We start from the raw sequence: 125000 nt of genomic DNA on the forward strand, positions 1-125000 counted from the left end.
TAATGACAACTTTAGAGACGAGCAGCGCGGCTTCCCTTTTACAATAAAGTTGTTTCTGAAATTATAAAAAAATAAAAACACGGAGGAATCTTCAGGAAATTACTATCTTTTAATACTTTCGGCGGAAATAAATTATATTTATATGTTTATATAAAAGGAGCACGTGGAGACGGCAGATGCGCGTGCGTGGTGTTCACTGACAGTTGGAGGAAAAGAGAAGTTTCTCTCGGTGTCCGTGTGTTAATGGACGCTGACTGGCGGCCTCACGTGATAAAATGGATTCATGTGATGTCAAATTAATTTAGTTTAGATGATTCAACTGTTTAGCATATTTGTCAAATTACGTGGTTCTTATTTATAACAGATAATGTAGAAAATGTGTGTAATTGTTTCATAACGATGTATTCATGTTGAAGGTTTTCTGTTTATTAATAAATTGATTTTGTCATGAAAAGTGTTGAGAAACTTCTTCTGGTGGTATTTTTTTTATCAGCATCAACTTGTTGTTTCCTTTTCAAAATAAAAGATGAAAATACTCTCTCTGTGTGTGTGTGTGTGTGTGTGTGTGTGTGTGTGTGTGTGTGTGTGTGTGTGTGTGTGTGTGTGTGTGTGTGTGTGTGTGATTAAATAATGCATGCCTATCTAGATGAAAACAAAACGATCCATTTAGAGTCAAAACCCTACAGCATCATAATCACCACTCTGCTATCACAACGTGACAATTATATTATTATTATTAATAAATAAACGTAAAAAACACTCCCCAATAATAATAATAATAATAATAATAATAATAATAATAATAATAATCATAATAATAACAATAAAAAGATTATTCAGATTCAGATTATTTTCTTCTCTGAATAATCAAAGCCGTCATTTAGATTATTTTTAGGAGACAATATGAAATTAAATGATCACCATCCGTGATCATTTCCCAATAAGTGTTCACGTGTGCTCGGTGATCAAACGGCAGGTTCGGGTGCGCGTGCACGCTACAGGATGCATGATGTCGTTTCTCCTCGCAGCACGTGCACGGCTTTTCTTCCAATAAAACGTGAATGTGTGCATGTTGGGAGCATGCATGGTCATTTTACGGTCAGGGCGATGTCACCTGACCCCTGACCCTCCTCGCTACCGACTGCTTGTAATATTGGCGACGCGGGATTTGACGTGCAGGTCCCTGAGGAGGAGGAGGAGGAGGAGGAAGAGGAGGGCGGCTAAATGGCTCCGATGTGAACGCGCTCGATATCGGCTTCAGATTAAAAGCTTCTTCGACAGGTATCGAAAGTCACTTTGTGTGTGTGTGTGTGTGTGTGTGTGTGTGTGTGTGTGTGAGAGAGAGAGAGAGAGAGAGAGAGATAACGGGATTTCTCCTCGCGATATTCAGGGCCCTCTGACGGCAGCAGCTGATTGGCTGTGCCGTTTGTAATGTTGCTGATGTGCACCAACATCTCTCCGTTACACCGGAATGTAGGACTCTGTTCTCCGGGATTACATTAGAAGCGGCTCCTGGCTGTTGACGAACCCGGACCCTGAACGCCCCTCCGGGTCTCAGCTCCCCTGCGGGCCCACAACAGAGTTGGGGGGGCTCGCGGGCTCCGGTGTCAGCCTTCACCCTCTCGGGGGTTTTTCCAGCCACAGGAGTGAACTTTCACCCCGACCTCCACAAAAAAAAGGGAGGGGGGGGGGGGGGGGGGGTTTAATTTGCGCTCTGACCATGTTACCTCCAGCTACTCGCCATACATGCACGCGCGCATCCCTCCGTGCGGGCAGCGCGCGCGGATCGATAGGGCAGCATCTGCTCCGGGAAGCCGGCGGTCCCACACCGCGCAGCGCGCCGCCGCCTCCAAACGCCAGAGCTGCTCATCTCTGAAAATTAAACTGACAGACCGATATGATTAGTATGCGCGCTGCCTCCCCGCTGCCGTCTGCGCGCCCCTCTCAGAGGCACACGTGCACGCGCAGGCCTCACCAACAGCGCACGTTTGTCTGTATTTTATTTCATGTGTTTTTTTTTTGTACGCGCAAGAACAATACATCTCATGTGAACGCGCACACGCCATAAAAGTGCACACGCGAGTACAGGCGCGCACGTGCACGCTTGAGGGCCTGTACACAAAGTGATCACACGCGTGCACGCACACAAATTCGAGCATATGGCGCGCTACGTTTTTACATGCAATTACAGACGGTGGGCGCTCCTCTCGCAGGTGCACGCGCTACCAGCAGGCCTTGCATGCGGTGCGTGCGTGCGCGCGGTGCTGCAGCAGCAGCAGCAGCAGCAGCAGCAGGTCGAGGGGGTCGCATTGATCCGGTTCAGGGACTTTCCAGACTCGAGTGTTGCCGCTGTGAGTGAATGGAGGCGCGTGCTGAGTGCTGATTAAGAGCTGAAGCGCGCGCGTCACTTGACAGCGTTTATTCCTGAAAAGGTGGAACAAGAGGAGTCAGAAAACCAGAGCAGGGACCCGGAGAGACCGGAACCACGGGACCCGGAGAGGAGTCAGTGAGGAGGTTTACATTCACTCTGATTCACGATTTAATCATCTCATATCAGATCAGGGAAGTTCTAGTCATGATGCTGGAGGGAACAGAAGTGTGTGTGTGTGTGTGTGTGTGTGTGTGTGTGTGTGTGTGTGTGTGTGTGTGTGTGTGTGTGTGTGGTGTAACATGGTGTGTAATGTTCGACGCCGTTGTCACCGTGAAGAAGAAGAAGAAGAAAATGAGATCAGCTGCAAGCGCGGGCACGCGCATTGATCAGAGACGATAAACAGCCGAGCGCAGCACAACCATGCAACGCGCACATAATTCATAAGTGGTGCGCGCAATCAGCTGAAGAAGGCTTAACCTGTGGGGTTATGAGAAAGGGAGCATCCTCCACCCCGCCCCCCCCTCCCGTCACCCCCCCACCCCACCCCCCCGGAGAGAAAGGGTTAATTGGAGTAGGAATTTCATCGCACATCTGTCAGATTTTTAAGGCCGTGACGCACTGAAAGCAGAGTCAATGTGAGCGAGGGAGGGAGGGAGGGAGGGGGGAGGGGGGAAGAGTTGGTGGTGAGATCGATGAAGTGGCAGGCAGAGGGAGGAGGAGGAGGAGGAGGACGAGGAGGAGGAGGAAAATCTCACGAGATAATGAAAGAAGAAGAAGAGGAGAGCTGCGAGTGAAGAGCAACAAAAAAAAACCCCAGCGAGGCTCGAACGGCAGGATTTTAGGAGCCGAAAACAAAGAGTGAGAAAGAAGATAGAGAGAGATAGAGAGGGAGAGAGAGAGAGAGAGAGAGGCTGGTGTGTAACCGCAGATGGTTCGTGCACTCTGCTGTGGTGAGTGTAGCACCCCGGGGCGCAGCGGACCGATTGTGTGAATCTGCTCGGCGACGCGGTCGGAGACATGCACAGGACGCACGGCGACGGGGACGCGCTCTGAAGTGGATCCGGAGAGAGAGAAAGGTAGGACTCCGGTGATTCCGGAGCTCCGGAACACTGTTCACGTGTCGACGCGCGTTTTTTTTTAATATCTCGGAATCATCGTCGCGTTTAAAATCCACTAAATGTGACGTCAACGAGCTAAAAACGAGTCCGGATCCATAAGTTTGCATGAAAAAAAAAAAAAAAAATAACCCCATGATTCGTAATTGTTTTCTTCTCCTCGCGTGTGAAACGTCTCCGTGTGTTATTGTGATGAAACGCGTGTGAATCCGCGTCGTTGTGCTGTTTACGTCGTGTGGTCGAGACCCGGAGGACTAACCGCGTCTGTCTCCGTCTCTCCCCCCCCCCAGCCGAGGACCCGAGGAGGACCCGAAGAGGACGCGAGCTGATGCACGAGAGGAGAGAAATCCCAGCCGAGGCCCCCGATGCGGATCCACGCGGTGTTTTCTGGGAGTTTGAGGGGACTTTGAAGACAGTACTTAACGTTATCAGATAATTAATTAGACACCCCATAAGCCCGGAAATCAATTAATTCACCAATCAATAAATCCATAGTCTGGTGTAAGGGGAGACTGCTGGCCGGCTGCTCAGCAACAACAACAACAACAACAACAGGAAGCGGGTTTATTCGTGGAGCTGAAGATGGATGGGGGTCTCGGGGAGATGTCCCTCCACAGCCACGCCGACCTGGCTCACAGTCAGGACGGCCGGGCCATGCTGCACTCGCGGGACCTTTCGGCCGCCTTCCCCCGGCCCTCCCTGGGAGGCCCCTCCATGTCCCTGGAGCCGGAGCCCCGTCCGCCGGGCTTCGACCACTCCATGTCGGCGCTGGGCTACAGCGGCGACTCCCCGTCCAGCTCGGGCAGCACCTACACCACCCTGACCCCCCTGCAGCCCTTCGACGACAAGTTCCACCACCACCACCACCACCACCACCCCTGCCTGCCCGTCAGCAACGTCATCGGCAGCTTCACCCTCATGCGCGGCGAGGACCGTGGCCTCGCCACCAACTTCTACAACCCCTACGGCAAAGACCTGGCCACCATGTCCCAGGGCCTGACGCCCCCGTCCTCGGGCTCGGGTCTGGGTTCGGGTCTGGGTTCCGGTCTGGGTTCGGGTCTGGCCTCGTCCATGCACGGCTACGGCAGCCTGGGCAACAGCCCCAACGGCAACGGGGGCCAGATGCTGCACGCCGGCTACGACGTCCACGGGGGGAGCCTCTTCTGCCGGACGTCGGACTTCGGGCGGGAGATGTCGCCGCCGGGTCTCGGGGGCGGCGACGTGTCGGCGGTGGGGCATCAGCTGAACAAGATGGAGGCTCACCAGCACGCCGCGGGCCACCACCCCCACGCTCACCCCCACCTCTACAGCCAGCACTACCAGCCCCACCACCACCCGGGCCAGCAGGCCTCCAAGATGGACCTGCACTCCTCCTCCTCCTCCTCCCTGTCCTCGCCCGGAGACGGCATGCTGCCGGGCTCGCAGGGCGGCGGCGGCGGCGAGGAGATCAACACTAGGGACGTGGCCCAGAGGATCATCACGGAGCTGAAGAGGTACAGCATCCCCCAGGCCATCTTCGCCGAGAGGGTCCTGTGCCGGTCGCAGGGCACGCTGTCGGACCTCCTCAGGAACCCCAAGCCCTGGGGCAAGCTGAAGTCCGGCCGCGAGACCTTCAAGAGGATGTCCCGCTGGCTGCAGGAGCCCGAGTTCCAGAGGATGGCCTCGCTCCGGCTGGAGGGTAAGACCCGGCTTTACTCTGTCTGTCTGTCTGTCTCACACACACACACAGAAAAACCACAACAACAAACACTGTTGTTTTCCCCGAACGCCTTCCTTCTCCACGTCTTCCAAATATAAAACCTCCTCGTCGGCGTCATCAGTATGCAGCTCAGGTCGGAGACGCCGGTTGAAGCAGGGTTCTGAGGTTTCCTCTCTTTTGTCTCTGAGAAACAGGAAGTCAGCGGCACGGCGAGGACGGTTTGAGCTGCGAGGCCATATGTGCCCTTTGTTTACTTTGCTCCCAAACAGCTTCTATTGATTTGTACAGTAGCCTCCGTGATAAAAGAAAGAAAAAACAAAAAAAACAAAAAAAGCCACAGACATTTGCCCTCCTCTCCACCGGAGCGTGAAGATCAGCGCGAGGCGGCGGCGGTGGCGGCGGCTCCACCGAATATAATTTGTGCAAATATGGCGTCGTGCAGCGATTGATTGACCGGAGCAGTGATTTATAATATCGGCTGAAGTTCAGCTGGCAGAGGAAGGCGATGCAAATGAGACTTGAGCTTCAGCCAGACGTCTTTTATCAACGTCGTCACCGCGGCGATGACGGTGGCGAGGCCAAACGTGGAACGTGGTGGACGTGGTGAGAGTCGCCGTGGAGACGGGAGGTCGATGCTCAGCTGGAGGAGAATCTTTGAATCTTTGCTGCTGCATCGATTCCTCTGTTTATTAATGATTAGAAGTCACTTCATGCTTCCTGCTTTCAGATTCTCAACGTGAGAATATTATCTGTTTTATATCAAAGTTCAATACGTTTAGAGATTATGTTGCACAAACAAATAATAATAATAATAATTTCAAGACTCCCAAACAAATGTTAGAAAACATGAATAAACACATAAATAAAAGCAACAAATGTATCAATATTTAACTTTAAAACATTTAAGTGAATATAATCCAGGCTCTGCTCAACAAACTATTTAAAATGTCACAATTTTAGAAACAATTTTCACAAATATTTGGCAAAATAATCGATGTGGAAACAAATGTTTTATTGAAACCTTGTGGTGTTTTTCCAGATTTCACGAGGAAAGATTTTTATATATTTTGTTGAACGGCATATTGTAATCTGCTGCTTGATATTTAATATTCTTTGGGGCCGAGGAGACGACGGTGTTACAGCCGGTGTGTTAGTGTGTGTGTGTGTGTGTGTATCCCCCCCCCCCCCTTCCCCGTTGATCAGCGTGTTTCGCTCCCCGTCAGCAGCTCCACTGATTAAGCCTCGGCAACACAATGGAGTTCATAGGTAATGATTGTGCACTCTTGCGATCCGTTCACAATTATTGATCCCTGATTGTTCCGCTCTGAGAGCACACGTGGACGTCGGCCCCGACCTCTCATCTCCACAAAAGATAACTTATCTGCACATTTGTTCTGCAATTTGACAGAATCGTCCCCGTTTGATGAATCTAATCCTGCGACTGTGAGTGAATGCCTTGTATGCAAAACACACACACACACACACACACACACACACACACACACTGAGTAATCGCGGCGGTGATGAAGCAGCTCTTTGTTCTTCTGATCACCGATCATTGGCTCTTTATTCGCAGCATCTTTTTACAAACACAAACATTATTTTAACGAGTCGGAGCAGCCGATCAATCAGCTCATCAAATATTAAAGTCTCCACACAGAGAAGTGTGCTAATGTTTGACAATGCTCTCTCTCTCCCTCCCTCTCCCTCTCTCTCTCTCTCTCTCTCTGAAGCTGCATATTTAGTTCTTGGCAAAGCCACGATTTGGACAGCTCGGCACTTTTCTACATAACCTACTTTCCAAAGAGGGTTGTTGTTTTTCCCCCCTGGCCAACCCCCCTTTGTTTAATTACAAGCCTCTATTGATTTCCATGGGAAAGAGCAGCACGCCTTGCCCACACACACACACACACACACACACACACACACACACACCTCGGCAAATCGAGACTGGAATTAGAATGCGTGGCGCTCCGGTCTGAAGATAGCTCTCTCCCTCTCTCTCACGCCTCAAGTTTGAAGATGATCCTCCTTTAATGCAGCACTCGTCTAAACACATAGGAGACCCTTCGGCCGCCGTGTTTCCTAACGGCGGGCTGTGATTGGTGGAGACGCCCGGATCATTACGGGAACACACTCCAACGCCATTTTGTCTCCTCAAAATAATTGTCTTTCTGGAGAGACGTTTTGATCTCGAGGTGGTCCCTCACATTTAGCCGCAGTATCTCATGTGTGTGTGTGTGTGTGTGTGTGTGTGTGTGTGTGTGTGCGTGTGTGTGGATTACTGCACTGTATATGAGATGCATCTCTAGCACAACCTCAGGCTGTGGAGGAGGCAATCAGGATTTAGTGGGAGAAGAAGAAGGCGGGATAAAGACCACACAGCTCCGACACTTAAAGTCAAGGAGTGGAGGAGTGTGGGGGGGAGGAGGGGGGGGGGGATCAGAGACTATAACTTTAAAGATGATGGCCGAAGCCCTTGACTAAAGGTCTAAATGAATAAGAAAGGTCAATGCGGTTTACGTGTGGGCTCCGGTCCTGCTCCGCCCCCCCCCCCCTCACAGTAATGAAAGCCACAAAGCCTCGTCCGGCTCCGCGCTGCTGCGTACAGTTTCTACAGCTCAAAGGTCACCGCCCGGCTCATTTGCATATCGGGGGGGGAGATCGTAACCAGGCCGACGCGGTCTCGGCTGCACCAAAAACAGTCAACGAAGCGGGGGGTTGTGTTTTCTGTGTGTGTGTGTGTTAGTTTGTATTTTTTTATCTGGCTGTTGCAGCTCCCCCCACTCCGGCGCTGAAGGGGTTAACCAGCCTCTGTGGGTCGAGGAGTCTGAGCTGCACAGATTTAATCAATAATTTCTATCAGCCCCTGGCCCAAGAAATCAGCAGGGGGTGGGCTGGGGGGGCTGCAGGGTGGGGGTGTTGGGTGTGTGTGTGTGTGTGTGTGTGTAGGGGGGGGGGGGGGGGGTGTAGGTTGAGACGCCGGGGGGTAGGGAAAGGGCTTTCGATCACGTTTCAGCAACACGAGACAGGGGGCATACATCATGATTAGGGGCTGTTCCCACGATCATAAGAAGCCTATAGGGGAATATTTATGTCTCCGGGAGTCGCCCCGGCAACCACGATTTATAGCATGGTAATTGTACGCCTTTTACACATGATTACAGCATAAGGAAGCATTTACTTAATGGTCGGGCGTTATGATCGCCGGGAAGGGAGCGAGGTGAGGAAGAGGAGGAGGAGGAGGAGAGTGGCAGGACGCCCCGACTCCAACAAGCCATAAATCCGCACGACGAGCCGTCACCATCATGTCCTGCTTTCATTCCGGCATCCGGTACGGCTGAAGCCTCGTAACCCCGGACGCCCATGAAACATGGAGACTTTGGGGAGAGAGAGAGAGGGCAAAAAAATAATAATTATATTGACATGCCGCTGACATCTTGGCCCGCTCCCATTTTAATGAGACGTGGTTCGATAACGCTCAGAAATGCAAACGAGCTGTGGAAGCTAACGGGCAGCTGACACGCGAGCATCCGAGAGGCGAACACCTCCTGCAGGTAACCACGCCATTTATTCATGAACACGACGAGTTTCAGAATCCCAGCTGGATGTCAGCACACACACACACACACACACACACACACACACACACACACACACATACGGCACTCATGTGGAAAAGATGGTAGTGAGGTCACACTTATCTCTCCGGCGCTCTGCTAACGAGGCGTGCAGCGTTCATACAGTAAACATCAGGCGGGAAGACGAGCCGATCAATCAGAGGCAAAAGGCCGCAGCTTTGGTTTTATATAATGTATGTTTGCATGGGTTTGATTGTGTGTGTGTGTGTGTGTGTGTGTGTGTGTGTGTGTGTGTGTGTGTGTTGTTTTCAAGGTTATTGCTTGGAGCTGATATCTCCATCTAATCAAGTCCTGCTGGTCAATAAAAGACAACCACAGAAATCTGCCACCAGGATTATTCTTCTTCTTCTCTAAAATAAATTGTCATCGCGCTGCGTTCGGCCTTTTCCTGTCAACACGCAGACATTGATTTCTGGAAAATTCTTGAAAAAAATAATAATAAAAAGGTTATTTGAGTAGGAAACAGGTTGAAATAAACTAAACGAGAAGACGGACATTAAAGAAAAAAATGCCTTTAAATTAAGATTTAAAAAAAAATGTCCACAGATTCAGTTCTGAAGGCTTTAAAGCTTCTGAAACAGCATTTCATATCAAAAACATTAAAGTCTGAATTTACACTATTAGTGCTGCAACAAATTATTATTTTCATCATCAATTAATGTGCAGATTTTTCTCTTGATTTTTTTATCTAAAAACAAATATCAGAAAATAGTGAAACATTTCCCATTTTAGTAATAAATGTGAAATATATTTCTATATTTTTTTAGCCATAAAAACACATATAATCTCCATTTTTTGTGAAATTGAAAACAGCATTTTCTGACACTTTTAATGCAAAATTACATAATAAATCAAATATCAAAAATAATCGGCGATAACCTGTCGAACAAACGAATTGTTGCAATTATTGAGAAACATTAATCTTATTTAGCAAACAAAAGGAAAGAAAATACTCTTTCCTTTTTATATAATAATTATTTTGCAGATTGCAGACATTCGGGCCCAGAATTCAATAAATCCTGCGTTGGCAATCCACTGGTCCTCCCTTCGTCTCTGTACGTGTGTGTGTGTTTGCATTAGTGTGTTTGTGCACACACACACACACACACACACGGCAGTGCTTACACTCAGAAACACATTTGAAACCATCAGCGAAACAGTCGCTCAGCCGCTCGCCGCTGATTGGCCCTTCTTCAAAGTGTACATTTAGGTGATTGCACGACTCCTCAAATATGTTTTAGTCCACTTAAGGCTTCTAAACACCGCCGACTCGGCTCGTTTCACTCAGCCCTGACGTAAGCCGCCTTTAATAGAAAATAAATTAGTTCCCCTAAAGTGATTATTACTCACTCGCTGCTGCCACATGTAAATGACTTTTATGAGAAACTAATGATGTTGAAGTGTCCACTAAGAGAATGGGAAGGGGGGGGGGGGGGGGGGGGTTGGCTCGGTACACAAAGGCAGAGGTTGGTGTTGTGTTTCCTGTAAATACAGAATTACAGCGTGTTGGAGGTGAAGGTTCAGCGATATGCAGAGAGGAACTCTCGTCTGGATTCTCAAAATGGATCTGAGCTCCGCCCACACACACACACACACACACACACACACTTCTCCTTCCTTGCTGCACAAAACACACGTTATTTTCTCCTCTCCGTTTTTTTTTAACATTCAGACTTTCCGTGTAGAGATATTGATTATATAATTGGACGCGCTGCCGCAGCTACAGTGGTGTTTAACCCGGACCCCGACTTTTTATTTTGTAGTTGCTGGAAGTCAGACTGGCGTTAAAAAGAGAAATCACCACCAGACTTCATCACCTCTACCGCCGCTTAAAAAGTTTAAACACGGCCAACTTTGACACGCAGCTAATTCCTCCTGCAGAATAAAACACATTCACAAGCAGAACGTCTGGCGACTTCATCCATCGGTTTATTTTCATGGTTTGGGGTAGTTGTGCAAATTGCTTTGGAGTGTAATCGGAGTTATAAATGTGAGACAGACCTGACGAGTAGAAGCCAGAATCCACCTGATCTCTAATTAGAGATCTTCAACAGGAACCCCTAGAGGGTCCACAGAGTTACTGCAGGGGTCCCGAAATTATTTGATCCCAAACTTTTTTTCTTCCAAATATGTCCAAAAATCCACCTTAACATGAATACAACCTATAACAAGCAAATATAAATCCTCCTGTTTGTTTAATATTATGTTGAGAAATTGTGATGTAAAATAGAATTAAAATATGAATCTGTCAACAATTATTATTTTAATGTCTTAGCATTGTATCCATCCATCATTACAAAGTACTGTTATACATAGAACTATAGGCTGCACTACACATTATTATTGGTTTTATAAGGAACACAGTTTTATATGATGTGTATTAGAGGGTCCCTCCATCGGGTCTCTGTAGGCCTTGGGGGGTCTTGAATTGGTCTCTATTTAGATTAATGACGCTGAAAAACGTGATATCATCGGGTCCATCGGTCCGTTTGTGTGTTTGCATGGGATTCTCTTTGGAGACATGAACTTCAGATCCAAACAAGTTGCTGATTCATCTGTTTTAACTAATCAAAGTTGCTTAGCTAATCTGTTTCCTTTCAACAGATCCAGTTTCCCTCAGCGTAATCCATTTGTCCTAGTTAGCCGCCGCTCTGTTAGCTAACCTGTTTCCTCTTCCCCCGTCTGCCTGCAGCCTGCAAGAGGAAGGAGCAGGAGCAGAGCAAGCTGGAGCGCAACCAGGGCCCCAAGCGGACCCGGCTGGTGTTCACGGACCTGCAGCGCCGCACGCTGCTGGCCATCTTCAGGGAGAACCACCGGCCCACCAAGGAGCTGCAGATCACCATCTCCCAGCAGCTGGGCCTGGAGCTCTCCACCGTCAGCAACTTCTTCATGAACGCCCGCCGACGCAACGTCAACAAGTGGGCGGAAGAGGGCCGCCCGTCCTCCACGGGCTCCTCGGGCTCCAGCGTCTCCTCCTCCGCGGTGTCCTGCAGCACGGCGTGATGCCGGCGGCGGCGAGAAGGCCGGCGGCGGGGAGGGCGCCGAGGGAGCAAGGGGGCACATAGACTGGTCTAGGCAGAGATCGGCCGTAATAAATGTCCTCCTCGTTATCAGAAGGAGCGACGGAGCCAGCTGTTATAGATTTATGAAGACGAAGCATTTTCCCAAACCAAAGCCGATCGCCCCCCCCTGAAGTAGAGGGGGGGGGGCGATCCCCAGAGTGATACGACCGCAGGGCGCGAGGTCCTGCCTGTACAGCCACGGGTGCACAGATGATTCGACTCAAAGAGAGTCACGCCCGTCACATAGACGCCATCTCATCGCATTATTTTGATTATGTAGACTAGAGATAACGAGGGTATTACAAATCAGGAGGAAGCATATTTCTGGTGTACCTTCTAATCTATGTTCATCTCTCCAAACGTGACGAATCAAAGAGGTGGCGTTTGCTCACACGTGGAGAGCGTCATCGTGTAACTTCTTAATCAAAAGTGTTCGCCATCATCCAAAGACGTTGATCCTCCCCGATGTTCTTACGTTTTTTTCCTCGAGAATCAAAGCGAAAGAGGAAGAAAAGGCATTTTTTTTAAACCCTAATTTTTTTTTTTTCCCAACGAAGACTAAATATTCTCCTCAGTTAGCATGTGTTTCCATGGCGATGGTTCCCAGGACTGTATGGAACTATCCGGAGGTTTCCGTAGTGTCTGGGACTCCCGGCTGTCAATCATTCACCACCGACAGGAGCACTTCCTGTATTTGTTTTTGAAGGCGGGTCCCGCCTTGAATGAATCAGAGTTTTCAAGGAGGAACATCTCGCCGTTCGCCAGGACAGAATCAATAAACACACGTAGGATGCAGAAACAGGCGCTTTAAGACTCTGACTGAGCTTCCAAATGAAAAAGCTCCACAGCCATTTTTTTGACTCAAAAATCAAGCCAAAAACAAAAAAAAACAGAAAAAAATGAAAAACAACCTTTGAAGAAACGGCTCGGCGGGGGAAGGGCCACACCCGACACAATGTATAGTGACATTGTCGTATTTTTCTCCACTCATTTCCAAATAACTGTACACGCCTCCTCTGCTCCATTATGAAATCTTTTTTTTACAGATGTCTAGAAAAATGGAGGAATGTGATTCTTTCAGCTCTTTTTGTACAGATTTCAAGCACATCGCTCTATTTATAGAACCACGGTGGAAGAGCGGGGCAGTTTGTTCCAGCCCTGCTGACGTACAAGGTCATTTTTTTGGTCCACAAAGGAACGGCTTTAACACGCCTCCTTATAGCCGATAGCTAAATCAAACCGAGAACGTTTCAAATGCAATTACTGATCTGATCAATGTATTTATTACTGCATTTGTGTATTTATTGTTTTCCCTTTTTCTTTTCCTCTATTTATTTGGTTATTTATTTATGCTATCTATATACTGTAAGTATTTATTTAACGATGCTCTGTATGTCTGTGTGAAACTGAAGACTTTTTTCTGATGGGCACTTTTAGCTGTAGAATCCCATCGTAATACCAAAGATAAACATTGCCTCCCTGAATGTACGGCCTGAATCCCTGAACCCAGTACCCGACCCCGACCCGATCCCGACCCGATTCAGCCTCCCACCCAGTGATGTTGCGTATCTCTCTCTATTTTTAAAGGCCTGGCCTTTTCTTTTTTTGTTTTTGTTTGTTGTTTTTGTAGAATATCGGGGATTTCTTTACTCTTGCAAATGTCTCTGCGGTCAGCTCTTAACGCCAAGGCCAAAGCTTGTTTGAATGTTGTGATAATATTTATGATTAATAATGTGAATAATAACAATAATAATGATGATGATGATGATGATGATGTGGCATCCCATAGGTTCACAGATTGCTTGTAAAGTTGTGTTCAGACCAGTGCCATCTGGCGGAGTGTAAAGTGTCTGGGGATCCACTTAGAGCGCCGTCTGAAGGCCCCCCCCCCATCACCCTGACCTGTGCCCCCTCCCCCAGCACAGTGCAACACTCCTGTCTACGTCCGACTCAGTGTGATCTCACTGTCCTCCACATGCCAAGCCCTTCTGCCAGTTGTCTCAGTTCCTAGTGGGCTCTTAGGGTTCGTTCCTGGACCTTTGGGGTCTAAAAGTGTGTTCTTCATCTTCTGGAGATCTTGGGTGTTTGGTTCCTGGGTTCTAATGATCATGGGGTTCAGACCCAGACTGTTTGGGTTCTTACAGTATTTTCGGAATCTAGAATCTTGGGTTTCTGATTCCTCGGTTCTAAAGGTTCTTATGGTTTCTTCCTGGACCTTTGGGGTCTTAAAGTGTGTTCCTCATCTTTTGGAGATCTTGGGTTTTGGTTCCTGGGTTCTAGTGATGATGGGGTTCAAACCTGGGCCGTTTGGGTTCTTACAGTATTTTCGGAATCTAGAATCTTGGGTTTTTGATTCCTGGGTTCTGAAGCTCTTATGGTTTGTTCCTTGTTCCTGGATCTTTGGGGTCTTAAAGAGTGTTCCTCATCTTTTGGAGATCTTGGTTTTTTTGTTCCTGGGCTCTAAAGGTCTTAGGGTTTGTTCCTGGTCTTCCTCGGTTCTGGGAAATCTGATTTGGTTGTGAGGCCTCTCAGGCTTCTGAATTGTTTTAAGAGTCCATGTTGTATGGATCTTTGATTTTGTTGCAAGGGAAACCTTATAAGAGCGTTCCAGGTTTGTTCCAGGACCTCGAGGGTTGTTTGGAATCCTCCAGAAACTTGCACAGGCACAAGTGATTTGATTTTCCAACATTTTGTTTTGTGGATGCCTGAATCAGGAGAAAATCACCCAAGATCGGATTCTGTGATCCTCGTGTAAATGCTGCCAAAGATTGGTGAGGTTCGCTCGGCCGTTTTCCACCTTCCCTCTCTCTCTTTCACGGTTGAAGGGGGGGGCGGTTTTGCGAGGGCCCCCTTCACAGCGTGCACTTGAAAGACGGGCGGTCATGAAAGAGGCCATCGACTTTTCGTGGACTTCAAAGGGGAGGCTTTTTTCATCCCGTCTCCTCTCTGGGTATCTGGTCTGGGGTCTGCTCTTGGCCAGACCTGTGGGCTTTAGGGGGCATTCAAAGGGGGCGGGGGGAGATCAGAGAGGAGGCTGAATCATCCGGAATGAGGATGGTTGTAGTGGTGTGTGTGTCGGGGAGGTGGGAGGGGGGGTTGTTTGAGGAGTAGGAGGCGTTGGAGTAGTGGGGCATGGAGCCGAATTAAACTTTAATGAGCAACAATTGTAAGCATGCTGAGAGTGGGGGGGTGGGGGGGTCTGTACAGGAGGGGAGAAAATAAATAAAAGAGCTGGGAGGCTCGACCCCTGCTCGCTACTGTCATCGTATCAAAGCTGAGGTGACACCTTTCAGGTTTCCCTTTGTCTCTCTGACTGGGAGCCTAAAATGGAGACAGAGCTTTTTGTATTGAGCCACCTTCTGCTCCGTGTCAAGAAGGGAGCTCTTCCCTTTCTGTGCAGATGGGAGGCGAGGGGGAGGGAGGGAGGGAGGCTGCTGCAGGTGATCGACATCGCAACTCTAGCCTACGGCACCCCCTAGTGGCTTTTCTAGGAACTTGACCCTGAAACAGGTCTGGCAGCCGAGGCCGTTGCAGAGCGATTCTGAGGGGAAATAATGAAAAAGAAGCTAAATGAATACTTTCAGAAGAAAAAAAGACAAAAAAAAAAAAAAAAAGTAATTCTTTTTAAGACAAAACAACAACCAAAGATTGATGGGTAACTGCTGAATCGTTATGTATCATGGGTCGTTTCAGCCGTTCCCTATCAGAGCTACCGTAGCACTCAGAGGATTCAGAAAAGCACCAGTGCTGATTATCATTTATGTTGCATAAAACAGTATTATGTTGAGCTGGAACTGAGAAACTGACACGAGGCCATGTCTTCAGATGGAAGTCTTTTGACTCTGTAAACCCCGGTGTCCCCCGTCTGTCCCGGTCCTCCCCCCTCCCCATGTGTACATGAAGACTTTACCCATCTACCTCAACTGTGTGAGATGTTGTGTGGCAAAGATATTCCTTAACCAAAGAATCCATCCTGTCTGTCTGTCTGTCTGTCTCACTTGTCTGTCCATCCGTCTCTTCTTCATGCCTTTAACTCCAAACCAAATGTGCTGGAATCAATCCGTAACAGGGGCCGAACAAGGCCCCCGTCCAGCCAAAGCTTAGGAATCCAGTATGCTAGAGTGTCCCATCGATCCATGTTCTGTATATAAATACAAATCATTCTCAAGACCAAAAAAAGAAGGAGGTGACAATCCAAGCAAGGAGGATCTTGCTGTAATCAACGTTGCCTATTCCTTGTTTTCCGAAAAACTAGAATCATGTGACTTACTGTAACAGAAAAGCCCAAGAATCAAGCGCTCATCCAAAAATAGAAAAAGTTCCGTGGAGACAGAAGCTATTTTTCCACATTTGTAAGCCACCCCCCTCCCCTGTTTTTTTTTTCCAAAAAATGTTTAGTGTAGTTGAATACTGTTTGATCCCACTGTTGTAAGTAGGAATTAATGAAATCCATACAAAAAGCTTTAAACGGGGAAGAGTTGAGGGAAATATTATATTTGACTGAGTCTGAGTTTCCTCAGCTTGGACTCGACCCACCATGCTTATCGTGCCATTCTTGTCCATGTGTTAGACTTACTAATGAATGTGGCTAACCAACCAAAGGCTTTAAAAAAAAAAAAGATACACAACACTTTAAACGTCAATCATGGTGGGACATTTTGTATCAACAACTAAAGAAAATCCCTTTGAATACCTCATGTGAAAATTGTTTGTTGTGATGTTGCACTAAAAAAATAAAAATGACTCATTTGTAACCCAACACCGTCCTCCGTTCACGTCATTCGGACCTCGTTTCTGTTTAAACTGTAATGTTGAATTAGATTATATTCATCCATCAAAATAGCAGGACATCACCCTCGTTAACTGCATTTAAAGTTGGAGACATGTAGCTTTATTGCATTGCAAGTGTACATTATATATTTAGATCACTTTGCTTTATGAAAATAATAGTACCTTAGACAAGTTTTCTAGTAAGAATTATTCCCAGAATCAGCCTCACGTTTGGTATTTTCGGAAGGTTTGGGACGTTTTGTGGGTTTAAACTACAACATGGCCGTCTCTGAGGTGAGCCTTTCAAATGTACACTCTTTCAATCAATACATTATTTGGTTAGCTTCTACAGAAATACTTTGATATTTGGGGAGATATTCACTTTCTAATATGCCCTTCATTAGTTACAGCCAGCACGCAGTTAGCTTAGCATAAAGACTGGAAACGGCTAACATGTCTGTAAAACGCTAACTGGTCAATTTTTTAAGTTCAGTTTAAACAAATGAGCCATGACATGTTAATGCAGAGCTTTAGGTGGTAACGTATGTTATGTAAGCTAGTTTAGATAACCTAATCTAAGCTAGTTTATCTAACTAGCTGCTGGCTGTAGCTTCACATTTATCCCACACACGTGCTATTCATCGTCTTACTCTGAGAAGAAGCCAATAAACTCAAAATGTTAAAAATGCTCGACTGAAGGATTCTCTTAATGAGTCTGTAGAAAATGAGAAACATACCAACAGGCTTTTCTTGCTACTCTAAGATGGTGTTTCCTGCTGGCAGACAGACAGGATGATCTGTAATCAGAGACTAGTTACCAGAGACAGGTTTCCTTCTCTCATATCATGGAATAGTTGAGTTGACCAACAAGACAATTTTCCCAATTTCCAATCTCTCACATCACTTCTGGTTGCAAAAACTTTTATACCATTTGTTTCTTTATTACAGATTCTCTCCCTCCCTCCCTCACTCACACACACAGACACACACACACACACACACACACACACACACACACACACACACACACACACACACACACACAAAGTTACAAAAAAAAAACTAGTATTTAAAGATTTGACACTTTTGATTTTTGTCCTAAAAAAAGTGCATTAAAAAATTAATTTTGAAACAAAATGTTGTAAATCGACGTGAAATCAAACTGGATGTCGTATCCACAAAAGGAGATGGTGACATCGTGTTTTTTCACAGCTACATGATGGGGTAACAGGGGTACAGAGCGATGCCACACTGGTTCCTCTTGTTGCGAGCCATCCGGATGAAGCCCTGGTCTCCGAACCGAAGCCCCCAGCTGGACAGAAGGACAAACGTTCATAGAAGATTCAGAAGAAGGGAAGAACGTTGTTCCACATTCATCACTGTTGTTAGTGATGCACAATGGATGCGCATCATTGTTAGTGATGCGCATCCATTGTGCATCACTAACAACAGTTTAGTGTGTAGCACTATTTTTAGTTGTGCAACAATGTTTACGGAGAAGAGAGAAGTAGGCTCATTTTCTCATAGACTTCTATACAATCAGAGAGGAGTCACCCCTGGTGGTCAGCACAGAGAATGCAGCTTTAAGGCCCTTTAGCTTTAGAGAAGAGATGTTCATCCTGGGGTCCGGGACCCCTAGTGGGTCCGCAGAGTTACTGCAGGGGGTCCCCAAAAGTATTTGATCCCAAACTTTTCTTCTTCCAAAATTTAAAATATGTCCAAAAATCCACCTTAACATAATACAACCTATAATAAGCAAACATCAATCTTCCCGTTTGTTTAATATTATGTTGTGATATAACCCTCCACCAGGTCTCTATAGGCCTTGAGGGTCCTTGGCCTGGAAACGTTGAAGACCTCGGGATTAGAGGTTTCCTCCTGTTTATAATAAGCATTAGCCTCAAAGTGAGAACATTATGAGATGAGTCTGATCTGATCCCAGAGCAACTTATTCTAAATGTCAGTAAAGTCTTATTGGAGCGTTTCCCAACTCCACAGATAACGCTCTTCCATCAGCGTTCTAATGGAGGTGAATGTTCCGAGAACTTCATATTATTTTGTCTTCAGAGGAGAAAGAAGCGTCTCTCGATGCTTCTGACACAGTGGGACTGAACCAGCGACAGGCTGCTTTTATGTGACGACCTGCCGGCTCACAGCTGCAGGTCGTCAGTCGTCAGGTGGAACGAACCAACAGGTGAACCTCGGATTCAGCTTCAGGTTCAGATTCAAGCTCATTTACAATTTCTTTAAAAAGGTAAAACTACTGACTAGAGATACGATAGAAACATACAATATAAACTAAGATAATAATCTACTCTTTAGAAAATAAATATTTATTATCCTGGTGAAAAATAACCATAATAAACAGTGTTTGGATATATTTGCTTTGTTTTTTTAACAATATCTCAGATCTATTAAATATACAATACATTTATTTTATGTTACATGTTAAAACTCTTATTACACTTGATACAGTATTTTGACATTAAAAAAGGCAAATTATTTATGGGTGGTAAATCATTTGATTATATAAAAAAGTGTTTCTGTGTAAATTATATAAAGAAACACAGCTTTATTATTTGTATTCCACCATATTAATAGGTGTTTTAATTGATTTTACAGCTGTAGGTGTCCTTTTTAATGTACGATAATTATGGGAAAATAACCTTATTTTGTGGGTTCTCTTTATTCCGTTATTTTTGGGAACCCCAGCTGCACGAATGTGATTTTACTTCATTTGATTGCGGATGTTTCAGGTGTTAACCTCTAAATCTCTGTGTTCATTCCAACACTGATGATTCAGACTAAAACAGACATTTTGAGGTTGGCAGGTTGGTTCTTCATGCACATACATTGGCGACTCCTGAGTTAGACCTTTAGACCTGCAGTCAGCGGTTTGTGGGATCAAACCCGGCTCACCTGTTTTTCACTAGCCAGTAGTCTTGTCCGTCCAGCGTCCCGTAGCCGACCGCCAACACGCCGTGGTTCACTTTCTGGGTGCAGCTCGTGTCATCGTAAACTCCTAAAACAACAACAAAGCCATCTCTTTATATTCACTTTCAATTTTACCAGGAAGTTATTCTATATCTTAAATGTTATATTAAAACATGTTTGCTTTTATTCTGATTTCAATTCACACTTTTTGAAAAAAAGAAAAAAAATTATAGGTTAATTCAGTAAATCACTAGTTTAATTTCAACATTCACGATTATATTAGTTAATTATTCCCAGCTGTTCACAGGTTATAATAACATCAAACTAGTTCCTAGAAACAAACAGTGTTTTTAGTTTTCCGTTTCTGCAAACCGACACCAAAAATACATTCCATCAATACGTTTCATATCAGCTTCCGTTGCAGAAACTAATAACGTAACAATAAAACAAAACAATGTAACTAACGGAAATAAATAACTTTCTCACAGAAAGTTATGCATAAAAAACGCTGTGTGACGATGAAGTCAAAGTTCATATTTGGTTTCACACGGGACATGAACACCATCTTCCTGGGTGAAAGTCCTGTGTTTGTTTGACTCATCTTTACACCTCATAACTTTGAAGAATGGCTTCTTGTGGTTCAGTCACTTGTTCTTATGTTGTTGTTAAAATAATAACGTAACAATACAACTAGCATGAATAAAGACCTACCGCCCTTTGCAGACTTTCTTGTGTATCTGTACGTAACAAACGTAAAAGTTTGGTTTACGTTTGGTTTCACACAGGACATGAACAGCATCTTCCTGGGTTAAAGTCATGTGTTTGTTTGACTCAACTTTACATCTCATAACTTTGAACAATGGCTGCTTGTGGTTCATTCACTTGTTCTAATATTGTCATTAAAATCAAAACGTAAACTTTTGTTTTCACGTTTGGTTTCACAAAAGACACGAACAGTGGTCTCCAGGGTGAGAGTCCTGTGTTTGTGTGACCTACCGCTCCTGTAGAAGGCGAATCTGGGCCGCGTTGCGTCGATCGCCACCGAGATGGGTCCGATGGTGGCGAGCCCCTGCTTCAGGGCGCCCTCGTCGCCTTCGGGCAGGAAGCTGTACGACGAGCAGTTGGCAGCGCGGTTTGCCGCGTTATAGCGGCACTGCTGCATCTGCAACGAGAGCACAAACCGGGTTACAACAAAGTAGCTGAGAGATGATGGATCAGGTCTGAGGTCTGAGGTCTGGACCGAGCCACCAGGGTCACGTCCGTGTTCTGAAACGTACTTCTACAGATTCATTAAAGCAGAAATACTTCCTACGTTCTCCAGCAGGTGAGAACAGAACACCAGTCACTGTATTAAGTGAATATTTCTGATATCAATTGCATTTATTTCCCGGTGAATTGGAGGCGCGACACCTCGGCGAGGCTGAGGCCGCTAGCGGATGGAGTCCCTCCTCCTCCTCCTCCTCACAAACACAGACGAAGCCGGAGAGACGGCGGACCGAGTGAGACAAGCTTTTCCAGCCCGAAGGCTGCGACCGGACGTCTTCACCGCCCACGTCCTCGTCTCACGCTGGAAACCCGACTTCGATCTGGATTCCCCAAAATCCTTTAATTCCTCGTAGACACAAACAACACACTGACCTCCACTTCCTGTTTGTTTTTTGGACCGAAGCCTTCGAAAGAGAACAATTATTCTACTTTCAGAGCAAGAAATCACGTTCAATACGATATACCTGTAAGACAATCTGTCTTTTAAACACAAGAGGAAATAGAGGTTTCTTTTAACAGAAACAAACACAGATTTTCATATTATTCATATAATATTTATTCTTATTATATTCTTAGAAAAGGTTTGACATCATACGTCAAAACTAAAACTATTAATACTTGAGTGTGACACAAACAAGTTGCCAACGTTGAATTTTAGAAGCCTGAACGATAAAAAAAAATATCTATTATATAATATATTAAACATTTAAAGCCCTGCTGATGTAGACGGCTGATTACTTATTTAACAACCAACACTGATGTGTCTCTAATTACATTAACAACGTGCAGATGCAGTTTTATACTAAGATGTACTCCTCAAATAAAAAGCTTTTTTTAATAATACATTCAGGGTATTTTTTATATTATTATTATTATTATTATTATTATTATTATTATTATTATTATTATTATTATTATTATTATTATATTTAGCACTAATGCTGGACTGTGAACGGACTCACACCTGGAGACGATTCGGATATTTGACCTTTTGATTCTGTCACTAATTCCTGTCCATGTTGTTTTTTCCAGGTTTCATGTATTCTCCAAACCCCCCGGGTCAGGACTAGACCAGTAGGACAAGACCGGCGGACTAGACCAGCGGGACTAGCCCAGCAGGACTAGGCCAGCGGGACTAGACCAGGACCCACCTTTCCCTTGTACGGGTACGATGCGTCCGAGTCGATGCCCTGGTTGTCGATGACGTACTGGAAGGCTTGGTGCATGAAGCCGCCGTTGCAGCCGCGGTTGCCGTACTTGCTGGAACAGTCCACCAGGTTTTGGGGGCTCAGGTCCACCAGCTTCCCTGTCTTCTTGGCCAACTGGCCCTCCAAGGCCCCGGCAGCGCTGAAGGCCCAGCAGGATCCACAAGAGCCCTGGATTCAGACGGACGGCGTTACTGTGACGTCATAAACATTTCTTCTTCTTTCTGAGCATCAAAGTTAGAAGAAACACTTCAATTTCCATGTTTGGCAGCAAAACATGAGTTTGTAAAGACGGAGCCGAGTTTAGAGGTTAAAGAAGTCCACCGACTCGTGTTCCTCTGTTAGATTATTATATCCAACACGTTAACACAACAGAAGGAATTCAAAATCAATACTTGAGTCTCTGGTCCAATGAGACTCAGCAGCTCTTCTTCTGTAAATCACTTTTTAAAAGGCAACACTTTTGTTATTATCGCTTTTTCACAAGCAGATCTAGAGGGAAAGGTCACAAATTATGTTTATTTAGTGATTCTTGTCTTTTTCTTTTGTTGTTTCTCTAACTTTGTCTTTAACATCCGTCTGTTAAACTTCAAGAAACAGTTCTTAATGGAATAAATGGACCTCGTCATATTAATGTTATTTACTTTAATTATATAACATTGGTCCTTAAATATTTGACTGTAAGAAGTAAAATATCGAGCTGAGAGAACTCACTAAATATCAGACAAAATATTAAAGTATGAGAGTAGGATCAATGAGACGAGACCACTACAAAGTCTGAGTGTCTCGCTGTAGGAGTTTAAGGTCTTAAACTCGTCTTTGAGGACAAAGTTGTCTCAGAATTATTATTATTAATTATCATCACTGGATGTTTGGGATCTAAGAAGTGATAGTCGGGGGATGATGAAGGCGATGATGAATGCTTTACCTGCATCTTGACGCTGGTCACGCAGCCCTTCTGCCTCCAGTCGACGGTGTCCGGAGCGTCAGCACCCGTCGCCCCGGCGAAGGCCGAGGGCGCCCTCTGGAGGTCGGTGGGGGGAAGGAGGGTGGCGTAGGACTGCAGGATCTCCTCCGGTGTCTGACGGAGCACAAAACAACATCAGCAGCCTCGTGAATATAGATTTTAAAATGTAAACAATTAGATTGGACAGAAATCATCTGATGTAACGAAGAGGAGAAGCACAGCTGAATCTAGCAGATATATAATATATATATATCTATATATAATGACAATATATGATATAATATAGGAGGCAAGCATACATTTCTGTCAATTTTCAAAATGCAAACAAAGACTTCAGCTGTCAAACTGACAGAAATGCTTGCTTCCTTGTTTCATATCCTCGTCGACAGACTGCTGCAGCAGGATTAAAATTAATTAGTCTCACTTCCTCCACGCTCATGTTTTGTTCTTTGTCTTCATCTCTTTCTTTTTAAAAGATGTATGAGAACGTTCCTCATTAAAAGCTTCACGGAGGATAAAATGACAGAAGAAGTTTCCTGATTCTCCACAGAAACAAAGTGGAACTTCCTGTTGGAGCCGTGTTACTAGTAAAGATCAATAAACTCCAATCCAGTTGAATATTTCCTCTCGGAGGTTAGAGGACGCAGACCAAACACCACTTAGTTAATATTCCAGCGAGTCACTCATTAATTTACACCCACAATGCACTTCTCTACATTAGTGTTGGAGGATCAGCGGTCGAGCTCCGAGCAGAAATCATCTCATTACTGCAGCGGAGTCTCAAAGGGGAGAAGCTCAGCTAGTCAGACGAAGTAAAGTTGGACCGGCCGACGGGGCCGACGGGGCCGGAGATCGAGCCCGGTGCCCGCCGGCTCAATCTGCTCATTTACATTCTGCATGAGGTCAAAGCCAAACTTCCTGTCATCTACTTCCTGATTATCCGGAGAGTTCTGTGACCAGACACGGCGACGATCCTCGCCTGGTCGGTGAACGCAGTCGTGTGCGGGCGTTGCCTTTCATTCCCACAATGATGACCTCGCTCCTCCGTATAATTAATCTCTCTAACTAGAGAAACTTCACCAGCAGAATGAGTGTTTAGATCAATCACCCCCCAAGTTAACTTGTAGGAAACTTCCTCTCTCTCTCCCTCTCTCTCAGGCCTTCAGGGCGAACGAAGAATCAAAACCAGAGAAAAGTCTCCCGTCCGACTTTTTACAGTAAAACTATATGAAAACGCTTACGAACGCTCCGTAGACTCTCGCATGGTCTCTGGAACATGACCGGACCAAACTCGGCGAGTCAGCAGGTTTCAACGAGTCGTTTCTTTGTGAAGATGTTTGTTTTTACCTCCGATGTTCCTGAGTCACGTTGTTTTTATTACCTTTATTCATTTCACCCTCATGGGGGTCCGATCTTATCCAAGGTTGTGTTTTAGCCCAGCTCTCAGACTCCTGATTCAACGAATCAACTAACCGTGGACTTCAATCAAGACCTTGATGAGTTGGATCAGTGCTGGGCTAAAACAAAAACCTGGACCCACACCGGAGATAAGCTTGGACCCCCCTGCCTTCTGCCCTGTTAAGTAAGTATGTGTAGTTGGGGGTGAATTCATTAAGATAACTTTGGCTGTGATTGTTCCCGAGCCATAAAAATGAGGTCAGGAAGTGTGTTTTTCAATGAATTTAGATATTTTGGAGGTTCATCCATTGACTGTATTGTGACTGTGTGAGATGTTTTTGTTACGTCGGGAGTTACAACCACAAAGCCACGGACAGAAAGCCGACATGGACTCTTCTATACTCTGCATCCTTCCACCAGCAGGAAAACTAAACATCACCAATCAAACAAACAGGAAGTGATCGGGGACCCACCAGATCTCCCATGTGGTTCATGCTGAGCTCGTAGGTGTGCATCCCCATCGAGGCCTCCAGGTTGTGCATCGTAATCAGCATCAGGTTCTTCTCCCACAATTCCCGGCGTTGCACCTCCTCCGCCTAACGACAAACAGGAAGAACTGGTTATTGGTGATAATTACTCGCGCATCGTCGGCATAGAAACATATCCACATGTCGTGTTTGTTTGTAGTCACTCACCTGATCGCGGTACGTCTTCTCCTGCGTCTTCTTCCACAGATCCCAGTGCATGTCCAGCCGGCCGTCCAACATGGCCGTCGCCCCGACGCACAGACACACGAGCAGCAGGCTCGCCATCATCAGACCTGTTCCAGACGTGGACCACATTACCAGTCAGGACCACATGACCAGTCAGGGCGCCGTGACCAGTCAGGACGGCGTCTGACCTTTTGTCCAGTTGATGCCTGACTTGTTGATTCCCGTCTAGTTGATTCCCATCCAATGGATTCCCAGCAAGTGGATTCCCGTCTAGTTGATTCCTGTCTAGTGGATTTGTGTCTAGTTGATTCCTGTCTAGTTGATTCCTAGTTGATTCTTGTCTAGTGGATTCTTGTCTAGTGGATTCTCGTCTAGTTGATTCCTGACTAGTGGATCTGGTCTCGGGTCTGTGGTTTCTGGGAAACTCTGGTGTGTCTTAAGAGTGTGTTGCGTTTGCCAGCAGCAGGTTCGGTATCACTTCCACATTTTTAACCATCGTGTTGCGCATAAATCTGTCACCAGACCCAAAGTGATGAACAAACAGGAAACTGTTTCATCGTTTTTACACGATCAGCTTCAAATAATCAGCTTTCATAAAAGAGCAGGTAGGTTAAATATAATATAATACATAAACACTGTATAATCACTCACAGTACGTTGAGTATAAAGACTACAAACATGGACACGTTTCTGTTTATCTTCTAAAATATGACAAAAAGACACATCTGACCCACACCTGTTGTACATGTATACTTATACATACTTATACTAATACATATCATTATAGTGTAACACGATTACATTATTATTGATCATTATTTCCCGTCACTGTAAGAACCACACCTGCAGTCTGGGGATTAAAACGCACCTTAAACACAGAACCGAAAGTAAAAGCAACTTCGCCTTAAAGCGTTTTACTTAAGAAACAAGCTGAATATTTACACACATTCATATTATTTTACATATTTATAAAAGTATTTGAACTTGCCTTGGACAGTCGGAGTCATCGCTGCTTCTGTGTTGATCTCTCTCTCTCTCTCTCTCTCTCTCTCTCTCTCTCTCTCTCTCTCTCTCTGGGTTTCCTGCCTGGTTTTATGTTGAAAGGGTCACGTGGTGCGTTGCACTTCTTCCTGGTGAAGCTGATGAGGAGGAACTAGTGTGGGGAAACACGTCTCGGTTCTGGACTCATCTGGTTTTACCGCCTCAGAACCGGACCAGAGGATCACACGGGACTAACGGAGACCAGAGGAGAGGCCACGTGGTCTCATTTAGCCTCTAATTACACTAAAACAACTACTAAATATTTATGTATTTGCAAAGGTCTAAAGTCCCACTAGCGGCCCCTTGAGGCCGTGATGTGAATTACGGCTCCGAATCCAAACAAATAAGGCATTTTTATTACAAATTAATTATGTAATTATTATAATATTATAATAATACTACAGATGATTTTGAAGGTCACCACACAGTGTGGCGACACGTGTCAGATTATATTCAACTAAAGCGGGTTTCATTAAAGCTAATAAGACCTGAAGTATTCTCATCATGTGTTTGTTATCAGCTCTTTGAGACGGGAAGACATTCTGCATTATTCTACCTTTACAGACGTTGTTTAACACATTCAAATCATTTCTGAATATAATATAATATATAAAATAATATTAATCATATAAAATAATATTTTGGATTTATCTTTGGTTTCTATGATATATAATACCATTCTTTTATTAACACGACTTGGGTTCGGAGACTTTCTTCATGTCTTTTCATGCAGCTGCGTTTGTTCGCACCTTAAAGGTGAGACTTCAGACTTTTCTTTTTCAGAGGGGCCACAATCGTCCCAAAAGGGCTTAGTTTACTGCAGTAAAGTCTTCTAGACTTCTTAGAAAGTGGTTCCACATCTGGAATTTAGCAACACGCTTCTTTCCCCGTTTCTTTGGATCACAATGAGGAAATCCATTTAACTTCAAAATGAAAACTTTATTCATAGAAAACATCAGTTTACATTTGTTTGATCATCAGGAAAGTGTTGAATAGAACAAAAGCAACAAAAATGGACATTTTAAAGGGAAGCGACTCCGAGGAGCCCTCATTGGCCAGCAATGTTTCCTTACACGGTGGATTTAAATGTAAGTGTGTGTGTTCTGGTTGGGCGGTACCAACACCAGGTCCTGGAGGTACTGAGTCTGTTTATGGACCACAGTGGAGGTCTCGGGGTTACAAAGTGCTTCAAAAAACGCAAGAAATCCAAAACATTTTTAAGACATTCAGCCCTTTCCGTCGCCGGAGGAGCTTCTTCTTTTCCTGTTTATTGCTCGTTGAATATTATATCTGCTGTGTAAACAAAGTAAAAACGTCTGTTATTTTTTGTAGTGATCGCTGATGACGGAGTCGTGGATGTTTTATAGAACTGGACCTCAAGATGCCGCCATTTCAGTACGATGGGAAATGATCAGAAAGGTTTCCAACTTCCTGAATCTAAGCCGAGATTTAATCCCACCATGCATCTGGGTCCATACATCAACCAATGAGAAGGGAGGGAACTGGTTTTTAATTTTCTGGGCTTAAAGATCAACCATGAAAGCAACTCAAAATCATGTTCCCATCCAACTGAACTAAACTCACAATTACGTTTCCATGGAAACTTATTTTATTCCATCACAGTTTAAAAATATGTAGTTAACAAACAAAACAAAACAAAACAAAACAGAACACACATTATGGTTCAGGCAGCCAAACTACTACGACAATTAAACAAAGAAAACAAAAATGCAAAAACCGACCTGGTCCTAGCGGGACGCTAACACCCGTCTCCCGGTGAACTTCATGTTTTTCGGGGGAAATTTAAATGAATTTAAAAGTTAGCGGGGCTCCAGCTCTATAACACATCCGTAGTTGCAATGAACTCTGGGTACATTTTCAAGTGTATTTCTGTGCGTAGTAGTCAAAGCGTTGTCGTCGTTGCCCTCACATGACCGGGTAGCTGGCCAGGTTGGCGATGCCACACAGGTTGTCACGGTTACGAGCCATCATGATGTAGCCCTGCTTGCCCCAGGTCTCGCCCCAGCTGGAGAGAGAGAGAGAGAGAGAGAGTCAGACAACATCCATCGGTTTGTGGCCAGCAGGGGGCGCTAGTAAAGAGGCCGGAAGGCCTTTCAGACCAGCGACGAGTCCCACCTGTTCTTGACGATCCAGAACTTCTTCCCCTTGGTGTTGACCCCGAAGCCGACCGCCAGCACGGCGTGGTTGATGTCGTCTTTGTTACAGTTGCGGTCGTAGTAAATGCCTGGAACCACGATGGCGGAGAGGAAGAGTGAGTTAGTTCGGATGTTGTGTTTTATTTGTTCCCATTAAACTATAAAGTGTGGAACATATGGAGGAGGGACCAGACCTTTGCTGTAGAACTGGAAGGAGCTCAGCGTGGCGTCGATGCCAACCGAGACGGGTCCGTGCTTGAACAAGGCCACGGCGAGCGCTCGCTCGTTACCCACCGGCACCTCGTTGTGGTCGGAGCACTGCGCGGCCACGGCCGATGAGTTGTAGCGGCATGGCTGGTCCTGAACGCAACACAGAGGAGGACGCTCGGTTCACATACATTCACTTTAGGGAGAAAATGTTCATTATAGCTGAACGATGCAACATCTCTATGTTTGCTAACCTCAAGTAGCAGCTTGTAATGCTACATCAGTAACCGAATGTTAAAGAGACCTGTTGGAGGGACCCCCAAGGCCTACAGAGACCCGGTGGAGTACTTTGTAATGATGTATGAATGCAATGCTAAGACATTAAAATAATAATTGTTGACAGATTCATATTTTAATTCTGTTTTGGCATTTCTACATCACAATTTCTCAACATAATATTAAACTAACAGGAAGATTTATATTTGCTTATTATAGGTCGTATTCAGGTGGATTTTTGGACGATCTTTGGAAGAAAAAAGTTTGGGATCAAATCCTTTTAGGGACCCCCTGCAGTAACTCTGCGGACCCTCTAGGGGTCCCGGACCCCAGGTTGAAGATCTCTGATTTTTGATGCTTCCAGGTTCACAAATGTGATGATTGTCCTTGTTACAATGTCGTTAATGTAATATTTTCGACGTTGGGAAGTTTTCTTTTCTCTTTTTTTCTTCATGTTTTACTGAACAAAAAGATGAACTAATAATGAAAGTGATGATTGTTTGCAGTTGATCTACTGTCACATTCATGTGATCACAGTTGGTTACTGGTATTTAAACAGCGTCTTCAGCGTTTATTACCATTAACAAACAGCTGATCAGAGGAATAAAACAGGAAGTGTATTTGCTCTGTAAGATGAGGGAAAGTTTCGGTCGCTGCTTGAAGGTCGGAGTGGAACAAAGAAGCGTGACTGACAGGCGAGCAGGAAGCGCTCTGGTTTCAGTCTTACTTGGTAAACAACCGGTTTCTGGAAGTTACGTCATTCACCTCATTTTTTGGTGTCATTCAAACCTGCATGTTATTGGAAGACTTAGTGATGAATGCTGATCGTTAAATGAGAAGATCAATTCCTCTCTCATGTTTATATGTTCAATATGAAGGTTAGCATAGCTTAGCATAACGACTGGAAACAGGGGGAAACAGCTACCATAGCTTGTTGTCACTTTTATGTGTTGAAACAAACACGTGTTACTATGTGAGCTTTAGAGGTCTGGACTCCTTCTGCTGCCCAGGGACCCCCCTCAGACCTCAAGTCCTGAACCGTCACAGCCTTAAATGATGTCAGCTGGTAAATGTTTGAGCTCAAAAACACGTATCTGTAATCGTGGGTTTTTATTTATTATGTATTTTACCATCTGATCTGAACGTTTTCCAGACTTCAGTCGTTCCAGAGGAGAATAATTACGGATGGTTGATGATGCCTCGTGGCCAATGAGACGGGTTCTAGTTGTGGTTCATGGCCACAGAACAGGAAGTCACGCCAACACGCCTGGCACATGACAGGAAAGAGAAAGGTGGTGGCCCTCAGTCTAGGAGTCACATGTCTGGGTCTCACCTCTCCGACGTACGGGTACGCCTCCTCCGAGTCGATGCCGCCGTTGTCCTGCACGTACTTGAAGGCGTTGGTCATGTATCCGCCGCCACAGCCGTCGTTCTCCGTCACACAGTCCACCAGGTTCTGGGGACTGAGGTCCAGCAGCTTCCCCGTCTTCTTGGCCATCAGGCCCTCAAGGGCCCCGGCCGAGCTGAAGGCCCAGCAGGAGCCGCAGGAGCCCTGTCAGGAGGTTCGGATTGTTAGACGTTTTAAGGCCCCGCTGGTGACAGATGAATAATCCAGCAGCTCAAAACTTTCCTCAAACTTCAGTTCAATTGTTTGTGAAAAAAAGATCTCAAGATGGCGTTTATGAAACTGTGATAAAATCTTTTTCGGTTAATTGTTTAAATATTTTATAGACCAAATAATTGGCAGATTAATCATAATAATGACACAGCACTTTAACGCCACATTAATATCTAATCAGCTGATGACATGAAAAACAAAAGGCTTGTTTCTTCTTGAGTCTGCCCACTAGGAGGCAGACTTTGACCACTCTGATTAAGACGTGTGTGAGGACGTGTGAGTGTGTGTGTGTGTGTGTGTGTGTGTGTGAGTGTGTGTGTGTGTGATAACGTCCTCCATAAACTGTCATTGCGTTTAGATAAAAAATGTCCCTGACTTCAAAAAACATATTACAACATAATAACTAATTAATATTTTTAATATATTTATTTTCATTAATTTTATATGAATATTTTTAAATCATCGTCCTATAAATATGTTTTTCTAAAAAGTATCTTCCTGTTTCTGTAAAGTATAAAAAAAGAAAATCTTTTCTGGATTGTTTAGAGTTTCGAGTAAAATAAGCAAAATTATTTGTTTATTTAACACTAAAACTAAACATCAAGGTCAATAAACAAAGTTGGAACAATTAAACTGACATTATTTATTAATTATTAAAAGATGAAACAATTCAAAATGAAATATTAACGCTGCCGAGTCGTCGGCGCTTCGTTAGATATTCTGCCTGCTGGCAGGAAGCACAGATGTACAACATATTTATAATATCTATCTACTTCCTGTTTGACTCTTAATGACTAATTACGTTTAATCACCGGCTGCTTCCTCCAGCAGCTCGAACAATATCTACTTCTTTTAGAGGAAGGTTGTAACTGGAGGAGAACTGGAGAATATTTCCAGGTAAATTTTTCTTTTTGGAAAAGAGAAAATAACATTCAGCACATTCTCATAATCTCATTCAGCATGTTTGAGTTCTGCAGCTCGAACATGTTGGAGGACGATTTTGGACATGAATGAAAAAATACTTTTGGCTGTTTGAGAATTTCATGAGAACAATATAATAAAAAAACACAACTGGAGGCTGAAAGATATGGAGCTCAAAGCTGTCTGTTATAATATCAACGTATTAATGGTGTTTCCATAATGATTTGCACAATTGACTTCAATCATGTTCAGGTAATAAAAACGTACTGAAAAATAGATAAAAAATGATTTCTTATATAATATTTAATTGGAGTTTACGTTTTTTTCAGCTCAGTCAGAGATGTATTAGATCGTTGTTTGAAGTTATGTGATATAATAACCAGAATAATGTCCAAGATCCTCCACTGGGGGGCGTGATGAGTCAATCTAACGCAGGACTTTCACCCAGGAGATCACTGTTTGATTTAATGCTCGGTTCGTAATGTTTCATAAGAAAGTCGCCTGGTTATTGTTTATTTATGCTATATCGTTATTTTCTACCAAAGCTACAATGTTTTTTCTCACGTTAACCATGTTGACTCCCGGACGTATTTATGAAAATACAAAACCAGTTTTTTTTTCTGGGTTGCTTTCTGTGTTTGTTTACGTCACAGATTAATATCTCGTCTGTCGGTTAATGAGAAAGGTTAAAAAAAATAACATAACTTCCTCAGTTGTGAGAAACTGACTTCCTGTTTTGATTGTTATGAACTGCAACATTCATTTCTCTTCTGTAATTAATGTCTGTCTCTTTGGTTGCTGTGCTACAGGGTAGATTTATTCATCAGCTCTACGTAATCGTAACTTACTCTGTTCAAACTTATATCTCTAAAATTGCACATACACCTATTTAATTTAGAATAAATGTCAGGAACCTTCATTTACACACAAAATGTATACACCAGGCCTGTTGGGGGTGCACTAGAGGATCTCTGACCTGGTTCTTCACCGGGGTCACCATGCCCTTCTTGCGGTAGTCCAGAGATTTAGGGAGTTTGGACAGCTTGTCGTCCAGAGCCATGTTGAAGCGTCGCTCTCCGTTCACGGGGATCTGCAGACCCATCATCTTCTCAGACACTTCCTCCGACGTCTGCGAGGACGGAGAAGCAGTTTAACGTTTCAGCATTAACATTGAGTTTCATCGTTAACGTTGATTTTCATCGTTAACACCGAGTTTCATCATTAACATTGAGTTTCATCTTTAACACCGAGTTTCATCTTTAACACCGAGTTTCATCGTTAACATCGAGTTTCATCGCTAACATCGAGTTTCATCGTTAACATCGAGTTTCATCATTAACATCGAGTTTCATCGTTAACATCGAGTTTCATCAATAATATTGAGTTTCATCGTTAACATCGAGTTTCATCATTAACACAGAGTTTCATCGTTAACATCGAGTTTCATCATTAACATCGAGTTTCATCTTTAACATCGAGTTTCATCATTAACACCGAGTTTCATCAATAACATTGAGTTTCATCGTTAACACTGAGTTTCATCACTAACGTCGAGTTTCATCATTAACATCGAGTTTCATTGTTAACATTGAGTTTCATCGCTAACATCGAGTTTCATCGTTAACATCAAGTTTCATGTTAACACCCAGTTTCATCGTTTACATCGAGTTTCATCATTAACACCAAGTTTCATCAATAATATCGAGTTTCGTCGTTAACATTGAATTTCATCGTTAACATCGAGTTTCATCGTTAACATCGAGTTTCATCGCTAACATCGAGTTTCATCGTTAACATCGAGTTTCATCGCTAACATCGAGTTTCATCATTAACATCGAGTTTCATTGTTAACGTTGAGTTTCATCGTTAACATCAAGTTTCATCGTACAGTTTCATTGTTAAAACCGAGTTTCATCGTTTACACTGAAGTTTCTCCATCAAACGTGAAAGTAACGAGCGAGACGTTGCTCCACTGACAATAGACGGTTAATGTCGCTCAGCGACAGGAATGATGTAAATGTGTTGGGAACGAGACGAGGATTTATTTTTAGACTTAAGACGACGAAGAAGAAGATGCGGAGGATTTCCTTCAGCAGGCTGAAGGAGGACGAAGAGTAGTTCATTAAAAGGTGGTTTAACAGTCAACTTCAGAGAGAAAAGTCAGATTTCTGCAACAAAGACATGAAAATAAAAACATACAACATTTACAAGACGGTGACGTAAAGAAAAGAAGCAGACGAGGATTTAAGAGCAAAACAGGAACGGACAGAAATTACGATATTGAGTCGTCATTTCTGTCGTCTTTTTCATTATTTTAATTGAAACACATCCTTCGTTCCTGTTTCTACACACACACACACTTCGGTGGGCTGCAGCAGCAGGAGTGAATCAGAAAACAGACGACAGCAGCTGAAAGCAGCTGAGGAGAAAATGAATTTGAACGCAGCAGGCGGATCAATCATCACTCGCTAGCTGCTAACGGCGGTTGAATCTGCAGCTGAAAATGGGTCAACGCCGACTGATCTTCCACAGCTGCGACAAATTAGTCGCACAATTAATTAGAAACTATTTTTAATCACCAAATTATCATTTTCAGTAATAATATTTGGAGCATTAATAGAGCAGCAAAACGTCTAGCTGAACAAACACAGGACTTTTACTCTGAAGACCCGAGTCCGTGTCCCAAAGGGTTCATTTATGTTGAAATAAACTCCACAGGAAGTGAGGTTTAGGCAACACAACCACTTTAGTTGAGTTTAGGAAAGGAGTAACAACGACTTGTGTGATTAGCGAGTCACATGACTAACGCTATCCCTCTATTTACATTGCATCTGTTGCTCTACCCAGAATGCAGCGGGTGGCAGGAAGGCTGATAACGTGAGTGTGTGTGTGTGTATGTGTGTGTGTGTGGGACTCACCATGTCGCCCAGCTGGTTCATCCCCAGCTCGTAGGAGTGCATGCCCAGCGCCGCCTCCTGGTTGTGGGCCTCGATCAGGCGCATGTTCTTCTCCCAGACGGCCCGGCGGAGCCCCTCCTCACCCTGAGACCAGCAAGAGCAACGAGTCAGTCCGGGTCAACACAGAAACCGGACACGAAAGAAACTCACGTGGGATTCTGGGGACCGGATGTATGAAAGTCTGCATTTATGTTGAAGAAGGCTTAAAACCATTTCATGGTTTATTTCAGAGGTCTTCAACGTTTTCAGGCCAAAGACCCCCAAGACCCAGTGGAGGGACCCCAGAGGCATACAGAGACCCGTTGGAGGGACCCCCTAGGCCTATCGAGACCCGGTAGAGGGACCCCCTATTACATATCATATAAAACTGTGTTCCTTATTAAACAATAAGGAGTACTTTTGGACATATTTACATTTTTGGAAGAAAACAAATTTGGGATCAAATCATTTCGGGGACCCTCTGCAGTGACTCTGCGGACCCTCTAGGGGTCCCAGACCATAGGTTGAAGATCTCTGGTGTATTATATGATTATTTCTTTGGACAAGGTCACAGTAATGGAGTCATCTCTTTTCCCCAGAGGTCACATGGAGGTCACGACATATGCAGATTCTTTAATCACCTATAATGACATTTCCTGTGTTCACACACCTGAGTGATCTGGATAAGTAGAGCACATTTACCTTTTAATTAGCAGGAAAAGGAGCTCTCCGTGTTTCATTAACGAGGCCAATTAAGGCGCCGACAGAACCGTCACACAGGACTGTAATTTGAGTTAACATATTGCTTTCTCCTCTATTTCTGGACTATTTGCTCCTCATCACCGCTTTAAGTGTCCGTTATGAGGACGGGAGCGACGCCGTGTTCGTCGTCACGACAACCATCAGCATCACTATAATGATTATTTCTATCTCCATATCCATTCCAGTAATGGAAAATGCAAATGAAGCCAAGAGACTTTGATTGTATTACAGTGATGTCACTTCAAGGAGGTTTGAATGATGGAGAGCGGCGGACGAATACTGATGTACGGAGTATTTTCTGCTGAGTCATGATAACGCACGACGTTAACGAGCACGCTAATACACAAACATTCAAATGGATACATGGATTCGCGCCCACGCACACACACACACTCACACACACACAGCTGTGCAGTGGTGACCTCTAGCCGGAGGTGAGGAGGTGGACCAGATGCTCAGCGAGCGTCCAGGAAGTAAATCTGTAGTCCTCTCTGATTTAATGCCAACTAAACTACGTTTCCCTCCTCCTTCACGGCCAGCAGCGAAAACAAAGTGGTTTAAATAAGACGACTGAGCATTTTAGCACCCGGAATCAGATTTCCCACCCGAGTTTCCTCTCGGCTCACAGCTGTCTGCAGAACGCTTCCAAACCAAACCTCGGTAGAAAAGTGAATAAAGGGGTTTCTGTTCAACATTAAACCTCCAGAATCAAATGAGCAAAGTCACTTTGGTCAAAGTGTCTCTGCAGCCTGCTGGAAACCCACTTGTCTGATATACTGGTGACTGTAAACTCATTGTCCTGCTTTACTTTCAGTTCTGATTCCATCTTAGACGCTTCTTCAGCCAGAACAAGGAAGTAGAGCAACCGGTGCCGGCTCGCCTATCTGGTTTTACTTGGCTCAACACTGAGTTCCTGCAGCACAGAGCCTCTGTTGTGTGGTTGGTAGAAGGAAAGCATGGTGGCATAATTCAACATGTGTGTTAAAGTAAAACAATCATTCACACGTTTACCATGTTCAGTCATGTTTTGGTTTCCAGGCTGGAGGAATTCTGCAGCTCTGAGTTTCTGCATACGGAGTCAGATTTGTAGAGTTTTATAGGTTTTGTAGGTTTCGTAAACCTTCTGGGTAAATGTGAGTTCAGATGTGAGCCGTGGTCTTTTTATAAAACCGGAGGCTTCCCCACAAGCCAGAACACAGAGATATGAAAGAATGAAGCTTATAGATTAATCTGGTCTTTATCTCACTGTGCAGCAACGTTTCCTCCGGTTCAGAAGAGACTTTCCTCACAGAACCAAGACTGACAGTCTTTAGGGATCTTTCTGGTTCCAGACCTCCTCCCCCCATAGTGGACTCCACAGACCCCCGTAGTGGACTCCACAGAGACTCACCAGACCGTTGTATTCCTTCCGGTGTGTCGTCCTCCACTCGTCCCACTCGGCGTCCAGAGACGCTTCGTCCAGGTGACTCCGGGCCGACGCCGCCAGCAGCAGCAACACGCAGACACACGGCAACATCCTGCAGCAACGACAACACAAACCTCATCAAACACAGAGTTTAGTTTCCCGCCTCACAGCCGTTTGGGAAAAAGTCTCCATATCTACTTCTTCTCCGTGTTCATGGACACCAATCATCAATGTTTACGTGTCGCTCACCACAACTTTAAACTAACGTGTTCCAGTTGGAGGGATCGTTCATGCACCACGTTATGACATCAGGCTATGACATCACGCTATGACATCACGCTACAAAACCAACGTTCGTGTTAGACGACTAAACCTCTTAGCTAGTTGATGAAATCAAATTATCAGCTGCTCCTGTCTCACTTTAAGCTGCTGGTTTCCTTTAACGGTGATGCTGTGATGAACCGAGCTGCTTCCCACACACACACACACACACACACACACACACACACACACACACACACACACACACACACACACACACACACACACACACACACACACACACTGTTATCTCTCGTCTGGTTTCACTCTTCACTGATTTCATGCAAATGTCAGCATTTAAATAGCAGCGAGTCGTCGACTAAGCAAATCATCTACAGTTCCTCTGAGAAAATAAATATGTGAGTCGCTGTACGAGTCTTTGTCGAGGAATTCTCCTTGTAGTTTCTTTGTGCCTTGGAAATGAACTTTTCATCTATATATCTTCCATTTGTCTCCTTTAAGGCTGCAGCTCTGATTTCATAAACTGGGTCAAAATCATCCTCTAATCCTAATCCTAATCCTGTCAACACTGATGGCTTTCTCACACAAATACTCCTGAAGATCTGAGTCGTAATTCAAAAGGACAGAAATCAAATCAGTGTTTCCAGTCACACAAGTTGGTTTGAGTTTAGTTCAGGAATCAGTGTTGCTCCGGTTTCTCTCTGAAAGCAAGAATTCACCAAAGCGAAAGTAAAACAAACTTTACCTCAGTCCAAAAGTTTGATGAAGTTTGATGAAGTTCTGAGTGTGAAGATCTTCCTGCTTTGACAAAGTAGGTCAGACTGAGAGTTTATATGGTTGGGTTTTGAGGAAGTGGACTGGGAGCTCCTGGTCGAGGCGGAGCCTCTGTGTTTTCCTGGCAGGGGAATTACATCTGGTTTCATTCAACCAGCCCTGAAACGGATGATGTCAGGTGTCGTGTTACACAGACACGTCTGGAAGTGAACCCCGCTGCATTCTGGGACCCTGGCTAAAAAATGAATGAAGGCTGCTGGATTTTTCATAACTTTGGCTTCCTGGACGACAACACAACCTGCAAACATCACATCTGTGTTATTCAACGGACTCACTGTGAAATATAAGAGCTGAAGAATCAATATCATGTGAAAAGAAAACTTTCTTTCATTCTCCCAAAATCCCAAACATCTCATATTCAACCAGATGTGATGAAAGTGGAGAGATTGTGTTTATTTGTCATATTTAAAAAATCTGTTTAGATCGACTTCATATTTATGTTTTTGTGAGATTTTCTTTTGTGTTTCTGTTAATAAATAACTGGTTTTGGCCGTTCAGCTGCTGGAAACTTTCTCTGCATCACTTCAGTTTATTATTATATTGACAGTTTATTACATTGATACGATAAATACTAAAACTAACATCGTTCACCTTTAATTGAAGACAATTAATTAGAAACGTGATGCTATAGAAGGATAAAAGGAGCGTCTGAAACCTAATTCATTCAGTCATTTTAGAAAAAATTAACGAAGGTTTGTGTTGGAGCTTTCTTATCCAAATCATAATAATAACAACACACACGGAGGGATTATTGTTGCATCTGTCGATCCATTCTTGGTTTATTATTTATGAAAGTCTTCATACTACTTTGAGTCTTCTTGGCTGACACATTTCTACCATTTATGTATTATGTCCTGAACATTATAAAGTAAACTTGTCGGATGCCACTCTAACATGTTGCATATTTCAGAAGGAGAGCAGAGACGAGTTTTTAATATTAATAGTGCATGAAAACTTCATATCAGACTTAATCACAAGCGACGGCCAAAATAGATCTTTACAATATTCATTTTCTGTGTCATCGTCTGGTTTTTGGAGGATACGTACTTCCTCATGTCTCTGTGTGTATATATATATATATATACCGTAAATATGTGTGTGTGTGTGTGTGTGTGTGTGTGTGAACATGTGGTGTGACTCCTATAGTCATACATGTAGTCACTAATCTAAATATACGAAGGTCCCGAGTAGCTCATATGATACATGTCTGAGTTACAGCAGCTTCCTCACACACGATGAGGTCTGGTCAACAGGAACATGTAGTACTACTACTAGTACTACTACTACTGCTACTACTACGACTAGGTTCAGGTCTCTGCAGGCCCCTCATTACTATCAGTCTGATTGATTGATGCTGTTTTTCTTTGTCCTGCTGTATCTCACCAGACCCCCGTCAGACCCCCTCAGACCCCCTCCAGGTTTCTCTATGGCCACTTTAGATAATGAGACGCGTGGACGATAGTGTCCCCATTGATCCATCATCCAGGATCCAAAGGGGGGCGGGGGACTACGGGCCGTGATAGATGTATAATCCAATATTCCTGACTAAGGAGGTTAAACGGTCGATGGCTCTATTTTTATCTGCAGTGTTGGAAAATCTTTGAATATCTTTATTGTCTGATGTTTAAAATGTTTTTCTCTTTATTATGTTAATGTTGTCATTGATTGGCTGTTCACATGCACACTAATATTACATTATAGTACCCTAATATTACACTAATATTACATTATAGTACACTAATATTACACTAATATTACATTATAGTGCACTAATATTCACAATTATTGCTCATGTAAACGACATTCTGTTTGAATATTCCAAGTAAGGATTTATTCCGAATCTATCATTTTCTGATTCTATGAGATAATCTGATAATCTGGAAACATTGAAGTGTCACACATTAGTTTCAAACTAGTCCAAGTCCAAGTCCATGTCCAAGTCCAAGTCCAAGTCCAAGATGTTTGAGTCCGGTCAGAACCAGGCCGTTTTGTCGTGTTTTTGTTTAAATTTTGCAGCAATTTTAATCCAAACCATTTTTACTAAAACTAACCAAGTAGTTTTGTTGCCTTAATCTGACTATGTAGTTTTGTAGAGTATTTTGTTTTGTTTATTTTGTCACAGGTGGACCCAAGACCGGGTCGGGACCCAAAGGTGGGCCTAAGACCGGGTCGGGACCCACAGGTGAACCCAAGACCGGGTCGGGACCTGACTGTGGGTTGCAGGAGATTTCATTAGGGTCGCCATAAATTTGCAGAATTTCTTCCATTGTCTTTTATTTAACATTTATTTTTGCAGTTCACCTTCGAGCCACATGGGGAAGCCTGAATGTCCGTATTGTTCTGATAACTATTACCTGCTTGTAACAATGATCCTCATATAAAAGTGAACATCCTGTTTTACTCTTAACCTGAAAGCATTGATTGTGATCTCATTTGTAAAGTAATTAACATGTTTAAAAGTTTTCAATAACACGCAAAAAACTAAGTTATGATTTATCAAATTTACGTCTGCTCAAAAAGCTTGAGGCTATAAAATAAGTTACGCGGGAATGGCAGTAAAAATACTCTCAAATTCTGGCAATTTGTGTGTGAAAAGTTCTCGAGAAAGAAAGTTTGTGAAACGGGTGTCTGACGTTGAACTGCATGTAAACGGGATTATTCATGTTTTATTCCTCTTCACTGACCGGGTTTACGGTTCAGTTGGATTATTGTGTATCATTTGTCTCCGTGACGATCTGTGGGAGGAAGTTGGAGGCCCAGTTTGAAGGTGAATTCTGGAACTGGAAGCCGCTCGGCTCCCAGCATGCTCTGCTGCCGTCACGTGATCAACACGCTGACTCAGCGCATCACCAGATGCATTACAGAAGTGAGTCGGCTCTCTAATAACGAGAAGTGAAGTTACGTCACTGCAGAGAAACATCCCGTTTTCTATATGCGTCCCGATCCATACGAGTCCACTCCACAGGAGAGGGGCCGGGTTACGTAACGGTCCTGCTGGTCCCCCCTGGAAGTGGATTGTGTTAGATTCTTGCCTCCTGCCAATCTACTGAGAGGCTTTAAATCCTGATCTGTGTGCACTTTTCAGCGACCGGTCCGAGATTACAACCGCAGACGCCGAGCAGCTTTGACAGGCTCGTTTGATTCCAGCAGATTAGAACGTTGTCTTTTTGTTTCATCTCAGCTCAGATCGTTTGTTGAGGCAACAACAGGAAGAAGTTGTTGTTGTTTGAGGCGTAGACTTTTTATTTATTCTCTTTGTGAAGGCGTGTGAACGTTTTAGAGCTCATTCAAAGGAGAACAAAGTTCACTGAAGTTGAACCATTTCTGCATATTTGATGTGAACACCGGAACGTTACAGTTACTTCATTCTTCTTCCACATTTTCCAACGTAGAAGCTCATTAATCTGCTGAAGACGTGTGTGCTCACATTTCTATTCATAACTTTAATACTAAATATTCAACATTTTTCATTAAATCTTCCCCATTCAAATATATATGGATCATATGAATTATATATATATATTTATTATAATTATCATATATTTCTTTAACTCTACCTCCTTCAAACACATTTAAAGACTTTAATTAGAATTAGAATTATTCCACAGCTTCCAGACGTTCATACTAATTAATCCTGTTAACCTCACATTCTTTGACATCTGTGTCCTTCGGGTCAATTTCACCTCAACTATTCAAACCTCTAGGAAGTGATTACATTGTTACTCAGGTTTATGCTTCGGGTACGTCATGATAAACACATGTTTTCAACCAAAATAACCCACAACATAAAACACAACCCATAACCCCATAACATAAAACATAACTCATAACATAAAACATAACCCATAACATAAAACATAACCCATAACATAAAACATAACTCATAACATAAAAAACATAACCCATAACATAAAACATAACTCATAACATAAAATCATAACCCATAACATAAAACATAACCCATAACATAAAACATAACCCGTAACATAAAACATAACTCATAACATAAAACATAACCCGTAACATAAAACATAACCCATAACATAAAACATAACCAATAACATAAAACATAACTCATAACATAAAACATAACCCATAACATAAAACATAACTCATAACATAAAATCATAACCCATAACATAAAACATAACCCATAACATAAAACATAACCCATAACATAAAACATAACTCATAACATAAAACATAACCCATAACATAAAACATAACTCATAACATAAAATCATAACCCATAACATAAAACATAACCCATAACATAAAACATAACCCATAACATAAAACATAACTCATAACATAAAACATAACTCATAATCCCATAACATAAAACATAATCCATAACATAAAACATAACTCATAACATAAAACATGACTCATAACATAAAACATAACCCATAACATAAAACATAACCTATAACCCCATAACATAAAACATAATCCATAACATAAAACATAACTCATAACATAAAACATAACCCATAACATAAAACATAACCCATAACATAAAACATAACTCATAACATAAAACATAACTCATAACATAAAACATAACTCATAACATAAAACATAACCCATAACATAAAACATAACTCATAACATAAAACATAACCCATAACATAAAACATAACTCATAACATAAAACATAACTCATAATCCCATAACATAAAACATAACCCATAACATAAAACATGACCCATAACATAAAACATAACCCATAACATAAAACATAATCCATAACATAAAACATAACTCATAACATAAAACATAACTCATAACATAAAACATAACCCATAACATAAAACATAACTCATAACATAAAACATAACTCATAACATAAAACATAACTCATAACATAAAACATAACCCATAACATAAAACATAACCCATAACATAAAACATAACTCATAACATAAAACATAACTCATAATCCCATAACATAAAACATAACCCATAACATAAAACATGACCCATAACATAAAACATAACCCATAACATAAAACATAACCCATAACTTTAAACATAACCCATAACCCCATAACATAAAACATAACCCATAACCCCATAACATAAAACATAACTCATAACATAAAACAGAACCCCACTATCGCTACCGTGAACAGTCTACCTGGTCCTTCAACTGGGGAGCTGGAACATGAACATTTTTGGAAGTTAACACATTTTTGGAAATTGCGTTTAAAGTGTGTACAGGACATTGAAAACATATTATCATGTTAATTTTATAATGAGCTATTTGCCTCCATTCAATTAGGAAAAGTCACCGAATATCAAGCTAACATAATTCTGTTAACCCTCTTTTTTTAGAGACTTTGATCAAATGAACATTATCAAGGAGAACAGGAGGGTTAACCTTTAAACCAGTAATTCAGCATCCAGCACTCTCCAGACATTAGATACGAGTCTGCAGGTGAGACGATGAACACATCCATGGATGTCTCTGTGATCCTCCAGTGATGTCTGGATGGTGACGAGGCAGCGGACCCCAGAGACGGCCAGTCGCAGCAGAGTGGGCTAAAAAACGACAACAAAAAAGACATCTTTCTGACCTCAAAGCCCTTTAATGCCTTCAATACATAAATCTGATTATTTCTAAACAGAACTGTTTGTTCTGTGCTCAGATCAGTTCATACGAGAGCACCAGACGTCGCAAAGCCTTTTAGGTTTCATCCAGACGGATTAGATCAACTCTGAACCTGAGACACCGAAAAGGTCATTTTCGTATCTGCCCGGCTGGAAACCAGCGAAGCTGCAACACTTTGTTCCCGTCGGTGAACTCGGAGCATTCAAAGGCTTCCAGAAGGGTTTGTTTGGGAAAAACTGGGACGTGGAGTTCAGTAATGTTATTCAGACAGACGGAGGTCGGCACCGCCACCCGGTGATTCACGGCGCCGCCGGCAGAAAGAAGAGACACCATGTTAATATATGGATTTATATAATCTGGGTTAAGAGGACGCCACCGGAATGTTAAATGAGGTCGGACTCACCAGACGGTGTTCATAGGTTCGTTAGAGCGGTCTGAACCAGACCCGAGGAGATCCAGCAGGTACACACAAAAACACACACACACACACACACACACTGAATCATAGCTACATCCAGGGAGGCTTCGACCCTCATCTGGTCAAAGGTCAGCTGGAGTTAGAGACTTTGGTTGCTAGTCCCGAGCCCGATCCAGGTACAGATCCCTGTCAAGGACAGGAAGGGAAACGAAGATGAGTGATCAGCATCAGTGTTGAGACCGCTTACATCAAATCATTTTAACCCCCCCAGAAAATCCATATTTCATATTCTCTGATGCATAATGTTACTTTGACAGAGATATCAGTTCTTTCTGAATAACGCTTTAAAATCAGATCCAGTTTGCGTTTGAGGCCACATGGACACGAAAAACAAAAACAACCAAAGAATTAGTAGATTTGGACGAGCTGCTTTTTTTTTTGTCACGTGTTCTAAATAAGCAAGAGTCCATCTGTTGATCAGTAAATATGTGAATAAATATGAGATATTAGCATTCACATTATTCACGAAACCAAAACAATCAAAACAATCTACACAATCTAAACAATAGTCATCTGTCGGCTCGGTGTGATCAACACATCGTGCGTGTGTGTGTGTGTGTGTGTGTGTGTGTGTGTGTGTGTGTGTGTGTGTCCCTTTTCTGTATCTTTGTCACGTGTTGTTGACAAAATCATCAACGAATCAAAATCTGGCAGCGACACAAAGTCATTCATGATTCCTTCCTTCTAATCTGCCGTCGTTGCTGCACACACGTGCTGCCATGTTGGAGAGATTAGAGAAACACACACACACACACACACACACACACACTCGTAGTTTCCCCAGCGATGGCTGGCTCTTCAGGGATTAGAGATTTGAGAGAACTTCACGCTTCTGTCCATTAATTCAGATTTTTAGACGACACAGAAACCAGGCTGCTATTTGTGCTCGTAGCTCCGGTCTTAGCAGGACCTCTGAAACCAGCTGAGGGTCCGGTCTGAGGGTCCGGTCTGAGGGTCTGATGCTGCTCCCATTCACGCTCATGGAGGTTTTTAATCAGGAGTTGGAAAATGTTTAATAGAAAAACAAAGACAGACGGATTAAAGGAGACAACATGAAACGGTCCTCATGATGCTGGTTGCAGGTTATGAAGCAGATTATCTGAGTTTAGAAGGTTTTGTTGGGGAACAAGTAGTTTTACTGACTTTTCTCCCATCATATTCTACATTTCTTCCACCATCTTGGTTGGAGTCGGTCGGTTCGTCTTAATTCTCTCCTTCTCATCACAAAGACACAATACAGATATAATCTCTTTCCAACACTCGGGTAAGAGGAGGCCTGTGGTTGGCACGACGACCAGATGTCGCTGGCAGCATCACAGAAGGATGAGTACTTGAAAAGCCCCCACTCCCCTCCCCCTCACGCTGAGGTGCATCCTGGGTAGAAGCCCGTATTATTTTGCTGATTCGGAGATTAAATGATCATATCAGCGAGTTTTCCTTCACTTTAATAGACTTGTTCTAAATTTGTTTTATATATAAATGTTGTCACAACAATGGCTGAAGAGAGGAGACTTGTAGATAAATGGTCCTCATTTAAATAAAAATAAATGTATTTTACAAAACTTAACATTAGTTTAATGATAAATTAAACGTGACACAACCAAACCAGACCAGCTCACTGCCTCCAGCTTATATAGTCCTGCAGCCACAGGTGAGCTCAATCACCTGACGTGACTCCTCCCACCTGGCTCCAGGTGGGCGGGGCCAGCTCAGAGGCGGTTGTGGTTGTTTGAACTCCAGGTATGAAGCAGAATAAAGACGTGTTTATCTGCCGACTAGAGATAGCTGTGGGTTTGAATCTCTCTTCCAGATATTATTATTATCATTCTCTATCAAGCGGAGAGGGAATTTAAAGTTTACAAACACAAACACACACACACACACACACACACACACACACACACACACACACACACACACACACACACAGAAGCAGCCAACCCACAAATTATTCTGCTCACATACATATGGACACGAAGGCCGTCAGCTGTTGATTTTTCCTTCATGCTGTTTTGAGAATCTGCTCACGTTTTTGCATAATCACGCAGAAACTCGACAAATTCCCTCGATTTCAAGGGCTGGAAGGGAACGAGGTTCACAGGTTCTTTGTGCCGCCGGAGCAGCTGAACACGTAAAGTACACAAGGACTCGTCTTCGCCAGTGCTGCTGTTGGTTTCAGGGTTTGGACAGGAGCTGGTCCTGGAGGCCAGAGGTCAGACTTCATCATACCTGCCTGCTAATTGGCTGCGTTGCCCCGGGGACTGAATCTCATTGGCCCCTGAGTGTACTCGGTTCCTTCCAAAACACTGATTCATATGTAGATGACCGGTTTACCTTCAGGCAACGCTGTCTCCACGGCCACGGCCTGTCTCCACCATGCTTTCCTACTGCATCTATAGGACCTTTAATTCAACAAGAATATCTCGATATACATCTCATTCATTAAATCTTGGAATGCTGCATGTATTACTGTCTGGACCACCTTGAATATATTCCAACAAGACTGTACAGAGTTGGTACGGGTGCTGGAAATCCTTGAAAACACTTGAGTTTTAGTGTGATGTTTTCAAGGTTTGAAAAGTGATGGATTTAGAATAAAGTGCTTGAAATGTGTGTTCTATGTGATGACATCTATGATATAACAGAGAAAAGAAGATCTCCATATTTGAGGGACTGAAAACAGCATTTTCTGACATTTCTGCATGAAAAATGACTTTTGATGATGAACAGATGATGAAAATAGTTGGTGATTATATTTCTGTGGATCTGTTAGTGGAATTAGTTTTCCTTTCATTTGTGTTCCTTCTGTAAAAAGCTGTCTCCAAACATCATGTTGGTTGTTTAGAGGACAATAACATCTCATTTAATGTGATGAACAAGTGACATAATAAGTAGACTGAATACTGAGGATCGTATTGATACAAATATGTAGTTTAACACAGCTGGAAGGTGCTGGAAAAGCATGGAAATGCACCTGGAAATGCTTGAAAAGTGCTTGAATTTGACTGGAAAAGGTGTAGGAACCCTGAAACATTGCTGATTGCTGACTTAACTAAATAACCTTTTGCAACTTCCTGTGCATCAACTTGGTTCGCTGATCCGTCGACAGCAGCTTCCTGGTCGGCCGACGCTCCGCTTCAGGGAGAAGAGGAAGTGCAAGGCTGCCCGCTCTAATCACAGAACCACAGGCGGATGAGGATTAATTAAAATGGAAAGTGAGGTTGAGCACCAATCCCGCGTCGCCGACTGGGAGCCGAACTGCAGAACTCAAAGCATCCTGAAAATCTGCTTACGGTCCGAGAAAAACAATCTCAGCGCTGCGAAGAGAATCCCCGGTTGCATTTTTTACCTTCAAAGCCGCAGGAGAAGAAACTTCATCAAAGTTGCTGTCAATGTAAGAATCTGTCAAAAGGGAAATAAACATCCAGCGTTCCCCATCCCCCGCATTCTGGCAGGCGTTCACGTGTTGAAAACATCAATACAGCTAAATCGATATGAATGAATTAAAAATGTCCATATTCCAGTTGGTTTCAGGAAATACCTCTGAAAGGCCTTTTTTCTATGTTTCAACTTTCCTGCCAGATTTGGATATTTTATGGGAAAAACGTTTTCTTCTGAACTCGTGTTCAAAACGTTTTGAATCAGGTTCGTATGATATTTACGTGTCTCAGCTTCTAAAAGAAAACAGCTGCGAGAAAAAAAAAGCCACCAATAGTTCTCAAAGACAGGTGGCTCACCTTCTATATTTCTATTTCGATATATTTATTTGGAGTTATTCATTTTTATAAATAACGGCCTTCAGCACATTTATATGGAGAATCTCCCATGATGCCTCTGTTGTTTGGAACAAACTGTCCTGATAAAAACAACTTTCAGGAGCACGAGTTTCTAACTGTTCAGTTTAAATTCCATCCATCTCCACAGACACCTTGGTTTTGGACGTCGGCTCCCACCTCGGCCTGCATGCCCTCGGTCGGGTGTCCTCGTCTGTTCCGGCTGCTCATGAATGCGGCTCTGACAGGCGGACTCCCTGAAACCCGGAGGGAAGCTCTTCTGATGGGTGACTTTGCATTTAAGGCTGCGGAATCGTTCACCGTGAACGTTTTTCTGCAGACGAATGCAAAAGCTGGATGCTCCAGTAGCTCGGCGAGGTTCAACAGCGAGGTGTGTTTGCTCCCGTCGGTGGGTTGGCTGGGCCTGAAGACCAACGTGGCCACGACAAAAATCCACCGGAGCAGCGATGTTTGAAAACACCTCGATGTACCGAAAGGCCTTCACGGCACACGGAGCATTTTAAAAGTTTCTATAAAAAAGCATCGTGTTCCCTGAGATCTATTTAATAATATTACAGGTCGGTTTGTCCAATCGAGTACAATCCAGTAGAGTACCAAAACCATTTTAGTGCCTCAGACAACCACAGTCAACCACAGACCTGCACAACCCACCTGACTGATTCAGTTTTTACTCCCTGATGATCATTTATTGACCTGATTTACTTTCGAATCCAGGAAAAAAAAAACATTTGATCCATAAAAGTGATGTAAATATTCAGATTTTTAAGGATATTTGAGTTCTTCTAACCAAAGTAACGACTTGACTGATGTTTGTTAAATGGAGCCTCGTTACACCACTAACATGCGGATTGAAGGCTTTACGGCCACATGGCGCGGTCCAGCCTTAAATCTGAGGGGGTTGTCGCTCCAGCTGAGCGGGGGGATGGAGATGCGGAGGGCGCAGCAGCATCATCCGGTCCGCGGTCAGAGCGCAGCGGCGTCTCCTCAGCACCACCACCACCACCAACGACACCACCACCATCACCAGCAGCAGCAGCAGCAGCCGGGCCGCCCGCCGACCTATTTCATTATTTCAGGAGCGCAATTATGCGGAAACTCCCCGAGGTGTTCGGCGGCCGGAACGGGACGCTAATGAAGGAGGAGGTCGGAGTGATGCGGCAGCTGTTGGACAAGTCTGGTTGAATGTAACGTGTCAGACCGAGGAGGAGGAGGAGGAGGAAGAGTAGTTCTGATCGTGTTTTCTGTCGGAGACGGACGAGCAGCGTTTAACAGTCGGAATGTTTCCTTCACTGAAAGCTTCATCCGGTGAGTTCGAGCTGGAATTCATCATTTAAAAACTACCTTTCAGGGGTTTTTTTTATCAGTTACTTGTTGAAGCAGATCAGCTCCAATATTTTCACATCATTTCAATAATTATTATTTAGATGATTATGTTTGATGAACGTCTCTGTTCCTCGTTTATTATCATGGAATCACTTTCATCCTCCTGCAGCTTTAAAGTTCCTTCTGTCCTCTAGAGATCATCACACATCTGATGTAAAGGGACGTCAGACAGGACAAACTTTAAAATAAGCAGAAAGGTCACGTTTGAGGTTTATGTTAAAGTTTCCTGTGTGTGTAGTCGGATGGTTACCTGATCCAGTGATGCTGCTGTTGTTTCACCTTGTGAGTCCGTGAGTCATCTCATTATCATCATGGTTCAGGTTTAGGAAGGAGAGGGGTCGGGTTTCTTTAGGGTTGTGTGTTTGTTTATTTATCATAATTAAATATTCCATATGGTTTTCCTTTTTTGGAATATCACAGAAGAGCTTTTCAGTGTCTTCCAGGTGTTAACATTTCTGCCTGAGGTCAGATTTTGTCACCTCCGATTCTGAAAAGTGAAGCCGAAGCTGAAGGTCCTTAAAGCTGCATTCTCCCGGCTAGCCACCAGGGGGTGACTCCTCTCTGGTTGTATAGAAGTCTGTGAGAAAATGGTCCTACTTCTCTCTTGATGTATTATCTCAGTAAACATTGTAAACATGAGTTTATGGTCTCAATCTCTAGTTTCAAGTCTTCTTCAATCCAGCATGATGTTCATTTAGTACATTTTGGTCCATTTAGAGTCCACCAGACCAGAAAGCAGGGGATGCTTTAGGGGGCGGGGCTTACCTGCTGATTGACAGGTCTCTACCACGCTACCAATGCTAGTTAGCTACTAAGAGGACTTTAACACTTAGCTGTAAAGTTGACCTTGAATTATGAAGCTAATTTTGTTAGCAGCTTCACACCAGAATCCACATGGATCCAGATCCAGTAAGGGTGCTGCTTTGGGTGCCGCTCTTCCACCTGTCGCGATGACCAAAATGCTGAACTCGAGGCTTCAAAACCGTAGTCCACAAACCGATGGGTGGTGTTGCCATGACTACATCCACTTGTTGTCTATGATGCATCCACACAACTTTACAGTTTTGTAAAAAACTCTAAATGAAGGTGGAGTTTAGAGGTGAGGTGTCAGAAGTTGGGGGTTCGGACCACTTTATGTCCCTGGTCTGATCTGGTGTCCCAGCTGGTGTGATCCATCACAAGGCCTCTAGTTTTCTCAATTTAGATTATTGTGATGGTTTTGTCCTCATCTGGAGACAACGGGATGTTTATAATACTATGCATAACCAAAATAATGATGCTGAGAACACTGCTGTAATATTAGCAACTTGTATTGTGTCTGGTACAGTGGTGCGTTTAAATGATATTAATATTCATGCTGGAACTCTTGAAACCGTCCTTTGTAGAAAAGTTGCTCTACATTCCAGCCTCGTTGCTTTGTTGTTTGTGTAAATCCATCTGGTTGTTGTTACGTTGCTCTCTGACCGTCCATGTGAACAGTAATCCTCAGGTTTGTTCCATAAACCTAAAAAGGCCGACAGCAGCCTGTTTTAACTGTGTTTCTGCAGGATTACAGCCATCATTAGCTGCAGCCTGGTTTCCCCTCGGGGACGAGGCGGCGTTCGCTTAAACCGACATGCTTGTCTCTCTCACGCTGCCGCCCATCAAACCGCCGTTTAGCACCCAGAAACGGTATCCTTTCCAAACTTGGCTCCTCCGGTTTGATTTGATTTTGGTCTCACCGGCGCTCTGATGTAAGCCCGGATCAGCATTTCAGCGAGAGAGCAGAGGTGAACTCGGCAACCAAACACTGTGTCCTGTCCTGCTGGCGTAATGAGGACACATCACGTCCGTTGCTATGTGGCTCTGGAGGAGCAGATCACCATCAAGGGAGGACCAACAATTTGACGCTTGGGATTCTGCCAAATGGGCAATTTAATCAGAGGGCATTTTATGCACAGGAAGTATGACAGTCTCCTTGTTAGAGGATGATTTATCTGGACTGTTATACCGGGCAGCTGCTCCAGTCTTAAATTGATTTCAGCTTCAGGCAAAGAAGTTTAAGGAGTCTTAAACTAGTTCCTTTGCCTTCACGGCCTCCGTGGTAGAAATACGCAGCCGGGCAATTCAGTGTCGACGCTGTGGATTTTTCAATTATATCCTACAAAAAGTCAAATGTGAAACATTAAAAAGATGCTATATTACCATGACAACTGGACTTTTAGAAGCTCCCTGTAAAGACGCACCATTTTAAGCATTATTTTCTACATTTTTCCGATTCCTGAATTTCACCAACAGGTATAAATCTTAAAGCCAAAAATAGCCTTTCCAGTAACAAACATGTATTCGTATACAAAAACAGTAAGAATGTCAAGTGTATCAACTGAAATGCTCTAAATGCAGATATGCCAGGGTAGTCTTGAAAACATGAATTCCTCAAGTTTTTTTATAATTCAATAGGTGTCAGAAAGCGAAGGTTATCATTTTCAGGATAAAAAGATGTGTTGCAATAAACATGTTTTCTTAACAAAATGCAAAGAGTTTCCAGTGTAGTTTTTTTGTTTGAGTTTGAAGCATAATTTGTTGATTATTGAGATAATACGGTGAATCAAAGTGATTCTGGCAGGATACTCGTGACACTACATTTTTGTCCCATGCCTAAACGGCAATGAGATTAACACCACAGTTATGTTCCGTACTTAAATATCTTTATTTTCATAGAAACTGATGCCTGAGTCTATTCCTCCACGTTACAACCAGAGCTGCTTGAAAACGTCCATCCAGACGGAAGAATCTGTGGTGCGCAGCACTTTTGAACCCATCATGAACAGAAGCACTATTCAGGCCACACCGTCATTTGAAGTCTTTTAGAAGATGAATAGAAGATGTTCACTGCCCCTGGAGAAACGTGGTCAGAGCTGAATGGCACTGGCCCTGGGCCGGTGTCAGCAACAGCTTGGTGTTGTTGGGCCATGAAAGCACCTTTATGGTCCTTGTTTTTCTTTCATGCTGTATTTCCTTCTCCAAGGTGCATGTTTTCCTTGCCGTTCGACAAAGGTCTTCAGCTTTCATTGCACAGGCTTCTTTCATTGCACGGTCAGCTGAGAAAAAAAAAAGTAGGCCTTTTTTTCAATCATGGAATCGGTTTTTATCTGCTAACTATCCACCATTCAAATCACATCTGCTCATCGTCATGGTTGAAGACTCAGAGGCAGAAAGGCAGAGCAGGTTGAATTGATCAGAATCAAAGGTTAATAACAGGATTCAAAAAGCTGTTGATCTTTTGAAAAGACAAGTTTACAGAACAAAGACAGGTGGGAACGTTAGACAAGCTACAGCGAGGATGCTATGTAGGGGACTTGACTAATTAGAGTAATAACTAGGCTGGAATATTCACTGGTGCTCAATGAGGCAACCAGGGACAGGTGTGGTAGGGGGGAACTATAGTCTGATTGTGAACCAGGGACAGGTGTTCTAGGGAGGAACAGGGTAGTCTGATTGTGAACCAGGGACAGGTGTTCTAGGGAGGAACAGGGTAGTCTGATTGTGAACCAGGGACAGGTGTTCTAGGGAGGAACAGGGTAGTCTGATTGTGAACCAGGGACAGGTGTTCTAGGGAGGAACAGGGTAGTCTGATTGTGAACCAGGGACAGGTGTTCTAGGGAGGAACGGGGTAGTCTGATTGTGAACCAGGGACAGGTGTTCTAGGGAGGAACAGGGTAGTCTGATTGTGAACCAGGGACAGGTGTTCTAGGGAGGAACAGGGTAGTCTGATTGTGAACCAGGGACAGGTGTTCTAGGGAGGAACGGGGTAGTCTGATTGTGAACCAGGGACAGGTGTTCTAGGGAGGAACAGGGTAGTCTGATTGTGAACCAGGGACAGGTGTTCTAGGGAGGAACAGGGTAGTCTGATTGTGAACCAGGGACAGGTGTTCTAGGGAGGAACAGGGTAGTCTGATTGTGAACCAGGGACAGGTGTTCTAGGGAGGAACAGGGTAGTCTGATTGTGAACCAGGGACAGGTGTTCTAGGGAGGAACAGGGTAGTCTGATTGTGAACCAGGGACAGGTGTTCTAGGGAGGAACGGGGTAGTCTGATTGTGAACCAGGGACAGGTGTTCTAGGGAGGAACAGGGTAGTCTGATTGTGAACCAGGGACAGGTGTTCTAGGGAGGAACAGGGTAGTCTGATTGTGAACCAGGGACAGGTGTTCTAGGGAGGAACGGGGTAGTCCGATTGACCAGCAGGAGGAACCTCTGGGGGTGTTTGAAATAACAAGGTCTGCAAATATGCGGGAGAGTGTGCATGTGATGCCTGTTCCTTAATCTGTAGATTTAATGCTGTTGTTGTGAATTCCCTGCTGGGAGGAGTACACGTCACAGCGAACTGCTTCATCCAGAGACTGACGGAATGTTTGCACATGCGCAGTGTGTTCGATTAAACTTTATGTGCAGTTAAATTGTCTAGTTCATCTTCCACCGATCATCAGCGCTCTTCTTTATTCTTTTGTACAACAGTGTGCGTCGGTGATGATGTAAGTTGATTGATGAATGGATATTGTTTATATTTGTATGTAACAAGAGCTATTAATATTACCACGTTAATGAGCTCGCTTTGCTTTGTTAGCTTACTTTAGCATTTCCTACTTAACCCCATGAAACATGGACGGCCCGACATGTAACTTAATTACCGTACATTTGATTTCCTTCTGTGACTGTTTATTAAGCAATGTAGCTGTCGTTCATTGAGGCTATCATATTGTCGCTAGCGTGTCAAATTAGCCGGACCGATAGCCGACGTGGCTGTCTCAGTTTAGCTTGGTCACGTGACCTGCCTGTTGCGCTAAGCCGTAGTGTTGTTTAACGATCCTACACTGACCCCTGTCGGTGATTTGCAGTATGACACGTTATTTATGTCTATTGTAATTCAGGTTGTTCTATTATTAATGCTACTGTATAATAGGTTAATTATTACTAATATTGTTTTATTATTGTTGTCCTCTGCAGACATCACAAACCACACACACACACACAAGTACAAACTACAGTGTACTACAGTGTCCTGTTCATGTGGAGGTCAATAAAGTCATCTCACGTGGAGAAGTTGCTGCGTCTTCTCTGACCGGAGGATTAGGCCAGTATATATGCAGCCAGCGTATCATCACCGAAGCTGTTCCGTAACAGCTGTTGCAAAGTAATTTCCTTTAGGCGGCAATATTTTGCCTCTAAATACATTGGAAACAATACATAGACCCTTTTGAGGTGATTGGACGATGCAAAGTATCATCAGTATATTGAGAAGAGATAAAAATAAGGTTTTCCAAAACTGCAGTTCCCTAAATGGCCACTTTAGGCTGACTCCAAAAGTGTGCCAATCTCCAAAGAGAGACCCACCCCTTCCTGTATCCGCCATGGGATATTATTTCAGAAAAATATATAAGTAGAAAGCGGAGAAAGACAAATGTGTTTTGATCCTGTTTGAATCTGTTGTTTGTCAGTTTAAAATATAATGTTTCAAGACCAGAAAGTTCCGCTTCACAAAGGCTCTTCAGAAACATTTAATTTAATTCCGTCTTTGATCGGAACAACCCTCCCTCTTCCCCCTCTGTTCATTACAGACAACAATCTCTAGGTGCTATTAGGAACATCACTTCCTGTCCAGCAGAGAACATTTCATGTAAAAGCCCCCATTAACCGACAGTGTGTTGAATAATGATTTCAAGGTCGAGAGGGTTGGAGCCTCTAATGGACCAGAGGCAGGATCCTTGTGGAGGTGGCCAGTCCGTCACAGGGGTCCAATCATCATTTATCAACAGTGTGGCTGAAGGTATTACACATGATGATGTCACAGTTATGCAATCAGGTGAGGAGAATTGGAAGCAGCCAAATGATTAGGTGAAAGGATTTATCTCCCAACGCCGACAGATCCGGCTGTTCGCTGACGTTTCCCTCCGCATGCATCACACCGTCGGTGTGAAAGAACAAAACTCATCATCATCATCATCATCATCATCATCATCATCATCATCATCATCACCAAACTGGAGGTGTGAAGCTTCAATCCATTAATACCAGCAGTCAAATGAATACAAACTCAGGTTTTAATCAAACGTTTTCACAGGAATCAGATCAGAAGTGATTAGAATCCACACCAGAATCTGATCCAAGTCAGTCTGACATCAAGTGTGTAGGAGGCTTCAAACTGAAATCTATGAATGTATAAACATTGAATTCAGTGGGACGTGATCTGTGTCGTTTACACAACGAAATACTGAAACCACCGTTGCAAGTAGTACACTCCAGTGACGCCGGTCTCCTCCCACACATGTGCTGATGTGCCTGGCCCACTTTATGTTTTTTGTACTTTCTCCACGCCGGCGGTTAGAAACCAGGTGGGATTGTGGATCGGCCCGTCAGATTAGCACGGAGGCCTGTAAGTGTGCCAAAGAGAAAAAAGCTCCACCTGCAACCTAGAGAGGGAGATTATGGAGTTGATCGCTTTTCTGTGAAATAGCAAAAAAAGAAAAAAAATGTAATTGGGATTTCTCTCCACTTTTGTTATGAAGCTTCCTTCATTGCCTCGGAACCTGAAAACCTGTCGAGCAATGAAAAGTAAGGATTCGGGTAGTTTTTTGGCACTGTTTGTGTGTAACTTAGGATATTTACTTACAGGTTGTACTTTTATATAAGTAAAATGGAAATAGAGACTCAAGTTTTTACTTAGATTTCTTCTGAAAGCTTTTTTCCCCTCGTTTCTCCTCATTCCCTTCTTTCACCCCTTTCCCACTTTCTTGCCCTTTTCTCTTGATTGCTTTTTTATGTCATTTTCCACCTTTTGCCCTCCACATTCGATTTATTGCCTCCCATAGTTATTTTCCCTCCGTGCTCTCCTTTGCTTCTGTAAAGGAATTAACTCGACCCACTGACTTCGAGTATCTTTACTTTGGATGTTAACACCTGCTTCGTGAGAGTGTTTCAGCATTTCATCCTGAGATCTGAGTCCTTGTTGTACCTCAGAGGACTGGATCCAGGTGGCCCTGATGTGGTCTGATCAGTGTTTGACCTGTTCTGGGTTCAGGTCCCATCAGTCAGCTCCATTTTAGTGTGTGACCTCCCCTCATCCCTCTGATGTACGCCGAAGGATCAGACGCATCAGCGCTGTTAGCTGAGACGACCTAATTTGTCACATCACATAGGCGCTGCGCTGAGACTAATTCCCTTCCCTCATTTATTTGTGCTATTATTAATATTGCAGACGACGCACTTAGCATGACGTCGCTTAACTCTCTCCTCATCAGAATGAGGCATTAACAGCAGAGTGCTTTACCCAGGAGCGTGCCTATGTTCCCACATTTCTATGTTCCCACAACCCTATGTTCCCACATTTCTATGTTCCTTCATTTCTATGTTCCCACAACCCTATGTTCCCACAGTCTCACATTTCTATGTTCCTACATTTCTATGTTCCCACAACCCCATGTTCCCACATTTCCATGTTCCCACAGCCCTATGTTCCCACAACCCTATGTTCCCACAGCCCTATGTTCCCACATTTCTATGTTCCCACATTTATATGTTCCCACAACCCTATGTTCCCACAGCCCTATGTTCCCACAACCCCATGTTCCCACATTTCTATGTTCCCACAGTCCTATGTTCCCACATTTCTGTTCCGACAGTCCTATGTTCCCACAGCCCTATCTTCCCACAACCCTATGTTCCCACAGCCTTATGTTCCCACAACCCTATGTTCCCACAACCCTATGTTCCCACAGCCCTATGTTCTCACAGCCCTATGTTCCCACAGCCCTATGTTCTCACAGACCTATGTTCCCACAGCCCTATGTTCCCACAGCCCTATGTTCCCACATTTCTGTGTTCCCACAGCCTTATGTTCCCACAACCCTATGTTCTCACAGCCCTATGTTCCCACAGCCCTATGTTCCCACATTTCTGTGTTCCCACAGCCTTATGCTCCCACAACCCTATGTTCTCACAGCCCTATGTTCCCACAGCCCTATGTTCCCACATTTCTGTGTTCCCACAGCCTTATGTTCCCACAACCCTATGTTCCCACAGCCCTATGTTCTCACAGCCCTATGTTCCCACAGCCTTATGTTCCCACATTTCTGTGTTCCCACAGCCTTATGTTCCCACAACCCTATGTTCTCACAACCCTATGTTCCCACATAAGGCTGTGTTCCCACAGCCTTATGTTCCCACAACCCTATGTTCTCACAACCCTATGTTCCCACAGCCCTATGTTCCCACATTTTTCCTTTTTCATAAATGTGCTGTGATGATTTCTACTGCTGCTGATCGTAATACAATTACTCATTCGTTCATTAATTTACTATAAAGTGCTTCCAAAAAATCTTGTGGGAGGATAGGGCTGAAATTGAAGGGAAATGTAGGAACACAAGACCTAGTTTTGAAAATGGCTTAGAAATGTGGGAACACAGGGTTTCATTTTGGGAAAAATCTTAGAAATATAGGAGCTGTGGGAACATGGGGCCTAATTTTCAGTGAAGAAAAATCTAAGTAATGTTGAACATAGGGCTGACCCCCTTTACCCGACACGTGGTCTGGATCAGGACCAGCGAGAGTGGATCCGCCACCGTGACCCACTTCCACCACACGGTACCCGGGCGTAAATACCGAACACACCCGCACTCATAATGCGTCTGTCCCTCCTGCCATCTGTCTGTCTGTCTGTCTGTCTGTCTGTCTGCTTGCAAACATATTTACTTTTTCACATGCAACCAGTCACTGACAACCTCTTTTCTTTAATGTTACCATATCGTCCATCGGCATGGAAATCCACCTGGATGGCCTGATCACATGACAAGGGAGAGGAAGACAGCTCTTTTCCTAAACCTCTAACTTCCTGTGAAGTTTATTTTGAAAAGACACTTTGAGAGACTCAAAGGATTTGACTCGTTGGAGTGAAAACTTGTTGGATTCATGAGGTCAAATCAGTGCAAGTTGCATTAAAATACATGCAGCAACAGTTTAGAGCAACAAAATAAAACACGTTCCGGGTCGTTTCATGTTAGTTTGTTCTCGACTTCACACTTCAAAATAAGCTTCATGTGTTTCATGTATAAGAAAACAGTAAATATAATCCTGTTTGTCACAGACACAAGCTCGCAGCCACACACACACACACTTTGATTTATGCTAATTTCAACTACGCAACCAGGCAAACATCCCCTCCTCGGCAACATTAGTATTCATGGGTCGGCATTTTCCTCACAGCCGTGTAGAATTAGAAACATCTCAATTAACCTCCAATAAAAAAATTTAAAAAAATCTGTAAATATAATGTAATGTAGACATGAATTATGTAAAGATTACACGATGACACCAGATGCTCGGGTTTCACCTGTCCACCGTGTCATTCGTCACATTGAGCTAATCGTTCATAGAAAATGTGTGACGGTTGAAAATGTGACTGAATGATGATCTCATTATGCAATAAGATCCTTTTCTACAGGATCAGATCACTTCCAGGGATGAGTCCACATTCAAACAATAATAATACAAATATGAAATGACTTAACAGCACATTATTGGCGGAAATAGTTTAACATTAGGTTGAGGCAATAAAAGCACTTTGTTAAGTTTAGGAAAAACATCACAAACGTAACTTCACAATAACGCAGCGACGCTTTGAGACATGAACACCGGTCTGCTGGTTGAAAGTCCTGTGTTTGTTTGACCCGTCCATCTCCTCACGGTTGGTCTGTTGCTTCGAGGATTTGACCTTTCAAATCAAACTGACTGCAGATGTGATCTTAAAGGGTTAAAAAGGCCTTTTGCTTTAAAGCTTTCAGCTTCGGAAGGACTTCACACGTACACAACTAACGTTTACATGTATGAACAAGTAAAACTGGTCGAAATCTGAAGACCCTTCGAAGGTGAAGGTTGATTGACAAGTTGAGTTAGTCCCACATACTTTGACATTTCAACATTTCAGGCTGAATATTAGAATGTATTTCCATTGGTCGTTGTTTTCTGTTGACTCATCTCCTGCACTTCTGTGTTCTGGAAAACGGGGTCTTAAAATAATCGGGGGTCTCGTTAGTGTTAGCTAATGTTAAACTTCTACGTCTTTTTATCTTTTATCTGTTTGTTGAACATGGCTGCGGCCGCCGCCGTGCTCTTGTTTACGAGTCCCAGTCCCCGACGGACCCGAAGGGGGGAGACCGGGAGACTTTTGTCATCCTGCTATGCTCCGACAGCTGCTCTGCCTTTTCATATTTGCTGCCTGCATGCTGGAGGTCTCGGGGGGCCGTCACACTGCAGCAGGTGCCAGAAAGCCATAAACACACACACACACTATTCAATAACACACACACTCACGCAGAGAAAACACAAAAGTGCAAAGACAGGAGCTCACACAGTCTGTGATCCCGGCGCTGTTGTTCTGTTCCAGTCCCTTTAATTGGGGATTTGAGCCTCTTGTCTTTCTCACCGTGACGAGTTAAAAATAGCTCGTTGACGAGTGTCAGAAAAGGCGGCCGGCTCAGACTCAGACGGGGATTCTCTGTCAGATTCCTGCTCGGAGCCTCCAAACAGGGAAACAACGATACGTGACTTCTACTATTCCTGCTTCACACACCTGTCGGAGTTTTCCACCTGAAATCACACGTTCTGTCTGTTCACGTTCGGCTGCAGGACCTATGAGAGAGAGAGGGAGGGTCAGAGAGGGAGAGAGAGGGAGCTGCTACTTACAGCTAATGAAGCTGTGATGCAGGCGAGAAGAAGACTTCTTTGCTTCTGGCTTCATTACAAAGAACATGATGTATGGCTCCTACATCCTCCGGAGCACTTTGTCGATTACGATCCCGAAGCAGAAACGCTTCAGTGGCTCGTTGAATTCCATGTTCCAGCAGAGCTCAGCCTCGCGGCGGCTCGGGGAAATTTAAATGTATTGGTTTTGTTGTACAGAGACACGGATTGTCTCCGTCGCTCAGCAAGAAAAAGTTAAAAGTTAATCAGGATCCTTCTTCATGGTGGAGACATGAACTCAACCCATCATGTGACTCTGTAACGTCCAGATCTGGTGACGGAGTATTAAAGACCGATGGTGGGGGGGTCCACCAACACAGGACTTAGACCACCAGACCGGTCTTCCTGATGTGTTGACTAAACATAACCATATGTAGTTATTTAAAACACAACCTTGATGTTTTTCCTGTAACAATGTTGGTTTTGTAGCATAATGGGGAAAAAAACTGAAAAAAATGAATTATATGAGTTTGAAAGTCATGCTATACAAAAAAAAAAAAAACAATAAAACATACACGTATCAGTAGCTTAATATTTTGGGACTATTTCCCTATATTTCAGTTGTATTAACACCAAAAAACATCAATGATGGGATTCCCAATGAAATCCTTAGTTTTTAAATGACGTTAATGAATGGGATCCTCTTATAATCCCGACCGTCGAGGAACTCAAAGCCACCGTGGAGTCTCAGGCTGCAGCTGTGTGAAGAAAGTCCTCATTTAAACACGGGGAGGCGGCGGACGGATTAATAGAAGGAGATCAGGGCCGACCGGAGCGACTTGATGAGTTCTGTCTGACGGCGGAGCCGAGGAGGCGAACGGGGCTCAGACGGGGAAGTCGACTCATTTTAAAGAATTAAGCAAAAGTGGGCATTCGTCCAGAAGACAGCGGGACTCTGCCAAAGGATCGTCTGTAGGGAGGCGAATCTCCGACTGGTTGGGTATCTTTGCCTTCTGGCTTCGAGGCGGTTGGTTAGGTAAGAGCTGGCTCCTGTTCGGACGGTTTTCAGTTATGCAAACAATTGTTGGACGATGTAAGCAAATCCAAGAAACACCCAGATGGACAGACTTCCCTCAGTAATCAACAGACTATTATTAAACTGGACAGAGATGATCGATGGACTTCTGGGAAATTGAGTTGAGATGTTCCAGTGATTTCATAACATTTGACTGAATTGATATAAGTCGAATCAACGTGACGGACAATATTCGGATTATTCAACTGATTTAAGTAGAAATAACAAGCTTCTAAGAAACGATGAGACCAGGATTATTACTATTAGCTCAAATGTCGTCGTGTTATTTCATAAAAACTTCCTGAAATTTGCTTCCCACGCTTTGAATTATATCATTCTGATATTTACCTTTCAGTGACTTTCTAAAGGAAATTATAATATCCAAGTCTCCGATTTGAGGAAATCATTTTCCAATCATCAGCCATGAGCAGTTATTAAACTCATACTTTACTTACAAAAAGTTCTGCACTTATATAACCACGCAACTGTGAACCAGGACCTGCAGAACCGCATGCCAGACTCGAACAGCAGCGTCCTCAGTTCGTTTCACCGAGACATAACGGCACTTTTCTCACGTATCGTTTGGTTTCACTCGGGACACGAACAGCGGTCTCCTGGGTGAAAGTCCTGTGTTTGTTCCGCGTAACAAAAGTACTTATTTGAACTTAAACCAGGATCTTTTTCCTCGACCAGACCAGATGGTCTGGTGGTCTGAACACCAGGTCCTGGTTAGCTGATCCTGGTTCTGGACTTTAGTAGAAGAGGATTCACTGAATACAAGGACCTACTTTTTTCACCCAATTCTGCGGAGAATGCTTGAGGCGTTGTGGTTTTATTTCTGTCAAATGTTGGACTTATTTCCAGTCTTTAGAGCATTATTGAAAATAACGAGCGGAACTCTAAAATGGATCCTTCAGAACAAAGACTGAATAAACCTGCTGCTTATAAACGTGGATTCCTCTGATGTGACACGAAGCCGTCCTGGTTTATTCCTGCAGGAATCGCAGGTTCTCATGTTTCAGCAGCAGCTCTCGAAGCGACCATCATTAACAGAAACACTTGGTGGATGTGCGTGATAGGAAATAGATTACCACGGTAACGGGAGACTCATGTGACTGAACGCCACGCACGGCGACAAATACATGTGGAGATTAAAACGCATCCGTCCCCTCGCTTTCTAATTTGACGGACGGGGTCGGTGCTGGCCGTGACTCCGGGGTCACGACCTTTGGCCGGACTGCAGCTTTACGATGTGCTGCAGAGACGCGGAGGAGGAGCGACCCTGAGCCCTGATTGGCTGGAAGGACTGAGCACCCGACACACCTGCCGGTCTCCGTCTCTCACACGTTGACTCGGCGGGGATCAACACAGATTCTGGAAGGCTCGAAGCCAACGTTTCATTTATATTTAAATCTCTGCATCAAAGAAAGAGAGATTTTTTTCCTGATAATAAAAAAAAAATCATGTAATTCACGAATGAAAAACATCTAAAGTGTCTGTCCATTCGCAGAAACACATTTGAAATATTTTCTCAAATTATTTTTAATTTAATCAATTTAACTGATTAAATTAAACCAACTCAGTACATTTTAAGATTAATTAAAAAAGCTTAGTAGGATTTAATTACATATTAAAATCTATTAAATAAACTAGATCACAACATGTAACATTTAAACAGGTCAGAATCATTGTTTTTAATGGTGAATCAGGCCTTTATATTAAGATTTACTTAAAAAATAAATAGTAATAGAAGTAAAAATGTTAAAAAAGCGTTTTCCGATTGTTTTATAACAGCTGTAGCCAAGAAAGCCTCCCTGCTGGATCTCCACTGGCTCTCAGTTGGATGTGAGACCAATATCGGTGTCTGGTATCGGTCTGATGGAGACCTGCGAGTCTCAGAGCAGCGAGTTGTGAGTCAGAGCAGCCGCCTCTATAAGAACAGTCTGCATGAAGAGCAGCGAGGAGATAGAGACGCTGCTGCAGCTCTGGCTCTGTGGAGCTCTGCTGCTCAGAGGAGGCTGCAGCCGGGACCAGTCCACCGGGACCGGGTCCACTAACGGGTCCACGGGGACCGGGTCCACTAACGAGTCCACCGGAACGAGTCCACAGGAACGAGTCCACTCGAAGCCTCTGATGCTGCAGGTTAGACTCGGTCTATTTGGGAAGAATGATGATTAATATCTCCGGCAGGATGATGTCGTCTTCTTTTCCTTCATTCTATGCTGGATGCTTTTATTCTTTGTTCAGTCTTATCATCAATAACATTATTGTTTATTTTCAGAATCTTTGTTTTGATTCATCTCTGGACTTTTAGGATTTTTTCTCTACTTCATTGACTCATTTTGGCAACTCTACGTCTTCTACACTGAATTGTGTTCTTTTCTTTTGCTTTTTAATCTTGATTATTCAAACCCATTGTGTTATTTCAATTCAAAGCTGGCAACTGCAGATGAGTGATTTCATAACTCGTATCTGTAATTCTCATGCTTTCCATTCATGTCAGTAAATGGAGCAGATGAGGCTTTATTTTTCCACATTAGTGTCTCACGTTGAAAGAAAGTTTGTGAGTAGAAATAATTATTTAATGCTAGATGGATAAAAAAGCTTGGGAGGCTCAAGGATCAGGATCATTCCTATATGAATGCTATTTATGGTTTTGTGTTCGTGTTGGTTCTTTTCATATACATGAAACAAGTGGAATCTCTCTTTATGGGACAGTAATTATTTTTATTTTCTTTGCTTCATGGAAACCCGTTTCCCTCAAGGCTGCACTCATGATGCGCAAAATGTTTATCAGAATTTATTACAACGAGATGCAGCGGCAACGTTTGTTGTTCGTCTATGTGTCGACAACTCAAACCAGAGAAACAGTCAATAAACTTCAGTAAATAATGAAGCCGCCGTTACATTAATTTATGATCATTAATACCTGAACGGATGTCAGTTTGACGGAAATCTGCATGAATAATAGTGAAATAGTGATCACATCTGTTCTGGGGTTTCCTATATTAATGAATTAATCTTTAGAAACTCATGAAACCTTTATAGATCTGGAGTGCTTTCTTTCTGCAGAGTCGTTACAGTACAAACACAAGAAATTAGGAAATATTTAAAGAATAAAATAAGATTTATGTGAGGTCAAGTAATCATCCCTAAATGTTTCCTTTAAAAAGATTTAAAAGGTCTTGTATATAAAACCTATATTCTTTATATTTTGTATAGAATTTTATTCTGAAAATCTACTTCCTCCACCCTGTTATTGGCTCTTGCTCCAGTTGTTGTGCCTAAATCCAGATGCCGGGCCCAGGAGGCAAAGCTCTCATCCCACTGAGACCTCATCTGCTCATCAGAGACGTCCACTGTGATTTATTATGGCAGATCATATGCGGACACATTAAAACTGTTAATGGTAGTTTCCAGTCTTTGGGAGGATCAAAAGTATTCTTTGATAATCAGTTAAGTAGGGATTTTGTTTGTCTGCGGTGCAGAGATGTAGGCCGGTCTTCTAAGCTGCAGCAGCTGCTTCACACTGGATGCACTCCGGTACCCTGGTGCACTTTTAGTTGTGTTCACTGACACGTCAAATAAACAAGTAAAAAAGCAACTCCTGAGGGAAATGAATTATGGGACGCTGTCAGCAGTAGAAACCTGGTCTTCATCGTGATCAGACTTTAGTGGTGGAATCTCAACAGGAGTCAACAAAAAGCAAATAGCTTAAAAGGAAAAGTCACTCTTCTCCGTGACTCCAAGTTAAATGATTGAAACCACAGCAGGACTGGACCGGCTCAGGAAGTTTTATTTGGAATCTGGTTTGTTCTGGTTTCTACGGAGGCTGAAAAACAGCCACAACAAAAACAACCTGTCCTCATGGCCGAGGCGTCAAATAATCAGCCGGTCAGGTTTCCTCGGCGTCTGACTCCGATGTTCAGCATGTGAGCCACCCGTTGCATTCTGGGTAGACATAGTATAAAGAGAGAGATGGAGGGGAGGTGGACGGGTCAAACAAACACAGGACTTTAACCCAGGAGACCGCTGTCAGAGTCCATGTCAAACTTCAAGGAAACTTTGAGTTCCATGATTTCCCTTATTTTCTGTTTTTTTTATTTTTATTTCTATTCTACCAGAAGCTGCCGTTTATGGACATAACACTGAACCAACTACAGTGTGGGAAGATGAATTTAAACTGATGGGGAACATTGTTTAATATCCAGATGAAGAGGAAGTTTTTTTGGATGCTGCTTTACGTTTTATAAACTTCTCTCTTTTTGTTAAGATGTGTTTTCCTCTCTCTTTCTGCTGTCCAGGTCTCTCTACAGGACGCGTTATTGACAGATCTCTGCAGAGGACTTGACCCACGACGGATTCAAACTTGACTGCCACTGGTTATGAGAATCTGCACTCCGAGACTGAAACGGTATGTGATGCGTTCCAAACACATCTTTCCTGGGTTTTAACACTGTATTTCCTTTAAAGAGATAATATTAAGCATTGGCATGCTTGCATTTGTTGCCAGAAACATCAGGGCTGATGTGTTTCTATGTGTGTCTCTTCTCAGGCTGGGGGTAAGATGTTTGTGGAGTCAGTGGTCAGATGGGGGGCCTTGAGCTTCCTGCTCCAGTTCGGACTGGGAGTATCGGCGGGAGGCTGCCCTCCACGCTGTGTGTGTCGAGCCGAGGCGAGAGAAGTCATCTGTTCGGGCAAACATTTGACCTCAGTGCCAGACGGCTTTTCCGGCGATGCCAAGCGTTTGGATTTATCCCACAATAAGATTAAGACTGTTGGGCGCCGCCAGTTTTCTGGCCTCCTGCAGCTTCAAGAGTTGGATTTTAGTGATAACATAATCTCCATGATTGAGGTGGAGGCCTTCCAGGGCCTTCAGAATCTTAGGACGCTCCGGATTAAGAATAACCGACTAAAGATCATCCCAGTTGGGGTGTTTGCTGGCCTGACCAGTCTGCGCTTACTGGATGTGAGCCAGAATGAGATTCTGGTCTTTCTGGACTATACCTTCAAAGAATTGATGAACCTGCAAACACTGGAAGCCCAAGAGAACGATTTGGTCTTCATCTCCCAGCGGGCTTTCTTTGGTTTGCAGAAATTGGAGGAGCTCAACTTGGACCGCAGCAACCTGACCTCCGTTCCCACCGAGGCATTGTCCCAGCTCCAGAGCCTGACGCGTCTTTGCATGCTACGCCTCACCATTTCTACACTGCCGAACAACGCTTTCCGGCGACTCCACCGGCTGCGTAGCCTCCTGATTGCAAACTGGCCAGCGTTGGACACTGTGGCCAGCAACAGCCTGATTGGTCTTAATTTGACCTCGCTCGTCATCAGCAGCTGCAACCTAAGTGCTGTTCCTTACTCAGCCCTTCGTCACCTGGTGTACCTGCGCTACCTGGACCTGTCCTACAACCCCATCACCGCCATCCAAGGTAATCTTCTAGGGGACCTCCTGAGACTCCAAGAGCTACACCTAGCAGGGGGGAACCTGCTAAGAATAGAGCCGGGGGCCTTTAGGGGCCTGGCCTATTTCCGCATGCTCAACGTGACATCCAATCAGCTCGCTACTTTGGAAGAGAGCGTTTTCCACTCTGTGGGGAACCTTCAGGTGTTGCGGTTGGATGGGAATCCCCTTGCATGCGACTGCCGGCTCCTCTGGGTGGTCCGTCGTCGCGTTCGCTTGAACTTTGACGGACATCAGCCCGCTTGTTCAGCTCCCGATGCAGTGAGACAACGTGAATTCAGAGACTTCTCGGAGAAGGAGCTCCCGAGGCTGTTTACCTGCCGCCCCGCCCGCATCATGGACCGCAGGCCGCAGGAGGCCAGAGTAGAGGAGGGCACTACAGTTCTCTTCTCCTGTAAGGCCGATGGGGATCCAATCCCATCCATCACCTGGATCTCATCCCACAAGAATGTGGTTACTCCAACAGGACGCATCCGAGTTTTGCTCAATGGTACTCTGGAAGTGCGTTTTGCCCAAGTTCAGGACAGTGGCACGTACCAGTGCCTGGCGGGCAACGCAGCCGGCAACGACAGCCTGACTGTCGGACTGTACGTGAAGGGACTCCCACGTAACCGGACCATCCCCTTCTCTGAGGAAGGCTGGGTAGAGTCTTCAAACTCCCAAGCTGCCAACTCCTCAGCTCAAATGGCTAAACCGTACCCGTTTGATGCAAAGACCCTGATCATTGCCACCACCATGGGCTTCCTGTCCTTCCTCAGCTCAGTGGCCATCTGTTTTGTCTTCATGTTCTTCTGGAGTCAAAGCAAAGGTCAGATCAAACACACGGCAACCATCGACTTTGTTCCTCGGTCTTCAATGGGTGGTGGAGGGGAAGGAGGTGACGGCGGCAGGTTCACCATGAAACTTATTTAAAGCCAAGGAACGGGTGAAAGGGGCCTCCACATTAAAAACTGTACGCATGGACCCCCTTTGGGACACTCAAGGACAAAGACCTCTATTCAAATGCCACTTTTAAAGGCAAATAAGATCCAGTTTGTTGGGCTTGCGGTAGCCCTCTTGTAATTTTAGAACCAGAAGGTTGACGGTTCGATCTCCGGGTTCCTACCGTCTGCATGTCAAAGTGTCCTTGAGCGAGACACCGAACCCCAAGTTTTCTTCCCGGGTGCTTTGCAGCCGCCCACTGCTCCTAAAGGCTTAGGATGTGTTTAAATGCAGAGTTAGAACATCATGTATGTGTATGACCATTTAAATAAAGTTTTTTAAAGTTTTTTTTAAGAATGGAAAGTTGTAATTCAGCACCAATTTCACTACTTGGAATACATATCTCATGATCTTGGAATAGAAAGATGTTAGCAGGTTGACAGTTGTTGTACATTTGTTTTCAACTATTTTTACTTTGAATAAGCAGACGACCCACACGGGTCTAGTTGTTTATGTAGCATGTAATTATAAAATAGTTTATACTTTCACAGGTTTTAACAGAAGAAGACAGTTTGGACACTGGTTTGTGCATTGTTGGAACATATCAGGTGCTTGTTTAACCATGCATATTGTAGAAGTGTTCTTGTGTGTCTTCACTTGCCAACACAAGCCGAGTAAACAGTTGCTCTTTGACCCCCAGGTTGCTATTTCTGTTCCCCCACAGAGGCTCCTCTTAAAGACTTCAGCTTTGGCTGGAAGTGGACGTGACAAAGCGTTTGGTACTTGCAATAAAGAATATGGAATAGATTAGCCAAATCATTTCTGATCCTCAACTTTATGGTAAATGTTGGACATTATGAATCCTGCAGTAGCGTCAGGTATGCTGCATCGGGGATGTGCTTTCTGTTTCTTTAAATCACCACCTAGCAGTGCAAAGAGACTGCCAGCAGACCATAATATACATAGGAATGTATCATTTCCCATTTCATCCAAAAAATAACTGTGTCAGGTCCCAATAGGATCACTGTCTTTCTTTTGTGACATATTATTGTACCATGTAATTGATGACTCTTCATCAGAAGATGCTATGATTTCTCCTTTTTATATTCAAGAAACCACCTTTTTTTATTTTCTACCCAGAGATCATGGAAGAATATGTGCCTCAGTAACGTTCTCCCCATCGACAGAGAGAATGCTCGCCTGCTCGTTGTGTTCTTGTATATATATTTAGGTCAAGGGCGTTCGTGTGCACTGGGTTTATTTTATCATTTTATCTTGTTCTGGGGATTAGTGTCACTCAAATACGACACTCTTGTTGTGTACAAACTAACTGTAGATGCACTACGCACAAAGCAACGCTGTATCGAGTCGTGGACGGATGTGATGAAATCAAACAGCAACCACGGATTTGTTTATTTACTATCTTGTTCATAATTCTTTTTTTCATTTTACTTTATTAAAAGCCTGTATTTAAAGCTTTCTCGTGTGTGTGTGGATTACCTTGAATTGTTTCATGTAAAATATTATTGGAATGTTATCAAATACAACAGTGATCCAATCATCTGGAAACCAATCTGTCCGTGGACCTCCTTCCTCAAATGACTCAATTGTTATGAATTTGGCAAGAGAAGGGGACGTTTCCTTGCATAAGCACATAATCTGTCTGCTCGGAGTGCATTTTGAGGACTTTGTGCTTTAATTTGAGAGAGAAAGTGGCCCCCGTCGCCACTTTGTAGACGACACAGCTACAGCTGGCAGTCTGTTACTCCGTGTGACGACGGAGGGTAACACGTGCAGGACCACGCCGTGGTCGTGGTACCTCTCAGCTGAAACACAAATACATCTCTTCAGACATTTCCTGACAGTCGTTTTCTCCTGCTGCGTATCCGCCGACTCCGTTAAAAACAGGATATTGTTCTTGAAACCACCGATGAATTACCTCTCGCTGCTCCTCAGTGCAGTTTAAAGACTCGCCGTGTTTCTGGGCAGAAAATCACTTTGTCTTTCTGATGCAGTTTCCCAGAATAATGAAAAACAAAACAGAAGAATGAACTGATAATCACGTGTATGAGTGGAGATTTAAACCCATTTGGATTGCCTCTGCATGTCTCAATCTGTTACATAGGTCTGTCTGGCCCGGCTTGGCCTGTCATATTATCTATTTTAATACAACTATTTGCTCCCATTGGACAGAAAGCCAAAGGGGCAGATTAAAGTGGTGTTTATAAGCCCCCCCCGACTGGGCACGCACACCACCAGAACATGATGGTCCCTTCACATCTGCTGCATTCAGGCTCCTCGGGAGCATTTCTTCACAACACAAGATGCATTCATTCATGTTTCAGCTGCAGAGCGACGGGGGAGTAACTATAATTATTAGACAACCACTAATAACAATGCTGTTGGCCTGAAAAGATGAAAATACAATACGTTGTTTTTAACTTTTGGTTTATTGTTTAGAAATAAACCTATTTGTAATATTATTGACACAATATCTAAATTTTTTCCTACAATATAAATGTCCATGCACTGACTTATTTGACTGGGGGATTAGTGCAGTACTGGATCCAGATCTGTAATCATGGTCTCTACCGTCACTAGCTGGATTTGACCTGAAGTGGACTAAGGTGGTCTCCACATATGCAGGTGGTCTTGACAGCCCTTCAGCGAGGACCTGAGCGGCGACGAGAGGTCCTCGATAAAGATGAGAGGTTGAAAAACCTTTCTAGCTGAATTGCAATTAAACAAGAGGGCATGACTTAAAAAACTCATCTCTGTAAGGGTCTCGAGGGGGCTTCAGACCGACACACTTTCCTGCTCGCGCAGGAAATATCTTTTTAAACGTTGGGGCAGTAATGTTTATTAGAAAACAAAAATGTTGAATGGATGACTAATGAAAACTCAACGTTGCTGTGTAAAGGTAGGTTACATCTCAGACCTGCTATCAGGCAAACACAGAATACTGGACCCAGTAAGGTGCTCAGGCTTAGACCTCAATGAAGACTTCAGGATCGGTACACAGACCATCAGGACAAAAGTCCAGCAGGTAAGAACTTCGGTCTCATCTCGGACGACACGAGGAGCAGAGAGGAAACACTGGATGAGGACACGCAGGTTAAATATAACGAGGGGGAGGAGACACAGGTGAGACACAGGTGAGACACATCAGGGCTGAGAAGGCAATCACACAGGTGGGAAACTTGACAGGATGTGGGATGTAGAACAAGACAGGACCAGGGGTTAACAAAATAAAACAGGAAGTACGAAACACAAGTACAGAAAACACAAATGTAACGTAACACGGGTCTCCTGGTTGAAAGTCCCGTGTTTGTTTCTCATTAAACAGCCAATTTGCATCAGTTAGTGTTTCGTTCACATGGAAGTCGTGCTGCAACCTGATTGGTCGGATAAAAGAGTTCATGATGAGGAAGCATTAATCCACTCACTCTCACTTACAAACTATGTTTAAATAAGGTTGATTCCTCTCTTTATTTAAAAAAAAACAGTTCCAATCTTGTGTTTTTAATTTCAGTCGTGATTTTATTTATTCGGATCACACTTTTGCCCTCGATCAATATTTAAATACACAGAATGAGCCGAGTCCCTGCCCTCTCTTAGACCTGAAACCTCCAGATGATCTCACATCAAACACAGAATCAGTGATGAAGCAAAGATTCAAAATCATACTTTTGCTGCCACCTAGTGTTTAAATGGTGGCCACTGACTGCATCATACATGATGACATCACTGAGTCAGGTCAGCAGAGCTGGAAGTTTAAACATCAGCGTTTAGGATCTGATGGATGTCAACGATAATAACTAAGAACTGACCACGGAGGGAGATTTACTGTCACATCATATTCATTCCAGCATTCATTCCAGACATAAAACTGATTATAATGAAGGTTAAGTGTTGGCTGAAAGAAAAACAAAGCTGTACCCTTTAACTCCTTGTGTTCTAATATTTAAATTGCAAGGTGTCATATTTAATGTTTTGTGATATGTATATTAGTGTACTGTGAAATGTAGTTTTTATATCCTATTATGCTGATTATTCATGTGTATTTCAGTACTGTGAATGTAGTTTCAGCATGTTGTTCATTCATATAATTGTAGAAGCTCAACTACAAACTAGAGCACATCAGCTGCAGTCTTTGTTAAACTAGTTAAACTGTATCGTCCCTATTTAGATACAATGATATTCTTCTATTTCAAGTTACAGATTCAAACACCAACAGAGACTCTTTCAGTCATCTTCAGTTGTGCTCTGACTATTTTTCATAATAATCTGTTCTTTTATTTTCTAAGAAATGTAATTCATGTTCTTACAGCGTTTTCTCCACGGTGTCCCTCAGGGCTCTGTGTTTGGTGGGATGAAGGTTAACAGGATCTCCTTGTGAATCGTGATGATTGATGTTTAATGTGGAGTAATGGGACACTGAGAGACCACTGAAGCAGACAAAAGGACATCGCCTCCGCTGATAGGTGGGTTTACAGGTTTGTCTCCACCTGTGGTTGACCTCTGTGACTTGTAGTTCTTTCTGAACTGAGGAACTACAGGAACATCTTTCTTGAAGCGTCCGTCGGGTCGCCTCCACTTCAACACTAATATTTCATATTTGGGTCCATTTTCTTCACAAATACAAACGCAGTCAAACTGCTGATTCATCCCCACAATATTGATATTGATTAGACATTACAGGAGCTGCTGCTCATGTGCAACAACATTGCTAAGAGACTGGCCAATGTAGTCATTCTGCATATGAAGAATTATTCTTTATTCTGTTGTCTTTGCCTGCAGAATTGGTAATATGGTATTTATAAAATAAAATGTAAAAAGCTGAGGAAGATAATTGATGTTCTCCTGGTTGTATGAGGGGAAGTAAAATGGAACTAAAATGAATATAAACTGTATATGATGGAGATCTCGAGCAGCAACAGGTCTGAAGCTTCTCGTCTGTGTGATTTTTTTTTTTTTAACACAATCCCACTTGACATTCCTGCGTCCTGCTGCTGAGGCTCCACTCCTCCACCCTCCACTCCTCCACCCGCCTCTCCGCCTGCTGTCTCCGAGGTGGAGCCTGATACCCCGACGTCTCCTCAGCTGAAGCGCCGGTCGAAGCAGCGCTGTGAAGGACTGGGACCAGCACAGACCTGGGACCAGCAGCGGATCGGGGAGGGACCAGAACGGCGGCTGCTTTGTAGGAAGGAAGTAGGGTTTTTTTTTTGTGTGTGGAGCTTTTGGTTTGATTCTTTCTCTGAACGCGGCGGAGCTCCGGGAAGATGAATCCGCTCATCCTGATGTCGCTGCTGGCGACGATGGTCGCCGCCAAGTCGCCTCGGCTCAAATTCGTTCTGCACGGTAGGAAGCTGCGGGTTCTGGGTGCTGTGTGGTTTAAACAGTATTTATTAATATTCATGTCGCCGGACGTGTTTCATCCATGTATAAGGAAGGTGATGGACCGATGAAGGGATGAAAGGAGGGATGGTGATGGATGGATGAGTGGATGAGAGTTTGGTCCCGAGGTGATGGACGCACTTATCCTCCAGTTTCTCTTCGTCCTTTGCGGATGAAGCTCAGACATTTTCACGGGGTTACCTCCGGATTCATCTCGTAATGACGCCGCCCTCCCCCCACTCACCGAGTAGTAAATTACGGGTTCCAGCATCCAGGCCGCGCGCGCGCGCACGTTAAAAACAGGATGAAAACATCTGGAAGGAAACTGATTCGCGTTAATGTGAACAAACGATCACCCAGATGTGTTTTCTTAGTCAGCTCGGTGTGTTTTAAAAAGAAATCCATTTCCAGGTTACATTGGAATTATGTGCACACACACACACACACACACACACACACACACACACGCACGCACGCACGCACACACACACACACACACACACACACACACACACACACACACACACACACACAAACACACAAAGGCACATTTAAATGATTTGATTTGTGCAACTTGTGGCTTTTCTCTTGGTCCTTGTTTTCCACTCGCGTGTTCGTGCATTGCGCGTTCACGCTCGTTGCTCTCGGGCTTTAATTGGCCGCCGTCCCTCCATCTCGTCACCTCCAGAGCGGAATCAAACCCAATGGACGCGGACACACAACCGTCTGGACTGATAAGGCGCTTCGGGGCTGCAGGTTCGGCTTTAACCGCAGAGCGGACCGGGAGAGCGCGTCGTCCCCCCCACCCCCGGTGAAATGTGACTCCGGCGGCGGACACGCTGGAGGTCCCGCGTCCTTGCGGAGCTGCAATGCGGGACACGGCAGCTGCTTCACACTGCAGCAGAGGAGTCCGGCTCCGGGAACCAGAGGGGTTCTGCAGAGGGGCTCTCTGCCATAACACATTCTGTACATTTACACATGTAGACATGGAGGGGGGGAGGGGGGGGGGGAGTGGAAAATTCCGAGCCGACTCCTAGTTATCTATTCCACTCACGCCTTTTTACACCTCACACACTCCTCTAATGTATTCAGCAATCAGTCGAGATGGAGGCTGTGTCAAGTTATCTGTACCCCCCCTCCCCCTCAATCCCCTCCCCCTCAACCCCTCCCCCTCAACCCCTCCTCCCCGCGGATGAGCACCGTACAAAACGCACAGATGACGCCACGGACGTGCAAGTCATATCAATCAAACTCGTTGTTATGCAATTGTGAAGGGGGAGCTGTAAATGCTTGTCGCACACACACACACACACACACACACACACACACACACACACACACACACACACGCACACACAGGTAAACTGTCAGAGTGGATCCATCAAAGGCCCAGTCTGAGGAGAAGCTGTGTGGCGTTTGGGTGACATAAGGACGTTTGTAGCTTCAAGGGACTTTTTCAGGGCTCCAAACTGTTTTTTTTTTCTTTCTTCCAGATTTAGGTTCGACTTGTGTTTGATTCAGGGATAAAAGGTTAAAGGTGAGACGTGATTTGTCGGGGACACACGATCCATTATAACAATAAGTGCACTGAACCTCGACGGGAACAAGACGTCATTCATCCCAAACAACCAACCAGCGCGCTGTTCCATAAATCCTGCCTTCGTGAGGGTTGTAATGTCCAGGTTATGTTCAAACGCGAAGTCAGCGTCACCAACAACAGCCTCCAGAATCACGGCTGCGCTGAATTAAAACCTATTTCTGTATACATGAGGTGTTTACTTCTTCCGTCCGGTTGCTGTTGCCTATCTGACAATCAGACATCATCAGACTACCAGAAACTGCCGACAGGGAATCAGGGCAGTGAAGTTGACGGTCAGGAAACCAAAACAATGAGCTGATAGATGCTAAAAAGCTGCAAAATGTTGATTACTGCAGCTTTAATAGGAAATAATAATATATTTTATACATACATGTGGGTATAAAGTATGTTTTTTTGAGGTGTGAAAGTATATTCTCCTCGCCTGCAGGCGGCATGTTGAATGTGGTCAGAGAATGGAAGTACACGCACGTTCTTTCTGCCAGAGAGTGACGAAGATACGAGAAGACAGAGCGAAGGGAAGCAGGACAAACACAAAGAGACAATCTAAATCAGAGACATGAAGAGAACGAGACACGGAGACAAACACAAAGACAGAGAGAGACTGGAAGAGAGACATCAGCTGACGGCTTCCACATCGGCGGCAGGATCCTGAACATCAGAACACTTCGCCAAAGTTCATCATTTGTGTTGACCTTCTCTCTCAGCCGGAGGCCCCGACGCCTCGATAGCCTATTGAAGCACAAGTCTGATAGATTTTCCTGTCAAGTTCATGATGGAGGACTTTGAGATTGGCAGGCAAAGCGTCCATGTAAATAAAATCAGTCATTATATGATGCAAGAGCAGGAAAGACTTCTATCAAACCCCCCCTGACTTTGCCTCAGCTGTTTTTTATTTTCCAGGAACTTTTATTCAAATACAAATTAATATTCTTGACTTTTAGTTAATTACCGCATTTCTAAGTACTTTTGTTTCTTTAAAAGTGACTCATGCATTCGAAGATGTTTCACCTTCCTTCGAGGATCACATGCTCCTCTACAAGTGGAGTTTAATGAAGCCCTTAAAAAAACACTAAAAAAAGAGGATGTTTCCTCGTTTCCTGAAAAGCTGACCTTTTTAAAATTCATGATTTTCACCCAGCAGCAACAGTCTTTTTTTTTGTCATTAAACTTTTTATTTAAAGAAAAACAAGTTATACATGTTGCTCTTATGTATGTACACATGTCATTAATCAAGAAAGAAAAATTCACAAATTACAAAAGCACCCACACTCTCCCCATCACAGTACTTCAACAATTTAATGTCTTAAGGAGAAAAGAAAGTGTGACAGAAACGTTAGGAGTTCAAATAAACTTCCAACGAGATCTTACGTATATTTGAGGTTTATTTATTGATAACAAAAGTACTCGTTAAGGTTGAGGTGACAGAAGTACGTGATGACTTGATACGGATCAAACGTCAGGATTCAAGTTTCGCAGAACTTCATAAAACCAAACTGCTCTCTCGATTACATTTCCAGGGTAATGTATATTCTCTCCAGATTACAGTCGCAGTTTTAAACAATGTGAATACAAAACAAATGGAAAAATGCAACAAAATCATATAGTTAGGTTGAGGCAACAATACAAGGTAAGCATATCTTTCAAAAACATCTTGATTCGAATTTAAATGACTTTGAAATTCAAACATAAATTAAATAAAAGCACTTTGTTAAACGGGAAACTAACAGCTTAAACAGAAACTATATTGTTAAATGTCAAAAGCAAATGTAAAAACAAGAGAAACTCTTTTTTTTAAGACTGCATGCAGACTCATTAAAATAATATGTGTGTTATTACTGAAGCCTTCAGCCACATCGGCCTTCCTTCCTTCTTTACTTCCTTGTGAAGTACAGGCGACATCAATTAGATTCCCACCAATCAGAGAGGACACTGTTGCCATAGCAATAGTTGGTTGGCTAGCAACCCCTACCAGCGATCACAAGCACTTCATCCTTCATGTCAGACAGGATGTCTGTTATTATTATATATTCCAGGCCTGGGAACAAAATCAATACAAACACCACATAACCAGTACCCACGACTGTATAATCACCTCTCATCATTCATTGTGAATATATTAATATTGAGATACAGAGAGCAAAATACATCATTAGTTCAGAATTAATTTATGATCTCATGGTGCGTTTTTGTTGAAGATGAAAGCACTGATTTTTATAACATTTATTTTTCTATTATATAGTCAGCCGCTCGAACAGGAAGCCGGTCGGTTCGCCTCAAAGCTTTAAGCTGAAACGTCTCTTTACAAAATAAATGCAGAACTGTATTTCCGAAGCAGAGACCGAATGAAAGGAAGAGGCTGGTTGGCCTATTTGAGGTTTGAACCTTTGATGTTTAATAAATCCACCTTTCGAATTCCATTTGCTATCAGACAAGGCAGATGTTTTGTAGAACTCTTTCAAATCTTTACAAGCTGATCTCCGGTGCATGTTCACCAGGAAACCACGTTGTTTAAAACCATGTCATGTGTTGTCGGGGAGTGTGATTCTGATTGGATGACGGGTGGATGTGAGACTTTTGGGTCCGGAGAGAAATCCAACCAGGCATCTGTTGCTCACATGACTAGTTCAGTGATATTTATGCTCCCACCAAATGCCCTTTTCCTCCGACACCCAGCCGTGTGATTCATCTAAAAGCAGACGTGACGTCAACCGAGTTTTGTAAACTGAACCAGTCCACATCACCACGAGTCCTCCAGCAGGACCCTACATCCACAGCAGATTAGATTAAAATCCGGAGGTCTGGCTCTGAGCCATCAGGGTTTCCAAATTTTGACCCGACCTGCCGAGGAGCTTAATCTGGATAAATCTGGATCATCTTTTTAAATAACTTCCTGAAACGCAATTTTGCTTTCATGCATTGACCTTTGGTGATTGTGATTGACCCCTAAATGCTTTTATTATTTAGTTCCTTGCTTGAGCTGTTGATTGGACGGATATCCTGTCGATGAGAAATTGCTTTTGTACATATTCTTCTTTCGTCTCCTCTTTCTCATTATGAATGAATGACTTAAGTAATAATTAGTAACAACAGACGTAGTGATGTGTTACTGAAATCTAAAGTGGTTGGATTTTTCCTTTTAGTTTATTTTAATCTTTTTACTACAGGGCATATTTTCATCACACAAGCAAACACATACAATGAGACAACGTGTGTGTGTGTTGTTCTGGTCCACAGAGCCCTCCAGATTCCATTTCGGCAAACCGGAAAACTACATCAGCATGTACCACCAGGAGGGCAGCGACACGCTGTACCTGGGCGGCCAGGCCATGGTCTACGTGCTGACGTTCACCAACAGAGGCGTCCGCGACCTGCAGGTACGCTCTTCTTCCAGCTTCCTGGGGTTTCATCTCTCGACTGCAGAGCTAACAGAGTTGGGGGAGTGTTGGTAGGTGTGTTTCTAGAGCTAACAGACGTGTGAGTCGGTGAGTTAGGCATGTTTCTAGAGCTAACAGACGTGAGTCGGTGAAGTGTTGGGAGGCGTGTTTCTAGAGCTAATAGATGTGTGAGTCGGTGAGTTAGGCGTTTCTAGAGCTAACAGACGTGTGAGTCGGTGAGTTAGGTGTTTCTAGAGCTAACAGATGTGTGAGTCGGTGAGTTAGGCGTTTCTAGAGCTAACAGACGTGTGAGTCGGTGAGTTAGGCGTTTCTAGAGCTAACAGACGTGTGAGTTGGTGAGTTAGGCGTTTCTAGAGCTAACAGACGTGTGAGTCGATGAAGTGTTGGTAGGCATTTTTCTAGAGCTAATATACGTGTGAGTCGGTGAGTTAGGCGTTTCTAGAGCTAACAGACATGTCAGTCGGTGAGTTAGGCGTGTTTCTAGAGCTAACAGATGTGTGAGTCGGTGAGTTAGGCGTTTCTAGAGCTAACAGACGTGTGAGTCGGTGAGTTAGGCAGGCTCACGTCTGTTAGCTCGAGAAATACGGCTAACTCACAGACTCAACCAAACTACACTCGGAATCGCGTTTCCAGGGATTCTCTTAAAGAACAAACAATCGCAGATTTACACTGTTGAGGTAATAAAACTACATAGCTCTAATTAAAATGACTGAAACCAAACCAAAACAACACAACTTGGTTTTAACGGGACAGTGAGTCTACAGTCCAGCACCCAGACCTCCTCCGTGCTGGTCGACAACCAAACCAAAACAACACAACTTGGTTTTAACGGGACAGTGAGTCTACAGTCCAGCACCTAGACCTCCTCCATGCTGGTCTACACCGGGCTCAAACAGTTCTCCAGTACCGACGTTGGTCCGGACTAACGCGTCCTTCCTTCCTCAGATCCCGGCGGCGTCCGACCAGACGGCCATCGACACCTGCAAGGCGAAGGCTGCACCGCTCGAGGTAGAAACTCCTCCCCGTCGCTCCTCCCACATCAGTGTGTCATCATCATCGACGTCATCATGTTTCCCATCATCATCACCTTCACCTTAACCTGCCTGCCGCGGCGCCTCAGTCAGGTTAGTGCTGTGAGGTTTCACGTTCTCATTCAGGCTGAATCATCGGAATAAACACAGTGAAGTCATTCAATAAAGACCAATAAGTGATGGAAATTATGCAGATGAGATAACGTTACACAGGAGACGCTTCACCTCGAGACAAACACAGAAGACGAGCTGTTGATAATTGCATAAAGTGCAGAATTCCATAGAGAGACAGAGCGAATACCAAGAGATTAGTTCCACATTGGACCTGAAATAATCCTTTAGTTTAATGTGAAACGCTTGGATTAATCTGAGAAGTCGAAGCGCTGCTCGTCAGAGAATACAGAAACACGACAGAAAAGGTTCCCGGCAGAGAAGCAGATGTCTTTGTATGAAAAGGTTGAACTTTAAAGACCTTTTTTTTGTCACCATTTCACATTTCATAAAAAAAAAAATTACAATGAATAATGTCCACATTCATTTTGCCACGGTAATATAATTACAACACATTAACGGGATCATTGAAAGTCGTTTTCTCTTCATTCTCAGGGTTGAATTCTCTATTTAGCAAAAACGATAAATCACTACTATCTACTCCGAGCTACAAGCATTAGGTATAATATTCATATTTCAAATATGAGGGTTCTCTTTATCATAATGTTGATACTTAATGCGGACATTCACCTCACTCATTCAGGATCTACTAGATCTAATAGATGTACTAGCGCCACACCACTTCCTGTCTAAACGGTTCCACCGACAGGAAGGACCATCATCAATAACTCACTGGGACTCGTCTTCATCGGCTGACGACAGAAAGGATCCGAGGCGTTGTTCTATTTTTAACGTTGATCCTTTGAAAGCAGCCAATTATTTCCATATCTGTTTTTCTGGAGCTGCGTCAAAACTGGAAGCCCTTCAGTCTCCGATCGGCCGACTCAACACAGGAATACGGTCAGATCAGCTGAGGGTTCGGTGCTCAGGAGGTCCAACAGGGTCAGACAAAACCAGGTCAGAAGAAACGGGCAGATAATACCACAGAAAAGGCAAACACCAGAGACCATGCTGCAGACTGCACTGGCTTTATAGGACTAATGAGACACAGGTGGAACTAATTAGCCAGGTAGGAAACAGACTCTGGCGGGAAAACCCACGAGGTCGAGAAGTCTGAAAGGAGAGGACATAAGTAATGAGATAAAACAGGAAACACAGAATTAAATGAACCTGTGAGTTGATATTCCTGTTTAAACACATAAAGTATAAATGTGTAAACGCTGCAGGTCAGTGAAGCCGACCGAAACAAACATCAGCATTCTGTCATCAGGACAAGAACACCTTTTCTGCCATTTCATTGTCTAATGTAAGATACAAAACCCGCAGAGTATCTCAGAAAGTTACTTGAGTTGCAGCACAAAACAACGACGGCGTCGATTCAAAATCAGCTGAAGGTCCAGAGAGTCAGATGGTGGTTTGTGGGAAACCTCGATGGAGTTCGGAGGTTAGATAGACCGTCTGTTCCCAACTATCCTCAAATCCACCAGAGCTTCAGATCGTAGAGAGAAAACACTCAACAGTTCAACGATCTGATACACGACGGTAACCTTCATGAAATATAATCCTACTTCATACCTCCGAGACCTCCAGGAGGCGTTCAGGTTCAGCTTAGCTACATGTTCTCTGATTTTACACTTACAGATCAACCTCCAAGAACACTGTAGATACTCAAGGATTCTGCTGCTTCCTGCTGGTAGCGAATGTCGGCGTCGGACATAAATCAGGAGGTGCAGAATCATTAAATATGAATGCGACTCTCTGGGGCACGGGGCTCACGTTTCAGTGAGCATTGTTTGTGAGCGCAGAAAGCCAAGCAGTAAAACAAGACGACGTGAGGCTCCGGGAGCTTCAGTTCGATCAGAGAGGACGTTGGTTGGAGGTCGATACTGCTACAGCTGCTATCGCCCCCTGGGGGACGTCGTCCACGGCAACGCAGCCTCACCGGTTATTCTGCATATATACGGCCTCTGGTTTTAACCTCAGGCCCGGATCTCAGTGTGGGCCACTTAGCGACCTCAAAGTATCAACGAGCCGGGGGCAAAAGCGCCATTTTTAATTGGGCTTGTTATTCTATTTTATTTATGATACCATATCAAAATTTAAACCGATCTGTAATTTTATTGCATCCTGAAACATCGAAAAAATGTTTTTTTTTCTCCCACAAGCAGGACGTTGTAATAACGACACGGTAGAAAAATTCATGGATTGTAATCTGTAGGTTTCATGCAGAGTTACGAATGTAACCAACGTTAACTAGAGACGACAAAACCGACGTTAGCTTTAGACGTCAAAACCAACGTTAACTAGAGACGACAAAACCAACGTTAGCTTTAGACGACAAAAGCAAAGTTAGCTTTAGATAACAAAACCAACGTTAGCTTTAGACGACAAAACCAACGTTAACTTTGACAAAACCAACGTTAGCTTTAGACGACAAAACCAATGTTAGCTTAAGACGACAAAAGCAAAGTTAGCTTTAGATGACAAAACCAACGTTAGCTTTAGACGACAAAACCAACGTTAGCTTTAGACGACAAAACCAACGTTAACTTTGACAAAACCAACGTTAGCTTTAGATGACAAAACCAATGTTAGCTTAAGACGACAAAAGTAAAGTTAGCTTTAGATGACAAAACCAACGTTAGCTTTAGACGACAAAACCAATGTTAGCTTTAGACGAAAAAACCAACGTTAGCTTAAGACGACAAAACCAACGTTAGCTTTAGACGACAAAACCAAAGTTAGCTTTAGATGAGAAAACCAACGTTAGCTTTAGATGACAAAACCAGAATTAGCTTTAGACGACAAAACCAAAGTTAGCTTTTGCCATCGTCCACGGCAATGCATGCCTCACCGGTTATTCTGCATATATATGGTCTCTGGTTTTAACCTCAGGCCCGGATCTCAGTGGCCACTTAGCAAACTCAAAGTAACAACGATCTCTCACAAAAACACCAAAGTGAAAAAGTCCCCCCCCCCCTCCCCCCGCCCACGCAGCCACCTACACACACTTACACAAGCGCTGGCCGGCTTCGTCTTTGGCTCATGTTCATGTTCATGTGCCTCCATCTTCTGTTCATAAGGAATACGTGATGCATCTGGAGGGTGATGCTGCTCTACTGCAGGCTGATCTCTCCTATGTTCTCCTGCTTTGTTCCTCTCTCTCTCTGTTAGTTTCCAGTCTCTCTCACTCTCTTGTTTCCTTCCTCCCTTTCTGCCTCTTTTCTCTCTTAACCACGTTTTCTCCCCTCCGTCTCTGCATCTTTAATCTCCCGATATGTGTGTTTTTCTCTCCTTCCCTCCTGATTCTGCTTCGTTTTCTTGCCTTTTGTCCCGTCTCACAGCTGGAGTGTGATAATTTCATCACCGTCATTCAGAAAGTGAACGACACAATGATAATCTGTGGGACGAACGCCGGCAGCCCGAGGTGCTGGATGCTGGTAAGAGTTTCTGCACACAAATTCTCTGAAATGTTAAATCGAAGCGCTGCAGACTCTTTCTGTTGCTGCTCATCCAAACACCGTCGAGATCGATTTGTATTTAGCATTTCTTACTTATTTGTTTTCCTGGCTTGATGAAGGCCGGGAGTTATTCATTGCCTCGGAGGATGTTTTCATTAATAAATCTTGTGTCTTGTGACAAACAGATAATTGTGGGGTCTTGGGACAGAGAACTGTGAGATAATAACACGTAATGATGCACCTTTGGACTAAAGCGCTCCTCCGTCTCCCGGCAGGTGAACGACACCGTGCTGGTGGACGTCCAGGGAAACGGGCAGATAGCGTCGGCCTCGGACATCTCGCCGGCATATCCATCCCAGAAGTCCATCAGCGTGCCGGCAGGTAACAACCACGGCAGATTAATACCAGAAACATAGAGTTGTGTTGTTGAACCTCAGAATCGCCAGCTGGAGGAAGACGACCGGTGACTTTAGTCTCCTGAGTGGGAAAGTTCACGGTCAAACCTTCTCCTGCGGAGGTCATCGTTCTCCTGAATGTGGGCGGAGCCAACTGGGGTCAACCACACACACTTGGGTTGTTATTGGTTCACCAAAGATCAAATTCACATGATGCAAAGATGAGGATTTGCTTAATGCTTTATTTGCCGTTTCGCTCACTTAGAATAAAGTAAACAGGAGCTGAATATTCTTGTTAATTATGCGCACTGTGACTGGTAGTTTAAATTTGATTGGAGAATATGAACAATAAGGACCTTCCCTCTTATAGAGCTGATAAGATTCTGGTCACATCAGCGAGTGAATGTGTGATAGCTTCTTCTATTTTTGGACGGTCTCGATTTGCATATCAAACTTCAACAAAGCAAAAAACGCTCCAAAAGGAAAATCTCTGATTGTGCCAAAATTAATTGACTTTGGTGATCTTGTGATCGCGAATGTTCTTGTGACCAGAAGGAATCAAACAAAACGATGAGTTCAGGCTTTTTTCTTGATTGTGTCACCATTTCTCACCTTTTATTCCCACGTTCTTATTTTTGGTACAGAGCTCTGCGTATGAACGCCGATGAGTCCCGAGCTCCCAGCAGGGATCCGTCTCTGATTATCTCTCTGTTCATAGCGAGGCAATGCTTTTATCTAAAGTGCCTCAAAGAGCGGATCCTCTGGAAAATCGGCGTGTTAACAAATCATTACCTACCTGCCTGAACGCAGCTCATCTAATGTGTTGCCTATTAGACACCGATTAAAATGCTCTGCGCTAATTGGTCTGTATTAAGACTAAATGTCTTTGTGTTTCCGAAGAATTTAACTCAGGAAAATCATTTCTGAGCTGCAGACGCTGCATCTATGTGGAGAGCTTTATACTCAATATTACAACATCAGGAGCTTCATTAAGTGACTAAACATGTTGGATGGAGGTCTTTAACTCTCCGCGTTGCTCTCCAGCAGCCGGGGGCAAAAGCACCATTTTTAATTGGGCTTGTTAATCTATTTTAATTATGATACCATATTAAATTAAACTGATCTGTAATTTTATTGCATTCAGAAACATCAAGCGGGATGTTGTAATTCAAAAAAAAAATGAATGAAATGTAATCTGTAGGTTTCATGCAGAGTTACGAATTTAATTGTTTTGTGTCACTCAGTACGACTTTTTTTTCTGTCAGTCAGGACATTATGTTACAGAGCCAACGTTAGCTTTAGACGACAAAACCAATAGCTTTAGACAACAAAACCAACGTTAGCTTTAGATGACAAAAGCAACGTTAGCTTAAGATGACAAAAGCAACGTTAGCTTTAGACGACAAAAGCAACGTTAACTTTAGACGACAAAACCAACCGTAGCTTTAGACGTCATATCCAACGTTAGCTTTAGACGTCAAAACCAATAGCTTTAGACAACAAAACCAACGTTAGCTTTAGATGACAAAACCAACGTTAGCTTTAGACGACAAAACCAACCTTAGCTTTACACGTCAAAACCAACGTTAGCTTTAGATGACAAAACCAACCTAAGCTTTAGACGTCAAAACCAACGTTAGCTTTAGACGACAGAAGCTACGTTAGCTTTGGACGTCAAAACCAACGTTAGCTTTAGACGACAAAAGCTACGTTAGCTTTAGACGACAAAACCAACATTAGCTCAGACTCAGACCAGACCGAACCAGACCAGACCAGACCAGACTCGGCCATCTGCCGTTGTGCTTTCACAATAAAACCTGTATGTGACGGAGCTGTTGTGAGTGAACAGACATCAGACGTGTAGCAGACAGGAGGATGTTCTAAACATTAATCTGAACACTAAACTGAATATAAAACGACTAGAACATGAGTGGTTTTTATCCGGCTGGCAAACCCTTTAAAAAAATGATTTTAATAACACTGCGGTCGAGTGTGAGTTCTGCCTTCAGGCTGAAGTGTGAAATGTAAACAGTGTTCTCAACAACATAACTGTTTAAATTAGCATAATTAGCCAGACAAAGGTGCATGCTGGGACGTCGCTTCATTTTTTCTACTTTGATTCCTGTTCTCATCTTGTCACAAAAGGTCAAATCAAATATCAAATATGATGGTTTGGCTATCAAGCTCATGATGAACGCAATAATAATTGAATGGTGTAATGGTGGAACGTAGCTCCCTGATTGGCTGATGTGGAAGTGGTGCAAGGGTCACATTATCTCAGCAGAGATGTTTTCAAATTGTTAGTGGAGGAATCAGCGAGCTGTTAGTCGGCGCCGCGGGACGCCGTCTTCTTCCACACGGAGATCCGTCACCAGGGCAACGAGCCGACCCTTCGCTCGAGTCGAGCGGCGTTCTAATAACCATCAGTCCTAATTAAGATGCTGCTGCTACGGTTTCTGCATCGCTATGGAGACGGCACTCTGAGAAGATGGTGATTGGTGGCAGCTCATCAGTGCAGGCTGATATGCTGCCTGGATGTCTTCTTCGTTGCTCTTCATCCTCCTCTTCCTCTCTGTGCTTCATGTTTCCTCTCTGTATCTCTGAACCCCTTTTTCTCTGTTTCACCCTTCTCCATCTTCTCCGTCTTCTCTCCTCGCTGCCTCAGAGGGGAGTCTGTACTCCGCCATGTCGTCAGTGACGGGTCACGCCGGCTCCATCCGCCGAACGTTCAGCTCCCAGAAGCTCCTGAAGACGGAGAACATTTGGCTGCTGAGTGAGTAGGAGGAGAAGGAGGAGGAGGAGGAGGAGGAGGAGGACCGGTCTGATGAAGGATGGTGGGCGGTTCTCTCGTTACATCACCCACCATCACTCTGATGGCGAGGAACAACGTGTAGCTGTGTTCACGACTTTTACAGCAGGAAGATGTTGATTCTCACAGTTCTATTATCTGCTGATAATCATCAACATAATACGCTCAAAGTAATACTCAAACATTCTGCAATCACTTCATATTTCATAAAGAAACAAAAAGATTGTTTTTATTGCGTCACAAATTAGTTTTTGTGGAAAAAAAAAACAAATCACAAATTCATATTTGCTTATTAGAAGATGATATGAGACGTCTTCCGAGGTTGAACTGGAAACAAATTGTTTGAATCTGGTCTCAGATCCCCAGTTCGCCGGAGCTGCCATCATCCCGTCTTCTCTGAAGTACAAGGAGGAGATCTACTTCTTCTTCACGGAGCTCAACAAGACCGCCCGAGTGGATGAGGAGCCCTACAGGGCCCGGATCGGCAGGATCTGCACGGTGAGAACCCTTTGGGGAAATGTGGACCAATCAGAGTCCAGTAATAATAATAATAATAATAATTAGAGGCCTGGAGGTTTTGTATGAATACTGCAGCGTTACCAAAGAAAACCGCTGGTTATAAGTGAATTATTCAACAGAGTAGATGTCGTTTCCTGTATTCTGATGCATTTTAACGTGGTTTGATACTTTTATCTGGCTACAACAAACATAAAGTCATGTCATCGTTGAGGAGTTTGGTCTCAGACCAGTGAGAAGTTTAGAATCTATCTTCAGACAGACTCAAGTTCTACAGGAACCAGACAGGATCAGGATGGTGTTCCAGTTTAAATGGTGACTTTCAGCTGGTCGTAACTTGAGAGTCACCAGGTAACACGGTCACCAGGTAAAACGGTCACCAGGTAAAACGGTCACCTGGTAACACGGTCACTGGTTCAACCCAAACTCTGGTGACTGCCTCATCATGACTCCGTTGTCCTTCTCCGTTGCCTCCAGGTGGATGAGGGGGGCATCAAAGCCCTGCTGCTGGACTCGTGGACCACCTTCATGAAGGCTCGCGTGATGTGCGGCGCCGGAAACACTCAGCAGCAGTACAACAACATGAAGCAGGCGGTGGTGCTGACGGCGCAGGACAAGAGGGCCGGAGTCCTGTACGGCTTGTTCTCCAACGCCTGGTGAGTCCAGTATGGAGTCCTGTAGGGAGTCCTGTACGGAGTCCTGTATGGAGTCCTGTATGGCTTGAAATGCTGGGTTCAGTCCCCTGCAGGGTTTGATGATCCGTCTGTGTGTCCAGGGGCCGGACGGTGATCTGTGCGTACTCCATCGAGGACATCGACCAGGCGTTCTCCACCTCCAAGCTGAAGGGTTACAGCAGCTCCTTCATCGGCACCCGGCCCGGCATGGTGAGAGCCTCTCTCTCCTTTCACTCGGCTAATCTGAGAAAAACAGCATCCAGATAAAAAAACGTGCAGCGTCGGCTTTTTTATTTCCGTGGTGGAGAGATTGAAGTGCAAGTTAATAAAAGAGAAGCAATTTCAAACTCTCTATCCGAGGGGCATCTTTGTGTATTTAGAGTCGATATACTCTCTTCTCCTCTTAGTGCGTCCGCAAGAACTCAACGACGGCGGCGGGCCCCAATGACATCAAGAACCTCGGCGTCATCCGGTACCACCCGGAGATCGAGGATGTGATCCGGCCGGTGGGCGTTGCCCCGTTAGACCTGCCCACCGACGACCAGATCACCCACACGGTGGCTGACATCGTCCTGGCGGTCAACGACGAGCACTACAGCGTCCTGTACCTGGGGACAGGTGGGTGTGTGTGTGTGTGTGTGAGAGAAGGAGACGCAGCGCCCTCTAGCAGTTTAGTGCTGTACTGCATTCTGACGGTTCCTTTGTTCACCTTCCCTCGTGTCGTCTTGTAAGTAAAGCAAAGAGGTGACGGTTCTTCTCGTCTTCACGTTGTGAAACGTTAGCTGCTGATGCGTGATGTCATCGCTGTGATGTCATTGATGGCGACTGCATCCGTTGGCTCGCTAGCTACAGTATCATCTGTACTCGATCAGATTCATGTAGTCCGGATCCGATCCTTCTATTCTCTCAGATAAATATCCTTCTATCAATTTAAATCTAACATGCTCAGAACGTTGATCTGAAGAAGATAGAAAGCTAGTTGCTTGCGTGCGGCCGCCATCGTTTCATCAACATGTTGATCCACAGCAACCTGAAGAGTTGTGTAATGTGGACGACGAGCAAACGCAACTCAGTTCACCTTCCATGTTGTGTTGGTTTCCAGTGGGAATCGTATTCATGCGGCTTATTTCATATAATAAAAGGAAACAGACGTCGTGTGTTCATATCAAACAACCAAATAATTCTGTTCCTCGTCCGTCAGCGTCATCGTCAGCGAGTCAGAGTGAGTCAGAACATCCACCCCGAGGTCACGACGCTGCTTTAATACAGATAACAGAACATCACAGGCATTTAAATTATGCAAAAACAATAAAGCGTTACGTTTGAATTCCTAATTGAAGCTTTGAATAAAAACGAGTTGAAGGTCGACATCGAGGTTCAAAATGTGTTTCTGTCCAGAATCCATTCAGACGGTTTCTGTTTGATCAGAGCAGCGTTGCCGAGGCGATGCTGTTGCCCTGAGCAGCTACCCCCCCACCCAAAAAAAAAAGGAGAATAAACGCCTTGTGCCTCAGGGAGGTTACCATGGCAACCATCACAAGTCATATGCTCACGAGTGCATGAATGTCTAAGCGTGCCGGAGTGCAGAGAGTGATGAGCAGCTTCCTCCTGCCGAGGACGCGTGTCCTTTATGGGTTCTAATAAGAACAGAAGAAGAACCAACGTGGCGATGAAACGGACGGGTTCTCGCTGTGGGTTCTTGGATGATGTCATCACGCCTCCCTCCATTAGCTCCTGTTGCTCCGCCGGCCGGACTTTCCCTCGCCTGTTGTTCCTCGGCTCTCTGCTCGTACATATTTAATGTAACGAGATCAAAGTAAAATCTGTTAAAGAGAGAGAGGAATAAATGATTTCCATCATCACTTAATTCTTTATTTGAACATCTCATCGTTCTTTTTCAAACGAGGGTCCAGGACTCAAGAGGCAACGTGAGCCGTATGAACACAACAACGGACATAAGTTAAAATCAAAGATCCGCCTCGTCTTTCATCCGTCTCGCCGTTTTAGTTCTTGCAAAGACTCTCGGCCGATCCAGTAGAGGACTGGACTGTGGCGAACTTGCTCCTGGGACCTGGACTCTTATAGATTAAGAACATTTCTCCATACACTGCGTTTTGTCTCGTTACCATCGTCTGGCCAAGTGATGATGATGTTTGGAGGCTAAAGGAACCGTTGACCCAGACTAAAGTGGTGGGCGGTCCTCATTAGCTACGTAGCTTAGCCTACACTCGCTGTGATTCAGACCAAGTCTAACTGGTCTCGTGGGACTTCTGGGAGATCCAAGCTGACAGAATGCTGCAGGATATGACAAAGTTAATATCTCTGTCTTTTGATCAGCAGACAGCAAATAGTTCAGCAGAAGTTATGGAAATAATAACCAGCTACACTTTCATATCTGTCAGCCTAAAAACACGACAGATATTCACTGCTGACAGGCTCAACGTGGTGCAGCGGTTTAGTTCCTTTAAAATCCAACTGAAAGAAGGTACAGAAGGGTTTTTATTATTAAAAGGATTCTGACCTGATTACTATAGAAACTCAAAGGAACTCCTCTTCCTCCTGCTGGGCTTTGGTGTCCCAGATAACCGCTGATATTTAAGTCTTTCTTGTGGGTCTTCTCAGTTTCATCGGAGTCCCTTTGGGTAAGAATTGAAGTCCAGCTGATATTTGCAGCCATAGATAGAAAATCATCCCTGTATTTAAAATGGTTGAGTTTGGGGCAGTTCAAGACCTGGTCCAGAGGCAGTCGGACTAATCCAAAGCCACAAAAAATGGGACTCAGTGTGCAAAAGGCCTTCAGGCTGAAATCGGTGTTCAGGTCACTTATCTGTGCTGACAAGTCCCAGCTGGAGCCGACCGTTCTGGATACGCTGCAAAACCTACAGCGAGCAGCAGCGTCCGACTGGGAGCGAGTCGCTTTGTGTTGCGTCGAGTCGGGACCCGAAACAGCGGCAACGGAGGTTTTGACAGCTTGTCGACCTCAGCCGGCCTCTGGAGTCGGGTCACTGCTGCAGACAAAGGAAGGAGAGAGGGAGATTTCTTCGCCTTCAGAAACTCGCTGACAGATTGAACAGCAGCAGATGTAAAAAGCTGCTCGGAGGCGATACGGCAGCGAGCTTCCCTGAGGGACGCAGGAAATGCCAGAGTCGTACGTTTCAAGTTGACTTTACGTTTGAGATCAGAGGCAATTTTCTTGTCACGCGGTGTGACATTCGAGGCAGCGGCAGCTTAAAGGTTAGAGAGGCGGATCAAAGGTGTAGAGAGTGACTGTAAGTCGGTGTTAAGAGGAAGGAAAACCCCTTGAAAACAGAAGGAGGCCGATCCGACGGTCGAAGCTTTGAGACACGAGTGTGTTGCTGCATGGATGTAAATAAGCTACTGAGAATGTGTTTACTGGAAAAAAAGATGAACTCAGCAAACCCTGGATAAATAAAACCCAAAAACTGATTCCCTCAGCAGACGAGTTCAGCATCGTCACCTTCCCCCCCAGAACGTCACGCTGCTCTCTTTGTACCGATGCACCGTTTTTGATAAAAGAGCTGAAAATAGCTGTGGACGGGATTAGACAGTCACATGAGAATTAACCGGATGCAATGAGGATCTTTGACTACAAAGAGAAAAAATATAGATTTGAAGTTTGTGAAGAAGAGAGGAGACAGTTTGAGGACGACAGCAATAACCTGCCGCCTCATTACGGATGTGAAAGCACCTCACGGAGGAATTAAGATGTAAGATAAAACGCCATCACGTTGTCACAGCGGGGACGGGGAAATCATCTCAGACCTGACAAAAGACCAAACCAGTGTGGACGTCGTCCTGTAGGGAGTCTTTAAATGTGTCAAGTCATTCAGTTGGAGAGGACGACGATTAACTGAGCGCAAATAGTGAGAAGGTAGAGGAGCATTTGTCTAGCTTCCAGTCCAATTAAATGTCCCAAACAGGTGGGCAATAAGGAAATACTCAGTCTGAGTGATGCTGCATCGCAATGTCTGCTAGATCGATTAAAACGGAGCGACGGCTCAGAGATGTAATAACGATTCCTATCGACCGACGCGTTGAACAAAGCAATGATCCAGCAGCCGCCGGGTTGATCCCACGATTAGAAACCCGACTCATCAGACAGTTGGAAATGTTCACACAGACGTGGCTCCTTATGTTCCTCAGTGAGACTGTTTCCATGTTGAAAACACCAACACGAGTTCCAAACGCTGAGTGAGACGCTACGCCGTTGTAAAGACTTGATACTTGCCCCCGTCTGGCCTGGGGTCTGCTGGGTGCTAATCTGAATCACCTTTTGAACATCGTGTCAGCATGAAGCCGGGATGATGAGAGTCCTGAGGCCGGATGTTCACGCAGAGGCCCAGTGAAGCGTGACCCCCCCTTTAGAGCGATGACTCGGGTGTTTTAAAGTGGTTATACAAGGTTTTTCCCTCGTAGGGACGGCGGTCGGCATTCAGCCCATCAGGCTGGAGTAGCATCACTGGAGCAACATGATGTACTGCTGCGGACAGGGCAATGAAACACATTTTATGTACATAAAAACACCAAGAGATATCACACGACAAAACCAACGTTAGCTTTAGAGGGTTCAGGTTGGGTTTTCCCAAACATATTTTTCCTGAACTTGCATAAACCAGTTGACTTGGAGAAACCCTGGGAGGTTCAAGGCCCCTGGAGTTCTGGGCTCCCGGGTTCCTGTTGGTTACAAACAATGCTAGTTCATGAGAAATCATTCTCCATCAGGTTTGTATGTAAAATCTGTTGAACAGATCTCTGCCGGAGGCAAGAATAAAACTTTTTGGACGTTGAGCTCCACCTCTCTGTTGTATAACTGGATCGGTTCCATCCAACGTTGAGGTTACTGCTCTCCGCCTTCACTAATGCCTGTTAAAAAAAGAAATCTCTAAAACTCGGTAGTCTGCCATGTTGCCTTTGGCCCTGCAGCCCACCTCAAGAGTGGAAGTGGTCCAAGTTAAATCCATGAGTTTATAAAACACACAAAAGACAAGTCTGTGTGTGTTCTTGTAGCTAAGTTGACGGAGATCCATCCCTTCTTCCTCATCTCCACAGATCAGGGCAAAATCCTCAAAGTCCTTCACACCAGCGAGGGCGTCTTCATCATATCTCAGTACACTCTGTTCCACAACGAGGGCCCCGTCCTCAACATGGCCATCGACTCTCAGAAGGTACGACGCGTAATAATCGCTTCTATTTAGGTCTAATTACTCATGTTTCTCATGATAAATAATCACTTTTTTCATAGTAGATAGATGTTTAATATTCAGTCACTATTCCAATGTTGAAATTGAACCTTTGAACCAAAGTTTCTGAAATGTTTCTGAAGCAAACATGAAGTATGTACGCTGCGTTATTCGAATAACACCGGTTTCTCCTCCTCAGGGACACCTCTATGTCGGCACGGCGATGGAGGTCCAGCGCCTGCCGCTGGCTGACTGCAGTCGCTATGGCGACACGTGCAGGGAGTGCATCCTTTCCCGGGACCCGTACTGCGGCTGGGACCGAGCCAGGAGGAAGTGCATCCCCATCCCGCCCGGATACAACGTCACCACCGGGTACGCTTACGTATGATGTCACCGCTGCAGAGGCATGAGTCGGCAAAAGAGGAGATCTTTAACTATGAAGGAAAAACCTGCATTTAAAGAAACGATGCCTTATTTCTGACTGTGAGGATGACATTTACATAAAGTAGGAAAAAAGTACTTGAAGGAAAAAACTAAAATGCAAGTTGAGCAAACACTGTGTATCACTCAGTTAGTTAACTTCTTCGGCTTTAATACATCTTGTGCATTTTCAATTTTAAGAGACAATATGCAAATCCAATGTGCTGTAATAACCCCCCAAGACAAAATTGAGTCATTTGTCAAGGCATTTTAATTTTCAAGTAACTAAAGGTTTCTGTGGAAGCTCATAAGCTGTTTGTGAAAAACTATTTATTGCTGCTAATTTGTCGTCTCTATTATTCCCCAACAGGACGCTCATTCAGAATCTGGACCATTCCAACTCCTCGGTTTGTGGGGAAGCTGCTGGTGAGCCTCTCTCTCTCTCTCTCTCTCTCTCTCTCTCTCTCTCTCTCTGTATCTTAATTAAACCAAATAGGAATCTTTCGGAGCAGCTTCAGTAAAAAGATGATTATCATATAATTGAGCAGAGTCCAACAAGCTGCGGGGGATTTTCTTTTTCTTACATCATTGCCTTTCCTGTTTTAAAGCTCCGAACCGATTTACATCCTCGACCAATCACGACTCCCCTCTGGTCCTAAAACTGTGTTTCATTTAAGCGATGCCACATTTCCTCTTCCCCCAGAAAATAACTAAAGACGATAAGAAACTGTGTGTTTTTAATCTTTACCGAGTTTCACGGGGATGCTTCATCATGTTCACACAAAAAAAACGATATTTTGTCATTTTTTTTACTGAATAACACAACATTTAAAATGAGTTTTGGTCGAAAAACCGGATCTTCATTTCTTTGTCTCCACAGCTCTGAAGCAGCGCCGCACCTCCCCCCGAGAGGTGATGGTTCAGTCCAACACCTCCATCTTCCTGCCCTGCCCCGTGCGCTCCTTCCACGCCACCTACCGCTGGGAGAAGGACAACTGCATCAGGAACTACCCCTGCCTGTTCTCCGGAGACTTCTGCGTCCTGGGCCCGGCCGTGGACACGCCCCTGAGGGACGGCGTCTTCCGCTGCATGGCCACCGAGGACGGCTTCAAGGTGGAGGTCATCTCCTTCCGGCTGGTGAACGACGGCCGGCTGCTGGCCGCCTCCCTGGCCTCCACCTTGGGGCCGTCGCTGCTGCTCGCCGCGGCGACTCTGTGGCTCCATTAACCTGCAGCTACCGCTAAATGCTAACCCCTCATCCTTACTGGCTCCCGATGGCGGGAAAGGGGGAGGAGCCTCTGTTAGGAGGTGAGCTTCGCAGAGCATCGAAGAACATGGTTGGGTCGGACGGTGAAAAATCACCCTTTTTCCATATCAATTTTTAAGAGAAAGAGTCCAGAAAATGTGATAGTGATCTGTATAGTTTTTAGCATAAAGCAACATATCTGCAGCTGGACCAAGGATGTGCTGTCCGTGTCCAGCTGGTTCGATCCACCATCGCCGGGTGCTTTGCGAACCTTTCCTCTCTGACTCCAAACATATCGTATGAGTTGGGCAACGAAACAGCGATACCAGGCCGATTCTTTTAACCATTTCTCTACTTGTTTTCAAATTGACTTGACTGTGCTTACTTGTGAATATATAAACCTTTAATACCGCTCTTACATCAGTCGTTCATCTTGTTAGACCTCATCCGTATAGCTCATTAGTACTTAGATTAATGTCTGGTATTGAGATTTAAAAAGCCTTAACACTTCTGGGACAAAAAGCTCCTAAGCACAATTTTGCAGTCGAGGCAGAATACTGCAGCCTTGGTCGGACCGGCGCTGTAATTAGTGCCGCCGGGTCGAACGACATCGCTGGGAGGAAGTGTCAGCTTTTTTTTTGACAGGAAGTAGGCGGATGGGCAAGAGCTCATTCTGGAACATCACTGTGTCTCAGCACCTCCTCCTCAGTCGAGGCCGTTTCTAGCATCTTTTTATCCGATGGTATCAGACATTGTGATCACGCCTTGTTCACAGCTTTTTCCGTTGTCTCTTTTATTTTTACGTGCCGTCGTCGTCCCTCCTCCCCGGAACATCGGAAACAAAACAGAATGTGAAAAACACCACATCGTAGTTTAATGTTAGCTCCCTCAGAGTCTTAAACATAGAGACACCAAATAATGAAATTAAACCTTCCAATCTGAAAATAGCTTTTGAGAGACATTCGTTGCAGGTTATTAGTTGTTGTATTTTTGCATATTCTGAATCAGTTTTTAGGATTAAGGTTAATCTGCTGCAAAGGACGTCCGATTCGACAACGCGTAAAGATGTGAACAAGGTGTTGCGCTAAAGCAATTTAAAAAAAACACACACACACATTATCATGGAACCGCATATTAGACATTTTATTGTTTGCTTGGAGAAAAAAAAAAGGCTTGTACTTAGAACCGTGAAGTGTGTTCTGTGTTTTATCGCTCTGCAGATGCTGATTTCTACCATTGCTGCCTACGTTTGTGACACTTTGTGTTGATTGAGTTTTTACGCCATTGTTAGAATGTGAGACGGTGCAAATAGAAAGAAAGTCAAACTTGTATCTCGAGGTTCAGCAGCAACCACAACCGGCGACGAGCTGAGTGGCTTTAGCGCTCCGCTACGTCTGCAGCATCATATCTGATAACACTTTATTTATTAAGAAGGCGGATTAAGGCTGGATGTAAAAAACACGAGTTCAACAAACCAAAAAACTAGTGCCAACCCTCATGAATACCGATCAGTGGAGAAGTGATGAATTATACAGCGGATTTGCATGTTCTTCTCCGGAGCTTTGAGAATTATCGTTCTCTGAATACATAAATGTGGCAGAGATGTCATTAATAGCCAATTAGACATTAGAGCCGCCTCGTCGTGTAACGTATTAGAGAATAGATTTCACAGCGTCGGTGTAGGCAGCGAGCTTCTCCTCGCCTGTGATTCTCAGATTAGTTGGGAGTTGCTGCTCTGGGATCTGCTGTCTCTCTGCATTGCAGGGTTACTGGCCGAGCCAAGAACAGGAGAAAAAAAAACATGTTGGGCAACCTCATCCTCCTCGATGCTTCTCCTCATGAAACACTCCGTAAACCTGCTGGAACATTTAGTCCCGGACTCAATTCACACTCCTGATACAGTCATCGCGGTGTCTCGCCACCAGGGGGCGAAATTATAACTCCGCAAACTGGTAGGCGTTTAGTCCAAGCTTCGCAGAACTGTGTTTCATGAACAACTTTCATATCCCCACGTGTTTAACGTTGGGAAACGATGATTTGCGTTCAGGTTTGTGGTTACAATAACAAGATAGCGTAACAGCCATAACAACGTGACTTACCGTGAATTAACAACGGTTAGCCTTAGCATTACTGTGCGTAACAAACATTAGCGTTATGTAACGAGTGTAGAGTCAACATTGACCTCGGCTTTCTTAGGGACATGAACAGCGGCCTCCTGGGTGAAAGTCCAGCTCTTCTTGCTTGTTAAACTCGTTATTATGCAACGGAACTTTAAACGGCTGCTCAATATTCAACGTCACTGCTCTGCACGTCACAGTTTCCATAGCGACGGAGACTCAACAGGATTGGTTCAAAGGCTTTAAACAAAGTAAAGTTTTAGCAGTGAGGGAGCTCGAAGGGTCGACGGGTAAAATGACAGCTCAGTGTGGGCGTTTGGTGGAAAAATGATTATATTTCCATGACTGTGATCTGTCTTTAAATATGAATCACTGTGTTACTGCGGAGCTTTTCTTTCAGGCCTCGTGATGAACCAAGAATCAAAAAAATAAAGAAAAGTGTCGACTCATTCAAGTCAACGGAGGTCGCATCATAATATCCGTTAACGAACTAGAGCAGATTAATTAAAACCATCCCTCCAGTCGTTTACTTCACAAAGTTCTGTTAGTTCGGAACAAAACCGACGTATTATTTTGGTCGAGGTTGAACTAAAGTGTGGATTTGGGACTCGTCTTCGCTGCAGGTCTTCATCGTTCAGCAGATTTCAGATCCATAGTATGAACCAGCTGTTCACCTTTCTGTTGGAGTCCTTGCTTTGTTCCCACGGCTGCATCCATCACTCACAGCCGTCTGACGGAGGCTCGACTCCTTCAGAGCAAGCTCTTCATTTGCCTTCAGGAAACCGTTTCACGGGATCAGGCTATCTGCTGGAAGCGATTCCACGTTTTTTTGTTTGCTGGACATGAAGTGAGCCCACGATTCTGTGTCTTGATATATCTCATTTTAAAAACGACATGCCAACAACTCTATTGTTAAAAGAAGAGATTTCTATTGGTGCCATGCCAGTCTAACGCCATCTCATCACATGTACTTTCAAAAAATCAGATATCTATTATAGATATTCATGTAACAAACCCATATTGACATGTGTTTCCCTGAAGATGTGAGGTGAAAATTAATAAATTATGAGTATAAAGAAATGATTTTCTGTATTTATTTGAAAGGACTGAATCATTTCATTTCATTCAATGCATTTACACATAAATAATGATGTAATCAAAGTCTTTAAGGGGATATTTAATGGATTGTAGTATATTTATATACAAATCACAGTACTTTACTTTATTTTAGGTACATGAGAGCAGCTTGTAAGAAGAAACGCATCAACATCTGGATGTGGAAACACAGAACCAGAGTCAAAATTATTATTATTATTAAACTAACCTGAATGTTTTCAGTGTTTTCTAGCAACAAAACCAGAAATGTCCATAATTCACATGTTGTTTTACAAAGTCCTTGATTACATTTCTAATAATTTACTCCCAGGAGAGAGATATTTCTGTAATAAAATGATACAATCTGGAAAACAGGAAAGAGGTGGCTGAGAGAGATGCTGAGCACGGAGAAAATAATTTATATGGCTGTAAAATATTGACCCAAAGTAGAATTTTTAAACTCAACTATAAAGAAGCCATTCTGACTGCATGTAGAATTAACAGCTCGGTAGCTTCACTCTTTCTGCTTCTTGTCTCTCCTTCAGTAAAAGCAGCGTTCTGTTGCAGTCGATCACTTCCTGAGCTTTTAACTGAAGACCCTGAGTTTTAGTTTGTATCGCAGTCTGAAAGCTGCTGCTTCACAACACGGTCGAATATAAAAATAAATATATAAATATAAAGCCTCCTTTCTTTTCAGTCGGGCAAATCCATTCTTCTGCAGTTATCAGCAGCACACACACACACACACACACACACACACACACACACACACACACACACACACACACACACACACACCAATCTTCTCAGCAGCAGAAAAACACAGACAGACAATTTTAAAGCCCAGAAAATGAATCAAACTGTTTTCCATCATAATAGTTTCCAGATGTCAACGACTACATTTAAATATTCACTGTTTAACTCTTTAAAGACCATATTCATACTCATCTATTTACTTTTCTTATGAAAAGCCATATTAAACTAATATTCCTGTTTACATGCAGCCGTTCATATTAACATCACACATATTCGTCCTCCTCGTCTCCGGTGAATCCATCGCGGATCGGCAGGTTGATGCCCGAACATACATGCCCGGTACAGGATCCCTGCTGACCGGTACAGGATCCCAACTAACCGGTACAGGATCCCTACTGACCGGTACAGGATCCCTGCTGACCGGTACATGATCCCTACTAACCGGTACATGATCCTTAATGACCGGTACATGATTCTTAATGACTGGTACAGGATCCCTACTGACCGGTACAGGATCCCAACTAACCGGTACATGATCCTTAATGACCGGTACAGGATCCCTACTGACCGGTACAGGATCCTTAATGACCGGTACAGGATCCCTACTGACCGGTACAGGATCCCTGCTGACTGGTACAGGATCCCTGCTGACCGGTACAGGATCCCTGTTTACCGGTACAGGATCCCTACTGACACAGGATCCCTACTGACCGGTACAGGATCCCTGCTGACTGGTACAGGATCCCTGCTGACTGGTACAGGATCCCTGTTTACCGGTACAGGATCCCTACTTGTTAAAATTATAATGTATAAGCATCTGAAAACACGGATGCTGGACGTCATCGATTCTGTTCTTTTCCTTTCACTTATTTCTTTCACCCAAACTTCTGTCAGACACGCTGCTCTTTGTTTCTTACAAAGTCAACTGTATATATTTCAAGCACCAAAAAAATAGATAAATAAAAAGAAATCTTTATCTCAAAACTTAGACAAACAAACCGACTTCCTCTTCAATTGTTTTGGAGTCTGGAGGGAACAGGAGCAAATCATCAAAACACATTCCTGAGCAACACACACACACACACACACACATACACACACAGAATTCAAGAGAGCCAGTCAGAGACGGAGAGAGAGTCATCCAGTACTGAGTCACCGGTGTTTAAAACGTTAGTGTTAAACTGAAGTCGTATCCGAGCGCCGACCTTTCAGGTGAGTGGGTTGATTTTTGTTCTCTCATGTTGGTTTCAGTCTCGTTGTAAATACAAACTTTTCCAGTCTGGTTTGTTTCTGTTTTCACAACGTTCAGGACTGTCTTCGGTAAAATCAGTTGTTAGGTTGGGAAGGTGTTTGGATTTGGGAACCGAGATACTCCGTGAATAGAGATGATCCCCCATCAGTCCGTCACAAAGCACCCCACCACTTTGAATGGGTTTCATCAGTGGTTATCTCCATTATCCATTATTATCTCCACTAATGCTCCAGACCTCATCGTGAAAGTGAAACTCATGTTGTGAATTGGGGTTAAAAGAAGTTATAAATTAACCCGTTATCAACTGACTTCAGGGGGAAATATTGTACTTTTCTTTACATCTTATAAAATATGTTTTGACACAAATCAAACGACCCAACACTGACTGACAGAAAATGAATTGGTAGGCTCCATGTTTCTGCTTTGGGTACTTTTACTTTTTAGAATTTAAGTGCAGGGATTTAACTTATAAGTATACAGAGGAGTATTAAAACTTCAGTATTAAAAATGAAATATCCTCACAAATATTGGATAGATTGCCAGAAAATGTGGTTCCCAACTGAATACAATTTGTGATGCTCTGATTCTCAATCTGACGTCTTCAAACATGGTCACTTATTGTATATGTTGTTGACTCTAGAGAGTCACACTGAAGCTGGTTGAAAGTGAAACCCAGAATCCCATTTTGAGTCAGACCAGTTAATTATTTTCTGGACCACATCAGTGAAAGATACTCCCGGTTTGTCTGGTTAGTAGTCTGACATTATCTTTATATTATTAATAGAACACCCTGAACATTTTCATTACTCATTCATTGCTGACTCATTCACCAGCCACACAGAGTAAATAAAGACAACGAGACAGCCATGTTTTTTATATTTGAAGCCTGGGATCTACTCATATTTAGTGCATAAAAAACTCAGACCCCCATTTTTTTTGTTCTTGTCCTTTTTTGTTGAGCATCCTCAAGTATTTCTTTTTTATAAATTCTTATTAAGAATTAAAACAATACAAGATTCCCCATGGGAACCATGCAATTACTCTTTCTAGTTGAAACCTTAAACCTTTGCAGGAAAAACAAGCTCATCAACTTACATATTTTAACTGATTTTACATTATTGAACCCTTTTAAATAAGAAGAAAGCAACATTATGTAAAGAGATCCAACCTTTGCTACCATGTCATGCATTCAAGGCTCAAGGTTGTTTATACATTTAAGGCAATTCAGGTCATTTACATAACATCAAAAGACAAAGTGCAAATGAAACAATATAATTTAAAAATATTAATTAAAGGGAGACCTGTGAAGAAGTCATTACAGTTCTAATATTCTTAGTAATAGATGAAGATAATTACAAAGTCAGCCGACTACGCCTAGATTTCTGGTTTGGTCTGTTTTTTAATTGGTGATTAAAATTAATCTTAATACTATGCTGATTTTACGTTACCTCTGTTTAAGAAGCTCTGATAGATCCTACTTCATTCTCAGCTTAAGGAAAACAAGAGAATGTTGAAATAATTTTTCAGGCCAACAAGATTTTCTGGAACATTTGACTATATTTTAATTTTTTCAATGACTGGAAAATTGAGCGTTTTCCTGGAGGGTGGGAACAGTTTTGGCTCTGTTCTGTTAAAGTGTAGCAATAAGTCATATGAGCCGCATGTGAACTCCATCATTTCAAGTTACTGGTTGTAGTAGTAGTCACACCTGTTCCACATGCCAATCATAAGTACACATAAGTATAACACCTGTACATTTCCTGTTATCAAGGTCCATGCTGTTTAAAAGAATGCTGCTGTGACTTCCATTGCTTTTATTTGTGGCTACATGGATGCAGATGGAATTTGGGTTTTTTACAGCACGTTCGGGAAATTATTACATCCCGCCTTTGGGTTTAAACGTGTCACTTCCTGTCTGAATGATGAAATTTTATACACTTTTATACATTTAATTAAAGTTTTAAAGTGTCCCTTAACCCATTCGTTTCCCATGTTTTCCTTGTAGAATCTAGCCATGCAGATTGTTTTACATACTGATCTCTTTCTGCAACACATTTTGTATGTACGGTATGATATCTTATGAAAAGTTATTTTTAATGTGTCTTTGTGCTCTTCTATGAATGTCAATGAACACGAGAGACGCACCAGCAGCTGCAGTACAGAACCTGTTCAGGAAACAAAAGTACTCAGTTAGTCTTAAGGAAATGATTGTGACATCCCATCATTCTGAATCCCCGATAGTCAGAAAAACTCTCCATTCAACAAACATAAGCACATGGCTTATTTTTATGCAAAATTATATTTTACTGACACAATATTTTTATCCCTTTGCACAGATGACAGACTATCGACCATCCTTAGCTCATATCTCAGAACTGACAGACTGTGAGGCGATAAATCAAGTTTTTCCTGCCATGGCGAAGGCGTCACCCGCCACACCCCACCAGTGTAGAATAATAGAAGGGTGAGCCAACCAAAACAATCTCATGCTTAAACCTATACCATCAAACCAATAAAGGCAACAAGTAATAAGAGGCAGTGTGGTGGGTCATGCATGGGTTCAACAGCAATAAAATAAATCAGCGATGTCTGATGCTATCATTCTTAGCCATGTGCTTCTGTTATTTGCATGGAGAGTCTGCTTTAACAGAGTAATGGACCTCCGGAAAAATGGGGAAACAGGCAGACACATTTCAGTTCAATGAGACATTTAACAGACTGTTGAGGTTGCAATGGACTGTCCCCAGAAACAAACGTTTTTTTAATGCGTACATGCTTTGAGCAGCAGGAATTAATTTCAGTTTTGAGCTGGAAAATTATTTTGGAAAGGAAAAGACCTCTCGATGTATGACGAGGTAAACATGTGGAGGGTCAGCATGTTCACGGTCCTACTGCAGCTGTGTTTGTGTGAAGCACGTAAACACGGCTCATCATTAAACCAGCGTAAAGAATGAGCCTCACACGGGGCACCATTCTGCTAACATGTCAATGAAAGGACTGTTTGCCACCAACTATTGACTGCTGGGTAAATATCACACACAGTAATGGAGCTTTGAACTCACCGGATTACGCCTTTCATGACACATTGGACAGATATCATAGTTTAATCAATGATAGTGCCATTTATTGTTTCTTTCATAACCCGGTTGCTAGGACCACCTCACACTATGGAGCCTAGAGTGCAGCACGTTGGACCACATGGACCACACAAGCTGCTGTATTAGAGTATGACTATAATACAGACATTGCAATCATTTTAATTTTATTACAGTGATATGCATTTGGCAGCTAAGGAAAAAAATCTCTCTTCTCCAGCTCCCGGTGGATTTCCTGCTCGTCTTTCCAGCTCGTACTTTATGAAACTGGCAGCAGGCCAATATGTACGTGAAAAATATTGACCAGGAAAGGGGCAATACAGACCACACGTGTGTGTGTGTGTGTGTGTGTGTGTGTGTGTGTGTGTGTGTGTGTGTGTGTGTGTGTGTGTGTACAGAATAAACCACATGTGTAAGCTGTACAGACTGTATGACCTAGAAACCTTAAAGCCTATAAACCTAAATGTTGACGCTGAAGTGACTGCAACGTGACTCTTTACCTCTAAAGCTGCAGAGAATCACTCAGGGTTCATAGAGAACAGCCTGCAGCAAATTGGTGCACATTCCTTGTCCAGACAAGGATGCACAAACCCCAGAACAGGAAACTGCACGTACATGAGTCCACCAGTAAATCATCTACATCAGATCCCGACACAGATCTCTGCCAGGAAGGTTAAAATCAAACCAGCCGGAGATCATAAAGCAGTCAGAGGTGTAGGTGTGAGACTCGGCCTTGGACATGACTGTGACACCACTTCCTGTTGAAGCACCATAATGTGGTTTGCCAGGAGTTCAATGCCATTTGACGGTCTTTGTATTCCTAATGGTACGACCCAGCTCGCTAGGGGAAGCAGACGCAACCAGGTGGAACTGGTAAAAGACAATTATAATTAAAGAAGAACACAGCCTGGAGGTGAACGACAAAGAAAAGAAGAAGGGCCGATGGATGCCGTTGAAAACCGATAAACCAGAATAACTAAAAGGAAGAATCGATTGAAAGGGAAACCAAATACAAACAAAGCCTTTTAATGTTAACATGATGACATTTTAAATAGACATCGATTCCCAAAGCCTCGTTATTGCCACGTGATATTACAACATTGTTTTACAACAGTTCTCTTCATGAGTCAATATTATTGATGTTCATTTAATCTGGTGTCGGTTTCCAGGAAACGCTGTCCGGTGTTGACCAGGTCAGATGTCTCTGGTTTCCTCGTTGAAGCAGCATCGCAGCTGCTGTTGAGACGACGACCTTGCAGTAAACAAGAATTCATGCAAAGAGGACCATTTCTTCATTTCTATTGACAGTCGAGTGTCGAGCTGACAAGAACACGAGTGATCAACCGAATACCGAATAGATCATCGTCTCATCCCTTTATCGTTCATATGGCTGAAACATTCTGCCATAAATAAACATCTAATGTGGGTTTTATCATGTGATAAATGATTTGATCATGTCAACAAAAGAATACTTTACACTTCACTTTCTCTCAATGCTGCGATTTATCAACTCTGGAAAAGCTCCACACAACATCTTTGTTTTTGCAGCTCCTGTAAAGTATTTTCAATTCAGTGCACAGTCTGAATCGAACCAAAATCAAGTATATTGATCCCCCTCTCCGGTTTGTTCTGGTGCTGTGACAGATTAGCTTGAATAAAAAGGGAAACAATATATGTTTTATTCTCCCCGTATCCGATCAGACATAAATGTTTATTCAAGGCACGTCACTTCTGGACCAGATCAAACTAACACTGTTTGTTTAACAGTAGGGCCTATAAAGCTTGGTGGCTCCTTTGTGTGAGGGCCAACACAGCGAGGAGCCTTGGACCAGCAATAGAAAGTGGGACCTCAAAGAGTCTGCACTAACAGCCTCAAGCAGGAAACAAGTCTGAAGAGGGTAAGTACTGAGCAGTGAACAACTGAAGGCTGATGTTGTGACTGGAAATGTTTTCATCCCCTGAAGAACAAACTGAATATCAACTTATTCTGCAAAGGTTTATGATTTATGATGGAAAATTGATCAACGGTCTTGTAGGCGTAGAGATAACGATTTGTCTGCTATCTTTATTTCTCTGCTGTCTCAACACATTATTTAGCTTTATTTAGCTTTTAAAGTGACGATGTGTTTCACATTAAACTGAAGAATGCATCTTCCAAGGATTCGATACCACCTGATTTCAGGCAATGACAGCTCACATCATGATATCACGTCTTCCATCGAGTTGAGTGCACTCAGTAGAGTTGGGATCTCAGCCAGGTGTGTCCCAACTTTACAGTCAAGATGGCGGTCACGATGACCACAACAGGTTTCTTCACCTTGTACCTTCCTGACCCCGTCACATATGGAATTCATCTGCAGGTGCTCAGGTTGAAATTAAGACCAAACTTTTCTATAGATGTCAAGACCAAAAAGTGACCCAAAAAAATAAATAAAAAGTAGTTCCTTCTGAAAAACACTGGAAGTAAAGTGGAAACTTTCAGACAAAGAAACTGTGCAGACAAAGTATTTCAAACATGTACCTTCTGAATCTCTAGAGACAGGCATTCATTCTTCATGAAAAAAACAAAAAGTAAACTCTTGTTTCCAAAAACAATTTGGGTCAATGTTCTCCCACTTTTTCTGTTGAATAAAGAATCGAATGGCAATTTTTCATTTACTCCTTTCTTGTTTCTTTACAGGTCTGTCAAGATGATTTGGAAATTGCTGCATGTTAGCGCTCTTCTTGTTGGAGGCCTCACCTCCCCGACTCCATCCTCACCCGGCAGCACCAGCGCTGACGGTGGACGATGTCACATCTACAACTCCGGACGCTCCGCCGACTGTCTGGGAAGGCAGCTCGATCTCGTCCCCTGGAGACAGTTTCCGTCCACACTGGAAGACATCGATCTCTCCGCCAACAAACTTCAAGCGGTCTATGCTGACGACTTCCTCCGCCTTCCTCAGCTTAGAATCCTTAAACTGCGGTACAATAACATTTCACACATTGACAGTGACGCCTTTAAAAACAACAGACGACTTGAGCATCTGGACATCTTCAATAATTCTCTGCCTGAGATTCCTGCCACAGCTCTGACTCCACTCTTGAATCTGAAAGAGCTCTACATGTCCAATAACCTTTACAAACATGCAACTTTGGCAGAAAGCTTCTCCAAATTTGTCAAACTCCAAGTTCTGTCGATGGGAGGCCCTCTGGTGATGGGTCTAAAGAAAGCCGATTTCCAGCCCCTGAAGGACATCAAGTTACAAGGTTTTGCCATTAAATGTTCCTCCAGTCTAAGTTACTATGAGCCTGGAAGTTTAGAAGTCATCCGGACCAGACAGATGGGCTTTGACATGGCCGTAGACCAGCGACCAAACGCTCTCCCTCTCATGATACGTGACCTCGCCAACAAGACCTTCGCCGTCATCCAGTTCCGAAACCTCTTTGAGTTCATGTACTATGTGGGCGAGAAAGACATCTTCCAGGGTTTAAATGACATCGCAGCCCATCAGCTCATTTTTCACAGAGGTAAATTCAACGAGAATCTCATGAGGATGATGTTAACGAACTTACAGGTCGCCCCCATCAAAAGGTTGAGACTTCAGTACATCGACTTTGCCCGTTCTCCCACATTTGTTGACAACGGAGCCGGTTCCAGGATCACAGACCTGGCACTGGATCGGCTGGATCTTTGGTAAGTATATTCTCATTGGGGGGGCATCATGGGCCAGTATGAAATATAATTCATGTGATGTGAAATGGAGCACATGTCAATGGCATAATGCCATACGATACTAATCGATGTTCCACTATGCAGTTTACAAGAAGTTTAGCCATCAGTTCTGGACTTCATGATGGATGCATGTAGTGTACATTTTGTGTCCACAAAAAGATGAAAAACATAATTTGTTGGACTGAAGGTTTGAGGGTTTGTTTTTCATGTGCACATATAGAACTACTACAAATCTCTTATTTCTTGTAGGTATATCAGCAATCCTGATGTGCTGCGATTTGACTGGCGCTTCACCTGGTTCAACAAAGTTAAGGAACTGTCCATTCAGCACGTGTACTTCAACTCGGTTCCCTGCGACGCCTGGGTCGAGATGGAAGGTGTGGAGCTCCTGGATGTGACTAATAATCGACTGCAGAACGAGTTCATCTTCAACCAGCGGTGCGATTACAAGAACACCATGCCGAGTCTTCACACCTTCAACCTGAGCACCAACGACCTGACCAGTTTGAAAGACTTATCATCGTTAATTCGGGAGTTCACGCAGCTGCAGGTGTTGGATTTTAGTGATAACAAACTGGGATCTGCTGAGAGCAGCCAGGACTGTGTTTGGCAAAGAAACATCACTCGGCTGATCGCTCACCACAATCAGTTCGTCAGTGAAGCCCTCCGCTGTCTGCCCACCACAGTGACCTTCCTGGACCTGTCCTACTGCGACCTGGACCAGCTGGACATTATGTACTTTGAGGAAGCCACCAGCCTGAAGGAGCTTCTGCTCAGTGGGAATAAAATCAAGTTCATCCCATCTAAGTGGGAAAGTCCGTCCCTGCAGTCGCTAGCATTGGATGGGAATTCGTTTGGTCTTGTGAGCAAGGCATCCTTCAAGGACATGCCTCAACTGTCTCGTCTGAAGGCAGGGAACAATCCCTACCACTGCACTTGTGAGCTCCATGCTTTTGTTCAGGACACCGTGTCAAAGGGAAAGGTCAACCTCACCGACTGGCCCTGGAACTACAGGTGTTACCACCCGGAGGCTCTGCTCAACACAGTCATATCCAACTTCTACCCGGGTCAAGTGGCCTGCGACATCAGGCTGATTATCATCATCAGCGTTGCGACCACGGCAGCAGTCATCTTGATCTTGATGCTGATCTGCTATATTTTCGACCTCCCGTGGTACACTAAAGCCACGTACCAGATCATCAGGGCCAAATACAGAGCCCACAGGGAGAGAGTGGCGGGGATATCTGGGACTTTTACTTATCACGCCTTCATATCCTACAGCCACTCTGATGCAGACTGGGTGAGGGACCAGCTCTTGCCCTGTTTGGAGAACAACAGGAACTCCTATCGTCTGTGTATTCACGAGAGGGACTTCCTGCCGGGGAAGTGGATCATTGACAACATCATTGACAACATTGAAAAGAGTCGTAAGGTACCAAGACGTTTTGTTATAGACCCGCTGGTCTCCTTAACATGTTTTGACGTGGATTACGTTTGTTCTTGACGTATCACAAATTAGTTTCATACCTGCACCTAACTATGTAGTTTTATAGTGTGTTTTTTTTGTTCACTAACCAGGTGTTCCAAACTGTTTCAAACTTAAACTGTTTGATTACATTTCCCTAGAAACATAATTGTATGGGAAACAATGTTGACTAGCCTTATACATACCAGAATACTGTCATCATAAAAACTGACAGTAGTGAGTAATTGTAATTGATTTCTACTTTTACTTTCTTCATCTCCATCCTCAGATACTATTCGTTCTCTCCCGGCACTTCGTCAACAGCGAGTGGTGCAACTATGAGCTGTACTTTGCTCAGCAGAGAGCCGTCGGGAAGACCTTCAGTGACGTCATCCTCGTGGTGAAGGACCCCGTGGATCCCAACTCCTTGCCCAGCAAGTACTGCAAGCTTAAGAAGATGCTGAGTACCAAGACATACCTGGAGTGGCCCCAGCAGGTATCCCAGCAGGCCTTTTTCTGGGCCCAGCTGAGAGGTGCGCTGGGCAAGCCAACAATTACCCGGGACAGTCTTAAAAGCACAACCTCATCTGTGGGGAAGGTTTCTGTGATCGGCCCAACCGTAGAGGAGAGGAGGCCAAAAGTAGAAAAACCTACTACTGTCAAAGAAGCAGAACCCCGGGGCGAGATCATTAAGAGGAATAACAATGAGCTGTCAAATCAGAGACAAATCCCTGTGGTGGCATTTTGACCAAAAGGTTAGAAAGTAAAGCAGATTTCTTAGTAAAGGCCTGAACTCAGATGACCTTTAGTGTGCAGGTTACACCAAAGCCGGGTGCAAAAGCCAGCGTCTCATTACTATGAGAACGAGCCTATCCCCCGCCGGCCCACGGTGTTCTGTCATGTTCCCCCCCGAGGGCCGAGCCGCCGCCCTCCGCTCTGCTCTCCCTCAGCTGACAGCCGCTGAAAGGCCACAAATGAGATCTCCAATGTTGCACTCTGGGTAACAAGCGAGGTGCCAAGACGATGTGGTGACAGGAGCCACATTGTGAAAGGGCTCTGTTACACACTTGGCCCTCAGAGGTATGAGATCACGAGTGTTCCCGAGTCAAAGGCCACACAGGACACATGAGACTTCATAAAGGGCCTCGTGCAACAACCACTGGATGAACAAAATCCTTCTTTAGCGGACGAATGTTTGATGAGAACCTTTTCACTGATTTTCTCATATTCAGAATTTCCCCTTAATTCTTAATTCCCTTAATTAACACATTCTAATCTCAACTTGCTTTGACACCTGGGAAATGATTTCCCTGTATTAATTTGACTTCCATCCATCATTTCCATCAACGCATTCTACTGCGTGCATGTTTGTGTGTCTCCAGAAAGCCGAGTTAGAAGATCTCATCATCTTGGTTTGCAGCAGCGCGTCAGATGTGCTTTGCCAAATGAGGCTAACTGTTAACTAGAAGCAGGCAAATACCCATAAAGCCTTTGTGTTGCTCCCTGGAGATACGGATGGAAATCAGCCCGCCGGTTTGCATCCAGTGAAAGGAGCATCTCAGTCGCTCGGCCTTCATCTGTTTTCTGACTCAAATGGCATTTTAAAGAATATACATTCCTCTAATTGGAAATAATGTTGCACAGTCAATAATCATGAGTCAGGTCTAATAAAATGACTATGCAGGGGAAATAAATGTCTGTTAAAAAGAATATGCAGCTTATTGTTTTATATGTCAGGAGATGAGTCTGTGCACACACACACACACACACACACACACACACACACACACACACACACACACACACACACACACACACACACTCTGTCTATTGTATATGTTTATGATCCCTGACGCCTACATGGCCATCATCCGGGTAACGAGTCTCAGGTGTGTGCAGCTCCAGGTTGCCTTACATGGCCGGCAGGCGATGTCGCCGCTGTCCGGAGGGAGGCGCCTGTAGCGCGGATTCATTTGCACACAGGTGACCGGAGCGCTTATAACCGCGGGGAGAGACGTGAAGGCAGATTTCCTGCAGCAGCCGGACGCGTCGGTGTCCAGGTGAGTCCCGGTCTCTCCAAGTCCGCTCTTTGCCTGCGCGTCGTTAGACGTCTAATGAAAGAAGACGCTTTACTGGACATAGCGGGTCTGATCTCAGGGCTGATCCGCGAGGGGACGGTTCATAATTCATAGTTTTGTATTGAATTATTCCCTTGTGACGAGGAATCTGCAGTCTGATTTGTAACATTTCCAGAAACGCTCTGCTGAAGTTAATCAGCGCTCAGCTTCGTGTTTGACATTCAGAGGCTCTAATTGGCTCCCAGGTCGTAGCGGGGGATGAATGATGACGTCATCACACTGATGAGGTTACGTGGCGCTTCTGTTGCTCATCAACATTTTGCATCGTGAGCGCGCGCGCGCGCGTGTCTCCCCTCTTATCGTTGAGAACCATCAGATATGCAAATGATGAAACTCGACCAGCAGCTGGTCCGGACCGTAACGCAAGACCCGGATCTAGATCTGGTGTGTGTGTGCAGCCGTGCAGCGGGAGGTCCGTCCGGCCTTTTGTCCCCCACAGTTCACTGAGGGCGGAGGAGGGTGCAGGTGACCCCCGGAGACCGGCAGGAGTCTCCGGTGTCTGCTGGTGGGTCCGGGAGGTGCGAGGTTGGCTCATCAGTTTTAAAGAGAAACTACAGGATAAAAACTGTAAATAATGAGTTTTATTTTAGTTTTAAAAGTCTGTATAAATGTAAAGGTGGCTTTGGGAGAAGTCTACAGATGCAAATGGATAAAGTAGTACAAATGAACAGCTGTTTGTTTTGTTCTAGAGAACCGTGGAATGGGCTCTGACACTGTTTTAATATGGACTTTCTTTGCTTCGTCCTCCAGACTTTACCTGAACGACTGAAACATGACTTCCCACCTGCAGACGGCGATGGAGGGCCTCATCGACGTCTTCCACTCTTATTCTGGGAAAGAAGGAGACAAATACAAGCTGAGCAAAGCGGAGCTGAAGAACCTGCTGCAGGGCGAACTCGCCGAGTTCCTGGCGGTGAGCTTCTCCTCGCCCTCAAACTGGAACCTTCCATACGAGGCCTTCTAAATCCAGCTGTGTGGTTCCACGGTGGAAACCGATATTAGATTTGGATTTAAAGATAAAACCCAGCTGGTGTATCTGCAGGAAAATAACTAACACTTTGAAATAATTATACTTCGATATTAACACAAATGGAACATATTATAGCTGGAATTCCTTCCAAGGACAGAATTATATATTAATTTGTCTCATAACTCAACAAAATATCCCACGACATGATTTGCATTTCACATCTTATTAAAGTGAAAACTTGCTTTGTAGGATTTGTTTACTTATTGCAAGAACTTTCATAGTTTTTACTTATTTCTGAAGAGATTTTTCGATAAAAACAAACGTCGGAGCGGTAAAACCTCCCAGGTGAGTCGAGGTCTGAGCAGCTGATCCGACTCTGAAACTTCTTCTGAGTCTATTTAATATCAAGTTTAGTTGATTAATTACAGAAAACACAAACCTGAACATCACCTCAACGTCTCGTTTGCATCATTTATACAAAAACAAGTTCAAGTACGACTGTGATCATGTGACGCATTTCTTTTGATTCTAGGCCAGCAAGGACCCCCTGGTGGTGGAGAAGATCATGGCCGACCTGGATGAGAACCAGGACGGGCAGGTGGACTTCCAGGAGTTTGTGGTCCTGGTTGCTGCACTGACCGTCGCCTGCAATGAGTTCTTCACAGACTGCCATAAGGGCTGCGAGGGGGACCACGGGCCCAAGAAGGAGTGACGGGTTCACATTAACGACGCAGCTTTAAACTTCCTGTCTGTCTAACATCTAAATAAAGACGTCGTCCTGTTCTCTCGTCTCCACCTCGACTGTTTGTCTGAAACGTTTTTGAGGAGTGAAGCCTTCGTTCAGCAGGTTTCCATCCGGACCAGAGACCTCTGGAACCGGGGCCAAAGCAGGCCTGGACCAGACTTGCGGTTTACAGGGAAGCTTTAGCACGACCTAGTGGCTGATGGCTGGAATTCATGTCAAGGTCGCGACCTCGTCGCCTCGGTCTGCTTCATTCAGACGCCGTGGTCGTTGGTCTCGGAGACAGAACTGCAGATACAATTATTAATCTGCAAACACTTAAATGCCTCATTTCCGTTAAAATCCTTCATCGGGTTCTAAATGAGATCCAATAATGACTTAAAATGAGCGTTAAAATCAAAATGGAGCTGCCTGATAATTATAATTGCAATAGAAATATGCTGACTCAGCTCCAGCCTGGTGCAACATTTCATTCAGCTAAAAATTCCTGCATCTCTAAATAATTTTCAGAGTTTTTATGAACCTAAATCTCCAGTTGCAAAAAAAATATTGTTCAAACCAAAAAGGAACCAGATAAATCTACAATCTAATAGATTCTTGGAAAGATTGGGTTTGTTATCTGGAGATATTTAGAAATGTGATGGCTCTTTGTTGAGCTGGGTCCCCGGGGTCCAGCAGGGACCAGCATGGTCCTCTGGGTCCAGAGTAGTGATTTACATTCAGCGATGAGCAGTTTTAAAAAAGTATCCAAATAAAAATCAAGATTTCTTTATTTCATGCATTCTTCTTCCTGTCGAAGCCTGGCGCCTTCATTAACCACAATACAATTCAACCGGCTGCCAGTAGGAATGAAGATTCAGGTCTTACAGGTGATGAGCTTCCTCTGTATTACACTGGAATAGGGCTAATGGGGTAAAAATAAATAAATAAAATAATTTAAAAAGTCCATCAAAAGATGATAGTTATGATCTCTAAGTCTTAGAACCACTTCCTTAGTTTAGCCCAGAAATGCAAGACAAGACTATGTATTCAAGCACATTTAAACAATCCTACATTCAGAGAAATATTTAAGGAGAACAAAGGGCATCGAACCAGCGTTTAATCGATATGGACGAAGGTCTAATATATCTGTGTTCCTGTATCGATGTGAGTGATTTAGTCGATGTCAGGTTTTTACAGACTTCCTGAGGTCCACAGAGTCTGAACACATAAACTACAGAAGAGCTACAGGATTTATAGGCTGTTTACTGGGAAGTATAAATACACACGGGGGGGGTACTCCACACAATGCTGTCTGGACTCTGGAAACTCGATGCGGACTCTTACAAAGTCTTCTTCAATTATGTAACAGCAGCTTGTCTGACGGCCGTTTAAGCAGAAACCTCCCAGAAGCCCCGGCGGGACGGTGATGCTGAACGGAGGCTGTGAAATGCAGATTGTTGGATGGAGACGGAGAGAGAGGCCAAAGAGGTGGAGAGTCGAGGGACTCGTCAACCAATCCGCTGCTTCAGCTGTGTGGGAACAGCGACACCCGGTGGCTGCATGTGGTATCCGAAGACAAGAATCATTTGTTAGAGGTCTACAATGTTTTCAGGCCAAGGAACCCCAAGGCCTATCGAGACCTGGTGGAGGGACCCCCTATTACATATCATATAAAAGTGTGTTCCTTATTAAACCAATAATAATGTGTAGTGCAGCATATAGTTCCATGTATAACAATACTTTGTAATGATGGATACGATGCTAAGAAATTAAAATAATAATTGTTGAGATTCATATTTTAATTTTACATTTCTACAACACAATTTCTCAACATAATATTAAACAAACAGGAAGATTAATATTTGATTATTATAGGTTGTATTCATGTTAAGGTGTATTTTTGGACATATTTAAATTTTTGGAAGAAACTCCAAGACCCCCTGCAGTAACTTTGTGGACCCTCTAGGGGTTCCGGACCCCCTGTTGAAGATCTCTGATTTATGTTCCAGCCATGTTGTCCGTGTGCTCGTCTCTGTGGTCGTTTTCATATTTAATCCTCACACGAGTTCAGATGAGTTGAAAGGTGAAACTGTGTTTTTTTATTCCTGTCAAACGAGAATGACGTGAATTTATTTTCGGTTAGCTCTCGATGTGATCACCAACTCCTCGTCTCCGTTTCAACCGTTTCACACTGAAGGCTGAAAGTCGTTCCTCCAGTCGGTAAATGTGAGATTAGGTTGAGACGACAGGTGTCTAATCTGATGGTCTGGAGTCAGCAGACGAATCAGATCGCTATCTTATCCGAACACAAGAATGTCGTCGCATTAAAGATGTGTTTTATGCAACAACATGAACAAGAGATCGTTTTCCATCTGGAGGAAACTATGAATCTCCTTTAAAGTAGTTTAAAAACGTCTGTTTTCAGCTCTGTGACAAAGTGATCTGCAAGAAATTCAATGAATCCAAAATCACCATATTTGGAGGTAAATGGCTTTAGGAGAACTCTGGTGGCCTTTCTGCCAATCAGTGATCTGGACTCAGTAAACCAGCTCAACAGAAACGTGATATTTTATCACTCTTTGTGTTATGAACAGCTTTGCCTCCATGGATGATGAAGTCTGTCAGTCCAACAGTCTCATGGCCGTCTGTGACATCATCACAATAAAACTGAAATCAAACAAATGTTCCTCTTTTTTTGTGTTGCGCAGCACGATTTTCAAACGTTTTGTTTCAGTCAGTCGGAGCGTCATTAAGCTACAAAATCGACGTTAGCTTTAGACGACAAAACCGACGTTAGCTTTAGACGACAAAACCAAAGTTAGCTTTAGACGACAAAACCAACGTTAGCTGTAGACGATAAAATTGACGTTAGCTTTAGAAGACAAAACCGACGTCAGCCTTAGAAGACAAAACCAGCTTTAGCTTTAGACAACAAAACCAACGTTATCTTTAGAAGACAAAACCGACGTTAGCTTTAGACAACAAAACCGACGTTAGCTTTAGACGACAAAACCGACGTTAGCTTTAGACGACAAAACCGACATTAGCTTTAGACGAAAAAAAACAAACTGTATCTACATGGGGACGTCTCGTGTTGAACATGACTTTATTTCGATAGAAGGAAATGTATGAAATACATCCACTCATTAGTTTATTGTATTATTGAGAGTTGCAGGTCTAATATGGAGATGAGCGCTGATGTTTGATTGGTCGGTTCAGCCTGGATGTGGCAGCTTCGTTCCTCAGCGTCGTCGTAGCGTGAACAAACCAGCACCAACGTCTTCAGCTGCCAAACACCCGGACAGCCTACATGCTGATCATTCCTGTCCTCCAATCAGCTTCCTGATCTCCAGCTTGTCGGCGTCACCTCGGATGGCGACGGACGATGTGAGCGCTGATGCATTCTGGGTCCAGTTTGAGAGAAATGTTGGAATAAATGCAGATAAAATAAATGGAGGAGTTTTTTATTAAACAACAACAACTCTATTACTCCTGTCAACCCCAACAAAGGCACTCCTTCCCTTTTTTACTTTTCACAATAAAAGCCCAAGACATCATATTCACAGGTGAGAATTTCACACTTGTGTTATTTATTCGTCACCAGCCTTAAGCTCTCTCTTAACAGAGGTCAGAGGTCAGACTCAAGTCAAAAATGTTCATGATTTTAGTCTGAAGAAATTCAAATACAGAGGAACCCCGGCGTGGTGTCTGGTTGGGAATCATATAATATATGAAATAAAACATTGTTTAAAGTAAGAGAACTGTCATCTTACAGGTTGCAACTACACAAATAATGAATAAATGACTAACTGTGAATTAAAACATGTTTGTACTGTAACTGTTGGTGGCTGAAAGAACATTTATAATGTTTTTGAATTGAAGTTGTTGAGCTTTGCTGTCAGGGAACGTTTGAGAAAGTATGTGATCAAGGCATTATTATCACACCTCATAAAATTACTTAAAATAAAAGAGAAAAAAGACTTGGACTTTAACACCAGTGACTTGACTTCACTTGGACTCGAGCCTTTTGACAAGAAAATACTTGACACGTTCCTCTGAGCCCAAAGATTAAAAAGTCGGTTATCTTTGTATTTCCTCACTGACGAATGTGATTGTGATTATTTGTTTGAACCAAAAAAATGCATTTTTTTAAAAAAAACATTCATTTTTGTGAATTTATATTTACGTTGTTAAAATGGCATTTATATCAACAGTAGTACTCGTTTAGGTCTCTAAACTTAAAGTTTAACACGCTGATACAGCCGCACCCAAGCAAACGGCATCATAGGAGGGCGGAGACGATCTTATCTGGAGCGGCGGCGATGCTTTAAAAGCCGGGAGTTGAAGGTGAAAGTCATTTCTTCTTCTTCAGATCTCCTCATCTTCCTTTACGACATCATGGCAGTGAGTATTTAATAGATTCTTTATTCAAAATGAATCACGTCTGATGTTTATATAGAAATATTATTACTATTAAACTGGTGTCAGAATTCATTTTAACAACACAATAGTGAGTCAAAGGTTTTGTGATGCTGAAAGAACAAATCTTCATCTGGATCCACCAAAAAACAAATCTGCTAAAGACCGTTCTGATGTATCGATATTTGAGCATTCAAACATGTTATAATTACAATATAAATCAGCCAAAATTAATTTCATATTTAACTCAATACAATAAAATGTAATATCAATTTCGTCTGAAAAAACAAAACAAAAAACACAAAAATCTTTGTTCGCTACTTGGTTCTAACGGGACACTGACATCGGTCTCCTGGGTGAGAGTCCTGTGTTTTTTCACCCGTCCACCATCCAGACCTCCTCCAGACCGCCTCCGTACGTGGACTTCCAGCACTCTTTGAAACTAATCTGCGATACGTGATCCAGCACAGAAACAACGTAGCTCTATTGTACATTTTTATTCTTTTGATGTTGTTCTGCAGGAAAATCCTTAAACCAATGAAAACGTGTTAGTAGAGATGTAATTAATTTCACACCATGTCCTTGTTTTGCACTTTTGCAGCAGCAGGCGACCTGCACGGTGTACTCGCCCAGCGAGCTGGAGATGGCGATGACCACGGTGATGCAAGTCTTCCAGAATCACGCTTCAAAACACGGAGAAAGGACCTGAGTCGGAGGGAGCTGGGGGATCTGATCCAGGCCGAGCTCAGTGACCTCCTACAGGAGGTGACGACTCCAATCCCACCGTCTCTTTAAGAAGTTAACGTTGTGTTTAAATAATTCTCATTTTGTTTCTCTGGTTTCCCCGGAAGGCGTTGAGGGAGAACCCCCTGAAGGCGGGGAAGATCATGAGCGAGCTGGACGAGGACAAGGACGGCAAAGTGAGCTTCGAGGAGTTCGTTTCCATGACGGCCAGGCTGATGATGTGCACCAGCCCTTACTTCAAGGAGTACGGCAGCGCACTGATGTGTGGTTGGATCTGAAAAATATGAAACAAACTCCTTCAAAATGTCAGTAATTTGTTCTGAATATTAAAGAACCTGTTTGACCTTCAGTGCCCAGTCGTAATTTGTATTTTTCTACCTATCTTTAAATTTTACTGCGTCTCTTTGCAGCTTTTTAAAAAGTAAATCTGCTGCTTGAAGTTATTACAAATACATACCGATTCGTAAAAACACAAGATATTTCCATTAAGTCATTTTCAAAAACTGGTCCTGACTCCAGATGTACTGGTGCTTCAGAAACAGGATTTAAAAGGCCAGTCTAAATAAGTCTAAAAATAGACAGCAGCCTGTTCTCTCCAACAGTTGATCAGAGACCCTCAACATCCAGGAGGTCATGTGGTCATGGTGAGCTGACCTCATCGGTTCAAGGCTCTAATCAGACATTGCAGTACAGAGGCTGACCAGCAGATGGAGACACAGACCTCATGATGACCAGCCGTCATCACAGATGAATTATGTGGGTTTTTCATGTTTGAGTGTGCATGACATTTAAGCAGATTTCCATTATTCTCATTTAATGACAGAAAAACATCTGATAACATTAAACACAAAATGTAAAGTTGAAATTTTGACAAAAACAGATCCCTAATGTGCTTTTCTCATATATAACATACAAATGTTTGCATTTTCATTGCTTATTGAACTTTGTGATGCAGTTTGTGTCTCTCAAAGCTTCTACTTTGCTCAGCAGCAAACCCAAACACATGAAAACGCTCCAGAAACCCTATCAGCTCTATAAAAACCAAAACTCTGCAGCCAAAGTCCCGACGGCCAAACAGAGCCCCAGACCGGAGGCTCAGATAAACTCCCGCCGGTTGACGAGCTGATTGAACAGAGCAGGGCGACGGCTGATTGCAGGCAGCTGCAAAGACTCTCAGCTGGGGAGGAAGACAGGGCCCTCTAGTGATTCTGGAAGGTGGTTCTGGGAGGTGGTTCTGGAAGACCTCTAGTGGTTCTGGACGGCAACACAGAGATTAGTTTCAGCAGCACGAGAAAACTGCTACAGCATCTCATTCTCATGCATGAAACTCAAACCCATCCATCCTGTAGTTTGGGGGTTCTTAGTGAGAATCAGATTTTTTGGTTAGTGTTCCTTTATGAACCACATTTTGAAAGTTACATTTTTTAATTTTCCATTAAAAGACATGGAAACATACTTTTTAATCCCAGCCGTTTCTGCCGTCGGCATGGATATTCTAATAACGCACAAATATGTGTTTTTGTCTCTGGACAACATGAAACATGTATTTGTTCATATGAAAGAAGAATTAAAAACATGTCTAAACTACCGTTAACCACCATTTTAATTAGGTTCAGGAAAACGGACTATTGTCGCCTGGTTTGGTTTGTGTGTCGAGTCATTAATTTGGATGTGGCATCGTGTAGCCTACACTCCTCGCCAAACATTGCTGTATGTCCGCGGCCCGGCGGTGGGGTTTTACGACAGAGATGGACAGGAAACGTCCCGTATGGATCTCATTAACAGCGAGTCACTGAGAGATTCAATATCCTGACTCCATGTTTGTAGGAAAGTGTTTACACACCGTGTGTCCTCAGACATCACGGAGTCATGAAAGAGTCGCAGGTGTGAAACCAGAGTTCTCTCCGTTTCGGTCAACGACGTTCTGTTTTTCCAGTAGAACATGTGAAAATAAAGAAAAAAAGGCTTATAAAGGGAAATGAATTCATCTTAACGAGCGGAGGGTTGTTAAAGCGACTCATTGGATAAATGCCTGTTTATGTGCTCATCCACATGTTTGCTTACAGGTCTGCATGTTCGTCTACATGTGTGCCGATCCAGTTAGCCATTAACAGGCTCATCTTCTATTACCTTCACTCTCCTGTTTGAACTGAAGTTAAATCTTCTTCAGCAGGTTTTAGTCATTTTAGTTTGTAAGTCATTTTCCCAGTAAAGTTGTCACAGGTCAAAAATAAACTGGAATTCGAAACACAAAGGCCAACAATAAAAAAAAATATAGATCCATTGAAAGAGGGCGCGAGGACATTTCCCAACCAGGTCTCCTCCACGTAGACCCCAACCAGGTCTCCTCCACGTAGACCCCAACCAGGTCTCCTCCACGTAGACCCCAACCAGGTGTCCTCCACGTAGACCTCCAACCAGGTCTCCTCCACGTAGACCCCAACCAGGTCTCCTCCACGTAGACCCCCAACTAGGTTTCCTCCATCACGGCTGAAATCTCCACTACTGCTGCTTTGTACATGTTGAAGTCCCAGATCCACCAGGAACCCAGACCCCTGTCTGGGTTCATGACATCATCATGACATCATCCAGAGGTGTTTGGTGGATTTCACCAATTCACTAGATTTAGCAAGACCCACGTGGGCTGGTTCACCACAACTGGAGGAACACAGAATAAAGTATTTATCTGTGATTTAATATCAATAACTAGATGAAAGGATGCTGAAATAACTCAATAACATAATGATGGTGATCAGTAAAAAGTGTGAAGTCATGCTTTGTTGAATGGAGTCTGGTTGATGGGTGCTAGGCTATGCTAACATTGTAGCTGCTCCATCAACACTCCAAATAAGGTCATCTAGACATAAATACAGCAGAGACCTTGTTGCACAAATCAAATCAGACAATTTGCTCAAATGAAGCGGCTGATAATGAAAAGTAAAATATTCACAACCTCTTCACACAGTTTGCTCTGAAGTGTAAAGGTGGGATGGATGGATAATTTTTGCCCAACCACCTTAAGTGGTGAAGGTAGAAACTATTCATCGTTATCAGACGATACTTAAAGTTTTACTGCTCGGAGTGAAAGAGAGTTATCAGTGCATCCCGGCTGTTTGCACAGTTTCCCCGGTGAAAGATGGACCCGGACCAGCAGCGATAGGACTCGGGTCAATGTTTACCTCTCACCTTTCTTATCGAGTCAGGAGTTTGCCCTCCGCCCAGACAGAAAGCCCCTCGTCTCACAACGCCTTCGGCCGTTGAGCAACAGCCCGGTTACAACGTTGACAAAGTGAGAGCTGCCAGAAGAACCCGAAGATGCCGATGACGTCACCTTTCACTCGGAGCTCGCTGGAGGGCCGGGACCTCGGGAAGAATGTGTATTATGAACTTGAAAGACCGACTATTAACCTTCTCAGAAAGGTTAACACTAATCCACCATGTAACCAACGTTGACTTTATGCTTCTTATCTTTCTTTTTCACCACCTGTTTTCCTCTTTTCTTTCTTTTCAGGGCCGGTGTGGTCACTGGAAAGGAGAAACACGCCTCAAAACTCGGTCAACATCATATACGTCGTTTGCATTCAGCAGCTGATAATTTGGTTGATAGAAACCGAACCGGAGGTGAAGAAACACATTACAGACCCCAAGCAGCGAAACGGTATCATGAATTACATTTCAAGGGTATTTTTTGGTGGATCACGTTTGATCTCGACGTATCAAATTGGTTTCAAAGAGTCCTAGAAGTCCACATAGGTAGGAGGTCTGGGTGGAGGTCAGAAACCCCCAGAACTGAACCAGGAGACTGATGTTACCATCCCATTACAACCAAGTCGATTAGTTCGGTTGTTTTGTTTCAATGGAGTTTAAAAATGTAACTTTTATTCCAGAAAAAAATACTTTTCCCTGGAAACATAACTGAGATTAGTTATATAGAAACATTATATTGTTTATTGCAGATTGATTCCTATATATGATAATAACAATTCTGACTTTATTTCATAGCTTTGGAGACACCCTCCAAGATCTGTCGTCACTATGGCCACTGCCTGACCCTCAAAGGTCAGAGGTCACTGGGCACAATCAGCTCCCCAAGCACATAGCCATCACCCCGTCCTCCATCTATCCTTCATTACATCTCTCTTTCTTTATCATGAATGCGTAAACACTAATTGCTTTCCAGACCCTCTGCATGTTATTTTAGGCCCACAAAAAATGTTGAAAAATAAAATCAGTAGAATAAAAGTAGAATCAATAAATGCAGGTCTGGTAGTGATTAGCTGGTAAAGAAGCATTTGGCAGCAATATATAAATAATTAAAGTATAAATCTAAAATATAACTCACAAGTTTATGAAGAAAACAAAAGAGAAAGCATTAAATCGTGAATGCATTGAGGATTGCACAAGTGTGTGACTCTTTGCAGATGATGCACCTTTATTAACCTGAATCCACATCACCACTTACACTTCCACCACTTACTCCGCAACATGCCATTCTTACCAAACGTTTATACGTCAGTGGTGTATGACATTGTGCGTAAGTGTGTGTGTGTGTGTGTGTGTGTGTGTGTGTCTGTGTTGTCCTGCAGCAGACAGAGAGTCTGCAGGCAGAGTGAACACACAGATAAATTATGTCGACTAATGGCTCATCAAACTGTCACACTGAGCTCAGACAATACACGCACGCAGTACAACCACCGAAGAAGAAGGAGGAAGAGGAGGAGGAGGAGGAGAAGACGCAGAAAGGCTATACTTAAAGTGTCGGATGTGAAGTGTCACTCGAGATTGCTTAACGAGGTGCACGACCTGTACAGGCCGTCCTGTGATTCACGAGCATCTGATGGAACGCTGATAACAGAACTGCAGGAGGATTTTTGTGCCAATGAATATTTAAAGTGTACAGTCATTATGTGCTGGAAGTGCACGACACACTCACAATTTCAGCCTTTATGCTAAGCTAAGCTAACCATCTGATGAGACCTGATAGTGATGCTCTCATCTGAATCTCAGCAAGAATGCAATAATAATAATAATAATAATAATAATAATAATAATAATAATAATAATAATAATAATAATAATAATAAATAATAATAATAAATAATAATAATAATAATACATTTATCAAGCGTTTTACATCAAAGTGCTCCCCGTCTTCATCTCCACCTCCTGAGCCAACAATGAACAACAAAAAACTGCCTCCACTTCCTGTCGTCAGCAGGATCAGAAGTCCTGAGCGAGCGTTCGGTCGGAGACCAGCCATAACGACACGTTTCCACCTTTTCTTATCTCTGGTGGAAGAAAAGAAGAATCCAGCTTCCTTCTGTAAATGAACACATTCATACCTTTGTGAACCTGCCGGAGACCCGCTGAGGACAAACAGTGGACTGGTTTCCTCCCTGATTCACACATGCCAATGCATTCCTGCTGGGAGCCGCCCAGTATCACCAGTCTGCTGCTGCTGTGCATGGACGGTACCTGCTGAGCTGATGGGAACCTGCAGTTACACATCTGACCTGCAGGTGGAGAACCTCAACGACAAACAGCTGAGGAGCGTGTTTCAGTCGGAGAAGACGAACCGACGGAGCGTCACGCCGTCTGTCATCATCGTGACCCGTCAGTGCAACTCCCTTTCTGGGCAACGGGAGGACACACTGTGTGTGTGTGTGTGTGTGTGTGTGTGTGTGTGTGTGTGTGTGTGTGTGTGTGTGTGTGTGTGTGTGTGTGTGTGTGTGTGTGTGTGTATAACGGACACAAGACTCTGCCAGGGGTTGTGAGGGCCAGAGAGGGTTGACAGCTACCATCAGTCTTGAAACTCTTACACACACACACACACTGTGTATATGTGTATTATCAGGACTGGAGGGCATCCTAATGAATGACCTCTGACCCCCAGAAAGGGGATCCGGGCAGAGGAAGTTGAGCGGGGAGGTGAAGAGGGTAGATGGAGGGTAAAGCGACGCCACGGCGCCACATTACGCCTCCTGTCAATCAAACCGACACCCCCAGCTGCAGCTACCGCGGGCGACGCATCGACTCGACCGCTGAAAGCGAGTACCGTTCAACGCCAGCAGGTCCACCAGGATGAGACACAGAGCTAAGAGGTCAAAGGTCAAGGTCCAGAGCCAGTTCTTCTCTGTACTATTTACATTTAGTTTACTGTAGAGTTAATTGACTGTAAATCCCATCAAGGTGTTTATTGAACATATATAATATTATTATTATGACCATGAGGATTAAGACCTGAGGACAGAGACCAGGACTCTGGGACGAGAGTTTCCTGCAGAACAAGAATAAACAATCAAACAATATAACACAAACTCTGCTGAACACTTCTGCATTTGTTCTTAAAGAGATGGTGAAACTGAACATTTGCACTAAAACAAATCCAATGATACAAATGTTATTGTAAAGTTTAATAAATGCCGTTATAATGAGTCCACAAGAGGCAAAGTAAAAAGAGTAATTTAACAATTTCAAAATAAAAATGATAAATGCTCCAACAGACCGGCAGGTTTTAGTGGCAGAGTTCAACTTTTAGGACAAACACACACACACACACACACACACACACACACACACACACACACACACACACACACACACAAAAACAACCTTGTAACCTGTCCCAAAGAGCTGGCTGGGTGCTCAGGTCATCTGTAATTGGCTGAAGCCCGAGTATAAGCCCCTCCCCCCCTGGCCTGACCTCGGGTCGGGGTTTTTAATGCAGCTCCGTCGGGGTCAAGGCTGGGTCGTCACAGAAACCTAATGACTTCCTTCTAACAAAGACTTGATGTATGAGGGCTGTGATTGGGCCCTGAGATGACCAGCAGGTAACCCCGACGCCATGAGAGAGAGGGAGAGAGAGAGAGAGAGAGGGGGGGGGGGAGACCTTTATATTCTAACAACCCAAAATTATCAAGCTCAGTAAATGAAAATTACATATTAGATAAACTGGCGTCTTGTTTACAAAATTTTATATAAGTGATCGGAATCCTGAATTTACAGAAAGTCTTCGGTCCACATGGCAGGTAAAGCTTCTGCAGGGCGTCATCGTCATAGAAACACTTTTATTGTTTCTATGACATCAATATTTCGACAACCACTGTTGCATGATAGACAAGCATAACCCCTTTGGTTTTCATTATCTATTTGGGATATTGTGCTGGACAGTTTTATTTGTAGGTTGATTGGGAGGATGTCTTCATACGTTGACAAACCAGGAAATACCTGATCTGCTCAGCGATCCAACCGTCTACGTTCACTCCTTCCAGCTCGGCAATCATTAGCCTATTCTTCCAGCCGGACGACAGAACAACATTCAACTGTAAAATCTTAACTTCACGTTTCTGCTCACAGCCACTAAACAGGAGGAACCAGGAGTGTTCTTCATCTGCTTCGATGCAACTGAACAAGTGATGATGGGTTAGAAGAAGAGAGAACAACAGGAAGTAAAGAGGGAGAGAGAGAGGGAGAGAGAGGCAGACTGGTAATGAAAGGTGGAGAGAGTCGGGGAGACAGAAGCAGAGCAGCATCCCGGCAGAACATCCAGCAGAGAGCAGCCACCGCCGGATGATCCGTCACCGCAGCCGCCGGCTCCAAGCTGCTTCCTCCAACCGCCGCTTCCTCCGACCGCTGCTCCAGGAGAGTGTGTGTGTGTGTGTGTGTGTGTGTGTGTGTGTGTGTGTGTGTGTGTGTGTTTAGGGGGGTACTTGGAAACTCTGATTCATTAAGATTGAGTTGAGTTGTAGTTACTGTGGACTGGTTTTACTGGAAGGATTACACTGCACCATAAAAGCAGACCCCCTCCCCTCACACACACACACACATATACACACACACACACACACACACACACACACACACACTGAACTCCATGTTTCATGTTCACTTCAGGCAACATGCTGCTGTAAACAAACAAAGCTGCTTCTTTGACCCCAGCAAGGAGGGTTGCTGGTTTGGATCCGGAAACTTTTAAGAGTTTGGATCTGAATTTCTAGTTTGGATGTTTTTGGCCTCATTTCTGAAAAAAATTTCGTCTCAGTGAACTTTATGATCTTTATGTGAGACTCCAATGTAAACCTGTCCACGTCATTATTACAATGACTGAGGTGGTTTAAAAAGTGAGAGAGAGAGAGAGAGAGAGAGAGAGAGAGAGAGAGAGAGAGAGAGAGAGAGAGAGAGAGAGAGAGAGAGAGAGAGTGTGTGTGTGTGTGTGTGTAATCTGTACCAACTAATGTAACAAGTTTACTTATTTGAAGCCAACAGGATGTTTTACTAAACCTCACTATGAAGTTTAGTTGTGTTTTTGTCTCATTTTGTTTCAGTTCATGATGTCAAACACGTGTTTAAAAAGTGTGTAAACTTTCCCTCGAAACTTAACTGAGATTGAAGTTTAGTTGTACAGGAACAAAAGTAAAACTAGAAAGTAGGTAAAACTAGAGAAAGTAAGTAAAAGTAGAAAGTAAGTTAAAATACAAAGTAAGTAAAACTAGAAAAATTGTAAAAGTAGAAAGTAAGTAAAAATACAAAGTAAGTAAAAATACAAAGTAAGTAAATACAAAGTAAGGAAAAATACAAAGTAAGTAAAAAATATAATGTAAGTAAAAATACAAAGTAAGTAAAAGTGGAAAGTAAGTAGTAGTAAGTAAGTAAAAATACAAAGTTAAACAAGAAAGTAAGTGAAACTAGAGAAAGTAAGTAAAAGTAGAAAGTAAGTAAAACTAGGAAGAAAGTAAAAATACAAAGTAAGTAAAACTAGAGAAAGTAAGTAAAACTAGGAAGTAAGTAAAAATAAAAAGTAAGTAAAACTAGAGAAAGTGAGTAAAGCTAGAGAAAGTAAGTAAAACTAGAAAGTAAGTAAAACTAGGAATGAAGTAAAACTAGAAAGTAAGTAAAAATACAAAGTAAGTCAAACTAGAAAGTAAGTAAAACTAGAGAAAGTAAGTGAAAGTAGAAAGTAAGTACAACTAGAAAGTAAATAAAAATCCAAAGTAATTAAAACTAGGAAGTAAGTAAAAATACAAAGTAAGTAAAACTAGAGAAAGTGAGTAAAAGTAGAAAGTAAGTAAAAGTAGAAAGTAAGTAAATGTAGAAAGTACGTAAATGTAGAAAGTAAGACGTCGAGACCAGAATCAGAGAATCAATCATGTGACTTAAACGTTATTAGAACATATTCAGTAAATGTGTTTACGTATCACATTTACTTTACCAAACTAAAGTAAAATATAAAAATGAAG

The 125000-nt window shown here is 43.6% G+C and overlaps 6 protein-coding genes and 2 long non-coding RNA genes across 13 annotated transcripts; 7 read left to right on the forward strand and 1 right to left on the reverse strand.

Annotated features, from left to right (window-relative positions):
• Positions 1–3375: 3375 nt before the first annotated feature.
• onecutl (one cut domain, family member, like) lies at positions 3376–13765 on the forward strand. Its single transcript, XM_084026426.1, has 3 exons — positions 3376–3447; positions 3777–5164; positions 11519–13765. The coding sequence occupies exons 2-3, from the start codon at positions 4069–4071 to the stop codon at positions 11827–11829; spliced, it is 1407 nt and encodes a 468-aa protein (XP_083882552.1). The 5' UTR covers positions 3376–3447; positions 3777–4068; the 3' UTR covers positions 11830–13765.
• A 4069-nt stretch (positions 13766–17834) lies between these two features.
• On the reverse strand, positions 17835–37629 carry LOC311024870 (uncharacterized protein). Its single transcript, XM_084027445.1, has 16 exons — positions 37491–37629; positions 36449–36575; positions 34279–34401; positions 32337–32489; positions 30155–30373; positions 28533–28698; positions 28319–28427; positions 28113–28208; positions 26130–26167; positions 25124–25248; positions 24902–25024; positions 22992–23144; positions 22010–22234; positions 20589–20754; positions 19578–19680; positions 17835–17970 (listed from the first exon to the last, which is right to left on the reverse strand). Exons 2-16 carry the CDS (start codon positions 36572–36574, stop codon positions 17871–17873), a joined length of 2025 nt encoding a protein of 674 aa, XP_083883571.1. The 5' UTR covers position 36575; positions 37491–37629; the 3' UTR covers positions 17835–17870.
• Positions 37630–48448: 10819 nt separating this feature from the next.
• On the forward strand, positions 48449–68479 carry lingo4b (leucine rich repeat and Ig domain containing 4b). Of its 2 annotated transcripts, none has more exons than XM_084027553.1 (3): positions 48449–48770; positions 64938–65047; positions 65189–68479. In XM_084027553.1, exon 3 carries the CDS (start codon positions 65201–65203, stop codon positions 67007–67009), a length of 1809 nt encoding a protein of 602 aa, XP_083883679.1. In that variant the 5' UTR covers positions 48449–48770; positions 64938–65047; positions 65189–65200; the 3' UTR covers positions 67010–68479. The 2 variants fall into 2 exon arrangements, with proteins under 2 accessions (XP_083883679.1, XP_083883680.1); XM_084027554.1 differs by lacking the exon at positions 48449–48770 and adding an exon at positions 62561–62775.
• Positions 68480–72161: 3682 nt separating this feature from the next.
• Positions 72162–96479, forward strand: LOC311024017 (semaphorin-7A). The gene is made up of 14 exons (XM_084026200.1): positions 72162–72379; positions 77250–77389; positions 78356–78418; positions 81897–81992; positions 82289–82394; positions 85074–85181; positions 85576–85715; positions 86211–86389; positions 86509–86617; positions 86815–87025; positions 91478–91593; positions 91808–91980; positions 92399–92454; positions 92909–96479. The coding sequence occupies exons 1-14, from the start codon at positions 72301–72303 to the stop codon at positions 93253–93255; spliced, it is 1923 nt and encodes a 640-aa protein (XP_083882326.1). The 5' UTR covers positions 72162–72300; the 3' UTR covers positions 93256–96479.
• Positions 96480–98360: 1881 nt separating this feature from the next.
• Positions 98361–107531, forward strand: tlr18 (toll-like receptor 18). 5 transcript variants are annotated; one of them, XM_084027517.1, is made up of 5 exons: positions 98361–98454; positions 102759–103487; positions 104270–105265; positions 105554–106736; positions 107059–107531. In XM_084027517.1, the coding sequence occupies exons 3-5, from the start codon at positions 104280–104282 to the stop codon at positions 107515–107517; spliced, it is 2628 nt and encodes an 875-aa protein (XP_083883643.1). In that variant the 5' UTR covers positions 98361–98454; positions 102759–103487; positions 104270–104279; the 3' UTR covers positions 107518–107531. The 5 variants fall into 5 exon arrangements, with proteins under 5 accessions (XP_083883643.1, XP_083883647.1, XP_083883646.1 ...); XM_084027521.1 differs by having other exon boundaries at positions 98364–98454; positions 103360–103487; XM_084027520.1 differs by having other exon boundaries at positions 98367–98454; positions 103357–103487.
• A 1163-nt stretch (positions 107532–108694) lies between these two features.
• On the forward strand, positions 108695–110661 carry s100a1 (S100 calcium binding protein A1). The gene is made up of 3 exons (XM_084027522.1): positions 108695–108829; positions 109658–109820; positions 110410–110661. The coding sequence occupies exons 2-3, from the start codon at positions 109680–109682 to the stop codon at positions 110587–110589; spliced, it is 321 nt and encodes a 106-aa protein (XP_083883648.1). The 5' UTR covers positions 108695–108829; positions 109658–109679; the 3' UTR covers positions 110590–110661.
• A 2334-nt stretch (positions 110662–112995) lies between these two features.
• LOC311024338 lies at positions 112996–114156 on the forward strand. The gene is made up of 2 exons (XR_014598297.1): positions 112996–113084; positions 113777–114156. It is a non-coding gene; the product is annotated as an uncharacterized lncRNA (long non-coding RNA).
• A 71-nt stretch (positions 114157–114227) lies between these two features.
• LOC311024339 lies at positions 114228–116111 on the forward strand. Its single transcript, XR_014598298.1, has 3 exons — positions 114228–115005; positions 115622–115785; positions 115872–116111. It is a non-coding gene; the product is annotated as an uncharacterized lncRNA (long non-coding RNA).
• Positions 116112–125000: the final 8889 nt, after the last annotated feature.

Source organism: Eutrigla gurnardus, assembly GCF_963514095.1.
Source record: "Eutrigla gurnardus genome assembly, chromosome: 14".
Lineage (NCBI taxonomy): Eukaryota > Metazoa > Chordata > Actinopteri > Perciformes > Triglidae > Eutrigla > Eutrigla gurnardus.

Bases quoted from the DNA above. Each gene is read 5' to 3' on its own strand.
- LOC311024017 (XM_084026200.1), top strand. From the start codon at position 72,301: ATGAATCCGCTCATCCTGATGTCGCTGCTGGCGACGATGGTCGCCGCC. The intron at 77,390-78,355 runs GTACGCTCTTCT...TTCCTTCCTCAG, and splicing joins GAGGCGTCCGCGACCTGCAG to ATCCCGGCGGCGTCCGACCA. The intron at 85,182-85,575 runs GTGAGTAGGAGG...ATCTGGTCTCAG, and splicing joins GGAGAACATTTGGCTGCTGA to ATCCCCAGTTCGCCGGAGCT.
- lingo4b (XM_084027553.1), top strand. From the start codon at position 65,201: ATGTTTGTGGAGTCAGTGGTCAGATGGGGGGCCTTGAGCTTCCTGCTC.
- LOC311024870 (XM_084027445.1), bottom strand. From the start codon at position 36,574: ATGTTGCCGTGTGTCTGCGTGTTGCTGCTGCTGGCGGCGTCGGCCCGG. The intron at 28,699-30,154 runs GTGAGACCCAGA...TGTTGCGTTCAG, and splicing joins CGTACCCGTACGTCGGAGAG to GACCAGCCATGCCGCTACAA. The intron at 20,755-22,009 runs GTGGGTCCTGGT...CTCTCGTTGCAG, and splicing joins CGTACCCGTACAAGGGAAAG to ATGCAGCAGTGCCGCTATAA.
- tlr18 (XM_084027517.1), top strand. From the start codon at position 104,280: ATGATTTGGAAATTGCTGCATGTTAGCGCTCTTCTTGTTGGAGGCCTC. The intron at 105,266-105,553 runs GTAAGTATATTC...TATTTCTTGTAG, and splicing joins CTGGATCGGCTGGATCTTTG to GTATATCAGCAATCCTGATG. The intron at 106,737-107,058 runs GTACCAAGACGT...CTCCATCCTCAG, and splicing joins ACATTGAAAAGAGTCGTAAG to ATACTATTCGTTCTCTCCCG.
- s100a1 (XM_084027522.1), top strand. From the start codon at position 109,680: ATGACTTCCCACCTGCAGACGGCGATGGAGGGCCTCATCGACGTCTTC. The intron at 109,821-110,409 runs GTGAGCTTCTCC...TTTTGATTCTAG, and splicing joins AACTCGCCGAGTTCCTGGCG to GCCAGCAAGGACCCCCTGGT.
- onecutl (XM_084026426.1), top strand. From the start codon at position 4,069: ATGGATGGGGGTCTCGGGGAGATGTCCCTCCACAGCCACGCCGACCTG. The intron at 5,165-11,518 runs GTAAGACCCGGC...GTCTGCCTGCAG, and splicing joins GGCCTCGCTCCGGCTGGAGG to CCTGCAAGAGGAAGGAGCAG.